The sequence below is a fragment of the Indicator indicator genome, chromosome 24 (assembly GCF_027791375.1).
Source record: "Indicator indicator isolate 239-I01 chromosome 24, UM_Iind_1.1, whole genome shotgun sequence".
NCBI classification, from domain to species: domain Eukaryota; kingdom Metazoa; phylum Chordata; class Aves; order Piciformes; family Indicatoridae; genus Indicator; species Indicator indicator.
Window position 1 is genome coordinate 4,185,164 of NC_072033.1, and position 141,461 is coordinate 4,326,624.

The 141,461-nt window shown below is 44.4% G+C and overlaps 3 protein-coding genes across 4 annotated transcripts in view; 2 read left to right on the top strand and 1 right to left on the bottom strand.

Annotated features, from left to right (window-relative positions):
• The first annotated feature begins 18,072 nt into the window (after window positions 1-18,072).
• On the top strand, window positions 18,073-67,323 carry EYA2 (EYA transcriptional coactivator and phosphatase 2). 2 transcript variants are annotated; one of them, XM_054392132.1, is made up of 16 exons: window positions 18,073-18,184; window positions 20,242-20,286; window positions 21,273-21,321; window positions 21,892-22,034; window positions 24,797-24,913; window positions 38,307-38,374; window positions 40,257-40,434; window positions 42,107-42,234; window positions 43,173-43,256; window positions 54,928-55,017; window positions 58,942-59,000; window positions 60,620-60,780; window positions 61,754-61,868; window positions 62,424-62,545; window positions 63,334-63,434; window positions 67,243-67,323. In XM_054392132.1, exons 1-16 carry the CDS (start codon window positions 18,076-18,078, stop codon window positions 67,321-67,323), a joined length of 1,650 nt encoding a protein of 549 aa, XP_054248107.1. In that variant the 5' UTR covers window positions 18,073-18,075. The 2 variants fall into 2 exon arrangements, with proteins under 2 accessions (XP_054248107.1, XP_054248106.1); XM_054392131.1 differs by lacking the exon at window positions 20,242-20,286 and having other exon boundaries at window positions 18,076-18,184.
• An 8,035-nt stretch (window positions 67,324-75,358) lies between these two features.
• Window positions 75,359-119,003, bottom strand: ZMYND8 (zinc finger MYND-type containing 8). Its single transcript, XM_054391999.1, has 21 exons — window positions 118,965-119,003; window positions 109,149-109,219; window positions 102,079-102,227; window positions 97,539-97,757; window positions 96,621-96,734; window positions 95,354-95,446; window positions 93,654-93,741; window positions 93,013-93,068; window positions 92,358-92,435; window positions 90,881-90,996; window positions 89,756-90,237; window positions 86,946-87,086; window positions 85,071-85,223; window positions 83,738-84,241; window positions 82,117-82,485; window positions 79,975-80,165; window positions 78,320-78,400; window positions 77,304-77,382; window positions 75,997-76,236; window positions 75,693-75,850; window positions 75,359-75,392 (listed from the first exon to the last, which is right to left on the bottom strand). Exons 1-21 carry the CDS (start codon window positions 118,976-118,978, stop codon window positions 75,378-75,380), a joined length of 3,411 nt encoding a protein of 1,136 aa, XP_054247974.1. The 5' UTR covers window positions 118,979-119,003; the 3' UTR covers window positions 75,359-75,377.
• A 17,601-nt stretch (window positions 119,004-136,604) lies between these two features.
• DHX35 (DEAH-box helicase 35) overlaps window positions 136,605-141,461 on the top strand; it is a 46,699-nt gene continuing 41,842 nt past the window's right edge. The window contains exons 1-4 of the mRNA XM_054391947.1: window positions 136,605-136,644; window positions 139,366-139,499; window positions 139,870-139,962; window positions 140,677-140,754. Of these exons, the coding sequence (XP_054247922.1) occupies window positions 136,605-136,644; window positions 139,366-139,499; window positions 139,870-139,962; window positions 140,677-140,754 (345 nt within the window). The remainder of the gene's footprint in view (window positions 136,645-139,365; window positions 139,500-139,869; window positions 139,963-140,676; window positions 140,755-141,461) is intronic.

Sequence of the window (141,461 nt, forward strand, 5' to 3'; positions counted from 1 at the left end):
AGAACATTTTTTGTTTTTATGTCACCCACTCTTCTGATTTTGTGTTGTTTTCCCAATGACTTTTGTCTCTCTCAGTGTCCACTCTACTGACACACGCACAAGCATGCTAAGTAAGTCATTCCTAGATGTTTTAGAGGGGGAGATTCTGGTACAGGCTGTACTCTAGAGGGTTTGGGATCTTTCTTGCACCCATTTACTCTGCATCATCTGGTGCTGGAAGTGCCCCCTAGTAAGCTTCAGGGACTGTGCTAGAGGTGAAAGGTGCAGGATTCTAAGGTGTTAGATGAGCCCCAGTGCTAGTTTGTGAAGAAAAGCTAATCTAAGCAAAGCTGGTTCTCTTAGTTGGGGCATTTCAATTCCATGATTACATTTATAGCTGAGCTGAATGAATTCGGTTGCAAGGCTTCTAAAGACTCCCAAATCCCACAGGCAGGCATACAGGCACCCTTTGTGATGACAGCCTGCAAACCCAGCAGCTGTCCAGGGGTTAGCAGATTGGTCATGCTTCATATGAACCATGGCAGGACATACCTAGCACCTATTGCTGGAGGGCTGGAACAGAGCAGCTGGAGTAGAACAGGAGTTACACAGCCAGATGTGAATCAAAGGGAGAATTCAGAGATGGGTGCAGGAAGGAGAAAGCTTAATGTGGGCTAGGAGAAAACAGGAATGTGAGACTTCTGCATTGGTAGAGGAGAAGGGGTGTGAAGTAATAATAAGGAAAAGGCAGAACTGTGCTGGTTTCATGGCACTTTTAGCACATGCAGAGTCACTTTTCTGTGTTTGACATTTTGTGTCATTTTCTCCCTCACACCCTGGTGCTGACTTACCTGAGTACACCACATGAGTTTGATGGCTTGGGGCTCAGCCTGCTCAGAAGTGGAAAAATGTAGTAATCCCTGCTTTACAGAGAAGGGAAGTAAAGGCCAGCAGATTAAGTACGAGTTGGCTTTGTAAAATACTCTGGTAAGAGGAAATCTGTGGCTGACACAGAGCTGAATCCAAGTCTCCCTAATGAGAGCCTGAAACACTGGACTGTGGCAGCAGATTTGCCATTTCTGACAATTCCACTTAAAAATTATTTTATTTTTATTTTTTCCCCTCCTAATTACATTTTTATTGGTGCTAGTATTTGAAGGTGGCTCTCTAATTAGGGAAATTCATGTAGTACTCTAATTTATCTGAGCTTAAACCCCTTTACTTCCATTTTTGGTTTACTAGTGAAAAAACCCTAAAATTGGATACACTCTCCTTTTTGTTGTTTTTTTTTTTTCCTCACTAGAGTTACCAGGACTACTATTTTGGGAAGAGGGAAAAGAGGTGAGCTGCTGTGTCCTTTTGACAGCTGAGCACTACATTCAGATGTTTTGCATGCTTTTGTTTGTTTTATTTTATTTTTTTTTTCAGTAGCTCATTGCTGCAAACAGTGGGGATCAGCCAGAGCATCTTTGAATGCTGCTCATGACTGAGTTGGTCATATCTGTGCCATCCTGGAGTAGCCAGAGGGAGGAAATTATTTTGATTCTTTTGTCTGTTGTGTAAGTTGTTCCACAAAAAAAAAAAAGTGTCAGAGATAAAAGTGTACTGAAAGTGATGAGCTGAAGTTAATCCAGTGTTGGGAAATGCATCAGTTGTTGAACCAGGCTGGCAGGCTGCAGTTCTGGGCTGTGAAAGAGGTGAGGGCCTTTGAAGTGCCATACGTGCAAGAGAAATTTGCCTTGAAGCTAGGGATATTGCAAATCAAATCTGAGTTTGAAGTCTGAGGCAGTTACCTTCTTAATGGCACACGTAAGCTTGTTCTCAGGTTTCCAAGCTAAAGTTGGCTTTTACTTGCAGCTGCATTTCCTAATCTGTACAGATGATAAAACTCTCTCCTTAGATTAACTGAGTGACCTCTAGGCCATTTTCTGTACCTGCAGGAAGATTTCCTGAGCTCCCTTGCAGTACCATAAATGAAGCAGTCACCTCTGGTGCTGTTCTGGATCCCAGCAGTCGTGTTTGCAGCAGTCCCTGGCTGGGCATTGTGCTTGAGCCCACTGTTGACAGGCAGCATCGAAGGTGATGAGCTGTGCTGCAGGGCAGTTAGAAAAGGACTTGGGGGTGCTGGTGGATGAGAAGCCCAACATGAGCCACCAGTGTGCACCTGCAGCCCAGAAAGCCAATCACATCCTGGGCTGCATCAAGAGAAGCATAGCCAGCAGGTCGAGGGGGGTGATTCTCCCCCTCTACTTCACTCTGGTGAGACCCCACCTGGAGTACTGTGTCCAGTTCTGGAGCCTCTATTACAAGAAGGATCTGGAGGTGCTGGAAGGTGTCCAGAGAGGGGCCATGAGGATGAGCAGAGGGCTGGAGCCTCTCTCCTATGAGGACAGACTGAGAAAGTTGGGGCTGTTCAGTCTGGAGAAGAGAAGGCTCCGAGGAGACCTTATTGTGGCCTTCCAGTCTCCGAAGATGGCTACAAGAAAGCTGGGGAAAGACTTTTTAGGGTGTCAGGTAATGATAGGTCTAGGGGCAATGGAACAAAAATAGAAATGGGTAGATTCACCATGAGGGTGATGGGGCTCTGGAACAGGTTGCCCAGGGAGGTGGTAGAAGCCTCATCCCTGGAGGTTTTTAAGGCCAGGCTGGATGTGGCTCTGAACAGCCTGATCTACTGTGAGGTGTCCCTGCCTATGGCATGGGAGTTGGAACTGGATGATCCTTGAGGGTCCCTTCCAACCCTGACTGATTCTATGATTCTTGAGAGCTGGGCTGCTGATCCGTAACATGATAGGAGGAAACTGCTCTGTAGTGAAACAAAATGGGCTTTAGGATACCGGTTTTGCCATCAAAGCTGTAAGCACCTTCCAGTAAAAGACAAAAGAGTTTGTGGTCATTTAAAGATCTGTGTTTTCAGACTTGACAGGATTTTTTTGACCAGTTTGAAGCCATCAGGGCGAAAGTTGGGTCACAGTCATCAGATCAAATTCTTTTTCAGTTTGTGTGATTTTTTGGGAGTAGGAAAAAGAACTTCACCTTCAAACCACTTCTTGCTTTTCATCTATGCCTAGGGAAGTTACAACAGGAAGTTCCACTTCTCTACTAGTACTCCACTATATCTTACATGTCCACCACACCCCATCACCATGGCAGGCACTGCATGAGGAATGCCTGTTGGTGCTGTTTGTGGGACTGCATGGCTGCTGCTGAGGATCAGAGTAATCACCTGCAGTCTGCTTTGAATGTTCTTACATGTTGCAGTGTTAACCAGAGTGGCAAAAAGCTGTTCTGGCACTGCACATGCTTCTGACTGTGATCTGCTTGGTGAAGGTGGTCCTGTGTTTGAGAATTGGTGCTTACAGAGTTTTAAAATTTGGAGAAGTTTAGGTTGGAGCATGGAGTTTTTCAGCTAGGTAATGAGTTTTAAGAAACATTAGTAGCAATTGAAAAATGCTGCTGTTACAGCGGCTGTCAAGAGCCTGGTGGCATCTGTCCAATTGCAGGCAGATGTCCACATCACAAATCATCAGACCCTTGGATAGAGCAGAGAAAATCAAGCCATGTTTGTTTGTTTGTTTGTTTGTTTTTTTAGTTCAAGCTGAGAGAGAGGAGTGCAGTGAGGAAAACTTGCATTGCTCCTCTCTGTTCCATCTGCATCTAAAGAAGAAAGACACACATCACTTCCAGAGCACTACTCCAGCATCACTGAGCAGGAACAAACTGCCTCTTGGGAAAGCATAACTGAAATGTACTGGGAAGAGAAATTTGTTGAGGCAGATGTGTTCCTTCATGGATCAAGTGTTTCTCTTTGGAGTGATGGAGTGGAACTTGCAGTGGTGCAGAGTTGTCCTGGCTAACTGCTAGGATTTGTAGGCTCACTGTGGTATGATGGACATTTGAAAGGCACTGTTATGTTACACTTTGGTCCCTGCTACTGCCCTTAATTTTGACGTGCCACTGTAAAACTCCTTAGTTTTCATATGTAAGTAGGTGCTAGAACAAGTGGTTAGCTAATGGAGGTCTTTGTTCCAGTAACAAACCCATGGCCTCTTTCAGCACTTTTCCATCTACTGCTCTGGGTGCTGTTCACGGCAGCAGTGGCAAAGCTTTTCCCTGTGGCTGCCAAATTCCTTTTAAAGATCATGGTGTTTGGTGCCAACTCTAATCTCTCTTGGTGCCAAACTTGGCTCCAGCAGCAGTAGCTCAACATTGTTAGTCTTATGCAACAGTTGCATTACATCATGGTGAAAGGAGGAAAAGGGATTTTAACAATTCCAGCTATTCAACTGCAAGAGTCACGGCGGAGAAAAACAAGACGGAAAACAAAACTCCTGCAGTTCAAATGTCAGTGTCCCTCTGTACTTTGGCAAGACATTTGAGGCCTGCTTAATATCACCAAATGGCACTTTCAGGAAGTGTTTTCCTTTATCAGATCTGACTTTGCAAAGGAAAACAAGGACGTTTATGTGAATGGCACTGGGTTGGTGCATTTGTCATTTGGTATTTTCGCTTCCGTGCTGCCCCGTGGTGTATCAGTGACTGGATAGCAGGATCCATAACTTCCTTGGGTGATAATATCCTCTGGTCATCTCTATTAAAATCCCTTCTCTCTGTCTTGAAAATAAACCTGATGCTAACAGCTTTGGGATCTTGGGGTAAGGTTAGCTTGCACTTGGGCTTAAAGGAAAAGCTTCAGCCTGTTGTCACAGCAGAACTCTGGGGAAATCAAACCTCAGCCCACCTGAACCCACAAAGTGAATCAAGCTGTCCCATTTGTTATTGCTATGTTGTTATTTTAGCCTGACCTTAAATATCCACAGAAATAAATTATTGATGGAATAAGTATCAGGGAGAATGCCACGTGAACGTTTCCTCTGAGTAAACTCCTTTTTGTCCATGGCTGTTTCTGCACTAGTGATTGACACAAGTGACAAATCAAACTGCAGTTACTGCTTAAACAGTGCTTTTGATGAGTTGTCTTTTTTTCCTCCTAACATCCCCAAGACATGCAGCAATCTGGTTGTGTTCCTTGGCTCACTTGTTGTACTGTAGCTCTTAAAAATGAGAGGTCTGCTCTGCATAACTTTTATCTATAAACTACCATCATCAGACTGTCTCCTTATTCAGAAAATCCCTTTTGAACCTTCCAGTTACAGGTACAGGAATGCAAAAAAAAAAAAAAAAAAAGTGCTATTTGTTATTGCTGCTGCCCAACCTTCACTACAGAAACAACTTTTTCCAGCAGGGTAACTCCTACACATTTGACACAGATTCTTGAAGACTTTAACCTAAACAATAACTTCCTGTGTTTTTAAAAGCATAGGAGGAGCTCAGTGCTGTGAAAATGCCTATGTGAGATGAACAGATAGTTGCCAGTAATGACAGCACAACCTTTTTCTGTGCTGTTATAGACAGATGCAAGCCTAGCACTTGCACATGGGGATACCTGAGTGCCAGTACCCAAGAACTGCTGGTGTGTAGAACTGCTTGCTGTAAAGGTAAATAAACCTTGAACAGTCCTATAATAGGGAATGGGCAAAGGGGATGGGCTATGTGTGGCCAATGAGCTGGTGTCAGAGCTGTAAGCTTTGGCTTCCTGGCTGTGACCTCTGTTTCCTTCCTCAGTTAAGTTATTTGAGATCAATACTCGTCATTAAGAATGACATTTGATTGCTATTTTATTAAGAGTCAAAAGAGGAGGAAAAGGTGGCTTTAATTAGATCAGTTTACAAGAGGGAAGGGTAAATTCTTGAAGCTTAGCTGAGAATAAATTTTGGAGAATAAATCTGATGAAGAGAGATTGAAGGAGCTGGGGATAGTTAGCTTCAAAAAAGAGGAGGCTGAGGGGAGACCTCATTGCTGTCTACTACTACCTGAAAGGACATTGTAGAGAGGTTGATGCTGGTCTCTTCTCCCAGGTAATTAGTGATAGAACAAGAGGGAATGGCCTCAAGCTGTGACTGGGTAGGTTTAGACTGGACGTTTTTTCCCAGCAAGAGTGGTCAGGCACTGGAATGTGCTGCCCAGGGAGGTGGTGGAGTCACCAACCCTGGATGTATTTAAAGGTGGTTTGGATGTGGTGCTTGGGGATATGGTTTAGGGGTGAACCTTTTAGAGTAGGGTTATCAGTTGGACTTGGTGCTCCTGAGGGTCTTTTCCAACCTGAATGTTTCTGTGATTCTGTAATCTTTTTTTCCAAGACCACCCCCTGCCCTTTTCAGGAAAGGAGGAAAGGTTGTGACTGAGTGAATGTTAAACGTTTGCAAACTTCATTTATTTAACCACAGCAGTGGATACTGAATCCAGATTGGTAACCTGACTTAACTTCAAAACAGGGCAAGAATATCAGAGTACAGTTGGATTTCATTATTCAGGAGCAGATCTGCAGTACGTTCAGGCCATGCACTTGGCAAGCACAAGCAGCTTCAGGGTTAAGTGGTAGTGAACAAGCACCTGCACTCACAGTGCTCTTCACAGCAGTGGTATTAGTGCTGTGTAGGCTTTGCCTACAGCATTCATAAAGCAGGGTGGTGAGCAGGATAGAAAGGAGGGAAGCAGCTTTATTTACATTGTTAAAGTTAACTACTTTGACTCAACATGTCTGAAGATGATTGAGCCAGAAATTCACTGCTGATCACAGAGAGGTCTAAACTTTGTGAATCTGCTGTTTCTGGAAACCTGAGCACTGATGGGGCACCTTCACTCCAAAGTCCCAGGGGCTTATCACCATCAGTCTGTTTTACTGATAGGGAGAGCAAGACAGGAGGGCTGATGGGTGGCTTTCCCTAGCAAAAGCACATGGGCCTTCTGGCTTGGGTGTTAAATGTGCTCTCCCAGCTTTGCAAAAGTGGACAGGAAAAGTCCTTCCCATCCACAGTGTTAAGCCTTGGGGCAAATCAGTCTCCCTGGCATATGTCCTGCCCTTGGACCACATAGTGGGGCTTGCACCCCACTGCTGCCACAGACACAGTCAATCAACAATAGGCAGCCTGATCTAGTGTGAGGTGTCCCTGCCCATGGCAGGGGATTGGAACTTAGATGATCCTTGTGGTCCCTTCCAACCCTGACTGACTGTGATTCTATGAATTACTTGTGCATGCCAAGTTCTGATTTAGTGATACTTTAATTAAGAACACAGCAAGAAAAATCCAAAATAAAAAGAAAAACCCATTCCTCTCCCTCACAGAAAATAAACTGACCTCAAAATCTGTCAGGCAAAGAGAAGTAACTGGGAAAGCCAACTTCAGAGGGATGGAGAGTCAGAGTTTTTCTTCTCTCTCACGTGTAGTAATGGGTTACCATAAAGATTTCAACATTGAATTTTTTTTTTAGTATAAGGAGCTGAGCCATAGTTGGGATGCTGCTTAAACTCTAGACTGTGAGACCAAGCCAAAGCAACATGGGATTTTCAATGTATTGCTAAACTGTATTAAACTTCCAGTTTCTTAAAAGAGTGTCTTCAGTTTCAGAGAGACCACAAACTTTGCTTCATTTCCTTCTGGTCTGTAGGGCATCAATTGCCTTTAGGGTAATGAGGCTGATGTTTATATTTTCCCTCGCCAAAATACTTTGTAAATAGATAAATGATGTGCAGAAGAGAGAAAACATTTGGCATTCATTGCTTCTGAATCCTTGAGGATAATCTTCCTTGGTGTATTCCCACAGTCAGATGAGATAGTCTTCCCTTCTCTCACTGAGGGCAGGAGAAGAGAGTCCCAGTCAAAGAAAGATGCTTTCAACCTTCTAGATGTACAGCAGACCTTCCTCTCTGCTGTCTTCTCTGGTCAGAGAGTGCCTCAGGGGCTGCAGCAAGGAGAGGGTGCGTCATTCTCACTCCAGTCTCACCTGTGCTGTTATGCTAGGCTTGCCCTCACATCCAAGGGCCTTTTACTAACTTGCATTTCATCGTTTTTTCCCATAGCTCTTTTTGAATTATTGCTCCCTGAATGCTGCTCCTTTACAGGCTGAGAATGGAGGTGCTGACACAGGCCTGTTATAAAGGGCCAGCCTTACCTTTCTCACTGGGTTGTTGGAGCTGTTGCAGGACTCTTGACAGGTTTAAGAAGTAAATTAGAAGGGTGAAGAAATTCTCATAGTCTGGGAATGGAGAGCTTTTGGACCAAAACCGAGTGAGAGAACATGCCCTAAAGGACAGCTCTCGTGGCTCACCTCCTTCTTGGCTGTCTCTGTTCAGGATGGTTATTATTCATTGGCATGGATATTGACACTGCAGTGGTGTAGCAGATTTCACCTAAAGATTTCAGAGCACTTTCCAGCCCCTATAAAGTGCTTAACTGACAGTTTGTGCTGCAGTTCCCAGTTTTACAGAGGACTTAATGTAGTCCTGAAAAACTTGCTTAATCCATTAGTTACAGAGCTTGGGAACAAAACTGGAACTGCAGTTCTCAGGTTTATCCTTCAGCAACTACCCATAGGTCTCCCTGGGTGATGCCAGACTCAGCCTGGTGACAGCATGCACCTTGATACTGCACCACGTTGCTCTTTGTAGGGGCAGCTGCCACCCCTGCAGTATTTAAGCCCTTGGTGCACATGGGAAGCTGAGGCAGCCTGCAGCATCCTCCCTTTGTCTTGTGTTAGAACTCTTCATGGTGAGCACCACCCTTTCCTGCACACAGTTACCTCTAAATCAGGAGTTCTTCTTCAGGATCTGGCTGGTGTCAGTATTTATGGGTTACCATGCACGTTTAAATCCACCACAATGTGAGACCAGCCAGGCAGGGTGCTGCAGGTGCTCCCTGCAGCCAGCTCCCCTCTCTCCGAGGTACAGTTGACTGATGCTGAGCTTCCTGGAGGATACTTTCCTTTGCCACTCATTCAACTTCATGGCCAGCTTCTACTGTGTGGCACCACTTTTTTTTCTTTTGGTCTTAAGAAACTCTCTGCTCCTTCCCTTGGCTGCTTGAGCAGCAGAAAGAAAAATGAGGTTGCTGCTAGTGTTCAGCTCAAACTGAAACAAGAGTGAAAGGCTCCTGTGTGGGGGACACGGGGTATGTGTGGTGAAAGGATTAACTTTGCTCCCTAACTCGTGGATGCATTCAGCCAGTGGCTGTAGCAGCTCTGTAAGGGAACCCAGGTGATTTCAGCACGAATATCTGAATTAGCAGCTGCCATTTCCTCCTTCCAAACCTCACATTTTTTCTTAAATCATATTTCTGTGATTTATATTGAAGTGAGCTTTTAGTGCTTGTGGTTCTGAAGAGAAGGGCTAAAAAGCAGGGTTCTTCAGAGTGGGAAAGAGGTGCCTGAGTTGCAACAAATAACTCTCCTGAGCTGGACCCTGCAGTAAGTGTCTGGCCATCTTTGGTGGCAGTTGTTTTGTGTTACAGGCCACGATTTTTGCAGCTGGAGCTGCCAGAGTGGTTTTCTGCAGTTGCACACAGCCCTGGTGTGTCTGATGGGTCTGGATAGAAAGAGCTGTCATGGAATTGGGAAGCTTGTGAATGCCAAAGGGAAATGGGGAAGCTGAGAGAGGTGATCTGTGTCTGTGTGCGCAGGTATGCAGACAGGTTTTGCAGGTGGCTGCACTACAAGCTTGTAGTGTTCCTTCAGCAGCTCAGTCCTGTGTGCTGCTTGTCCCCACAGTAGGGTGATTGAGTGATTTTATTCTTTGGGAAAGAGTAACTTTTGCAAACAGGTTCAACAGACAAAAACCCCAAGGCATTCTGAGAAAAATCAGTTTTCTCCTTGAGATTTATTCTAAAGGAAATACTGGTGTTGAATTAAACCCCCAGTGACTCAAAGCAATTCTGGAAGGTATTTTCCTGGGCAGCCGGATTGAAAGTCTGTGGTGTGGACCCCATCATTATCCCCTTTCAAATTCTGGAGCTCCTTTCAGGCTGTGCTTTCACAACAAACAGTGCAGGCAGCTTTCCTTGTTTGTTTGCATGTGCACTGAGTCCCCTTTACCTTGGAGTGCTCAGCCAGAAAACGTTGATGCTTCCCCTGCTCTATCTCTCTTCAATCTCTTCCTGAGTTAATTGCAGGAAGTGCAGGGGGGGCTCACAGCCCAGCCTGGCCCCCCTCCTTCTTCTCACTATTGCTCTGGTTCTGCAGTGTGGGGGTCAGAGAAAGGAGCACGTGGAGAAGGAAGTAGTGAAGCCTGGTGAGGAGCAGGAAGAGCCCTTCTTTATGTGAAGTCAACCTGCTTCTTAAAGACAAGAAAGAGTGTGTTTAAAAACAAAGCAGCCAACCAAAACCATTGAAAAGTAGTCAAGAATAGCAGGTGATAGAGCCTGGTGAAGCAAGCCAACACTTCTGGAGATTCAGGACTTCCAGGGAAACAAAGCAGGCAATTATTTTTGCCAGTTCCAACCCAGTACTCAAAAATCTCAAGATCACCTTTCTTCAAAAATAGTAATTTTTTAAAAAGGTGAAATTGGCTTAGGAAATCTGTGAGGCAGGATTTTTGATCTGTTTTATTTACTGTCTGGTCTATGGTTTAGAGCAAGACAGGAAACTTCCAGTGAAAGTACAATTTTGATCAAAAATTTGACTGATTATAAACAAACACTCCCACCCCCCCAAAAAAAACCCAAAAAACAACAACAAAACAAAAACCCAGGGGGAAAAAAAAAAAATGACAAAACAAACCAACCTACAAACAGAACACCCAAAACCAATGAAAAAACTAAGCAACAACAACCAAACACTAAAAAAAACAAACCCAAACTAAAACAGAACAAAAAAAAAAAACCATGTGGGGAAGGATTTAAAAAGCTGTTGGTGGAATACTTTGGGTGTTTTTAAACAATAGTGGTTTCAGAAGTGTGACAGAATTGGGCTATTCTGTTATTTTCTCAGTTATTTTTCTTCAAATTGCTGAGAATTAACACATTTAAAAAAGCAAAAGGAATTTGAAAATCTTAACGCAAACCCAAACCAATTATTTTTTAATGTGAATCGAACCGTTTCAGATGCACACAGCATTAACACCAAGCTGGCTTTGGGAGAAGCCTTCTGCTTGACTGTGGCACTAACAAACTCTCTGTCATCCAGGGCTTGCTTGGGTGCTTGTGCTTTTCCTTCAGGTTCCAGGACTGTTGGGTTTGGGTTGGGATTGGGTTTGATGGGTGGGGTTTTGTTTGTTTGTTTGTTTGTTCCAACTGAGGCACTCTATGAGTGTCTGTTTTACTTGTTGGAGTTGCAGGGTGTCTTTAATACAACCCTGTGCCCAGCTCTTCCTGTGCTGGGCTCCCTAGAAGATGAATGTTTCTGAAGCCCAGCAGACCAAGAGTGAAAAGCTGGCGGTCAGCGTGTGCACAAGGGGAGTGCTGAGGGGATGTGAAGGAGCACAGCTCGAAACTGCTGTCCTTGGGCCACGGGGGGCTTCTGTGTCCCTGCATGCTCCCTGTGCAGCCCCTGCCCAGCTTGCTCTGAGCCACACAAAGACCCTGCTCACAGTGCTTTCTCTTCAGCTCTTCCAGAAAGTGACTGGCACCCTGCTTCAGGTAAAATGAAGATTTTATTTTCTTGCTGTGGGTCTGAATTGATCCAATACACCCTCTAGCTCCTTCTTTGTCTCACCTGTTTATTTTTTATCATCTCTTCTACTTGACTTGGTCTGATCAGCAGTCCCAGGAGGGCTTAGCTGTCTGTGTGTCATCAGGAGCAGCCTCACTCCCACCTCAGTTTCATTTCTGATTGAAATCTGATGTGCTTTGTCCCACTCATCGCATAACTTTTCTTTTGTTCCTTTTGGTTTAAGCCTTAGCCTGAGATATTATGTGCCAGAGATTAGTGCAACTGTGTACCCCCACTACCAGATGCTGTGCTACAAGCTCTGACTTTTGTGTCTGGGCAAGGATAAATCCAGACCAGTAGTGCTGCTTTTACTGTCTGATTACATCAGCGAAAGGCAGCTCTCAGGAATATGAACAGCCTGAGGCATGCTGCCCTGCAGGTCACCTTGAAAGGATATCTTGTCATCGTGCCTGTGCTGTCAGTCTTGTACATGAGCATTTATGCCAGCTCAGGTTTAACTTTATGCCTGTTCAGGCCTTTCCTGCATACACCTATCAGATGTACTTGGGGATGAGCTAAGCTTCATTATAAAGGAGGAAACAGCATTGTGGGTTTCACCTGCTGAACCCCGTTGGAGTTCTTGAAATGGAAGGAACAAAGAAGCTATTATAAATGGGGAGAAAACATCCTAGCAGTGTGAGAAGGAATGCACTGACAGAGGAAATGAAAGGACTTCCCTCTGCTTTTGAAATGTGTGGGTAAAGGTAGCCAAAATCATCAGGATGGGAGATTCTCTATTATTAAACCACCTGGAAGATGGCTGCAAGATGACAGCGTTTTCCCTTTTGCCTTTTGTGCAGGAGCAGAGTAAAATGGGGACCCAGTTGGTCCTGGCAAAGCTGGCTAAGCTTCCATGCTTCCCAAGGAGTTAAAGCAGTAGAATTCCCAGTTGAGTTGGAGCAGGTGCTTTGGAAAAAAAATTACATGTGGAAATTACAACAAATCTCATCTTTGCTAGGAATGAAGGAAAGACAAACAATGTAGGCCTGGGGGTTTCTTTCTTTCTTTGCTTTGAATCAGACTGAGGAGGGCTATCCTCACACTTCTGTTGCACTTATGTTTTGGTATTTTACTTCTGAAATGAAGTGGAAAATCACTGTCCTCTTTATCATGGTGAGTAGCACTGGAGTCGTGAAGTTGCAGGTTTCTACTTAATCTGCACCATTTTTTGAGGAGGATAAAGGTAAAAGCAGTTGATCAAGTAATTAAAATCAGAAAAAGTCATGGAAGCAAGACAAAAATGTTACTCTTGCAATTAGACTGCAATCTCTGCCTCTACTCCTCCCCTTCCCAGCAGAGCTAAAAGCAGAGGACTTGGCTTGTACCACTCCTGCCTAGGGCTCTGTGTTGGCATCTGCCTGTGTTTAGGAAGGTCTGGTGCCTTAAGCTTGTCTTTGGCCTCTAGCCAGAGAGGAGTAAAAATTCTTGAGAAGATCATCCCATGGGGTTGTCGCAGGGAGAGACATTTCTGGATTTGCCTCTCCCTTCATGGATGAACTTTCTTTGCAATTTCTTACTCCCTTAAAATATTTTGTCTTTCCCATTGTTGAATCTGGCAGCTTTTCTCCCTAAGGGCAAGAGTCCTGTCTTTCCTTTCTCACCTGTGGGGCTCCTAACCCATCAGTTCCTCCACTAATGGCAGATGCAGAATTTTCTCTTGATTTCCGCTCCCCCCCCCCACCGCCCAGCCACGCCAGATTTTTCCCCCCCATACCCACCTAGAGACTGCTGTCATTACAGGGCAAATGCTCTGCTCTTCTTTGAATACATTCCCTCTGAAATCTCTTCCTCACTTAGCTGTTCAGTTTACCCTGGTACTACTCACTCCCCAGATGTATCATTTACTGAAAGTGCTCATTTGAAGACTTGCTCCACTTGAGGTGCTTGCTTGTATTGAAACCAGAATACAATCTTCTCACCCCAGAAATGGGGCACAGACAAATGAGCTGCACAGACTGCCAGGATCAAATCCACTGCCTTCACAGTGAGGATGGAAATGCCCAATGTCCTTTACTGTGTTTTGGGGAGGATGTTGAAAACAAGTTATAGCAGATTGAGAGATGCTTTAAACTGTGCCTGAGCAGCTGAGGTTCAAGCTGTTGAAGCTTGCTGGTGTCTTTTGGCCTTCCTCTTTTGCTGGTGTCTTCTGACCTTTCAGCTGTGCTGAGCAGAGTTGTGGTGTGGTTGCATCTGCCCACAACACCATGGTGGTTTCTTGCTTCATCCTTTCAAAATGTTATCCCTCAAGTTCTCATCACCACCAGTGTCCAGAGCACCTCCTTGACTCAGTCTACACACTGGGTCCCACTTCAGCATTGCAGTGCTGCCTGTCTTTGAGTGCTTTGCTGTACAGAGATGGGACCACTACTGAAATGAATCTTCAGCACACGTTTGAGTGTTCTGAGCTGGGCTCTGGAATCACTGCCTTCGGAACATCATTGTTAAAGAAAATGTCATTTGTAGGTTGCCCCAACATCTAGATTAAACATTTGAAAGCTTAAAATGTTCCACTTGGCATTCCTAGCTCCAGAAGAACTGGAAAATACTTTTTGTTTTTTCCTTCCTAAGCATTAGAAAAGAGAAAAGTTTCTATTCTTGGCAGAGATTTTGTGGGCCAATTCTCAGGGCAAAATCTTGGGTTTTGAGTAGGGAATTCTACTGGAAAAGCTGAGCACCAAATTCACACAAAGTTCTTAATTAGAAGCGAAAAGCTCTTCCAGATGTCTGTCAGCCCAACGTGCTGGATGCTGCCATCACTGGTTTTAATAAAAGCTCACATCCAGCAAACTTTATTACTGATTTACTGTGCATGACTTAAGCCAGAAAATGGTTTTACTCTAGGAAGCAAGCAAACAAAGGCCTGATATTTTCATCAGTGGCAGTGCAGCATGCCATTTACTGTGTTAAGTAGCAGCCCGGTTCCATTCCTGTGCTGAGGATTTTTGGGTCCATTGCCATCGTTAGACTGGAATTTCGGGAACTGTTGTGAAGTGCAGGAGCAAGAAATGCAGGTAGACAAATGGGTAAATGGTGCGTGCAGAACAGGCAGAGCCAAGAGCAAGACAGACACACGTGAGGGGCACAGCCAGACAGACCTTCCTCTGAACACTTGGCCTGTTTGGACATGCAGCTACTGCATGCTCCAAAGACAAGTGGAAGCTGAAAAAAACATGTTACAGATCAAATAGAGGGAAGTGTGGTGTGACACTGTGGATACAAAAGGGAACAGACAAAACCAGGTGAAAAATCATCAGAGCAGCTAATGAAATCTCTGAACAGTGATGTAATTAAAGTGCATTAATCATTATAAAAGATCATTTCCCTTTAAACATCTGCTCCCATTCACTTGGCAGCAGTCTGGGCAGTGTCATGAATGATGGGGGTTTGGATTCTGCTGCAGGGCACGTGTTATCTGAGAAACAATGTAGAACATCCCCAGCCTGACTGGATCTGGGCCATCAGAGCTTTTGCTCAGTCCAGGTATAGCATTGAAGAACTAAGGGGGTGGAAAAATGGGATGTTGCTTGCAGTGGAAGGGAGAACCTGGTTTAAAACTCAGCCCTGCCTTCTCAGCCATGCAAACAAAATTTAACCGGGTGCCAATAGATACGAACAAAGTAATTCTTGTGGGGAAAGGGCCTCTGCCCAGCCCACTGCTTTGAAAAGAGCCTTAGGAGCCATAGTTTCATGTGGAGGAGATCTTCCTTCCCCCGAGAAGTAAGCACCACAAAAATCCTCCTGACCCCTTTCTCTGCAGGAGCCTGGCTGTGCCAGTGAAAGAATGAGATTGGCTAATTTCAGGAGAGGAATCTCTTTTTCTTCTACTGTAAGCAAAGTGTGCAGAAGGGCCATGACCATCCCTTACTGCCTAAGTTTCTCAGGGTTAGGCCAGAGCTTTGGCTCTGCCGTTAGACTTAGGGAGGAATTTTTACAGCTGGGCACTATTATTTATGTCTCTGTCCAAATCTGACCCCTTGTTGCATTTCCATGCAGTTAGTGATGTAAACACTTGCAGACACAAGTCTGTGCACCTACAGTTTTATTTCTGCCTTGCTGTGCTTTACTACCTGTGTCTAAGGCAGGGAGGTGAAGGCAGTTGCGCTCATCTTGCAGGGGCACACCTGAGTCCTTTGAGATCTACCAGCATCCTCCAGCTGCAAAGAAACACTGATTTTTTGGGCTAGTCTTTTTTTCTTAGCAAATCTAGAGTACACAGCAGTTAGCACAGATCTCATAAGGGTTGGATTCTGTATGTCTTGTCCTGTTGGTCATTCCCTGCTGACTTAAAGGTCTTCATGGCTCATAATCAGGAAGTCTTTACCACTCTCTGAACTTGAAGCTACATTGATGGTGTAAATGTGTGTGAACACATCCATCCCTGGAGGTTTTTAAGGTCGGGCTGCAAGTGGCTCTGGGCAGCCTGATCTAGCGGAAGGTGTCCCTGCCCATGGCAGGGGGGTTGGATCTAGATGATCCTTGAGGTCCCTTCTAACCCTCACAATTCTGTGATTCTGTGACCACCTGGATTTCCAAGGGAGGCAGACAGGAGGAGTCCAGATCCCCTTTGGAGAAGAGAGGCCTGGGGCTATGGATGTTGTACATGGTTCCTCATGCCTGTTTTTGACAGTTCTGCTGGCTCACCGAGGATGGATTTGCTGCTGTTGGAGGGCAGGGGGGAAGTGAAAATGAACTCAGTGCTGGACTTTGTTCAGTTACAGGTAAAAAACGTCATCTGCTTTGTGCCTGTTCATGTCAATACCCACCCTCCCTCACAGGGACTTGTGAAAGTGATTGGAAAGTTCAGGTAGAACTAGGGGGGGTGTTCTCTGATTCTCAGAGCTGGTAAAGCCATACAGAGATATTTAAACAAAATCAACCTCAACCTCTTTGCTTCTCCCAGTAGTGAGTAGATTGGTATTGCACAAGCCAGTGTCAAGATGTCAGGCTTATGTGCTGTTGTCTTTTAACTAGATGATGGTTTAGGTGTGCTGTGGATTGCCATTGCTACCTTTGTAATCCAGCTCAGATAGGTCCCATCCTGAAGCAGGGGTGTGCCAGCTGCCTTTGCAGGTGGTGTGTTTGGTGCTGGGTGAAAGGGAAGCCCATGCAGGCCTCTCGTAGGTGCTTTGGATCTGCTCACCATCATTTGCCTTCTTTCCCATCTGCTCTTGCCTGGGCCCTGCTCTGTCCCAAAGCACAGTTATGCTTTGCCCTGATAGCTCTAGTTCCTCCCAGTGGACTCTGGGGAACTGAAGTAAGGGCATGGGCTGTGGCTGCAGAAAGTGAAGGGCATAGCATCTTTGCTGTGACTTGTCCTCTTACCACCATCTGTTTTGTACTTGAAGCTGCAAAATACATTGGTGTGGGCTTAGACAATTCCAATAGGTTTCCATGACACTGTGAGTATTTAAAAATATATATACAATTAATGGGCTAATTTAGCTTCCCATTTTCTTTGGCCAGTGGGTTCTTCACAGGTACAGGTGCAGGTATTGGTTGCACAGGAAACAAGAGCAGAATGTTTTGTCCAGGAAGCCTGCTTTGAATACAAGCTATTATGCAGTTCTCTTGTAGCACAGGTTCCCTTGCTGTGCTCACTCTGCTGTCTTTACCCAAACCTGTCAATGCAGGCATGCAAATCTCTGCCCTTACTGCTGCATTTTGTACCCAGCCCAAACATCCAACACTCCTAAGCCCTTTTCTGACAGGATGTGTGGCTGGAGCTGGACACATGCATTGAAAATGGTGGTGTTCAGATGAGCAGACTCAGTCATGTTGTGTGTAGGGCCTGAAAGGATTGGTTCTCTCTGCTGAGCTGTGTGGGTGATGCAGTTTGTCAGCCTCCACCGCAGCGCAGGCTGAGCGCTCACCACCAGCTGCCTTTTCCTTTGGGCGCTCAAGTCCTGCCTCTTGGCCATCTGAGGTCTGTGGTTGTACTGGATGAGGTTACTTCTGTAAAGGGGACTGTCCTGGTGTCAGTGCCACGTGATCACAGAACATTAGGGATTGGAAGGGACCTCCAGAGATCATCCAGTCCAACCCCCCTGCCAAAGTAGGATCCTCTAGGAACACATCCAGCGGTCAGGACGTTGTAGCAAAGCGACTTGGTTTAGGTGTCCCCTGGAAAACTGCTCCTGTCACCAGTGCTAACTTTATTCTGCTGTGAGACTAAACAGTGCTGTTAACTGCCCTCAGCTTTATTTTCAGCCTTATCAGTGTGTTCTGGAGCCTCACTGGCCACTCGTGTGGCCATTCCTGCTCTGACGGCGTGAGAGAGATCAGGAAATGGAGATTTTGTGTGGCAAGATACAGGCAGAAAGGGAAGGCATAAACCAGAGGGTAATCTCCAAGGGAGTCAGTGCTGCATGTTAATTCAGCAGTGCCTGTTGATGAAAACTTTAGTGAATGCTATTATGTGGAATTTATATGAAGCCTGGGTTTAGGTAATCAGCTTTAATATTTATACTCTTAGGAAAAAAAAAAGAATCATTAGTAAGCATGCATAATTAATGAATAAATTATATTTTCCCTTTGTTTTCCTTCAGGTATAAGGAAATGCTAGATCTAGTGATATCACCCAGCCTGACTGTAAATAGAGAGTGCCCTGACAGACTGAAGCTTAACCTTTCTAACGTTTATGCCACAGCTCCAGATGACATAGAAGGTAGGCTGCCTCTTTTGCTTACTGTTTCTGGCTTTACCATGGTGTGTGTATATGTAACCAGGGGCAACTGGACATGGGCAAGGTCTCTCCTACTGCCAGTTTCATCTGCAGTATAGTGAGCAACTGAGATTTTTCAGTTGCCCTTTTTTTTTTTTTTTTTTTTTTTGTAGACACTTCAGTTGTGACTGAATACTTCAGTTCAGCAATGCAAACTGAATGCAGACAAAGCGAAGTGTTTTCTGTTTGGTGCATACCTGTGTGTAGTAGGTGCATAGCATGCACACGTGCATGGATGTGTTTGCTCCACTGGAGTAACTGCCGGGGTAAAACAGACTTTGTGCAGAGCTGGTTGTTCTGCTTTGGACTCCCCTAGAGCCCCAGTGGTGATGTGAACGTGAGCCCTGGGCTTTGATGGCTGTTGAGATGGGGAGCGTGGAGGCTCCCGGGCCCAGCAACAGATCACAGCCAGAAAACTTCCTGCCAAAGCAGCTCTGATCCCCACTTTGCATTGCTCTGAGATCATTGCTATCATCTCCAAACAGCCTCTGCTCTGAAGTTTCACATTTGGCAGGTACCAAGGACAAATTCTTTCAGTGGTTGAGGCTCTGATGGAAATTTATCTGCTCTCCTTCTCTCCCCCCTCTACCCCCACCATGCTGCTCAAGTGAAGGAAACAGAAGAATGTTAAATCTGCTAAAAAAATTATTGGCAAGTGATGCAGCTGAACTAGTTCTTGCTAGTACAATCCCAGCTATTGTTTGCTGCGGTCAGGATCTGTCAGCCTTCCTGTTAGAGGGGAGCTAGGAGAAGGCACTGGCTGCTATGCTTCAGGAGTGTGTTTAACTCTTCATTTTTGGGCTCTTAACAGCCAAGGAGGTGTTTTGCTTGCATGTTTGTGAAGGCATTAGAAATTGCCTGGTTAAATCAAGTACAACATGATTGCCTATGTACAGGAGCAATTGAAGGGATAACAATCTAAAGGAAACATCCTTTCAAGTGGATGTGTTTGCAGAAGAGATTAGAGCTAGAAATGATTTTTAACTACATTTTTTTTATGCCTGTTGGTGCAGTAACTCTTTGTTATGTGACACAAACAAGAGCCAACCTAGCTGTTGTACTCTTGCACACTGGTTTGCTAGTGACAACTCGTGTTGATGTGTTTCTCATAAAAATATTGCTGGCTCTTTTTCTGCAGAGTGATCCCCTGTGCTACCCAGGCTATGCTCTTTGCCTTGAAAATGCTTCTGGTTTAATTTGAAGAAAAGGAAAATACTGGTGTGTTTGTCAAGACTTAAGAGTGCCAGAGCTTGTCGTGCACTAAGTGCACACAAATGTATGCTCTGCATTACAGAGAGTTTTAATTTCAGCAAAATGAGAAATGGGGAGATTCAGATTGGATGTTAGGAAGAAGTTCTTCCCCATGAGGGTGGTGAGACACTGGAACAGGTTGTCCAGGGGGGTGGTAGAAGCCCCATCCCTGGAGGTTTTTAAGGCCAGGTTGGATGGGGCTCTGAGCAACCTGATCTAGTGTGAGGTGTCCCTGCCTGTGGAAGGGGGGTTGGAACTAAATGATCCTTGAGGTTCTTTCCAACCCTGACAATTCTATGATTCTAAGTCTAGCCACAATACTTACATAGATGTCTGGTCTCCTATCTTCACAAGTACTTACTGAGAGATGTACAAGTATCACCAGTACTTTCACGTGCCCCTGTTGACTGCAGTGCTGCACTTTGGGGTAGAAACACAAGGTTTAATTTGCCTTTTTTTGGCAATGACAGGAGCATGTCTTCCTGGCAAAGACAATGCCCTCTGTCTTTCAAAAAGGCAAGATTTGAATAGGTAATATTTTTCAAATAGGAAATAAAATGATATCTATGCTCAAACTGCCTGCTCTGCTGCTTTTCAGGTGTAAAAGGCATTATGAATTACATGAATGGGACCTGAAAAAAGTATATTCATTGAATTCTGTTTGGTAGTGAGGAACAGTGTAGCAGAAATGGTACAGCTTTTGTTTTCCCAGTCTAAAATCCTAATTTTTCTGAACTGTTTTCTTTCAGGTAGGTCAAAGCAAGTTTTTCATAGGGAGTTTGAAGGTGAGCCAGGTAAGCCCAGCCCAGCTTTGGATTTGAAACCCAGTCTCTTTTTTTGGTGTGTGTGGATGAATTTGTACATTTGTACATCACCATCCTTTGACAGTGGTTTTAAAACTAAATCTCTCTGCTTGCTGCTTGGGAAATAGGTTACTGGTACCCACTTGTGTTCTAAGGAGAGGAGCAGGGGTTTGCTGGTGGGTTTTACTTTTGTAAGGTGTTTCAGGGCTTGCAAGAGTGTGAAGGAGGAGCCCTTATGGTTCTGTTTCTGTCAGTGATTAGGGAGCTTCTGTAGTGACTGGGGCTGTACAGCTTTCACAGTCTCTCCAGTGGCACCCTGCCCAAGCTGTCCACTGCAAACAGATCAGTGCACAGAGCAGGTAGTGCAGGGAGTATCTGCAGGGGACACTGGAAGGGGACTGTGGTACTTACCCTCCAGTGGTGTTTTGGGGGTGTGCTCAGCCAGAGGGGGAGAACTGGACACAGCTTAGGAGAGGTGGGATCAGAAAAAGCACAAGGCTTGGATTTGTTGTGGAGGAGGTGCAATGAGAGGGATGTGGCACAGGAAAGCAGTTTGGAGGAGGAAGAGCGAAGGGTGGGTCACAAAAGTGCATTCAACCACAGCAGTTCTGGGAATGTACCCAACAAAGCACAAGAGCTTAAATCACTTCAGTGGTCATGGTGGTTGCTTTGGTAGCCTTTGGTAGCCTTCAGCATATGAGTCGGCCAGCCAAAGCCCAGCTTTGTGATCGATATCAGTCCCATGAGAAGAAACTGGTAGCTCAACCAATCAGTATCACCCTCAGTTAAAAACTGAATCTGTATTTGTTGTTAAGTGGAGAATAACTTTTTCACCTACTTTAGTTTGTGGGATTCACTGGAAACAAAGTCTTCTCATTCCTGTATGCTTTTCTCAACCCAGCAGAGATAAACACAGTGGTACCAGCTTGGCTGTAGAGCATGATGAAAATCCAAGACCCTTTAATTTTGTTTTCCAGGCAGCAGCAAAGCAGCACCACAGTGTCCTCTCCATCTGTACTCCACCAAGTGAGTGCTCATGCCAAGTGCTGTAATTTACAAACTGTGTTTTGCTGACCACCCCTCTCTGCAGATTTCTGTCACCTCAAGAAGCATTTGCCTTAAGCCCATCCACCTGTTCCTCTGCACGTCTCTGGCCCAGCGAAGTAACTGGTTCTTAATCTTGTTAGATATGGAGTGAAAGGTTTGAGGTACTGTTGACTGTGCTTTTGTACTCCTGGGAGTTGAAACCTCATCAGTTTGAATGTTGCTGTGTTTATGAGTGACCACAGAGGGACGTATTGAAATGTCAGGGGGTTCCCATGACACTTGCTTGTTTGGCAGACTTGAAATGAAAAGTGAAACATGGGAGTGTGGATTTTATTTGGTTTTATTTTTAGCTTGCACATGTTTTGCACAGTCTTTAAAGTCCCCATGCATTAAGGTAGCTCATAGCAGCAGCCATACACTGGAGCAAACTTCTGGCCAGTCTCCTCAATTCTGACCATTTATAAGAATGTCTGGAAGTGTTCTACATGTGCTCTAGAAGATCCTGTGCAGTAACTGCTGCCTTAGACCTTCTGTTTTCTTTCTGAACAGACATTATCCCCACATAGTGGCAGTTCCATCCTTCCCAACAATGGCAACCTATGGACAGACTCAGTACAGCACAGGGATCCAGCAGGCTGCTGCGTATACTGCCTACCCTCCTCCAGGGCAGCCCTATGGCATCCCCTCCTACAGTGAGTACTCTGAGCTCATGCTCCCTATGGGGACATTGTCCTCTTGCTCCTACAAAAATATATTTGAAGTCTTAAGCCTCAGGATGAAAGATCAGCTCTGTTCTGGCAATGTTCTTTTCTTAGGCTTAGAGAAAAATCTGAGTTGGTTAAACATTTGATCTACCAACTCTTGGTATCCTGAGTTACAGTTTGGAGCCAGTCAGTAGCAGGATATGAGACAGGATGAGAAACTCAGTTTCAGAAGGATGTGCTGCTTAGGAGGAGTAGCTGGTGAGTGTTCTCATGACTCACTGCCAAGACAAAGTCTCTTGCAGTTTGATATTTAGGTAAACTACACCTTGTCTGCCCTGGTTCCTTCTGGAGTTACAATGCTACAAGCTACTTCAAGAAAACCTCTTTTCTGTTGTTACAGAAGAACCAAGAAGGCATGGGTGAAACCACAGAGTATTTCAGTTTTGGAAGGTGTTTCATATTTAAATGGATGGTTGTTAGCTGTAGGTGCAGGAAACTTTCCTAACCCCAGCCAACTTTGTTCCCTGATTCCCTGCACAGCCTTGCCAGCAGCTGTGGGGAGACTGTGCTGCACAGGAGCAGCTGGGGGATTCAGGCAGGGACTAACTAAACCAGCACTAGTGAGGGAGGAATGCCTGGTGAACCTGTTAAGAGTGTCCTCAAGCTCTGCATGGAAACACTGAGCTCTTGAGGGAGCTGGAAAGTTCTTTCCATTCCTAAAGACCATAGAGACACTGCTCTTGCTTAGGTACAGCTCTTTTAACAGGAAGCTTTGGGCTCCTTCTTCTCAGCTGATCCTGTGAGTGCTGCAGCATTAAAATGGCTTCATGCTTTTGGTCCCACTCCTGTTTCCTCTTGTGCTCTTAAACGCCTTCCTTTGCTTGGCAGATAAAGTATCTCTTCCCAACAAGAAGCTTTTATACAGCCATTGACAAGGCTTTTACTGAAAGGAAATTCAATGCAACAGTCTGGAAGGCCAGGGAAATGGGCTTGGCAGAGCTGAAGCTCTACCAGGATGATTAGAGGAATGTTTTGAGACCCTTTCCTGGAGCTACTTATGTGTTTGCATCGGCTGGCTGATTTCCAAGGCAAACTCTGAACAGTTGTCCTGTTAGAGCAGGTGAAAGCAGAGCCATTTGCTACTGCCTGGAGTCTTTAGGGCATACATGTGTCAGGCCCATATGCTGCTTATAAATCCTGCAGATGACCTCTTAGCATCCTTGAGCAGTGATTTCCCTCCCCCAGCCTTTACAGCCTCTCTTAAGATACTCAACACAGCATATGAAAAACTCCACCTGGCTGCCAACCAAGAACAATGAAGCACTATTGTTTGGAGGCACAAAAATCAAAACTCAGCCAGTTTCTAGACAAAACAGAACATTGTGTGGAAATTAATTTGGTGCTAAGTTATTTCACTGTCTGACAACAATCTTTAGCCTTCCAAAAGGGCCCATTTGCTGAAGATTAATGGGAACTGGGGTAGGTTGAATGCTGGCCTGTGGAGTGCTGAGGTAGTTGGAAAGCTTGGGGTGTTGTGAGAAGCAGTTTGGAGATTCCTTCGCCTCTCCAGCAGCAGTGGAGCTGGATGCTTGCGCTGACAATTCACTGTCCAGGGAACCTTCCTGCACCTCACAGTGTAGCATGGGCAGCTTGTTGCTGACTTGTACTCAGATGGCACTGCAACTGCTAAAAGAAGTTCTTTTTGTGAGAGAAAACCAGCTCTGGGAGAGCTTTTTCCCAGCCTGAGCAGATGCAGCCTCGGCACGTTTTGCGTTAAGCTAAGAGCAGCAGGTTTGGTGAAAGGCACAGGAGTGTCACTCGGCTTCTGGCAGGGTCACCTCCAAGTGCTAAAAAATGACAGCAGCCTGACGAGGGTGGAAATGCAGGGGCAGAGCATCAGCAGGGGCTTTGTTCAGTCGCAGCTCTCAGGGTGTGTCCCACAGGCATTTTTTTTGTTTGGTGCAAATCGGCTGTGCAGAGGAGGGAAGGCTGCTGCCCAAAGGCTGCACAACAAGCCTCACCTTTCAGCTGTTTATTTTAATAATACAGCTGTACAACCTGGGGAGAAAACAGCAACCAGCAAAGGTTTCATCTTGCAATGTTTAATTCAGCTATTGCTGTTCTCCCTGTAAATATTCAGTTTAATTGCCTGTTTATAGTAATGAAAAGATTTTTGTGGCTTCAGGGCTTACCTGTTGTTGCTGAGCTGTGTGCTGTAGCTAGCTGAATAGATGATAACCCTCCTGGATGGCTTGCCAGGAAATACTCTGCTACCAATCCATGAAAATACAATGCAAGTAAAAGATAACTTTGAGAACAAGTCTGGAGGTTTTGCTGAAGGTCCTGGTGCTTTGTTAATCATTGCTTGCATCTGATATCTATTCAGAAGGTTCCGGAGTCAGTGAGTGTTTTAAAATTCTAAATCAAAGCTACTTGTTCAGAAACTGGTTTTGAAAACAGTATTAGTGATGATTGTTTTCCCATCTAGCAAAAGTTCATTCATGTATTGGTAGAGGATGCAGCTGATTCAAATATTATTTGTGATTAATTTACTTAACTATTTTTTAAGAGCTCTGTTGGGGTAATATAGATCATTGCAAAAAATGTAAGAAAGTATGGGAGTTGGGGGGAAGAAGGTAGTGGTGGGGAAGAGTTTATTAGATTAATTGGGAAAAATTGTTAATTCCTGAACTTGCTTTATATGACAGACACTCATGTTCTGCTCTTGGTTCCTATTCTATGCCCCAAAGGCATCAAAACAGAGGACAGCCTGAGCCACTCCCCAGGGCAGAGTGGGTTTCTCAGCTACGGATCCAGCTTCAGTGCCCCAGCAGCCGGGCAAGCGCCCTACACGTACCAGATGCACGGTGAGTACAGCCTGGTGCCTGGCAGGATGTGCTCCGAGGAGCCAGAACCCTGTACCCCCATATTAAACCACCTCTTCTTCTGCAATTACAATCAAAAGCTTAGGTCTGGGCAGCCCAGATAGGGAAGGAGGTAGGTCTGCATAGATCTGGTTTGCTCATCAGGACACTAACTTCTGGCATTGATCACAAGTGCGCCCTAGCAGAACCTTGCCTCTGATCAGAGGGAGCTTTGCCTCTCTGCAGAAGACTGTTTGGTTTGGACTTTGTCATGGGTTTAAGCACTGGAAGTCTGAACCATGGAGACAGAAAGTCCTCAAGGGGGGCTAGACAGTCCAGGAGGTGGACCCAGGAAATGGTAATTTTGTGATTCAATCCCCTAACTCTGCTATCTCTTTATAAACTGGCAGCAAGGCCAACTCAGTCTCTTTTCTCCCTCCAGCCTGCTCTCTCTGGTGGGAGCTCCGATCTGGTAACATATGGGGGGAGTAAGCCTACAGGGGCCTGACTCATCTGTCCTGTGCATTAGGCCTGTTTAGGCCTAATGGAAGGGAGACAGTGAGGCAGGGGGGCAGAAAAGGAGCACTGGGGCTTGTAGTTTAGTCTGGTTGGGAGAAGAAAGGTTTTTTGGGGTTGTCATGTATCCTGTATGTGTATTAGGTGTTAAGGATTCACGTGTTCTGTACTGTCCTGTGTATTTTTGAAAATGGTTCTGTATCTCTCCCCAATTCAACGAGAGGGTCTTTCTTTTACTTCCTTTGGGCATAAAAATGTATCTGTCCACTCTTAAAAGACTTCTTAGTTAATTTTGTGAGTGCATACCTGGGATTGTTGCAGAAGTGTAAATTCCTACATTCTGAAGCAAAACAAAGGTGTTTCTACGCTTCATGCAAACAGGACTCTTAAGTATCATGCTTCTTGCTTTGTGCTGTCCTGAACAACCTGCTCTTGTGCTTAAACTGCTGGAGATTCTCTCCACTGTTTGTTGTGTTTTTTGTTTTTTGTTTTTTTTTTCCCAAAAGCTTATACCTTAATACTAAGAAAAAAAAAATTGGTTTGCTGTTAAGACACAACTGATACCTGCTAGGATGCATCTGCCTGTTTTAACTCCCAAAGTACCAACATCGTTAATTACCTACAGACTTCTGAGGTAAGGTTCAAAAGAGCAGAGCTGAGAGCAGAAGTTTCTTCCTCAAGGTTACTGAGCTAGAATTTAGTAAGTTTAGAATAACTTTCATTGCTGTTAGACTAATAATTGACTATAAACCAACGAACTGGATTCCCTTAAGGCTTCACAGACAGTTCTTTGTCCAGGTTTATAACACTTTGGTTTCATTGTAGAAGCAGAAAGGCTAAAACATACTTCTCTTTCTAAAAATTCAAGTTCTTTTCTGGTCATTCCACTTGAGGAGCTGTATGAAACACCAGCTGTCAAGAGACTGATGAAAGAACAGCAGATGACAGGAGCCACAGCATAACCATTTCAGCTTTATCAATTGTTTCACATATAAGAATTAATGAATATATTTTGGAAAAAAAATTATCCCTAAAATGTTACCATCTCTGTGCTCTGGGACTGCAGTTTCATTCCTCACCTGTAGGCCTTGTGTTGTGAGTGCACTTTGGTGTCTGTGTTGAACTTGGCTAGTAAAAGCAAAGGTTAGATTTTGTCTTCTGCTAAACCTCAGCACAGCTGCATTTTAAGGCACCTTGCATTAAGCATGAATTGCCAAGAGTGCATGAACTGAGCCAAGCATTAAGAACACATTTCCAAGAGATCAAAATGTTTTCCTTGCTGTCAAAGACATGGCAGCAGCACAAGTGATCATACCTCTGGTAGTTTAGGTATTGGTGACTGGGAAGAGTCAGGAAGCTCATCAGCCTTGCAGGCTGAGCATGCAGCACACTGCTGTGGCTGTACATATCGAGACTGGGTGGTTTAAAAGCAGCTCAGGCACAACTGCAGCAGGTCTCCTGGCAGCAGTGCCAGTCTGTCTGTCACCTGCTCTCTGCCAGGCTGTTTCACTGGAGGGAAGACATCACTCCAAGAGGATTGACTTCCATGGGGAGAAGGTAAATGCACACTAAGCTCTGCCTTGGCTTCATCCTTCCCTCAAAGGTTTTTCCAAGAGTTAGAAAACCAAAGAGGAATTGCATGGTGTTCCCAAATTCTTGTGGAAGCCATGGAAGCGGGGAGAGATCTGAAGTGTCTCACTTTCCTTTTTTGATATTATTTGTGGTCCTTTTTAGGTCCTCTGGGCAAGCGTTCCCTAGGCCAGTGCTCTGCTATTGACTGAAATCTCTGCTTTTCAGATTTTGGGGCCAGCTCAGTAATGCAAAAGGTGACAAAGAAAAACAGTTTCTGCAAGTGGCAGGTGCTTATTTCAAGGCAAAGGGAGCCCGAGTGAATGTGTCTTCCTGTTGTAAACAACTATTTCCACCCTTCTTCTCCTTGCTGATGAGAGGAAGGGACTGGAGCTCACTGACTGTGCAGTTTATTTACCTTCCTGAGTGCTAGTGAAAGGTTTGAGTGAGGAGCTGGGAGCCTTCCTGTGCTGAGTGCCACTGAGGAATGTTTTCTCACTGCTTTCCCACACCACAGCATTTGGGCTGGGGAGCTGGTCCCTCAGTTCACTGATACAAGCAAGCAGCTCTCCATGCCCTAGCTCCAGGACCATTGAGACTTTTCCTAGTTTCCATCACTGCCTTTAGTCTGGCCTGGGCAGGGATTCTGGGTGATGGGCGAACCCAGCTGAAAAGGGCAATTTTTATTTATGAATTTTTATAAATTCAGTTTTCAGGGGGACTTCTAAGAGTCAAGCTCTTAGCCTCCACTTCAAGGAAAAAATGTTTACTGTGTTATGTTGAAAGGGAGATCTTGAAGAGGGTAATAAGCAAGGACAATTTTCTCCAGGGGCTTGTGCTGCTCAGTTTTCTGTTTATGTTAAGGGTGAGGGGAGAATGACTTTATTAAGCTCATCTCTGCAAGTGTTGTAAGATGGTGATAGCTCAAGTACATAAGTGAAATTATGTTGATATTGTTTGCCTCCATTGAGAACCAGCTCCCAGAGCAACACAGTGAAGTCTTCTGCAAGGGGTCAGACTGAATTTTGAGCCTCTGTGACTTCTCCTCACTGTCTTGTCTAGGAGTTACGTGGTCCAGCCAGCAAACAGGTAGCCGTTGTAGGTGTGTTCTGCCAGTCACCTCTTGGGTGACAAATACTTTGTCTCACCGGGCTCTGTGACAAACATTCTCCTTCAGGAAGTGCCAATGCAGTTGGTGCTCGTTTGTTTCCTCAATGCAGTTGGTGGTGGTGCTGGTTTGTTTCCTCTCATGTTTGGCTGGCACCAGCAGTAACTCTGGCAGGGACAGGTGGGCTGTGTTGCAGCTTCACCTTTCTGCTGGCTATTGTGGCAACATGCTTCTGAAGCCCAGTTCTCCCTCTCCTAAGCCTGCTTTTGTTGCTGTATCGGTGTGAGCTGAAATTCCCCCACTCCCCCGACAGTAACCAGGCTAGCCCAGTCTGGAAGCAAATGAAGGCTGTATTTACAAGCAGAGTCTAAAATCTACGATGAAATGCAATGAATATGTACAAATATACAAAATTCACAACATTTACAAATATATACAATCAACAGAAAAAGCACAACTGATCTCCCTTTGCTTCCCCCCAAGGGGACCCTCCCAAAGGGGCCTCCGTCTCCCAGGAGCTTCCCCCCCAGACCCCCCTGGACAGAGAAGCAGAGTTAGTTAAGCAGAAAGTTGTTAACTTAGCTGCCAAGGTGAGTGTGTTATCTTCAGCCAGAAGAGAAGAAGAAACAGCAGCCAGACAGCCCAGCAACTGCCCCCACTGCCGAACGCAGAATGTGCAGAATGCCTACTTTGTTTTGGGTAATAGTTCTTAAACATTTCTATCTATCCAATGGAAGTGTTTAGAACAATCGTTATTTTGCTTTCTTACACCCAATAGTGACTTATTTACATTCTTTCACTTTCTCTGTTCTGAACTTTGCAAGGAAAAATTAAAAAGACAGTTTCAAACCATCACAGTTGCAAACACAGATGACACAGGTATGAGGGGGTAGCACTCAGCTTTTCCTTTTTAACTCTGTTTATCAACTATAGTCTGGTTCTTGAGCGAGAACAGAATCCACTACAAAGGAAGAATGAGGACAGAATATTCTTCTGGTCATCAAGTGGTAAAGAAAAAAGGGATTTTACAGCCAACCAGAAGGGGAGATCTATTTTTGTACTTCCCTGCTATGAAAATAAATTAAATGTGGGAGGGCTAACAAGCCAGATAGCTAATGCAATATGGCACACGCACAAAAAAATATAAAAGATGAAATTGGCAAGTTCCATAGCTCATAAAACTGACAAGAAAAGATATCACAGAGCTACCATAGATTGAAATAATGTTTTTTTAATTGCCATGTAACAGTGGATACGGTAATATACCATCAGAATCTGAGTAACATTCAAATAGACTGAAATCTTTTATTCATTTTGTTACTCTGAAAGAGATTTTACTTATCTCTGATTTTGTTTTGGGAATTTTTGTTTGGTTGGTTGCTTGGGTTTTTTTTTGTTAACCAGTGCTTGCATTAAATTTTTTTTCTTTGAAGTGATTAATTTGCAATGCTGGCAAATAAATGTTGTTTCAAGGTCCGTGTAATTTCATAATCAGTCCTCATGTAAGTGTACCATTACAGCAACAAATCCCCAAGCAACACCCTAAGCCAGATTTTAGGAGCACGTTGTGCCTTTCAGCACACATTTCTGCATTTTCTGACAATTCAGTAGGACAGTGATTTGCTCAGACTTTTGCTAAAGTTATTAGTCAAGGATAGAAGTTGAACATAAGATACAAAGATTACGTTCAACTTCTGCCCCAAGGAGCTTACTGTCTTCCCTGGCAGTTGAGGAAAGCTCTTGCTGAGGGTGAGGGGGAAATCTCTGGCATATAAGAAAGCTATCATTTAATGAGCTATATAAAATACAAAGACAAAACTGTTCCAGCACATTAGCTAGCGTAGGAAACCATCAGCTCTGCAGAGGCAGCAATAGCAGCCAGCTTGGAGCATTTCCTGTGGCTGCAGGAGCATGTGCTACCCCTTCATTGCACATCAGGCCATCTCTTCTCAGCTTGTCATTAATCCCTAGGCAAGGCCTTGCTCTTCAGTTATTATTGCTAAAATGACAGCTGCTATGAAACTGGGAAGCTGCACAACACTTAAAACGGTGGCCAAAAACCACTGCAGATAATGTCACTGAGCAGGAAAGGATTCGACCACTTGGTTTTCTTTATTCTCCAAATCAGTCTGCCCACAGAATGCTTTTTGTGTTACAAAGGAAAATCCAGTTATGTGACTGGGATGCCATTCCTCTGCCAAGGAATTGCAAAGCAGTATTGAGTTTGGTACAGGCAGAAATTTGGGGCCAAAGACCTACCAGTGAAATTCTTTGCTACTGCTGAGAATTTGTTTTCTTTGTAGAGTTTGTTCTGATCAGCTGTCACATAATGAATGAATAGAAAGCAGCTTTTCTTTTTTTGCAGTGCTGATTTGCAATGCACTAATTACATACATTGCTTATGTCTGTGGAATGAATTGCCCATGAATTTTTCTACTGGCCTGAGACCAAGTGAAAGCTGAATATTTAATCAATTGTGATGTTTTATTGTGCTGGAAAGATTTTGGCTCTTGTTAATATCTGGATCATCTAGACAAATGTTTTTCCAAGAGCTGCCTGAATTTCTTGCAGTTGTGTGCCAGTTTGTGTTACATATTTAATATGAGGCCATAAATATCTCTTTGGCATGAGCAGTTAGCTCTGCATGCATGAGTTTTGCAGAGGAAGTGGCATGTTTAATTTTAAGTTGGATTCTTTAAGTACCTCGTGATGAAATGTGTGAGAAGGGGAAATTTCAGTCTGCACTTGAGAAGTGTGGCTCACGCTTTGGCATGCAGATAGTGAACCCATCTGAAGTCCCAGAAAATGAAGGAGAGCAGGAGCATGTCCTCAGCAAACTGTCACTCAGATGCCTTGGGTTCATAAAGCTCAGACCTCAGTAGAAAATGAGCAGCCTCTTTTCAAACGCTTCTGCTCCACAGCTGGTTTGCATTAGCTGCAGCCTAACGCTGCGGCAGCAAAGCTCTGCTCTGCCCCGCTCTGTGTCGAGTTCAGCGGGGAGAGGCCTCTCTTCAGGAGGGGTCAGACCTCACTTTTTACAGTGTAAATACAAGGGTCCTCAGAATAACAGCAGTCTCCCTTTCAAAGATTCTTGAACACCAGGGGCTGACCATGCTACATTTGCTTTGTTTTAAAATGAGCAATCTTACAGGGGCGGGAAGTCAAGGGGAGAGGCAAAGGTGTTGACAGTGATGCAGTGTAAGCTGCAAGGATCTGTGCTACTGCTACCCAAGGAGAAAACCCTGCTCTGACTTCTCCCATTTATTGATTTGTTTGAGGTTCCATTCAGAGCTCATTCCCTGTTTATTGTTAAGCAAGAAGGGACTTGGGAAAAAGGCTACTGGAAGGAGACCCCAGCTCCTGAAGCTAGGGGGGAGAGCATCTGTGTTTGTAATAGAGAAATGAGCTGGCAGATCATCTGTGACTTCTGCTCTGCCTGTGCTCATGTCAGAAGTGTTTGGATGTCACAGAGGCTTCTGTTGGTGGATTTTGTTTTCATCACTTTTGTCAGATGTCAAAAAAACCCAAACCATAGGAGGGAAAAACCTTGGGAAATTGTGAAGTTGACCTTGTTATTCAGCTTTTCATGCAGCTGGCATAGAAAATGCTAAAATGTTGTAGAAGCTTCACTAAATAGATTTGGTCAAGCTAATCATGGTCTCTTGACAATGTCTAGGAGGCTATAGAAGAGCTGGGTCAAGGAACATCAGATGTGCGTGGACAAGCACTTCCCAGTTAGGAAACACCAGAGTTGTGATGATGGTGCAGTGCTGTTGCTGCTTTCTGTCCTATCTCATTTCCAGGGGCTGTGTGAGGTAATACTCTGGAGGAAAAAATAAAATGCAGGCATATCATCAAAGATGAGGGCTGTGGACAGATAAGGTCTGACCCTGCTTCAGTTAGCACAGACCGTGCAACTCAGGAGCTTCCTAACTGCTGTGTTGGCACTAAGCAGCACTCTAGCAAGGGCTTTTATACCTGATTTGGATGCACTCTTTGTGTTGGCAGGGTTTGAGCACTGACATTTCTGTACGACAGCACTGTGACCTCTAGAGCTACAAGAATACCTGCACTGTCTGAAGAGTCCATCGACAGTGGCTAAAGATAAAAAGAGGAGGATATAAACTTGGCACACAGTCTATAGCTGACAGATTAATTCAAGGTGATCAGGCAATTCCAGGACACAGATCATGCTGGGTTTGTCCCTTTTTTTATGCTTTTCTCTGACACTCACTGCTGGCCACTGCTGTGCTTTTTTTTCTGGAGGCACTGGAGTACTGAGGTCAATTTTTATCCCCAGTGTTATAGGGCAGTTAGATTTTATGCTGACCAGGGGACTGAAATCTCATAGCCACTAAACAACACAGGAGGTGGCAAGTCCATTTTTCTTTTATCATGTCTTGGTTTCTATTAGTGGAGAATTGTGTCCAGGATGAAAATAGCTGGAGGAACCTTTAATCTTTGATGTCCTTGGAGTCACCCAAATAAAGTCTTTGCTGATTTAAACAAGGGGCTGCAAAGAAACAGTTTGCATTGTGGTTGTAAGGATGTTCCCATCTCTTGTGATTTGTTTTTGAAGACAATCGACTGTGATTGATTCCTATGGCTGCAGCAGCATTTGGTAGAAGTGGTTAAAAGGAACACTTTCCCAAAAAGGAATAAAATTTAATGTCTTTGCCATGATTCAAATCCTGAGAGTAGATATAAACCATCCCAGCACTTTCAACACCATTGTTGAGCTGGATTGAGCTATACAGGTGACCAGGCTCAAAAGGATGGTAAAAGCCAGGCCCTTAAACTGCTCTGGTCATCACTTATTAAAGCTCTGTGAGGCTCTCTACGTTGAGTACTCCCAGAAGCAGGCAGCTGGGGAAGGGCTTTGACTCAGAAAAGCTGTGCTGTGAAATGTTTGATGTCAATGCTCAGACTGCCCTCTAGCACCTGGGCAGGCTAGTAGGGCTGAACAGGATTGTACTTGGAGACAAACGGACATCATTTAAATGGGTTGTGTATCTGCAGGAGGTGTTCATGCTTCTAGGGGCAGCCACTGCTGGTGTCAGGGGCTGTGACACTGCAGAATCATGCTTTTTACCTAGGTTCAGAGAGTGTGCTCTTCCCTGGACTGAGTCCTTCCAGACAGAAACATGAGGCTGGTTTTGGGGAAGGGTTTGTTATGCCTGATGGCAAACAGTCGACAAATATGTTGCAAAGTACATATGGGTTGAGTTTTTCTTCTCCTTTAACAGGGCAGATAGTCTTGAAATACCTCCACAGCTGACAGCCATGCAACATTTTATGAGTTTTCTTGCCCAATAAATGCAGGCAGATGTTGTAGGATTTGGAACCTTACAAGGCACTGGAGTATAGCTGGTGGGAGGTAATTTTGATGAGTGCTTAACCTCTCACTAAAAAAGTAGCAGCTTGGAGAAGGCAATATTTACTGCAGGAAACATTAGCTTGTCAGAGAGCTCAAGCACTGCAAAGAACCTCTCTGAATGACCATGCAGGTCTTCAGCCAGATGTTCTTCATAGCACAGAGTAATGCACACTCTACTGGGAGTTACTGAGGCCTTTCCTTGCATCACTCACAGCCAGTGTTGTTTCCTGTAGGAAAACAGCTTGCTGGTGTAAGAATGCACAAGCTTGTGAAGTGCCAGGCAGTTCAGCTGAACCCTGCAGGCATTTATTGTATTAGTGCTAGGTGAGCAAAGAGTCCTTGGAGAGAGCTCTCCCTGGAACCCTGTGTGATACAGCTGCATCTTGGATCTCAGCATTGTTGTTCTATTTCAAGCACATTCAGAAGTGCTCGTGATGGTCTCCCTTTGAAGACCCTCATCTCAGTCCGCTGCTCGACCTTTTGAGTGTTCATGGACTCCCAGTTTCTGCTGGCTTGCCAGGAAGCTGTGATAAATGCTCTCCTGCCCACCTCTGCTGAACCTGGCTGTCTCCTCCTCCAATGGTTAAGTATTTAATTGAATGCTAGCAGTGCAAGCCATCTATTTTCCTAAATATTGCAACTTACTCTCTTTTGGGCAGTAGAGGAGGCCTGGAGAACATCTTGCTGTTGTCAGGGTCCCTTTGAGCTGTGAAGCGCAGGGACACAACCTTGATTTTCAAAGCTTGCTGTGGTGTTGATCTGGGCTATACCACAGGCCCCCCGCTGTCTGCAGCCACAACTTCCTAAGACACCCATGTTCCTCTCTCATGCTGTGTATTCATAAGCTGGAAGAAAAAGCCTTCTTTAGCACTGCCAGAGCTTAGTTCTGAAGATACTGAAAATAAGAATATTTCATTATTTTCGTTACTTGCTCTTTCCTGGAAGGGAGGGAAATAACCACAGCCTGCTGTCACAGAGACTGAGACAGAAAGGGGAAGACTGAGTAGAAGGAGAAGCTGGCTTGGACGTTGTTGCAGGAGCACAGTGCAGATGACACACCATTCAAATTACCAATGATCATTTAAAAATACTTGAATTAAAAAGGGAGTGAGGGGGGAAATAGCAAATGAAATCTATCTGTGTGCAAACAGAAATCTACCATCAGTCAGCTCACAAAGGGTTTCTCTGTACATGGTGCCCTTGGACACTCACACAGAGAAGGGCCACGTCTCCTTATCAAGGAAGAGCCATGGCACTGGCTCTGTGCAGCCTGTGCTGCTGTTCCTGCAGTGTCTGTTCATGCCAGTGTGGCTGTGACATGCATCCTTTACAGCAGCGTTTACAGTGCCACACATCTGAAGAGCTCTTCTACTCTACAGCCCAGATTGTTTTATTACCAGCTAAATGTTCTTTAAGCTACCTGTGAATGAGGGCATTGTGACATTTAGCAACTGATTTGATTGAACACAGATGCAAACCATATTCCATATGGAGAAGATCCAAAGGGAGAGATCCTAGGCTTGTTTCTGATTTGCACGTATGAGTTTGAATGCAAATGCTGGACGTTGAGCTACCCAGATAGATGGAAGCAAATTGCTTGCTCACACAGCTACAGTACTGCAAATGTAAGATTAGCTGCAGTTTGGGGCAGTGTGCTGTCCTCAGAGGTCAGGAACAAAAGAAATGAGAAAGTAAAGAGTCTGTGGAAATGGGCAGTATTCTTTCAGAGCTGGGGGAGGCTCAGTGGTTCATGTGCACTGCTTACCAAGAGGCTTCCTGCCTGTGCCCCATGCCCCACCAGCAGAGCTTTCTGATGTAAGCCCAGTCTGTCTCTGAACAGTACAAGGAGTTCCAGCATTTGGGAAGGCATCTGCCAGAAATGGCTCTGTGGGGAGCAGGGCTCCATTGATAATCCCAGCATACAATGTCTGCTGATAACTTCCCAGTGTTTCTTGAGTTTGAAATTAACTGCTGCAAAACTGAAGTGGCACATGGCAGAACTCATTTTATTACAGAAATGTTTATTTCTTATCAGCACCTTAAGGAGGAAAAGCACAAGTTTGGGGCCAGTTCTGATAGATGTTCTGAGCGACAAGGCTGCTCACAGAAACTGGAGCTGCAAGGCTTCATTCTCTGCACATGAAGAGAGAGGATTTATCCTGCTCTTCATTGCCTGTGGTGCCTGTTTGTTTTCTTTCCATTTGAACTAACTGTGCATCATTGAAAACATCTCTCCAGTCTAGCCTGTAAACTGGAACAGGAACTGAGCTACAGCTGTCCCCAGGAGCCAGCTCTAGTCCCCAAGACAAAGGTCGATGTTGAAATGAAATATTTCTGAACATTCAAGAACTTTTTTTCATCCACATAACTGATTTTTTATTTTTTTTCCCTCCCAGCTTTTCATCCTTGTTCAGCTCTGAAGAAACTGATGTTTTAGTAGCTTTGGTTGTTTGGTTACCTCAAGTTCTATAACTGTTGTAGTGCAGCAATCATGAGCTGGGCAGCTCTCAAGGTATACCCCAGGGGGTGGCTGCATTCTCTGAATGTGATGCTGTGTGGCAGGAAAAGGGTTGTGTTTGATCTCAGTTTAGACAAGCTTGTCTCGAGTGATGCTGCTACTTGATCAGGATACACTGACAAAGCCTGGAATAAGTGGAAAAACCTGAGCTGCCAAAATCTGTTCCCAGGCCTGTAGAAGTTCAGGCTGTAGGAAACACCAGTCCTAGGCACTCTCACAAGTGTTTAAGTACATAGGTGAACAACCAGGGAGTTCAGTTTCTGTCTCTGCACCACAGCCCTTCCTTTTGAGAATTCCCTGGACAGGGGGACCCAGACTGCAGCAGCCTCTAGGGACACCTTGGGTAGCTCAGCTAAAATGGCAAAAGTATTTTTTGTGCAAAGCCCTATGTGAAATCCAGCACACAGGCTCTGCCCACAGCTTAAGGTGGGAAGCTGTAGAGCATGAATCATTTCTCATCCTCTCAGCCCTGTGTCTTCTCCCTTCTCACGCACCTGAGCTGTGTATGATGGGCATGCTGCCTTTACACACCTGATACAGAGTTCAGGGGGAGTTCATTCCAGTTGTGAAAATCCTTTTTATCATTCTCTCTGGAAACCATGAAGCTGTGGTATCATTTGCAGGTAGCACAGCAATAAACACGTTCTCATCAAAATTTACACATAAAGTGTGAGTCCCTGGAGGTAACTCATCCCCCTCTTGGCAGCACTAATAAAGGATGATGGATTGTTTCTAAATGACAGTGCAGGAAGATCCAAAATTCCCCCCTGTATTGTTTGGAGCTCTGGTGTACAAGAGCTGTTTTGTGTTCTGTGGAAATTGTGTTTGCCTGTAAGTGCTAGGCCTTGATTTCTTTCCTAGTGGTAAGAGGTGCTGAGTTCCCAGGGAGTGATTTCATCCTGCTGCATGCTCCTGGCTTGTGGGGAACTCTGCAGAAAAGCAAACTTGGCATGGGTGGGAGGTGGGGAGCTGCCCACAGCTGAGTACATTGCTTCGGGGTGTTGCTCTGGGCAGTCTCCCCATGTGGGCTGTGGGGAGGAGAAGGGATTGGATACTGATCCACCCAGACCTGTCTCTGAGAGGTGAATGCCAGGAAGAGGCATCACCTGAACTCACCTCCCCAGCCAGCACATGCAGGGGGCCTGGGGAGGCCCAGGCTGTCACCTACACCCTCTTTATTTCTCTCTCTGCTTTTTTTTCCCTCTCTGCCCTTTTCTTTTTAAAGACTACATGTGGCAGCAAATTAGTTGTGGAGGGCAGAGTCTTCCCTCTTATTTTTCTTTGGCTGGAGATTTCTCTCTCAGATCATATGCTTTGTAGCTGTCCTTGGCAGAGGGGAGTTTTCTCCGCTGTCCATTTCCCCCCCTAATCTGGCATCTGAAAATCAAACCCAGTGGATCTTTGGACGAAGGTTGGCACATGAAGATGTGCAGAGAGTCCTGTGGTTAAAACAGCCCAAAGTCATTCATGCGGTAAGAAATCAGAGAAGAAAAGAAGGCTGAATGCCTAAGTAGGGCTTGGTCTGTTGGTTCGCAGAGGTGACAAAATGAACCTTGCACAAGCCCACTATAGCCACACAGCACCAAAACGACGCCCCTGGCACTCTGGAAGCAGCAGGCCTCAGTGCTCTCTGGAGCCTGTTGTCTTCCGGTAGGATGGAAAAGTGCAAGTTTTGCCTCCTAGACTTTGGAGCAAGACCTGTCACAAACCACTTGAAGGTTTTTAGTGTAGGTTCTCATGCAAGGACACAATCATAAAGGGAAGTTCTCTACCCACTTGAAACAGAAAGCAGGACAGACTGGAGTTAAATCAAGACTAGAATGTGCTGGGGATGCAGGATCCAGAGGCTGAGAAGCTTGCAGCTGTCCTACCACTTCCCTGATGGGAAGCAGAGCACTGTTCCTGTAAGTCTGTCCTGAACCTTTACTTTTCCAAGAAGAGAAGAGAATGTGTGTGTGTGGCTGCAAACATAACCTGAGGGATCCTTCTACAGGAAAAGATGATAAAAAAACCTCTTCCATTATTTATTGGAAACAAGGTAACTGACTCTTAAATTTGGGCTGAATCCTTGTCTTCCAGCTTTGTTTCCCAGCTCCCTTAAAGTGGTTTAGTGGAATGCTTGCCCTTGAGTGCCTTTCAGTAAGCAGACTTCAGCAGTGGCCCTAAGTCTCTACACCCTGTGTTTGTCAACATTTGTGATGCACTTTTTTCTACTGAGCTAGTAATTATTTCCTGTTGGAAAGGGTTTGTATTAACATATCCTGTTGATTCTTAATGTGGTTTATGCCCATGATATTCTTTTTCTTAGGCACAACAGGGATTTACCAGGGAGCCAATGGCCTGACAAATTCTGCAGGATTTAGTGCTGTGCATCAGGTATGGTTCAGCCTTGTCACAGACTGTAAACACCTGGAGATATGGTGGGTCAGAGAGCTGGTTTTGATGGTTCCATCTCATTAAGGGAGGTACTGCCACATGTCTGGCTGAGCACCATTCTGCTCTGCTCCCAAGGCCTGTCCATGTGCTGCACCTCCAGGTGCCTTGATTACTTCCAAGGTGCTTGTGCAAGCATCTGCATTGATGCAGCTCAGTGCTTGCAGGAGGAGGGTGTCCCAGCAGTGTCTACTGTGCTGCTGTGGCAGTGCCAACAGTTTCATCATTCCTCTACCACCTTACAACTTCCAGATAAGGTTTCTGTCCTCTGCAGAGAGCTCTGCTTCTCGGATCCTGCCTGGCTGCCTTGGCACTGTGTAGTGAACGTGAACAATTGAAAGAGGTGTTGGGAGGCCCTGACAGACACTGAGGCCTCTGAGCTGCCTGGTGCTGCCTTCTTTGAGAGCACACCTGTCTGTGGGCTGCATGCCTCAGCTACCTTGATAAATGTCTGTGTATAATAAACAGCACGATACAGACACAAGGCAGATGTTTTTCAGCAGCAAATGGCCCTTCATGGTTGGGCTAAACAAATGAATGTTTTGGGTGGCCAACAAATTCAGTTCCTTGTTTGGAAGATGATTGTTGACTTGTTTGGGTTTATTTAATGACAGCAGTGGGCAATTTCTTTATTATTTCAGTTCTGAATAACAACATCAGCATTTGCTGGTAGAAGAGCATTTGATTGGAGCATGGGGGTTACCTAAGGAGGGGGGAAATAGTTGGGCTGTTTTCATTGTTTTGTGATAATCTTTAAGAGAAAACAATGACATTCTCTCATTTCTTTTTCAGTTCAATTGTTTTTATGAGAACTTGAGTCTTTGTTCTTGAGAACTCCCTGGTGATTGAAAGTTAATGAAATAACTGTGTCACAGACAAAGATGTAAGCTGTTAGGAAGAAAAGGGCTATTAGTCTTGCTAGAGACTATTTGATATTTAATTTTGTTTAATACCAGAGACAAATTAGCATTTCTGAGAAAATACAAACCTTTTGCTGACAGACAATCCCCAGAGCATGAACACAGTTGCCTACCTGAAAAAGGCAGAAAGATGGACAAGAGCAGGAGCTGCAATTAAAATGAAGAGAAACAAATTTAATCTTTCATGTTTTAATTGTCCAGAGAGAAGTTTTCTAATCTGTTCCAGTTTCCTGCTTCTCACAAAAGAGGGTGTATGAGGGTAATGGTATGAAGTTTGTTTGGGAGCCTTAAAAGCAAGACAAAGTGGTTTGTGATGCCTCAGCTCCCCAAGGTTCATTTTTCTCTAGGCAAGGAAGATGTCTCAGGCATTTAGTTCTTTTTGAGAGAGTTGGACAATCTCAGCTGTGAACATTGCTGGAAAACAATTGCTGCTTTTCCTTTCTTTCTTCATTTTTGTAACTTTTACAGCTGATCAGAAAATACTGTTGATCATGAGAAAAATGCAGCCTGTTTTGCTCCTTCCCTCGCCCAAGTATCATTCTGTTCCTCTGATTTCACCTGTGTTTTGTGGTTTATAGCCTGTGTGTCCCATCATGGCCCTTTTCAAAAAGCTGCCCTCATCACTCCTATATCAAATTGCTGAACTCTAACACAAGATGTGTCATCCCTCATCACCAAATTCCTGTAGAAGAAGCAGAACTCGCTTGATTTCTGAGCTCTTGTTGATTATTTGATCATAATAAATTAGGAGCATGTTTGGGAGAAGCAGAAATGCAATTTTGTAAGTGCATGAGACCTGGCTCTTTATGAAATCCTCCTGAGCCATGGCTGGCTGCCTTTGTGCTGCCTTGTGGGTAAGACACAAGCAGATACCCAAAAGTGAGATGTTTCTTTTTTCCTCAAAGGAATATTCCTCGTATCCAAGCTTTCCTCAAAGCCAGTACTCACAGTATTACAGCTCCTCCTACAACTCTCCATACGTGTCTGCAAACAGCATCAGCCCCTCAGCCATCCCAACCTCCACTTACTCTCTGCAGGAGCCTTCTCACAATATCAGCAGCCAGAGCACAGAATCACTCTCTGGTAAGTGCCTCTCTTCTCTGTCCAGGTTGGCAGCCTTGGCCACCTGCAGACATAAACCCTGCTGTTGGAATTTACAGAAGTACCTGTGTTTACATGGCTAAATCAGATTCCCTAGCACTTAGTAGTTTTTCTTACATGATGCAGCACAGGGTTGTGAGAAGAGATTTGAACATCCAGGCTCCCTAAAACCATCCTGAGTCGTTTTCATGAGTATGTGAGGTTGGATCTCCTCTAAAGGTCGTACAGAAAGATAAGACAACTACAGACAAAGCTGAGATCAGTACCTGTGGGCAGCAATGAGTTCAGAGCAAACAGCCATGCTCTGAAAAAGCCCCACAGCTGCTGAGGCTTGACGGGGCTCTGGGCAACCTGATCTAGTTGAGGATGCCCCTGCTTACTGCAGAGACGGGTTGGACTGGATGACCTTTTGAGGTCCCTGCCAACCCAGACAGTTCTATGATGCTGTCAAGGTTTATATTCCCCTCTTCAGACAACCTGTGATGTATGTGTGCATGAATAAGTGCATCAAGAGAAGAGCCCTCTTTGAAAGGTCAACACAAACTATGAGTTGAAAGTTCAAGGCACAAAAAGGCTTCAAAATTTGTGGCCTTTCTTTGAGTGCTTCATTTTTAAAGTCTCCAAGCTGAAGTGATTTAGAGAACTGCTGACAGGTGATGATCCTCCAGTGAAGGGCAATCTTCAGATATTGCTTCCCTGCCAAAGTTATCCCTGGCATGCAATAACATTTGTATAAAACCTCACATCATGTGTGGATGATCACAGAATGCACCCATCGCAGGCCTCCTGACTTGTGAAACAAATCTGAATGTCTGTGGTTGCTCTAAAAGAAAAATAAACTAATAATGGGGTTTAAAAAGAGGTGATCACAGTTTTCTCTAAAAACAGTTGGAAGATTTTCTGTACCTCAGATCTTGTCTTAGCCACTTTGACAATAGGTGATTTCAAAAAAAGGCTTCTTAGGCACAATCCAAGCTTCTCTGAAGAAGATCTAGGAAGATGGAGAGGCCAAAACTTAGCAAGGTGAAAGGAAAATTGGTTTGAAAAGGATTTGTAATATAAGGTAAGTGAAATTCAGGCAGGTTTATGAAACTCAAGCCAATCAAAACAGACACTTTGTACAAGGGGAGCTCACCTTTGACTCTCTCTCCTCTCAGTTATTTCTAAAATGCTGTTCTCAGTGAAATGGAATATGGCTAAACAGGCTAGTTCTGTATTTTTAAACAGAAGTTGATCTTGAAAGTAGATTTTTAGTGGTAAGCACTCATCAAATTTAGAAATAATAAATTCAGAAGTTGAATTGCTGTTGGTTTGGTCTTCAGCTGCCTTTCTAATTTCTCTCTTGAAAAGCAGAAAGGAAGTGAAATTCAAAAGGCTACGTTTTCAGTGAAACATTTGCTATGGTTTTTGAAGTGCCTTACCCATTTGTAAATGACATAGCTGCAGTCTTGGTGATTTTTGAAACTTTAAACAAATCTTAGGAGCTAAAAGTTAACTTTTCTGACAGTGCCAGCTATTGCCGTGCAAAAAGTTAGGCTCCCTGGTGGTGTTTTCACAGCGTTTCTGCTGCTCTCCAGTAAAGTTTCCTGCTTTAATCACAAGGACACATGGTGTACAATCTAAGTTTACAGTGGAATTTCTCTTTTCCTAATAGGGGAATATTCAACAACACCAGCAAAAGACATTGAGACAGACAGACACCACAGAGGGACAGACGGCAAGGTCCGAGCCCGCTCAAAGAGAAGCAACGATCCTTCCCCTGCTGCTGACAGTGAGATAGAGGTAACCACTTCAGTTTGTGTGTATCCTGCTTTTGAGCCATGAGCTGCCCAGAGCAGAAGGGCAGAAAAGATATTTTACCCCTTTCCAAGGAGTAAGATAATTAATGCTCCACCCTGGATTGGAAGTTTAAATGGAAATTTGAAAGAGCAACCAAACTGCCTCCCGCTTAGACCCAGGCCTACAGCAAGCTTCAAAAGGCCCTGTAGTGTAGATGGAAATTCACTGCCATCCAGTTCCAAGAGAAAGCCATCTCCCCCACAAACCATAAGATAATAGCATGCACATCCTGACCAGAGAGCAGAGAGAGGGATTTGGCTGTACACTCCCTTAAATAGAGAGATATAGGAAAACAGAATAACAAACAGTTTACAATATGCTGGAACAAACTGCCTGTGCCCCTGGGACTCTCTAGCCTTTAGAGGACTTTTCTTTGTGGTTATTAACTTTTGATTTTCCTTAACCTACAACACTATGCCCTTGGTAAATCCAGCAGAGATAAAGGATTGCATCTTTTAGCAAATCCCACCATCAGGCTAGCAAGTTGGGAGAGCCAGGGTACAATCAGTAACATAGCTGGAGCCTGCACACAAGGGTAGTTAGAATAACTGCACCACCTCTACGTTACCAGCATCTCAAACTGTTCTTCCTGGGTGCTTTTGTTTTCCTTTGGACTTATCAGAAGACTGCTGGTTTGTTGCCCTGACTTGAGGTGCAACGGGGAATTTGTGTGGTTGTGAGGAGAACAGACTCTCAGGCTGCCCAGCACACCCTGAGTTCCGTTTTGCCTGCTTTCACAAAGCATCTGCAGTGGGTGCTGCAGAGGGATCTGAGGCCTTGCAAAGCTGCAGTCCAACAGGCCACATTTCCTGCCTGAACAGGCTCAGGCCATTGCTTCCTGTGTAACTGTGCTTCTTTCTCCCCCCTGCCTGCCCTTGCAGCGTGTGTTCGTGTGGGATCTGGATGAGACGATCATTATCTTCCACTCCTTGCTCACGGGAACCTTTGCATCCAGATATGGGAAGGTAAAATTCAATTTTTTTAGCATTACTGCTTGTCCAGCCAAATTGCATCAGGAACTGGGGGGGCAGCTAATGAGGCAGCTTCTCAAACAGATGCTGCTGGGTTTATTCAGACCCTTTGGTATAAATCTGTCCTGTGGTATTTCCTTCTAACATGTGAAAATTTCATTTACCTCCCTTTCATGTTGCAAGTATCCCTTTGTTTTTCAAATCTGGTGGTGTTCAGCTGCTGCTAGACAGGACACCAGGATGTTCTTCCAGTGTCTGTCTCCTGCAAGAAGGAGTCCATCAGGCAGGCAGGCATCATTCACTCCAGTCTGAGTGAGGTAACTGGAGTCTCAGACAGCCTTTTAGGAGATGTTTTGTGTTGGTCAGTCTGGGTTGCCATGAAGAATGCTTGCCTCTTCTTCCCACACATCCTGAAGCTCACACTTCAAAGGGGTTTTAGAAACTGTATCTTTAGGTCCCTCCTTTGCAGGCAATTCCATTTTTTTTAGGTAGCTCTCTCTGTGGCTCAGCAGACTGAACTTGGCTTAGGAGAAAATGCTGGCTCTTGCATTCAGTACCACATACTTCATTTTCTTCCTAAGGCAGCTTTTTATAATAAACACTTCAGTCCCTTTGAATTACAGAATGTCAAACACTTTTATATGGTTAGAAAAAAGACAATATCATTACCTAATTAAGGTGGATGACTTAGCTGGCAGCTGTTTCCACACGTGGCTTTGAACAGTCAGCGTTGTCAGGAGGCTGGAAAAATCAGCCTGCCTCTCTCTCCAGAGCAGAAATATGATTTGACATCATCTCATGGCTTTAGCAGCTGTACCTGTTTTATGAGGGCTATAACAAGCTGACTGTGCAATTAGTGAGATAGATTTATTGTTCACTGTTAGATGTGCCTAGTTGTAAGGGGTATAAAATGGTGTTTGTGGTGTGGAAGTCTACTGCAGCACTTGGAATGCTGCTAACACTTCCAACAGCACCCTCTGAAAAGCAAGCAGGTGTTTGCGAGCAGGGATTTGTTCAGACCTGTGTTGTACAAGGTAATTGCAGCGGGACCATAGTGACCAAGGCAAGCTGAGGTGTACCTGTGTGAGCTCAAACCTGCTGCCTGCAGAAAAGAGAGAGAATTGGGCAGGATCAGCAAACAGAAACTCACTCTGTATAGATCTGCTATGCTTAGCACTGGGTAGAGGTTGCAACATGCATAAGGAGAATTCCCCTCATGGGCTGACTTTGTCCTAGCACAGCACTTCTGAAGCAGATCCCTTCATCTACTGTCTCTTGCCTGAGTTTAGAGAATGAGGGGCTGGGATCTGCTGCCTGGGAGCAGATGGTGATGGTCTGAGGGATGGGATGGACCAGCCCTGCAGCACAATGCCTATAAACTCTTGCTGACAGGCTGCCACAAAGGCAGAAGCTGCCATACCTACAGCAGCTGGTGTGGGAATGAAGTGGGGTCAGGGAGGAGAGCCAGAAGGGGCCACCAGTGGCCAAGCTGTTTCCATCAGCTGTGTGTGCAGAGTTAGGCCAAGACAAGGCACTCGTGAGCAAAAGGGACTAGGGAGAGAGGAAGACAGGAAAATGGGGACTCAAAAGGCTGTCTGCTTTGGAAGGCTTTTAAAGGTTCAAAATGACAAACTTCTGTTGGCTGCTTCCTTTATGCAGATGTCAAAAGTGGTACAAACAGGAGTGTTTCTTTTGAATCAGTGAATCACCTTTGCTGTTAAGTTACGCCAGGCCCTTTGAGAAGCTTCTCTAGAAGGATTTTTGTCATAGCTCTTCATTTGTTTCATCAGTATTAAATTCCTCAGGGCTTTCCCATAAGGGGAATGGTTGTGTTATTAAAGTATTGTAGGCTAAGAGCTTGATCCAAAGACAACTAGAGGCTTTGGTGGGCTTTGGAACAGACCTTAAACCAAGAGGGAAATACAGCACAGTCAGACAGGCTGTCCTGGCAACCATAAAATAGTAACACAGCTCAAAATGGTGAAGTGAGCTGAACTCTCACATACAAGTACAGCAGTGAGCCAGAGGTTAATGGAATTTCAGAATCTCTTGCTTGAATAATGTAGGAAGCATTAATCTCAAAGCAGAATAAATATCAAGGCCAAAAATTCTTATCTTCATCCTTAATTGCTCTTAATAGGTTCATGAGCCTGTAACTAGACATGGATATGCTTTGACTCAAATCTCACACGTGATTGCCTTGGTTCTGTATGTCTCCCTTCACCATTCCCCTGGCCAATGTTCATGTCCCAGTATCATCCTGTCTGCTGCACTGGGAGAGCTGCTGTGTAGCCACTCAGAAAATGAGTGCCTGAATTTGGTCAAGTTGAAAAGCAACATCTCTTTCTGGGGTGATTTGTCTGGGAAGAGAGGAGAAGAAATATCAGCCATAGCTTCAGAGATTTGAGTCTAATTTCCTGTGTTCTTTAGCTATGCAATCTCAAATGGTTCTGCAAGATGTCCCTTCCTTGGTGATGGCAGCCATAGGGAGCTGTCCAAAAAAGTCTGATTTGAGAAAAGGGAAAAGAATTCACCAAAAGGATGATCAGCTGTAGTTGGATTATTGATCAGTTAATGTTCCACTGTATATTTTCTGACCTGATTTCACATGAAATTCTTTGTTTGATTTCTGAGGGAAACATCTCTAGTCCTTGCATAGACAGGAGTTCCTCAGAGCATGGACAGCTCATCTCAGGTGCTTAGAAAATAATTTTTTCATAGCATTAATAGAAGTTTGAACACAAAATCTACTCCAAAAGCATGAATGAATAGCCCAGCCTAGGTTGCTCCTTTATTGTCCCTCTGCCCAAGCTTTTTGCTCTGTCCTATAGATTACAGAGCCATCAGACATTTGCTCTTAATGTCTTTCCCATGGGTCTGGTCACTGCAGGATAACCTTTAGAGTGGCAGTCAGAGTGGCCTGCAAAGTCACATCTCCTTTTGCCCACAGCTGAGTGGATGCAAACCTGCACAAACATGGGAGTCATTCCAAGTGATCAGGGCAGCAAGGCTGTCAAAGCCAGGAAAACCTCCCCACCCTTTGTTTCTCAGCAGGAGGCCCTCTGACAAGAAAAGACAGGAAAAAAATAGTTCCAGAGGCAGTTAACCCTGGATATTATGTTTAGGATTGTTTAGAAACCTGTTCTGCAGGCTTCTGATCACTGCATTGGTGCAGAATATTCAGCACATGCCTAGAGAGCACAGCAGATGTTGGCCATCATTGCAGCTCCATGTACTGTCCACCCAGCCCTTTGCATCCCTTCAGGCACCTTATAATGAAGCCCACATTGAGCTGGCTGCAGTCTTCACTGAGTCTGCACAGATCTGCCCCCAAAGCCCACCAAACATGATGGGGAAATGGGACAAGAATCCACAGCTGTCTTGCTGAGGTTTCACACAACTTGGGTGGAAGTCAAGGGACTTTGGCCACTTGTTTGGAGCAGCAAAGTACAAAGAAAGACTCTTTTGGTGGTATTAATTCAGACAGTAAAAAGAGATTGCAGGCACTTCCATGCCAAAAAAACCCACATGAGTCTATTCCCCTTTCCCTGACTGAGATCTTTGCAGGCTTGCTCCATAATCTATGTTGTCAAAGCAGTAAAACAAAAAAAATTCTGCCTTTCTTCCAGTGTGAGAGATGTGAAGGATTTTATTGCAGATTCATTCTCATGCCTTTCAAAGGACTGGTATCAAGAAAAGAGGGGGCACTGGGTACATTGCTCTCTCTAGCTGAGGGGCGTGTGTGAAGCCAATACCTTCTCCCAGTATTTGTCTTGTTCCCAGAAGGTGTATCCATGTCCTGTGTTGGTGCATTCCTTGAGATTTTAGTGTCAAAAGGAGTTGTGAGATAAGTCAAATCCAGAATTAAAATTCATCATTACCTGCAAGTTTCTCTGAAATCTTGGAGCCAAGTGGAAAGGATTTTATTTTAGCACTGACTTAAAGAACTGAGTACTTAGGACAGTCTAAGTCCTTCAGTTGGTGCTGGATCTTTTTCAGCAGTCTGATGATGCCTGCTGATACCTGTGAGTTATGCTCCATAAAATCCCCTGTAGGATGCACAGGAATATCTGAGGTTGTTCAACATCTTGAAATGGCTTAAATGAACAAAAACATACTGCAAAATCTCATAAAGAAAGTTCTGTCTGAGTTTGCAACCACAGCCATGCACAGCCATGTTCCACATTGCAGTTACCCTTAACTGAAAGGTGTTGGGATGGCCTCTGCTAGGCTGTGCCCTGTGAGCCTGGCCTACATGGTGGCTTTGCCTGGAGCTGCCACTCTGGCTGCTTTCAGTGGGGATTGCAATGTGCCTTTAGTTGTTTGATTGATGTAGAGGCTGCTTTGCTCTCAGAGCCATATTTTGTTGTTGCTTTTGCAATTCTGAAGTGCCAATGTGAGCTTTGCCCAAGTTGTCAGCAGACAGGATCAGAGAGACAGGGACAGGACATTACTCAGCTTTCCAGCCTGTGTGAAATGAGCTCTGCCTCCCTGATGAGCAACTTGCACAGCGATGTCAAGGAGTAGGAGAGGGTCTCTCAACCACAGCAGGGCCTCAAGACCTTTTGGGCAGAGCAGCTAAAGTTGCTGCTTGGTCCAGCTGAGGACAGGACATAAATTTTATGACTTTCTAGCATTCCAAGCACATGTCACAGCTGCTGTATGCTGGCTGTCTGTGACCAGGACTGTCTTGCTCGCAGCAGAAATGCTGTGGATCTAAGAAACCTTGTTCCTCAAACGTTTCACTGGCAGTAACATGTTCTCACACAAAGTTTTCCTTTAAGTGAATTATAATTTTCAATTAAAAAACCCAGTCATTGAAAAGTTCCTGCTTGGCTCTACCCAAGATCCTTGTAAAATCCTTGGGCTGACTTTCCCCCCCCACCCCCCACCCCTTCTTTTTCCTGCTTTCATTGAGTGCTGCAAGTAGCTTTGTGTTGTCTGCTTTGTTCACTCGCAGGACCCCAGAACAGGGCCCGGCTGAAACACCAGAGGGATTTAATCAAATCTGATGGTGATTCATGCTTCTAATGGCCGAATCTGTCCTTTACTACTTTACAAACTGAGAAGGAATAAAACCCCATTTTATTGCTGGGCTGTTAAAAACTATTTGTGGAAGTTGCTAAGGTTCAAATCAAAAGCAGCCTCCCCTGAGAGCTCCCAGCTAATTCTGAGTGCCACGGCGTCGCTCTTTTCCTTCTCTCCTTGAGATGTGGCCTTATATCACTACTGCTGTTCAAACATCTGAGAGCTTTCCATTCCTTTGACAAACATGAGCCAAAGTGCTTAAGGACATCTGTTTATTTTATTTCTTTAATGAGAAAACCTTCCAATTTCTTACTGGCTCAGCTGTGTTTATTTACATTTTGTTAGTCATATGTGTGGGGCACCTTGGGACGTTCAGAACCTGCAGAGGCCTTTGCTGAGGGCTGCTAGCAGGCATCCTGGTCAGAAAGGCAGAATAAGCCCTTCCTAAGGAAAACACAGTCCTTGGAACTCCATAAAATAGATTTTCAAAACAAATAGAGCCTAATTCACTCAGTAGATCATGGATTAAGTCAAGATGAATACAATTTGGAAAGGATTTTCTGAGGAAGTTGGAGATTTTTTTTGCCCACTGGAGGCTAACCCTTGCATTTAATGCCTTTTTAAGTTAAATTAAAAAAGCATTCAATCACTGCAGGTAATAAAACAGTCTGTTACTTTAGACATGCTGCTATATCAATTATTAGTTCATTATTGGAGAGAGGGGAGTAAATAATTCCAGCTATTTGATTATTTCAGACGTGTATTTCAGGAGCAAACAGCTGTGTTTATCATCTGCACTGCTCCATGGGAAGCAGCAGCAGAAACAGCAAAACCAGACCCATAGCAGCTTAGATGGTGGGCATGGGAGATGCTCTGAGCTCTTGTGGATGTAACCTCTTGTACTAGAGCTTAGGTGAGCAAAGGGGTTTCTAAGCACACTGCATGTGTGGCATTTGGAAGTATTAAAGGATTATTTTGGATGTAAAAGATGTATCAGAAACCATGCTGCATTGTGAAATGGGCAGGAGCAAAGGGAACAGGCTTTCTGGAATAGAATCATAGAATTGTCAGGGTTGGAAGGGACCCCAAGGATCATCCAGTCCCAACCCCACTGCCATGGGCAGGGACACCTCCCATTAGATCAGGTTGCTCAGAGCCACATCCAGCCTGGCCTTAAAAACCTCCAGGGAAGAGGCTTCCACCACCTCCCTGAACAGGGCAACCTGTTCCAGTGTCTCACCACCCCCGTGGTGAAGAACTTCTTCCTAACATCCAATCTGAATCTACCCACTTCTAGTTTTGCTCCATTCCTCCTAGTCCTATAGTGTAGCTTTAGCCTGTGTCTTAAACAGATAAAACAGCAAGCTAAGGCACTCAAGAGCAGGAAAGAACTGAAAGTGTTCCCTGCCTTGGAAAGACAGGGACTTACCTGAACTAGAGCTGGTGCACATGGTTAATTTCCTGTTCCTATAGGAGAGCCTCATTCATGGCTCCAATTCTGATCAAGGTATCAAATGTTACAAGGATTATTCTCACAGACTCGTTTTGTTCAAACATGTGGCCCAGGCATTGGTATCTGCACTGGTGTATTATGATTTTTATACTACAACCAAACTGGTCCATTTTCCAGGAGTTTCCAAGTAATTAAATCTAATTTAAACTATTAAATTCTTTCTTTTGCTGACAACTTCATATTAACAGCTAACCACAAGGAGATCTAACTTAGAAAGCCCTTGATTGTGTCCTAATCCGTCTCTCACCTCTGGCTGACACCTGTGGCAGATAAACCCTAGAGAATAGGGGTCTTATGAATACTCTTAATTAATACTTTCTTCCTTGTAGAAAAGTAATTATTTGCTCATGGCATAAACAGGTATTTGGCAGGGATTTAAAGAGACTGATTACTTTTAAATGCTAGGGCTTTATTTTTTATTTTTTTTTAAAGCAGGGGGAGGAGGCCTGGATCCAAGATCCATGCTCAGAAGGACTTTGTCTGGACATTGTGAACGTCAGGTTAATTGGCACATGGCTAAATAGGAGCAGAGTCAGACAAGCTGATTTGTTACCTGTCTGAAAGGAGCCAGCTTTGCCCTTTTGCTAATGGCTTGCAAGTCTGAACAGGGTACCTGTAAGGCAGAGGCTTGGAATGGGCTTTGAAGCCAGGATGGGAGGCAAGAGTGACTTGTACTTGAGAGATTGCCAGAGATAAGTCTGCTTCTCCCTTCCTTCAAAATCGCAGTGAACAAGAGAGGAGAGCTGTCTGTGGACAGCCAGCCAGCTGGATTAGGAGCAGCTGCAGGTGTTAACAAACACATGCCTCTTAATGCATACTCCAGGGCAAGTGTAAGCAGTTTGTGAAGGATCAATCTCAGTGTTTTAGGTGAGCTGTAGTTAGAAAGTTTTAGTACAGAGCCATTGGGGATGGTGCTGACTGTGCAGTTTGAAGTGTGCCTGCAATGCACATGGCTTTTGCCTTTAGCAGTGAAGATATGGCAGTGCAGGCTTCTGTGTAGTTTAGCTCCTGAAAAAGGGTCTAGGGACCTACATAGTGCATGCTGCAACATACCTGCAGCTACTTGTACCCGCATTTGCTAAATTAAAGACAGTTTGGCTATGCTTACACATTCTGCATTCCCTTTGCTCTGCTGAAACAGTGGCTAGTCAAGAGTTTACAGGGAGTGAGCAGACCTAACCTTCCATTTGAACCCACTGCTGTAACAGGAAATCTTTCTTCTTTGCTCATCTCCAGTTTTTGTAGAAGTCATATCCAAGCAAAACCACCAAAGGCTGTTCAGCAAGCTGCTCTTAACCATCTTCTGCCAACTTGTTACTCAAAATGAAGGGAAAAAACGAAAGCAGAAGTAAAGTGAGTTTAGGCAAGGTGTTACAAGCTTGGAGGACAAAACTGAACTCAGGCTGGAATTCTAAAATGCAGTTAATTACAAGGATAAGGAACAGTGCTGAAAAGCAGTCAGAGCAAATGTCTCAGTGATGCCATGGGGATAGGGACGTTCCCTTTGGCGAATGGACACTTAGGTCTTCCTCTGCAGCACGCTCCACAGGCTTCTGTTGCCCACACTTCCCTCTAGCAGGACTATACTATCTGCTGACCAGGCAGCAAAACTACCCTGAAATAAGCAGATATGGAGCTTGGATTTGGCAGTGCTGGTGGAAATGACCTTGTTCAAAAAGTGTGGCTGTCGTCAGCAGCAGGCAATAGGCCACCAGTCCTTAGCTGAAAGTCACAGCTGTAACAAACAGTAGAGACCTGTCCAAGGGTGCTCCTCAGGGCAAACATTTTCTATGCAGAATGTTAAGCAAAGCCTTCTCTTACTCTGTGTGTTTTGATTCTTTATAGTTTAGGAAGGAGCAGTAGGAAATGGGGACTTTCTGCCTCTTCCCTAAAGATGGGCACTAAGCAGAAATGGATTCCTGTTTGCTAAAAGTGAGGGGGAAGGCTGTGTTGAGGAGGGGGAATATCAGCCTCTTCCAGAATGAGTGCTCCAGAATGGCCGCTGGTCGTTTCCCACAGCCCATGGGAAGAAGCCTTTTAAAGCTGTGTTGGAGGGTCAGGAGCGCCTGGTCTGTCATGGCTGAGCACCAGAGGTCAGCACTAAAAGTAATTTGTGGGACTGTTTAATTTTGACCCTGAAGGAAACTGCAGCAGTGGTGCATGACAGAAGTGGGGCACACAGGGATGCACTGTGGAGCCAGAGGTTTTGTTTACTGAAGGAGTTTATTGCCTGTTTTCTACCCCTGCCTCTCATTGTCCTTGTTTGTGGAAGCATGACTGGTAGGTTAGCAGAGGGGGTAGGACCTCACTCTTCTAAAGTTACTAAACAAGCACTCAGGGTTGAGTTTTTAGATTAATTCTGTTTTCACTGTAAAAAGTGGTTCCTGGAGGAGATTTGATTTCAGGCTGTCTGTGGTGCATCCTTCTTTGGGCTTCATGTGCATCAGAAAACATTGGCTTTATGTATTCCTCAGGAAGCTGGTTCCCAGAGCTTCAATGGTGCATTTCTGCCAAGACAGGACACCTTAGCAGGGATCACTGCTAGGAATGCAACAACTTGCCATTGCTCTCCTGAAGCCATGTGGGCATTAGCAGTGCCCCAGGGCATCCCGTGCAGCACAGAGACATCCTTTAGTGGCAGAGGATTTCTGTGCCTAGGAAGAGCTCTGTAACAACATCCTCAGATAAATCTGATCGTTGTCTTTCAGCCTGTTTGCCTCCTGCACATAGAGGCTGGGCAGCAGGGTGATGGACAGGCCTGTCTTATTTTGCTGCTTTCCAGTCCACTCACACTCAAAAGCTGCAGCAAGTGTGCCTGTCTGTGTGGGTACAGCCTCTAGCACAGTGGGGTTCAGGTCTGGGACCAGTGCTTCTAGATGCTGCAGCAATGCAAATGAATAACTGGAACCCTGGCCTGGTGCCTCTAGACACCTCTGTCGTACTGGGAGTGCTGATTTGCCTTTTAACTTTATCAGACTCTGTAGGACTTGGAAGCCTACCTTGCTGTAGAGGAAATGTCCATACTGTGAAGGCAGTGATTCCAAATCATTTTCCCCAAACGACTTCCCCTCTGGGTGGTAAAGTGCATTTTTTGGGTTTATTTTCATTCCATCACATTCTCTACCTCAAGAGAAAGATTACTTCCCCCCCCCCCCCCTCATCTACAGTTTAATTTCCATGTTGTTTAGTTTAAGAGAAGGTAACTTCATACACTCTGGAAATGTTTCCCACTCCCCATTAGTGATTAATACCAATAAAGCCACAGACAAAACTCAGAGGATAAATGACAGATACTGACCAAAGAGATTTCCTGAAAGAGTTTTAAAGGCTAATGGTCCTTGAAATGGATAAAAAATAAATTGCTTCATTAAAAACTATTTTACAAAATAATTTCTTCCTAGCAGCTTATTTTCTTCAGAACAGTTCCCCTATGTCACTACACCTGGGCAGTAAAATTTGATTCAGTGCTGTTCACATGGGGCCAGTCAGATGCCCTGCTTGTGCCTCTGTCCCTGGGCTCGGGGCTTCAAATTAGAGACATGTTCAAGGCAAGCCTGATGAAGTTTACTTTTTGCCCAGGGGAGAAAGTACCCTTCCTTCTGGGACAGCAACAAGCACGTCTGAACATGAGTGACAGAGCTTTTCTTTAGATGGGCACAATGCTTCTGAGTCAGACGTGGCTGAAACCACAGCATTCTGCTCCAATTAAGGAGAGCTGCCCCAAGAATGCGGAATAACGAGGTTAGTGTGTGACACACCAGCCATGTCAACAGCATCTGCCACAGAGGCTGATTGAAATGTCCTCATCCTCCAAACATTGTGCTCCCTGTTACAGCTCCTCAACTAATTCATCATGCTCCTGTGGCACAATAACATGAGTCCACAGAAATCTGCAGAGCATTAGAGCAAAGACTCCGCAGCAGTCTGCCCTGCTTTGGCCTGGCTGGCAGCTCTGGTGGGGGAAAACCACCCACAGGAGCATAAAGATGAGAGATCCCTGCCCTAATGAAGATGAATTACCAAAACAAAAAAAAAGGGAAAAAAAGCCTGTTTGTGGGAATGTTCTTTTCTTCTTTTCAAGTGGTCTGTTGTTGTTTAGATGGAGCAGGCACAATGCTTTTGAGCTACCAGTGCTTGTCAGATCAACCCCAGCCCATCTCAGTGTGTTTGAAGTGTTTAAGGAGTAAGGCAACCTTCTGCTGGAGACCTTTCCATCACTGCATTTCTGTGCTTTTGTTGTGGGTTTAGGTCAGTTGTGTGGGGGCAGCAGAGGTGGTTGATGTTTTGCATGAGGGATATGGAAAAGCAGCTAAGACCCATTTGATTCCGCAGCGCACCAGGCTGGGTGCCTTGGTTGTGTTTCAGAGTAAGAGATCTGCAGAGGATGTGTCCAGGGCCCACCGAGCAGCTTTGAAGCAGCAAGCCAGGAGCTGTAGCAGGCCTGCTGCCTCTATCCCCCATCCAAGGGGCAGCCTGGAGGACCAAGTAGATCTGCTGTGCATGTGCAGTCAGCTGTTCAGGTGGCCTTCCAAGCCAGGAGAAAGGGAAATGGCCTTTCTGTTCTGTGCTGAGTACCTGAGCTAGCATGCCAGAGAAAATCCATCCCATGGATCTAGAGGAAGAGACTCACTTGATGTTTGAACTCCTGGGTGTTGTTTTCACATTTTGCTCACCAGGTTGCTGTTTGATATTAGAAGAGGATAATGCTGACCTGTGGCTGGTTTGAAAGATGAGGTCAGGAAAGGATCACCCTCTGCGTGCTCTGCTGCTTGTAACTGTCTCCTAACCTTTCTCTAATGCTGCTGCTCTCTTGGGCTAACCTACTGAAGCAATCCTGACATAGTCTCAGGTGCTGAAATGTCCTTGTTATCTCTTCTGAAGTGTGTAGGCCATTGTTGGTCACAGTGAGCCATAGACACCCCAAACAGAACAGCATTTTGATTATGGAGGAGAGCAAAACAGGAATTGGAAAAAATCTTATTAAGAGCCACTTGGGAACAGAAATTAATTTAATGAACCTATCTGCAGAAACAGGGATGTGTGGGAAAAAAAACCAACAAACAACAAAAGAAACAAAAAGAAAAGCTGAAAGTGAATGGCAACAAATTGGTTCTCCTCTAACAGGACACCACAACATCGGTGAGGATAGGGCTGATGATGGAGGAGATGATCTTCAACCTTGCAGACACACATCTGTTCTTTAATGACCTGGAGGTATGTAGCTGCTTATTTTATTTAACATCTCCTTCTCTAATTATTTGCATCTCCATCTCTAATTATTTGCATCTGCTCTACAAACTTTGTTTTTCTGCCCAAGAAACTTTCATTTTTTGACCCCAAAGAAATGGGCCTAAGATGGCTTATTGGAAGCATACTTCACTGCCTGCCTTTGACATCTTCATTCTGTTAAGGAATTTTCTTTTTTTTTTTTTCTAAGTACACATTAACAATGATGGCTTTGGGCAGTTTTACTAAATCTAATCATGAGGACATTGCTGCTGCTTCTCCTGAAATTTGCTATATCATAATTTTATTAAGCTAAATTAGCATAGATCCTGCGGGGCAGGTAGCAATTAGCTGTGAGCCAACACAGAGGTTTTTTTGAAGGGTCTCTGTTCCTGAGAAAGCTCTGCACACAGACAGAACAGGAGGTCTGCTCAAGCTCAGGCACACTGCAAGATCAAACTGGGAGTTTCAACATCAGGGACCAAAAGGAAGAATCCTTCCCGTTTGGGACATGGTGAGGTCTGACTATGCCTCCTACAAAGCAAAAATTCTTTTCAATATATGGTAAAATTCAACCAAAGTGATGGCAGCAGAATTGTGTCACCAGCTGAGAAACAGCTGTAGAGTGCTGATGAAAGTTTGTAATCAGCAGAAATGGTCTGAATGAGCCCCACACAAAGTGAGTTACCAAGGCAGAGTTTGTGCTGTGGGCACCTTGGAGTCAGAATACTGCTTGGAGGTGTTTGGAGGGAAAAAAACCTGGCATCCCTGGGCAGACCCATGTGGGCTTTCTCTTCATCTGGAAAAGAATTTGCTTCTTTGCTAGACTGAATGAGAGAACATTTTCTGTACCTGATGAGTTCAGCAAGAACTTGTAGTTCCTGCACTGCTTACTTGCACTGTGGTCCTCTGCACTTCAGGAGGTGTAACCTTTCCTGCCACCTGGCTCCTTATAATCCAAGGTTGCACTTGCTGAGAATTTTCATTTCCTTTTCAAGACAAGTAGTGGGCAGCACCTACACTGACAGATTTTTCTTCTCTCAGCTTTTTTCAGAGCGAGTTGGTGATGAGGGTAAGGAAATTGCAAAGTGAAAAAGATCCTTCTCTTAGGAAAAAGCCCAAGCATGAGAGCTGCTGCTTGGAAGCCATGGGTGCTGTAGAAGCAGTGATAATATTCAGTGTGCAAGCAGCACTTTCCACCCAGCAGATCTTACAGTATGATGCAACAAAGCTCTGTGCCCTGCACACAGCCACCCTCCAGAAACTCTCTGCCTATCTAAACTTTTGCAAGAATAGAAGATGGCAAATCATGTTTTAAACCAAGTTTCCTCCCTGCTTCACAACATGGAATTGTGACTTGTCTGCCTTCAGTCAGACTCTGCACCTCTGTCAGTTAGTGACAGCTTTGGCTGCCAGCAGCAGAGCCCTTAGGTCAGTTTGGTCTTTGATGGCCTCTCAAGTTCTTCAGCCACTACAGCAGAGCAAAGGTTTTAATTAGAAGAAGTTAAGATGTTGTGCTGCTTCTGTGGTTTCCAGACATAAAGGAAGGAAAAACTAAACAAAAAATTAGGTTTGAGTATTCCAAAACTCTGTTTAAGGATCATAGCTCACCAAGTGCAAAGCTTACCAAAAATGCAGTGAATTATACTCTGAAAAAAGAAATTGGTAAAACCCAAGCACAAAAGCTGCTGCTGTAGCCCCACAAACATTACTGTATACATCAGCACCATCCTGTGGTCTGACACTAGCCTGTACAAGACCAAATAAGCTGAAACCACACAGGGCTGAAGCACTTCTGACTCTGCTGTGCTGGGACAGGGTGAAAGAAGCTGTAACTAAGAAAGCAGTAGGATAATTGCCTTACTCAGGACCAAAGCAGGAGTATTTTCACTAGATAATGCTAAACATAGCAAACTTTTCCTCTAGCACAAGTCCAAAGCCAAACTCAGGCATTCTGGGGAGTCCAGCAGACTGAACCAGCCAGAGCTGGAGGCAGGTTGTGTAGCACAGGCTGACCTAGGGATACCATGGGAGAAAAAGCAGGTTAGTTCCTAGAGCTGAGAGGGTTGGCTGAGGTCTTCCACAGTGACAGGCTGTATGTGCCACACATCATACACCTCTGAGATCCTAGGGTATTGTTTTAGAAAGGCAGCAGATGTGAAAACTGGGAGATGTCCCCACTGCAGACTTTGTTTGAACCCTCAGGAGCTCCTTTGCAGCAGCCCAGCTCTCCTGCCTTGACTCTGCGCTCTCTAAGATTTCAAGGAAGTTCGGCAAGAATGAAAAATTGGTCTCACAACCAAGTAGTAAAACAGGGCCCAAATTCTTGCTTTGACCAGCTTCTCTCTGTTGTCACCCAGTAACATGATAGGCTCAGCCAGTGGACTATGAGGTAGTGTCTCCCCAAGTGTCATAGTGCTTTATGAAGTTAGAAATCTGATAGCTGCTGTTGTCACACCTCAGTGTACAGAACAATTCATCCACAGATGGGAAAAACAGATTCCTGCAGGAATGCCTCTGCCCTGACTCAACACCCCACAGCATACAGCTGGAGTGGACTGGGCTGCAGCAATGTTATCCCAGCAGGGCTCACAATAGCTACTGGGAGCAGGGGGCTTAGGAAAGGATGGGGGTGGAGGAGGGAGAGATGCCAGCAGAGATCTGCTGTTCAGCTGCTTCACTCCAGTTATACACAGAACTCTACACCCTAGTGACAGATTGGTAAGAGGACTGGTGAGACAGGAACAAGCTAAGATCCTCTGTCTTGTTGAGAATTATCTAAAACAAACACTGCAGAAGATCTCAACATTGTAGACAAGAAGTATCTGTGACACTTTGCCACTGATGGTAGGGCTGGTTACTTGTTGGGGCAGGTTTGGGGTTTTTTTAAAGGGTTTAGTTTAAAGTAATTTATAAAACTCATAGCTGTGTAAGGAAGGCAAGGCAAATTCTGTGGTTTGCAGACTGCTGAGGTGCTGGAGAATAACTGTACCAGGGTTGGCTCAGCTGTTCTGGTCAGAGTCCTGTTGTACCAACTGTTTTTACCTCTGCTGAAAAATCAACCAGACCAAGAGACAGAGTTCATCAGCTTGAAGGCTTTCTGGTGTGTTTCTACCTGCAAGAGTCATGGAGAAGGGAGGTTGAAGATGGTGGGAGAAGCTTTCTGATTTTTCTCTTTCCAATCTTAATGTTAAGACAAAGAAAGAAACCAAAGAAAGAACATCTCTCACATTCTTGAGGCAGGGCCCCCACTGTTCCATGAATGAAGAGTTGTGGAAGATAAGCTCTAGAGTTCATGCTTCCTGCAGGATTCTGCTTCAGTTTCTTGTGCTTAGATCTCTTCATCATTATTCCTTACCTCTGACTGTGGCTGGGGCTATGAAAGGGTGCCTCAGCCCAGTTTCCCTGCACAAAGGAAGCTCAGCCCCCTCAGACCAACTGGAAACAGCAGCAGGACAGGCATCTCTGGAGATTTCTTTGGAACAGATCCCTTGTAATGAAGTGGGCATGCACCTTCTGTCCAAGGCAGTACTCTCACAGGGGATAGGGCTGCCAAACCTCTGCCTTATCGTGCACACACAGATTAGAACACTCAGTTTTCCTGGCTGAAACACAAGCATCTGTCCCTCCTGCCTGCATAGGAAGGAGCTGCACTTACTGTGTCATTCCAGAGCTGTTGTGCCCTTAGACAGCAGCAGATCTCCCTCACACACACTCTGTCTGTTCACATTTTGTGCAGGGGCTGTGATGCTTGGTTGTAACAGCTCCCTGGCTAGACTGTGCCAGACAATGTTAGCAACGTGTGAGATTTGATCTGCTTCACACTGCCCTCAAAGTCATTTTTCATTACATTCTTTCAATGTTTTTCAAAGCATTTACTTACTGCTGTCTCTTTTTCCATGCTCTCCTCAGGACTGTGACCAGATCCACATAGATGATGTATCCTCAGATGATAACGGCCAGGATCTAAGGTAGGGGATCTCCAGGCTGGAAGCTGCAGGTCAGGTAGTCCCCAGCTGTTTGAAAATAGCAGGGGGCTGGTCAGTGATGTAAAACAACATTGTCAGCTGTGTGCCCTCTCCCCTCCCTGGCTCCATGCTGTCTGCATTTACAAAGCACACAGAAGCAGAGTCCCCTTTCTCACATTAATATGCCTGTGCCTCCTGTCAGGCCCTGAGCTTTTTGCTGCTCTGGAAACTCAGCTCAAATCAGGCTGAACTCCAGGCAGACCACACTAGTGTCTGCTGTGGCACAGCCCAGCCAGCTGGCGCAGGTGTGGCAAAAGGACTTCAAAAGCAGAGTGAAAGGTTTCCCACTGCTCAATCTGTCATGAATGGGTTTAGCAGTGCAGGTTATGGACCTTGCTACACCAGAGCCTTGTCACTGGTAGACACTTGCACCTAAACAGCACCAAACATTGTAGTCTGTGTGAGTTAGGTCAGCAACTACATAAAAACCTCTTCTGTACAACTCTATCTACCTTTCACAGAGTGGTTGCCTGCAGACTTGTGGCAATTGGCAGAGGAACGAAAGGTGCAGAGCTCAGAGAGTTGTGTGATTTGTGTTTTCATGGCTGGTCATTATGAGAAACTGGTGCAGAAGCAGCATAAAGAACAATGAAGTGTTTTAGGGAAGAGACTTTTCCTTCTGCAGGGAACACCTGAAAGGCTTTTTGTGGCAGCTGAGACACTAGTTTGTGCTGTGCAGTGCACTGAGGTGTCTGTATTGAGGGCCTTTGGCTCCAGTGGCCTGCAAGCAGGTGAGTCTGGACACCTGTTCAGGCACTCAGACATTAATTTGGGGTTTATCTGAGCCAGTGCACTATGAGTGAGATAAAGATCTGCATGCTGACAGCTTAAACTGAACATTCCCCTGCCTGGATGGGTTCTCTTGTTTCAAAAACACTCCTCAGCTGCCCATAGCTCACCCATGTGGGCAGTGAGGCTGAGCTGGCTTGCAGCTGCCACCTGGGTGCTCTAATACAGAACACAGTGGCATCAGGAGATGTGAATAGCCAAGCACTGGCTGCTCCCCCAGTGAGGTGTCAGAAGCACCACAGACTCAGCTAACTTCAGGCTGCAGTTGAGATGGGTAGGTCTCAGTGCTGTCCCTTTCCTTGCTCTGGTTCAAGCCCAGTTTGTCCAAATCTGGTAGCCTGACCCAACCAGCTGTACCCCATGAGCTATGGCTGCCCTCTTCCAGCACAGCTCAGCCTGAGACCTGCAGGCAGTTAAGGCTCCTCTAGTTTGTTTCTTTTTTCTTGCTCTGCTGCATGTTCAGAGCCTGTTCAGCAGCGCAGCCAAGCCACAAAGGTGGTCCCAGGATTTCCTCCTTTAGGCTGTGGGTATTTCTCAGTTACCTTGGAGGCAGGTGAGGACAGTCAGGTGTGCTGTGGTCCAGAGGCCCTGAAGCTGACTGGGAGAGCTGTGCTGTGCTCCCAGGAGGGCAGTTCCTGGCTCGGTGGCAGTGGCGGTGCAGGAGATGCCCTGCGGGGACCTCTGCCTCCGCCTGTCTCCGCCCCTCCTGCTCCCCGCGGGCGCTCTGCAGCCTGCCCTGCCGCTGAGCTCTCCTCTTGCCTCCCCCTCCCCAGCACGTACAACTTCTCTGCGGATGGCTTCCACAGCTCCAGCGCCAGCGCCAGCCTGTGCCTGGGCTCGGGCGTTCACGGCGGCGTGGACTGGATGCGGAAGCTGGCGTTCCGCTACCGGCGCGTCAAGGAGCTCTACAACACCTACAGGAACAACGTGGGGGGTGAGTGCCTGTGGGCAGCCAGCCAGCCTGCCTTGCATCTTTCACAGCCTCCTGACCCTGCTAGGGACAGCTGTGGAGGAGGTGTAGAGACCAGTGTGGTAAGAACACTTTGCTGGGCAAGTGTTCCAACAGTCATCCCTGAGTCCTGCCCAGCCTTTGCAGGAGAGATTGCTAAAACACCTGGGACAGTGGTTTGAGAAGGACTCAAGTCTGAGTGTGGGGCTTTATTTTGACAATAGAGCAACCCTCTCCAATGTTCTAAAGCAGTTAGTAAGCAAGGAAAGAGTTCAAAGCTAAACATGCCCCTTTTTCCCCCCACGTGGCTGATGTCTGTCTGAAAGCGTTTTTGTATCACAATGATTTGTTTTTCACTCTCCCCAAACGCTACCACCAGATACAAGATGTCCTGGGTTCCTTCAGCTAAGCCAGTTCCAGACAGTTCTTCCAACAGGCTGCTCTGCTACTTTTTTAGAACGTCAGTGCCAGGTCTCTGACTAGAAGGAAGAAGAAGCAAAGCTCTTCTTTATCACTTTCCTTTTTGGTTGGAGGAATCCCCTAGCCACACATGCTGGAAACCATGGATAGCTTTTCAGGAGAAACAAAACCATCCTGGCTTCAGGTACCTCTCAGCTGAGGCCAACCCCTGCTATGCACAGCTCTTCTGTCCTTTCACTCACTTCCCAGAGAAGCTTAATGTTAACTCCAGGAGAGGTGTGTTACAAGTGTGCAGGAGGCTGATGCCATTCTGCTGGAGAGGAAGGAGGCTGAGCTGAGCAGCACAGCAGTGTGCTGCAGATGGGCCTCCTGCACCTCAGGGCAGAGCCTTGGAGGGACCTGGCAGTGGGCAAAGGGAAGCCAGAAGGGCAGTGGCAGAGGCAGGGTGCAGGACACAGGCAGAAGCCCTTTGCACTCTAACACAAAGCCATGGGACTTCCTTTCTGTGCTTCTGCAAATATTCTTTCCCTGCCTACAGGTTTAATAGGAGCTCCTAAGAGGGAAACCTGGCTGCAGCTGAGAGCAGAACTTGAAGCACTGACTGATCTCTGGCTCACACACGCTCTGAAGGCGCTGAATTTGATACACTCCCGGTAAGGGCAGCTTAAAGAATTGCCTGCAGGCTTGGTCCAGGATCTCCTTTGCTTCTCCCCACCCCTAAACAAGTCAAAGCACATCTACAGCACTTTGCTGGCCAACCTGCAGGAGGCCAATCTGCACGTGTCTGCCAGACTTGGGTTATCAGGGGCTGGAGTGAGCCAGAGATGCTGAACTGGCTTCTCATCTGTGGCACACTCCTCATGAGAGCAGCTTTCCAAGAGCAGGGAGCAAAGGGCCCTTCCATCCCTGGCCATTTTCACTCAAAGCACCCAGTGTAAGCATTCCTACCTTGTGTTTAAATTCCTGCAAAGGAGATCCTGGCCCCCATGCAATGAGGCTGCATCATTGCTGCTGGCTTGTTGTGTGTGTGCTTCATTCTGCCAAGCTGGTAAGAAGACATGAGCAGTACTGACATCATGTCTCTAGCTGTGGCACCTCCCAACAGCTTGGGAACTTCCAATTGCAAGACAGGGTTTGCTTCCTGCCATCTCTCAGCCCAGAGCAGAAGCAAGAAGCACAGATTGTCACTTCTGACTTTTGTTTTCTAGGCCTAACTGTGTGAATGTGTTGGTCACAACAACTCAGCTTATACCAGCTCTGGCCAAAGTGCTTCTCTATGGACTGGGCACTGTTTTCCCCATTGAGAACATCTACAGTGCAACAAAAACAGGTAAGAGCAGCCTAACTCAGGCCTCACCACAGACACACTGATGTTCTGTCCCATGTCAGGCACATCTATCACCCCAGTCACAACAGGCAGGGTATGAGCTCTATTTTCAGCTTCATGTTTGCACATTTCTAACTCACATCCTGACTGCCCACACTTCAGCTAGTACAGGCTGCCAAAAAAACACATCAAAGGCTTCCCAAGTGTCTCCAGGGTGAGTGAACCTGAAAAACGCTCACCCTGTGGAGCATCTGCTGCATGTGGGATGTTCAGCCAGGAGGAAGCTGCTCTGCTTGGAGTTGTTACATACAAACCCACTATTTGGATCCTGCAGAGGGGTTCAGTGTGCTCAGCAAGCTTTATGAAGCCCTGTGAGTTACAGATATAGGCAGGGCCCCTTGGTTTTGGTTCTGTTCTTTCTGGTGCAAGTGTTTGAACCTCTGAGGGTTGTATTGTCATGTTTTGACTGCAACCAGAATGAACAGGAGAGGGCTCTTGGAACTGAATGCCATGAGTGTGTCACATCACTCCACCAACAGCCACTCTAAGCAGTGCATCCAAGCTTATCAAAAACTGGCAGCACGTGGAAGTCCTTGGATGAAAATGGTAGAAGCTGTCCTGAGACTGAGAGAATTAACCTCAGATAAGATTCAGTTAGGTTCTAATTTCTAAAGACAATGAGGAATGTGGCAGCAAGTTCAGTTTGGTCCCAACACCACTTCTAGTACCTAATGCCAGCCCCACGTGCTCTATGTGTCCAGTTCAAATGTGTTTTTCCTTCTGTTGCTCAGGGAAGGAGAGCTGCTTTGAAAGGATAATGCAGAGGTTTGGGAGGAAAGCCGTGTACATTGTAATAGGAGATGGTGTGGAAGAGGAACAGGGAGCAAAAAAGGTACAGTTTGTGGATGCCATGGATTCCTCCAGCTTTGCATTTCAATGACCCTTTCTTTACTTAAGCATTAATGAAGCTCCCTCCATGTGAACAGTTTACAGTTGGTCTCATTTCTTGTTGTCTAAAACACTCAGCAGCCTCATGAGAAGTTTTGTGCTGTAAAGCCCCAGCCTGGGCAGCCAGGGCAGCTTTCAGGCAGTCACTGTGTCACACCTCCCAGGATTCATTCTTCCTTAATAAAAGATGCCTTTAAACCCATGAAAAGGAAAACCCCAGTGTGTGATCCCAGGTGAGCCAGCAGGGTGAAGGGTTGCTTGTGGAAATGCCAGATTACTGGGATGAGTTTTGAATGACTGATTAGAACATGCACAGCTCCACCCCTGTGTTGGTGACTCCTTCAGCTCTTAGGGTGTGACAGCAAAACTAGAAGTGGGTAGTTTCAGATTGGATGTTAGGAAGAAGTTTTAGACCATGAGGGTGGTGAGACACTGGAACAGGTTGCCCAGGGAGGTGGTGGAAGCCTCATCCCTGGAGGTTTTTAAGGCCAGGCTGGATGTGGCTGTGAGCAACCTGACCTAGTGTGAGTTATACCTGACCATGGCAGGGGGGTTGGAACTGGATGATCCTTGGGGTCCCTTCCAACCCTAACAATGCTATGATTCTATGATCATTGGAGTGAGTCCCCAAGAGCCTGGTACTGCGTTGCTGCCTTTATCAATGATTGATGGACCAGTGTCATTAATTTGACAAGAAAAGTGAAGTCAGAAGGAGGGACCAGACAGAGCAGAAGCTGCCAGAGCAGCACAATCCTTGGGTACTGTTTCATGCCCCTGCACAGATGTGGCCCCTTGGCATTGGCAGCCATGGAAATAATGAAATGGAGCAACCTGTGCATCCAGTTGAGCCCTCCAGTCATTAGTGTCCACAGTCCACTGGCTAGGCAACAAGAATTGAGTTTTAGGTGCCAGCTGAAGGTGCTTTATTTTGGCTGGACTGTAAGAGGAGAGAAGCTGAACCCCCAGAGCCTGGAAGATAAAAGGAAATTGTAGAAGACCAAAGCTGCTTACAGTGACTCTGAGGGGAAGGGGCTAGAGACAGAGACAGGAATCCTTTCTGCCATACCTGTGATGTATCAATGTAGGAGGTGCAGCAACAAAGACCCAAAGGGAAGCAGTCAGGTGCATCACCTGAGCTGTACAAGATGAGAATTGCACAGCCACATTTTTCACTTCCTAAACTTCAGAGGAGGAGCCTGCCTGGACTCTCCATTGATTTGGCTTTCCAGGGCCAGGAGCACAATTAGTTACTGGCAAGCATTCTCTGCAAGATGTCTTTGTGCATCCTGGGTCTTGTGCTCCTGATGTGACTGCAGAAATACAATTGAGATGCATCTGCTTGTCATTTGCTGAGACAGGCACTGCCTGCATGAGTCCTGCCTTCAGAAAGCTGCTTGGTTTGTAACAGGCAGAGAGTGGCAGCTCAGCAATGTACAAAATATGGCATCACAGGAACTCAGCTGGGCAGCTGAACCTTGTGTTGCAGGACCTGACTCCTCATTCTGAGTGGAGATCCTGCAGACTTTCCAAGCAAATTTGAGCTCACTGGCTGCACAAGCCCAGGAACAAAGGGATCTCACAAATAAGGTGACAGGCATGTGTGCCGTGCCCTGAACTGTACCTCAGGCCATCTTCCAAGCAGCAGGAACCTCTTTTGTAGTGCAGCAACACTTTTGTCCACCTAGCTAAATCTGCAGAGGGTTCTCTAGTTTGTGAGGGGTTAAGGAGCTGTAGAGGAGAGTCCAAAATGCATGACTGGGAATGAAGGGATAATAGCCTGCTCTTTTGACAGCCCAGTGCCATACTTCAAAGGCAGTGGGTCAGTGACCATGGCTGCATCAAAGGCTGCAAGGGCTCTCTAGCTCTGTGGAGAAGTGGGAAGGGTTCAACAATCTTTTGTGCCAGGATTTCAAGAGCCCTCTTGCCTGTGTCCAGGCCTAAGCAGCCCTCCCATTAGCAGAGCACACTCTTTGCTGGGCTATCACCTGCTTTGATGGATGACAATCATCAGTCAAGGCTGCTACACACCTGAGCTTTGAGCACACCGAAAGGGCAGGGAACAGCTAGAGCCTTTCACTGTCTTGGGGCAGCACTGACAGCATCTCCATGTCAGTGGGTGAGTTTTCCTCACCTGTCTGAGGAGGGACACAGCTGTAGGTGCTGAACAGAAGTGGCTGGGAGGCTGAGAAAAAACAGATGATTTAATGGAGGAGGTTTAGTAACAACCAGAGAAGAGGGAGGGAGAAAGAAGTAACTTTTCCCCTTAAAGTGAAATTGCAGAGCAGTGGATTCCAGTTGCTTCAGGTGTCTGTTTGCTCTACACAGACAGTTAAAAAGCTTGAAGGAAACAGTGGCAGTGTCTGATAGGCAACAGACAAGGGGGGAGCTTGAGTCCTGGTTAAATATTAGAGGGCTGTAGATAGATACTCTGCAAAATAAACACCTGGGAGCACTGCAGGGGTTTTTTTCTACACTTGTAAAAGGAACATCTCCCTTCAGAGCCATTCATGCTCTCTCAAGTCTAAGCTGTTATCAGAAGCTGGATGGTTACAGTGAGAAAATGCCTGGAAAGTTTATTCCTGTGCTGGGAGGAGCAAGCTCTGTCAGTGGAGGCTTTCCCTGGGGTTGTCACTGCACACAGATCTCTGGCTGTACAGAGAGCAGCAGCTGGGAGGAAGCAAAGCAAACCACAGTCCCTGATGTAGTAAAACTGAAAGTGCAAAAGTGCTTTAATTGTTTTGGAGTAGAAATGAATCCAGCTCCAATCCCAGGCTTGCCAGTGCACACCAAGGACAGTTGTCTGTATTCATATCTAGAAGCAAGGTTTCATTATTTTAAAGTTGCCTCTTTGCAAGCAGCCACAGGTTCTGCAGCTGCTGCTTATGACTGCACAGCAACCTGGTTCTGACAGAGCCTTCAGGTCCCTCACATCACCAAACTGCTCTTGTTCCACAGCACTTCAAAAAGTTGGTACTTTGCCCTCTGTCAGATGCAAGTCTTGTTTTCCCAGGGGATACTCACAATTTCCAGGAGATCTGTCAGGATGTTCTGAGGGTGATAGAGCAGGTCACAGGTACTTGACCTGCCTTGATTTCAGGTGGAGCTGCCTAGTTAGAACTTGGACTTCAGCTGTATCACAGTAAATATGAACTGACAAGCAGGGAGGCAGGAGAAGAACACAAGAAAGCCTCAAACCCAGGAATGATGCAGTTTGGGGGGACAGGCTGCCCTACAGCATATCACAGCTAAGTGAATAACTGATCTGAGCAAGGAGCCAGTTCCTGCATCTCCAGGACACAAGCTACTGCTCCTGGTGGCTTGGGAAGGGAATGGTTAGGAATGGGTTTCACTGGGGGAGTATTTTGTCCTTTTGTTTACATTTTCATAAGTTTTAATAACTTTTCTTATGACAGCTAAGCACTGACAACAGCTTTCACTAGTGGTACTCACCTAAAGTTGTTTCTAGAACATTCCTAATTAATGGAGGGGGAAAAAAAGGGAGAGTCAAGTTCAGAAAAGCAGCTTGCAGCCTCCATCCCCTCTAGAGCAGGACGCTCCTGAACTGTGGAGCTGCCTTCCTCTCTACACCTCCCACTCCCTTCCTCTCTCTGGTGAGCCCCCTTGCCTGTGACACCATGACAGCCTGGTGGCCCAAGTCCAAAGCTCTGTTGCTGAGGATGCAAAGTCAGAAAGTTGTTTTGATCTCAGTATTAACCCAACCCCCAACCTCCTCTCTCTTGGTTTCGCTCTAGCACAACATGCCATTCTGGAGAATCTCCTGCCATGCTGACCTGGAAGCTCTTCGGCACGCCTTGGAACTTGAATATTTGTAGCAGACGCCAATGCCTGAGCACTGCGAGGGCCTCACTCAAACCCTTCCCTTGGGTCCACCTCGTCCTCAACGTTTTCTTAGTAAAAACAGTCCCCCAGCAACTGCAGTTTTTCCTTTTTTTGAAGGAGAACCCTTTCAGTGGAATCCTCTCAGAACTTGCAGCCAAAGAACATTGTACCAAGTGGTCCTTCCTTTGGACAGGGGAGAAGCCTTCAGCTAACTCGCTGGCTAAAGCTGGAGGCATGGAGCTGTAGCTGCCTTTTTGCCATCAAGGACAGACTAATACTAAAGTCTTGGGTCTGCTTGGCAGTTTTCTTGCTTTTGAAAGGGGAAGAGGACATAGTAAGGAGTCTCTGCACATCCCATGGGACCTTCTAGAAATGAGAGTGAAACTGTTGATTTGTTTTTGTTTGTTGTTTTTTTTTTTTTTAATTTTTTTTGTATTTGTTTAATTTATGAACTAATCTCATTATTCTGGTATTAAGCTCTACCTGTGTTTTTAATCTGGCTTCTTGGGGAGGGGTGGGGTGGGTAGTCTTATCATTCTAAATTAATGGTTAATTTCTCCAGAACGAGCCCTGGGGAAGCTGATGGTGTGTACAGTGATACCAAGGACACATGGTACTGCTGGGAAGGACTCCAGCTGTGCTTTGACATCTCCCACAGGTGGTATGTGGACTGTGCATCTGCCTACACGGTGCCTTATGCTGCATCTGGGGCTTGGGGGTGGGGAACAAGTACCTTGTGATGAGTGAAAGGCATTAAATAAAAAAGTGTTTACATTTTGGGGGACTAGATTACCTGCTCTCTGCTCTCCAGACGCTCTTGGCTCTAGAGCTGCATGTAAATTAAATCCTCCCTGTTTCAAACCAAACCTGTGGGGTTTGGTTGCAAAGACTCTGAGCAGAGCCACTTGGGTGCAAAGTGGAGTCTGTAGCCATCTCCTGTGGCTGTTGGGGGGGCAAAAACTGGTGGTGGCTGTGGGAGAGCCATGTGGACACTCGGCAGGTAGAAGGTATCCTTCAGAGGGCAAGCAGAGCCCACCGCTGTAGGATGGTTGCAGAGTTGGCCTGTTCCCTTTGCTGTCACAGCTCAATTCTCTGAGCCTGGAGGAGTCTAATTCACTTCCAAAACTGCTCATTCCTGCTTACTGTGGCACCAGCTCACCTCAGAAGGGTCAGAGCCTCACTGGAGCAAGGTGGTCAAGAGATGCAGCCATCAGCACTTGCCCATACCTTACACTTACTGTACCCCTACCTGCCATGTACCAGTTGAGACCAAACAGGTGAGGGTTACACAAATGCCAAGTGTGACACAAGTCCTACTCCTAAGGCCTAAAAGCATTTACTGCAGGAGACCCTTTTGTTATTAGGACTTGGAGGGCAATTTCTGGCAGACTAGAACAGAAAGTCAGAATCCCAGATCCCAGAGACTGATCTCAGGCTCCAAAGGCAGCAGCCATGCAGCAGACATAACAGGCATTAGCTGGCATCAACAACCTCCCCCCTTGTAAGACTGCAGCAGTGTGTCAATAACCAGAGCTGCATTGGAAAGAGTTGCAAAGCGCCCCCTGAGGGCCGGGGGTGGGAGTGGAGAGGCTGCTCTTAGGCCCATTCCCTGTGAACTTCTCCTGTCCGACCACACGAGGGCAGCAGGGCCGCACTCAGCGCCGCCGACCAGCGATGCCCAGCGGCCTGCCTCCCCTCCCTGGGGGATGAGGTCCCTTTCAGAATTCGGGGTCACAGCCTCCTATCTGCTAGACGTCAGGTAAAGAAATCAGGGTCTCAGCGTTCAGCACAATCGGGCAGGCGAGGGAAGCACAGCAGAGCCAATGCTGGCACCGGGCAGGGACTTCAGAGAGGCATTAAGTACAAAAATTGGCTTTTAAAAGGGAAGAGAAACCTCACAGGGTTAAAGTGCCTTCAGTTCAGGTAGACAATCGTTTTAAAAAGGTGTACCTGTGCCTCACAAAGCCAGGATAAGGAATCAGAGGGACTTGGGCCCCATGGACTGAAGACCTGGGGGTCAGGGGGCTGCCGTGATTTGTCATTAGCTCCCCGTGTCTTTAACAGAGCAGCCTTGCCCAAGCCATGCCTCCTAGGGAGCCACAACACTCACCACAAAGTCCCCATTGCTGACCCCCACACTAACAGAATCCCAACCAGTGAGAATCAATGTCAGACAGCGAGCAATGGACCTCTGCCACTGCTGCAAGTGAGAGGAAGGGGAAGCTGCTGAGCTCTGCACACCAATGGATCCTTGTTAAGTGGCTGCCAATGCTGCTCTGCTTTCTCTCAGGCCTGGATTCAAAGGTGCCACTCTTCTGAGAGAGGATCCCAACCTCAGCGAGATGATCTGGAGCCTGTGCAGAAATGAGCATTGATCCAGACTGGAACGAAACTGGAAATCCAGGACCACAGAAGATTCTTCTAAAACAGTTTAATTAAAAAATTGTGAAGTCTCTTGGAAAATTGGAGGAACCCAAAGCATACCGCGTGTGCCACCTGCCAGTCACAACCAAACACAATTGTCAAAAAAGATATTTAAGTTTAATACAAATTTTATACAAAGAAAATGTGAAAAAATACTTCCATATGCTAAGAGCAATTATGCTTCACAGATAAGGCCAGCTAGGCTATTTTGGACACAACTGCAACTCACCAATATTCTGTTCTCACCTTTCCCCCTCCCTCCCCCCTCCCCCTAATCCTTTTTCCCCTCTACTGTGGGTACTAGCTGGAGACTGTACAAACCTCATTCTTTATAAACAATGGGAGAAATCAACATGACTGAAATGTACACCAGGGTGGGCTGGAATGATATCATACAAGTGACTTGCTCATATACAGACATCACCTTCGCTTTGTTCAACGCTTGCGGCTCACGCGACATACAAAGTGGTACGACAGCAGAAGTGTAACAGACAGCATTTCATGGGCTACTTCTCTCGTACTGCTTCATGCTTACAGGAAAACAGAAACCCCATCATATAAATAATACATGCTCTGGCCCAGCACCAAAAGTCCTTTGTCCATCTTTTCTGATCCGTGTTCGTCTCCACACCTAGTTCTTGTTCAAAGTCCTTTTGGAGGATTTAATGAAAAGAAAACTGAACTGTGAAGCACAGGAACACAAACTTTCCTTCTCTCAAGTCCTTGGTGTCAATGATCAGAAACCAGGCTACACCCAGCTGGTATGACACTGACAACCGTTCTGATAGTGGACTAAATGAAATTGTAACTTAATCTGAACCTGTAAACAGGATGAAATTTCACAGTCTGGTCACTGTAAAAGCAAAGGGAATCTTTGTGTCTTTCAGGTCCTCAGACTGGAAATGTCATAATTTGCCCAATAAAATTAACTGAAGAAGATTCCCTTCAGCACCTGACTGCTCAGAGAACTTCTCCAGAGTATCAAAGTGCAGCAATTTGATTCAATCCAAATGCAAATCAGGTTGTTCAGATTCTCATCATTCTGGTATTTGATCCATGACTGCAGGTTCCCAAGAGCAGTTTTCAGTGTTAGCTTGTGATAAGGCTGTGTTCAACCTTCCTTTTCCACCTTCAAACACTCTTTATAAGTTAAAGTCAATACAAATATAAAAAGGAGGTGGGACTCTAATGACATCCACACATTGTACATTATTTACAACAGAAGCATAGATTTAAGAGGGCTCTTACCTGTCCTCACTCTCCTAAGCCAGCGCTAATGCTTTACATGAATGTAGTGTGATGCTTTGTACACAGGCACAAAGCTAAAGTCTGAACCTTTTTAGGTTAATCCAAAGAACTGTGTTTGGTTTTTCACATTTCTATTAGATTTATTTACTCCACCAACGCAAACACTTCTTGTTAGCAGTTAGACTCTTCGTACTTGGACTGGCACTGTAGTCTGAACATAGTCAACTCCAGCTCCCATTGCCACTGTCCCAGCAGAAGGACTTACCACCACAGGAATGGGCTGTGGATTAAAACCAAGAGAAACACATTGTTATGCCACAGGTCACAGAAGCATGACCACAGAGAGGTTTCTTTTCCAGGGAAGATCCAGCACAAGTTCTGGTGCTGTGCAAGGTGAGTACCTCCATTACTGCACTGTCACCTCACTCCAGGGTACAAAGCAGAGTTTTACTCCCCTAGAGCCAAGGGTTTTCCTGCGTTATGATTGCTGCTAGGCAATTATAGGAGAGCTGGTCCTACGGGTGCTGCACACCACTGTCTGTGCTTGGAGAGGGAGGATTTCATGGTTACATCCAGTTCTGTGCTTTCTCCAAACGAACACATGGGAAGAGAAAAAAGGCCTAAGAAAATCCTTTGTCATTTGCAAAAGTTCTGACAAATCAAACTGAATACACAAATACCCTCGTCTGGAGATATTCTTGTTAGACATCACTTAAATCTAGTTCCCCCCATGCATTCCATCAGAGGAGAGAAGAACATCCACTTCAGCAGGAAAGTCCTGAAGCTGAGGGTTGCACAGAGCAGTAACAAAACCATCAGGGTTGCTGGGAGCTGTCTCACACCCCCTGTGAAAACATTCATAGAGAAGAAATGTTCCCGTCCATCACACAGCTCACGAGCTCTAATCTCAACACAGGAAGTGTCAGGACATCCCTGGGGGTGGTGACTACAGATGCAGGGACAAAGGCACAAGACTGTTAAACAATCTGGTCAAGGTCACATCACTCTGGAAGATCTGGAAAAAGATTTATTGAATCTCAAGTCTGTATCTTAACCTTTCTCCCACATGTAAGAGAGTCTAGAAACGGGCAGCCCGTGCAAGCAGCGCGTTGTGATTCAGTTCCAGTGGCGCACAACTGGTGAGCAAACAAGTTCACAACGTTTTGTGGAAGGAACAGGAAGTGAGATTTTTTGAGGAATCTGAAAGGGATGCTCAGATCTTCCCCCTGATGGTAGTGTGACACTCCAAGAGAACATGGAAGCAGAAACACAAGTTCACCGAAGCCCAAAGTTCCCCCACACTGTTAAGAAACCACACCAGTGTCTTAATGGTATTCGACTGCAGTATCCCTCCTGAGATGGAGCACAGCCTAGAGTGTTGATCAGCTCCTTTGGGACAAAGTCTGTGCCTTCCAGAAGCCTGCTCATTCCAGTGCCTGGAATGCAAAGACCATGAATTCATATTTTTACATTATTTTAACTACAGAGAGAATAAAAACCAAACATGGAACCAATTTGCTACAAAAAAAAAGCTTGCTGCTATTCTGTCAGGACTTCAGATGTGTCTGGAGGGCTCAGTGCAGATGGTACCCAGAAGATACGCTGCAAGTCGTACAGAGGAAGGAATTCCTAGTTGAACACAAAGTGCAAATTGAACTCTACTGAAGCCATTCGGTCAGTCACTGTTAGTACCACAGGAGGGGAAATTCAGGCTGCCACAGCTGCCTCTTAAGCAGACACATCACACATGAGGACGTTTCAGTTCTCACCGCGGGCGGGATACGGAATGTGCGAGACCCCTTCAATGTGTTCAGGTCATTCCCTGAGAGGTAAAGGTTGCACCTCTGCCAGTTCCACACACATGTACATCTTGCATACATAGTAAACATGCACTAAGGTTTAAAATCGTTTCGATTGCACGTGCAGTCAGGAGCATACAGAGGTGTCTGTAGCTGTGCAAGGCTAATGCAATGTGTACAAAGTTTCAACATGCACAAATAAAGGCTCCGGGGCCACATCCCACAACTCAACACACCCAGGAAGGTCACTGCCCTTCTTCTGACTATTGTACAGAAGCACCTTAGGATCTCACAACCTCTCAGCTATTCACAAAGAACCCAATGCCTTTGATGCGTGCCACATATCAAACCTTGTTGTTATGGCAATTCAGTTCAAGCAACTCGGGGCCAATGCTGTGAAGGTGCAGTGCTCTCAGCTGAGACAAATAAAATGCTGCTAAGGAATGTGAAAGTCTTGATCTCCACTGAGAGCAGTGACACTTGTGTGGGATAGAATGGCTATGAACTTGTGTGTGTGTGACTGTGTGTGCTGGGGGGCTGTGCACACATGTACACGTGGCTGTGTGTACACAAGGACAAAGACTAACCTCTGTAGCAAACCAGGCCTCCTAATCAGTGTGATTAAGGTGCACTGTTAAATTACACACAGTTACTATCATAACTGATCTAACTGCAGTTACCCAGACACAGGCTCCTCTGCTGACCCCACACAGACAGTGTGCTGGGCTGCCAGCAGTGCAGCAGCAGCACCTTTCCTTTTGGGATGAAGAATGCCAGCTCTGCAGTGAGCACTGCACAGCCAGTTGAAAGGCTGGGACGTTATGGTGCAGAAAACACAAAAACCAAACTCATTTCTGTCCCACCTCCTGTGACTGTCACTAGGGAACTGGAGTGTCCTTGGTTATGATGGAAGAGACCAGGCTTGACTCCAGTGCTATTTCTCCTTATCTCTTAGCACTATCATGCAGACACACTGCTGCTGAGTGCAGCTCTGCTGTAGTGACTGAGATGTCACAGGAACATCAAGCATAGCTCAGAATTTCACTAAATCTCTTTACAATACCACAGAAAAAAGCTATTTAAAAGAAATTTGCTCTATTTACATAATGCTGTGCTCCAGTATATACATGACCAGACACACACCTAACACAGCACTGCACAGCTCTGCCTGTCCTCAGTGCCTCTGCTACACCTCATCCTCGCACTAAGGAAGGATGAAAGGAAAGGCTGGAATGTTGCACAGCAAAATAAAGACATTTTGCACTGCAAGGTGAGACTACATCAGTGAATCCACGTCCTGAGAGAACAGCAGATGGAGACAGCCCCCCAGAAATACTGAGCAATTGCAATGCCAGCAACAGCACTACTGCAGACTTGAAATGATGACGTTGTACTTACAATTGTGGGTTGAGTAGTTGGAATATAGGTGGTGGTCTGCGGTACCTGGACCAGTTTTATAGGCTGGCTGCTTGTCACACCTGTTGCTATCTGCAGAGACAGCACAGGCAACCTCAGTAGAAGTCTCAGCTTTTACAGAAATTCCACCTAGCTGTTACTAAAACACAAACTTCACGCTGGGTGTTTTGTTTGTGTTAAGAATTTGGATCTTAAGGAATTCACAGGTTACTACTTTGTTAATAAAACAAAATTCAGATTATGAACATGATCAGTGTGCACAGCATGATGTTTCAGGTACAACATCAATGTGAAAGCAATTCCAGATTTGTGCAACTGGAATCTTCCCTGGCAAAAGTTTTTAGGAAATGGATTTTCCCCCATCCCTTATTTCCCCAAGTAATACAAAGGTTGTGCTGCCACAAACGATGCACATGGACATGAAGTGAGCTGGAGGTTAACTGACCTCAGCAGAGCATTCAGGTGGAACAGCACAGCCTTTTTCCCTCTTCAAATTTGTTTCTCCCTTAGATGACATGTCAAGCCCAGAGATCTAACACCAGACAGTAGCAAAAGTGTGAAGAAATGAACACAGCTCTCTAGTTTACTATGCTTCCCAATTCTATAGGACTATCTCAATGAGACATCATGCTGGAATCACAATACTACAAAATTAGTTTGCTTTTAATATTTTAAAATACAACAAGGCTCCTACTGATGTGGGGGATCATGTGTAAGGGTTTGAAGGATCATCCCCCCCCCCCAATAAAATTCTTCATTTATAATAAATCTTGCAAGGGCAGAAGAAAAACGATGCTGAAATTGCTAATAGTCAAGCCCTACCTAGAAAGCAGATTCTTCTCTATAAACATTTTCTATATATGCAATGTTAAGTCCCTTTTACTGGAGCATTTGCTCATCCTTGCCTACTGAATACTATCAGAGTAGCTGCTATGGAGGATCTGGTAACTGCACACTGCTCCGTTAGCTGTAGATCCAGGTGAATTGCTGTGTTATGGACCACTGTGGTACCCTAGTGGCAGTCTGTTGTGATAAGGAAGTTGATCTGAATGCAGGTCTTGAGCTTGGCCTCTGAACCCCCAGGCAAGAAGGGCTTGGAAGTGCTGCAGTCAGTATTGCTTATCAGAAGGCAACTTGAATCGAAAGATCCAGATCAGAAGCTACACTGATGGGTCCTGGAGAGAGAGAGAGAAAGAGGTCCAGTCCCCTTTGGCTGGAAGGATGAGTCAAGCCAACACAAGGTGTTACTGGGAATGAGTGAGGGGGAAAGGGTGTTCCCAGAGGACAGGAGATATTTTTGCCAAGATGAAGGAAAAAAAACCCAATGGGTTACTCCCTGCCTCATTCCCCAAATCACTTTCTTTGAATATGCAAATGATGGTCAGTTCCTGGTTGTTCCAGGGAAGGCCTCAGGGGTAGGTTTCACAGAACTCTCACACCATGCTTTGGTTAGAAATGACCAGACCAATACTCACTGTAACACTCTCTTTGCTTTTCTCAGCTGAAGCTTCCTTCTCCTTAGGGGTGCTGGCTGGCTCTGTTGGTGCCGGCTGCACACTTGAGCTGGGCTGGGACGATTTGTTTAATGTTTCTGTGCTAATCTCAGTGTCTGTTTCTTGCTGTGTTGCAGTAGCTAAAAAGAAAAGGAAGACAAAGTAGCTACTACCCAAGTGTACCAGCTCACAGTGACTGCAGCCAAGCAGATGAAGCACACTGTGTCACTGTGGGTCACCCACCCTAGCCCCCCAGCTGTGAACAGACGACCCAGAGCAAGATTACCTGACTGTGTGCAAGACTTCATGTGCTCAGGCCAGTGAGCTTGTTGGCAGGGATAGTCACAGTAGCTGGTGTTCCAACAGCAGTAGAAGATGGCCTCTTTCTTGCAGTTAGCACACCACTGCTTCTTTTTAGTTTCATCCACTGCTTGCTGCTTTTCCAGCTCCAGCTGCTTCTTCACCTCCGCAATCAAACGATCTCGCTCCTGCTCTAGGCTCTGGCGCATTTCAGCCATTGTCAGCTCTACTCAGATGAAAGGACAGAGAAGTTTTGCATTTTCTGCCTCCCAACAGCAAGGTGCAAAACAACAATTTGCACGAGTTCAAAGGCAACATGAAAATAAAAGTAATAATCACAAAACATTCCTTGAGTCTGGACATCTCTGTTTCATACCCAGTCAATAAATTAACATCTCCCATCTTCAGTTTTGGCATCAGGATTTTCACCCTCAACCATTTTACCTCCCATTTGTGTAATGCTTTAGTTCCAGGTGAGGAACCAGGGGGGCTAGGGGCACCACAAACACAAAAAGGATGCTGCTCACACACTTTGTCCCTATTTCTGTTCTGCTCCAGTATTCACAAGAGAGAATTGTATTTCTTCTCTCATCTCCTGAATAAGTACCAGCAGATCAGTTGTTCATGGTGTCTTGGTTTCTTTACAAACCATAACAGGCCAGTTCCAAGAGGGACACTGACAAAGCTGAGCAAACTCATCACTACATGAGCAAAGTTGTCAATTGGAGCCTTACTTCCAGACTGCTCTGAAAGTCATCTCTTGTTACCACAGTAATGAACAGATCCCTGGTGACAAAGGGTTTAAAGGACCTTCATTTCTGAGCACACCTAAAGGCTCTGTGAGCTGCAGGGGAGTTGCTGCAGTACCCAGTGGCTGTGAAGAGTGCTATAACTGGAGTGAAGCACTGGGATAACTGGTCTGCCCTGATTTGAAAGAGCAAAATGTTATTAACAAACCAAAGGTATAAGTCTGAATATGGAGTTATTCAGCCCTTAATTCACTTTGATTCCAGATGTGCTCTGCAAAAAGAGTCAAAAAGTGAAGGAGGGCACTCTAAAGACAGTCTTAGGGCAGTCTGAACTGCATGGAGCTTAAAAGGAGGTTTGACCATGCCACTGCAACCTTCTTCCCAACAAGGTGTCCACTACCATCACACAGAACATTATCAAGGTGTTCTGCCCTCCCCTTGGACAACCTGCAGCGCCACATGCCAAAGGCAATGCACACCACAGGCATCGGGGTTTGCTGTGCAAGACAGAACCTGATACTATTTTGGACTGCCACTTCCATACCTAGGTTGTGCTTCATCTCTGAGAGCTCCTGTTGATGTAACCACTGGAGCTTCTCTATCTCGATCCTCAGGCGCCGAATCTGAATTTGAAAAGCCAGATCGTTAGTGACAGGGAGCAGGCTGCAGTGTGAACACAGCACTGGTACACAGGAACACACAACAGAGAGCCTGAGCATCACCTCCAGCAGGGCTCCCTCCTATCAACACAAGGACAAGACCATAGCAAAGCCCAGCTTTAAGTCAACGTTTGCCAGGTTTGCTGACCATAAACAGCACAGACTGAGAACAAAAGCACTGCTCTTGAACTTGCTCTTGCTTCCTCTGAGTCAAGGCTTGACTGGAATCAAGAATCTATCTCTCAGGCTTGTTTGTGTTTATTATTATGGCATTCCATTTCATTTCTCTTCTCTTAATCTAGGTGAGGCTTAGGAAAGCAAGTTTTCCATTCCCTGTGGACTGGGAATACAAATATCACTGCTCAAAATTCTGACTCCCTTAGCTTGGTTGGAGCAAGCAACCAAATCCTCACACTCTGTATTTGTTCACATTCAGACTTGCTCTCTCTGCTTTTTCCAAGTTTAAAGAGAACACTTCAAAGGTACCAGGTGCTGCCTCTGGAGGCAATTAGAGCCATGCACAGCATTTCATTAAAAATGCAAGCAGTATTTTTAAGAAGTATAAAAAGGTGTGGTCAGAATCATGTATCTGGAACAAGCTACTGCACCAGAAGTAAAGTAAATTCTTGTTCCTCTGGTGGTCAAATCCATGCAAAAGAACTACTACACTTTTTATTTTAAACAAGGTGATGCAAAGTTAAACCTGACAGCAGCTTCAAGGACCTGGCTTGATGGTTTACTGCTTCTCTTGAAGAGCCCATCACACAACTGTGCAGTGTTTTCCTGCACCACCTCTAAAGCCATACAGAATCAGTATCTCCAGCAGGTACAGTTCTGTGGTGCTCCTACAGAGGGATGCTCAAATACTGGCAGCACTGTTGAACTTTTATCTTGCACTAACCTCAGCTATGGTACTTCCAGTGGTGTTTTTGGAGAGATCATTATATATTTCAGTCATGGTTCCTTTGATGGCATCCATCATCTGGAAAAGAAATAAAAACATATTCCTCACTTTCACTTCCTTTCAACACCTTGCTGGGGACTTACATCACTATCAACAGTGCCCCATAGCTCTGTGTATGTATCTGGGGCTGCTTTTAGGGGACTATTTAGGTGGCAGAACACAACACCTTTGATCTGGACTCTGATTTTTAAGTGTCCAGAACTGGTGAACTGCTTGACTTGCTACTTTTCCAAGAAACTACCATTGATACAGATATATACATATATATGTATATAGATATAAAAAACCGTAAGTTTGGGGAAGAAACTCAATGCAAAAAAAAAAAAAAAAAAAAAAAAAAAAAGGTAAATTGCTAACCACTGCCAGTCCCAACAAGACCACATGGTTAAGTGAAGAGGTGGAAGGTGACACAGAATGCCAGGGGTTGGAAGGGACCTCTGGAGACCATCTAGTCAACCCCTCTGCCAGAGTAGGGTCACCCTGAGCAGGCTGCACAGGATGGCACCCAAGCAAGTTTTGAATGACTCCAGAGATGGAGACTCCATCACCTCTCTGGGCAGCCTGTTCCAGAGCTCTACCATCCTCAAAATAAAGAAGTTCCTTCTCATGTTTAGATGGAACTTCCTATGTTCAGGTTTGTGCCCATTAACTGATCCTATCACTGGGCACCACTGAACAAAGCCTGGTCCCATTCTCCTGACACCCACCCTTGAAACATTGGTCAGCATTGATGAGATCCCCTCCTCAGGCTGCTCTTCTCCAGGAGAAAAAGCCCCAAGTCCCTGAGCCTTTCTTCTTAAGACAGATGTTCTAGTCCCCTGATCCTCTTTGTAGCCTCTGCTGTATCTTCTCAAGCAGTTCCCTCTTCCTCTTGAACTAGGGGCCCAGAAATGGACACATTGCTCCAAATGAGGCCTCACCAGGGCAAAGGGGGAAGAGAACCTCCCTTGGCCATACTCCTCTTGATTCTGGTGCTTTTAATGCCTGGGTACCAAACTCCATTTCCTTATACAGTATTCACCTTGATTTTTTTTCCACTTCAAAGATCTAAGAGAGCATATGAAAAGCTGATGTCCCATCCCTCACTATCACTGTCATGACACAGGTATTGTATCTCACCTTCTCTGTCACAGCCTAGCTTTGGTTTAAGACATGAATACACACTGGATGACCAGTTACCATCTGCTGAAGCCATCCAGTGGTTACAACAGAAGGGTCTTTCTGTCTTACTGGCCACAGCTGAAGCAACATGAATGTCTGCTGTCAATATGGAGCTGAGGGGCTGTCTACACCTTCAGGGGAAAACACAGAAAGTGGTCTGTGTAAGGCAAGGTAAACAAGCAGCAGTCATGGGGGAATGTAACAGTGTGAGAAGTGTCTGAGCAGCTGGAGCCTCTGCACACACACTCAAGCATGGAATGGCAGCACTCAGCCAGCTCTAGAAGGCTGGCTCAGCACTCTCACCAAAACCTAGCTGGTCCTTCCTAGGGGAAGGAATGGGGCACATGTGACAACCTGCAAAGGAAGTCAGGTCAGGATGTGAAATGTCAAAATGCTCAAGTTCACTTGCAAACCCCTGCTCAAGAACTTACTTTGCTAGTGTATTTAGCAATGTCTGCAGCCACATCAGCTGAAGCTGTTGCAATGGGCAAGTCTGTGTTAAGTGAGGAAGAAAGGGTACTTGCAGATCCAGAACTGGTAACCATAGAAATGGGCTGAGTACTTGTAACCAAGGTTATAGTGGATGTGGAAGTGCTCTGGGTGATCTCTTTTTGCTGCACAGCTAAGAAAAGAGAACATACAGCAGATCAATCACAGAAACAATGCTCAAAACAGGCAAACTTCTAACTGTAATGTCTGACTTCAGTGTGTGCACCTGACCAGCTCAGAGACTTAATGATCCACAGAACAGTGCCATTTAATCAAGGAACTGCACAGTGCCCAGCCACTGAACTTGTACAGAACTGTCAGGTTTTAAAGCAATGAAGCAAAGACATCTATGAAACTTATTACTTTAGATTGGCTAATGCAAAACTCTCCTCAGGTCTGCATTCCTCCTGTTTTGGGACTCTTTCATCCCACTTCCTAACCTCTCAGTCTTAAGAGCTCCCAACTAATACCACACATAGCAGCAGAAGTCAGACTTGGGCATTCTCATTTGCCATACTTCTGAGGTACATTATTGAGAATTTCTTCTTTTTGCTTTGCAGCAAGGCTTAGGGAGCCACTGCTGCAGAAAGCCTCCCCCAGGAATGCTATTTCCCCCACTTTTGTTATTAATGCTGCTAATTATTAGTGGTGTTGTGACACTTAACACATATATCTGAATCAACATTACTCTTTGGCTGGCTGCAGAGCAAGGAATGTCACATCAAAGCAAGGAAGTTATTCACAGTGTTAAACAGGATAAGAAAAGTCTTCCCATCTTCCCTCAGTATTTCAACTAATCTCAAACAGTGGGCAATTCAAAAATGAGAGCACAAATCAAGGTGCAGAGACCATCACCTTTTCCTCTCTAAGGACTCATCAGCTTTAAGGATTTTAAAATGGGATGTTTTTAGGATAGTTCTTTTCAGTCTATTTGCAATGATTGATATTGTAACAGATGTCTTCACTGCCAGCATCCTCAGAACAGGAATTACTGAAATAAAAAAGTCATTCATATTTATCTCCATGTAGCACATTTTCATTTGTGCCAATTCAGTAAGTAAGAAACAGAATTTGTGTAGCTTTGCTCTATTTTAGAATATAATATCTGAGATGGAACATTGCTGTGATGTACTCAATAGTAAGCATCTTAAGCAAACAAACCCCTAAGCTGAACATTTCAGGTTCAGCTCGTATGATAGTGCTCTCACATTCAAGCCTGGTTCTGTTAAAACACTTCTTAGATGGCAGTCACAAAAGCAGTTTAGGACCAGAGAAATGTGCCTCTGGTAAAGAGCTGTATGCGAGCCATGACCTAAACCTCTCTCCTGTATGGAGTCACCAGCCTGGCAGCAGTGTTAGCAGAAGGGAGAGCATCTATCCCTCAGGCACACCAGGGAACAGTCAAGCTTATTAACCTCACATTACAAATGAAGTGAGACTTGAAGTTGCTGCTCTGTGAAGTGAAGCCACAGAAGGAGGAGCTTTTACCACCATATGCCTACTACTAGCAAAACCTCTAGGAAAGGGACAGCAAAAGAACAGTTGTAAAAACATGGTAAAATGCCACAGCTGTTTGCTCAGCAAATTGACATCAAAGCCTTGCTAAGAGTTCAGCCACACAGATTTCAGAGATCAGTGCAGCCTGGGTCACTTCACTGTTGGTCAAGTTACACCCTATGAAAAACCTTCAGAACAGCCTCTTGTCAGGAAAAAATGGGTCCAGTTTGGAGATGTGACAGTGGGAATCCTGTATCTGGAACAGTTAATAGTTTTATCATTTAATCCAGAAAAGAATTCAGTTTACTCTCCCAAATCTGTGATGGCTAAGAATGGCAAAAATATATTTACACAGATAGACACACAACGTTTTTGTCATGAAAAGGAGGAGACAGGACTCTAAATACACACCAGAAGGAGCAGGTTTGCTGAGCAAGTTGCTGTATTCTAAAGTCACTTATCAGAGCAGAACCACACTTTTGGGATTTGTTTACATGGAAGAACTCCTGGTCGGGCAGCCTTGGAGCACTGGGGTCACTACTGGGGAATTATGGCATCACAGGCACAGTGAGTTACAAAGTGTATACCTTTAACTGCTTGTCTTGTCTGATATCTTGTCCCTTGAGAGGACTGAGGTTGCTGTGACTGAGCCTGCTGGCTCTGCTGCTGTTGCTGCTGCCTCTGCACCTTCTGCATGTGCCATTTCTGAGAGGAAGTCTGAAACTTATTGGAGGAATTCCACACTACACGCTGCACCGCAGGGGCAGTTTCCTTGGGCAGCAGAGGCCTCTGCTTTTTCACAGGGCTGCCAGTGGCTGCAGCTGGAGCACTAACAGTAGAAGCAGCGCTGGTAGTTGCCGTCACACCGGCTGGTGGAGTCTGGGCTGCAGAGCGGGTAAGGACTGGAGTTTCTGGTAGAGGCTGGGTGCTGGCACTAGAGGAAGGTGGAGTTTTACCTACAACTAAACAAACACAAAATGTAATGCCAGCTTTTCACCAACACACCTCTTTCATAATTACCCAGCTAACTTTTGGAAGAGCCACACACACCTTTTTCAGGCTGCTTTGAGTATTTTTCCTCAAAAGGCAATTGGTATTCTACAAGTCAACTCCTCTCATGAAGCTGGTGGCAATTCCAAAGCACCAGTCACTGAGCGAAAGCAAAGCAAAACAAAAAGCACAAGAGCCAGAAGAAACAGCCTGACCTCCTTGAGAAGATACGGGAGAGGCCAGCACGTGTTAGGATGTTTCTGGGTCATCTCCCTTTCTTCCAGGAGAAAAATACACTCAAAAGAAGCACTGCCTGGGCAGTAACTGAAAGAACAGCACACCAAACCTTCTGAGCAAGGCAGGCTGGCACTGACAAGCAAGCACAGCCTGTGTTTAAGGTATCTATACCTGCTTCCAGGTTTTAGAGCTCACTTTTCCACATATCAGATCAATTTAGGAACTGGAGAATTCCTTCAAAGCCATGGCTGAAAAAAAAAAATGTCTGAAACAGAAGGCTGCTGCACTGCCTGACTTCTGACAGGGGGAAAACACCTCCAGATATGCATGCACCAGATCTCTTTTCTGGACAGAGACATTTTAAGATCTCACAGCTACAAGAAAGTTGGACGAAGAATAAAGTATTTTTCACTCTAGTTAAATTTGGCTTTCTATTTTGTTTTGTCAAAAGGCTACCAGCAGAACAAGCTTAGCAAAAGCCATTCCTCTTTGAGACCTTTTTCCTCTTCTAGCATGACAGAGAAACCAGGACAATATCCAGGGCCAAGCCATGTGATGTAGCTGTTGTTCTGATCATTACTGAGAGTCTTTACAGACTCCGAGGGGACCTTATGCAATCTGTACGTTTGCTAAGTTCCAACTTAGTCTATACCTGCAGTTCTGAGAGGTCTATAGAAGTGTAAAGATTCAACTGGAAGTCATTAACAATCAAACAACAAATTCTGCATTGGCCACAGAGCAAAAATGTGGCTGAACAAAGCCCTGTGCTGCTGAAAAAAAACCTCAATGACCTGTATTTTTATTTAAACCAGAAACTCTAAGGGGGAACAGAAACTTCTTTCATAGTCACAAAGAATGAAAAATCATTCCTAAAAATTGTTTTAGCACAGACATTTTTACCTTACTGCAAAACCAGAGGTAAGAACTCTGGCTTTGGGAACAGAGCAGAAGGCAGAAAGGAAGGGAAGCATTTCACCCTACCGTCTTGTTTAGGAGGAGGCTCTTTAGATTCTTTCTTGCTCTTCCTTCCTTCACGGGCACAATGATCATCTCCCAGGTCGATGACAAGTTCACTCTCAGAATCAGAGTCCAGTCCTAGATGCACAGTTGGAGAGTCTGTTTCATCTTTACCTTTCAATTTTTCTTTTGCAGTATGCTGTAAACCTTTAGCCTTTTCACAGAAGTCTTTGTCAGGGTCTGCAATTGCCTTCTCCTTGACTGCATCATCTGTTTTCTCCACTTCTGGACTTGTGCTTTTAAGTTCCTCCTTGTCTTCATTCTGTGCTGGGAGTTTAGGTTTTTTTTTCAAGCTCAAAGATTCTTTGTCACTTCTTGCACCTTCCTTGTCCTCTCCATCCTCTTGATCATTCTTTGATTTCTGATCCTCATCACTATATTCACTGTCACTGGTGTCAGACTTTTCAGAATCTTCAGAGTCACTGTGTTCTACTGCAGTATAAACAGCTTCAGATATTTCATTTATTCCTAATTGTGGGGAGGAAAGTACATTCCATGCTGACATCAGACTGACTGACAGTACCAACATAAGTACTCTATATGCTGGAATGAAGTGTAGAGATACCATGATCCTAACTGTCAGCCCCTCAGTGCCCTAGTTTAACCCCAGAGTGTCTTAACAATTACTTTCTACATATTCCAATTCATATTCCTGTTTCATTCAGTGGCCCTCCTTTCACTGGTTTTTACCACTACCTGCAAGCTGTTTTGTTCAACTCAGGACCCAGTGCTGCCAAACACAATAAGGAATTACTTTTGAACACAAGAAACCACCTTGCAGTCAGCAACACTCTTCAGCTGCTCAGTAGTTTACATGCATGTCTGCAGATTCCAGTTTAGACTGCACATATCTGGGGAGGAGAAACTCCCACTTCTTTACCATCTAGAACCTCTTTACTTGAGCACCAGCCAACACTGAAGTTTCTACCAGCATTCAGCTCCTGTGTGACTGGATATACTCATGTGTGCCACTGCCCTAAGTTAGGTACAATTCATGAGTTTTTCATTTTACAAAGCAAATAGTAAGAGTATCATCCTGTCACACTGCCTACATCACCCACAGCAGAAAAAAACAGATTCAGAGATGAAAGCTTGCTGACAAAACTGAAACCATCAAGTCTGGTTGGATTTTAAATTAGTCAGGTTCAGTCCATTCTACCTCCTTAAAGAGTTCAAATACCCACTACTCGTTGTAATGCACCAAATATTTCAGGTTTTACTATTCAAAAAACTTTTTAAACTCCAAGTCAAGACTTCCTCAAGTGCATCCTACAGTGTATTCTTGAGGCACACTCACCAAGCTGTGCTTTACAGCTCTCTATTGTCTTGTCAAGGTTAAGCTGGAACCTACTGCGAATCTGTCGTTTTGGTGAGATGAGCTGCACAGGAGTGGTTTGCTGCTGGACTGACTCACTCAGCTCCTTCAGATCCATCTCAGCTTTGCTACGATCTAGAGAAGAAAAAAAAAAAGACTAAGAAAGATGTTTCGCAAAAAAGGAAAGAGATCACTGTGCAGATGAGAGATTTTACTGACTAACAACGGAAACAATCTGAAACATTTCACTTTACTGCAAGCAATAGATTCATCCTCTCTGATACCAAGCATTTCACAGGAATTTCTTATGGGGACCTTTTCTCCATCAGTGTGAAATCATCAACAAATCATCATTCATGTCTGGAAGCTGCCTACCAGCACTACTCTTTGCCAAGAGTGCTGAGACTCTAAGGCACTAAACCAGTCTGGTTTGCTTACTCCTGAACTGGAGGCCAGTCCGAGTCCTGCCAGCACTCTGCTCAAGGTATGTCACTATCTTTGCTTTCTGGACTTTCACTTTTGTTTTTTTTTTTCAGAGAAAAAACCCTGCTCACATTATGTATGACAGTAAGACACAGCAAGTCATACCTGGAAACCACAGGAAGCATGGATGACTATGATTCCTATCACCAAAGAGTGAAAACTCCCCCACAGCTGCAAGAGTAACTGATACAGCCCCTATAAGCACACTAGCTCTTCCTTTAGGGCACTGTGCATGGGCCCAGGGTCAGATTTTCTAACCACACTCTTTAGTCAAAACATTCTCTGCTCCAGCTGATGTCTCCTATCTGGAGCTCAAACAGCTGCAGACTACTTGTTTCTTACTCTTCTTCCAAATGCACTGTCACCTCAGACAGACAACAAACAGCAGCAGAATTAATTCTGTCATTAGAATCATAGAATCAACAAGAGATCATCAAGTCCAACCTATCACCCAGCACCTTATGACTAACTAAACCATGGCTTCAAGTGCACGTCCAGTCCTTTTTTGAACACCTCCAGGGACGGTGACTCCACCACCTCCCTGGGTAGCACATTCCAATGGCAGAGCACTCCTTCTGTGAAGAACTTTCCCCTCACCTCAAGCCTTCCACACAAACAGCTTAACACACTGAAGAATATTCTTGTGAGCTTGTACCCAGAAGCAGAGTATCTGTAACATGCTGAAAACAGGAATTCAGCATTTGGCTAACCCTAAAGGGCAGAATCCTGTTTCTCCATCTAATACCACATGGAAGTAAAAAGCAGCCAGAACTGAATCAGAATACTCAGAAGCATAAACCATGCCTGAAGAAACTGATTTAACACTTGTTTGGTTATCAGAGCTATTTTAGCAACTTCAGACTTATTTCATCTTTTAAAATAACACAATCCCAAAATTCCCTTCTAGGGAGTTTCAAGACATCTGCTAATTCCTTTCATCCATTTAACTCCCTAAAGAATGGTCAGTGAGGAGGTGATGTGAATGCAGCAAGGAAGAAGCAGCCCTAATAACTCCTAAATCCTAAGGATCCCAAGAAAGTCTTGCAAGCAATTCATTTGAGAGACCTGAAAGGTGAAGAGCAGCAATGTCCACGCAATTACAACCTTGAGAAACATTCTTTTGTACAATTCAGCTAATAAAAAACAAACCATCTTCTAACTATTTCCTTCTATCAAGGAGAAGAAAAGGTAATAGGAACTTTGATTTAGGAAACAAAAAAAAGAAGAGCATCTGTGATGAAACAGTAAGTGCACACACGCCTCATTTAAAGCCCTTCAGTTAGCATCACACACAAACAAGTTTGATCACCTCATGTTGCATTGACACTACTGTCATTTATTCAGCTTTAACAGCAGGAGGTTTTCAAGACTAACCAAGATTAAGATTCAGAATGCTTCCTGGTGTGGAGGTCCTTTCTTGCTTAGCAGAAATTGGTGTTGATGCTTGAGGAGAGAAAGGTTTGGGACTGCCTGACAAGCTCCCTGCTTGACCTGTTCGTGTTGGTGCTGGAGAAGCTGAAAAAACACAAAATTAATAAAGGCAGATTTAAATAAATCACAATAAAGCTATATCCACTGGGACAAAACAGCTTTTAAGCCTACACAAGCAGAGAAAGGGCGTTTTTTCAATAATTTCAACATTGTGTTATATTAATTTTAATTTATAACTATTCCTTTAACAAAGGAATAATAAAATCTCATCAAATTTAATAAAGAAATAAATCATTAGGAAAATAACGTTCTTGCAGCTATATAGTGGGCCACATGTTGGCTTACCCTCAGTCTGTTAGCAGTGACAGCTTCTAGCTTTCAAGATTTGGTTATTTTAGCTGATTCTGACACTCTCAAGTGGTGTATATTTTACCTTGTGTATAAGTAGACATAAACCCAAACATTTACTCCATGTTCTAGCTACATTAACACAGAATTAAAAGGACAAATCATAGTTAAGTTTAGTACAGCTAGAAATCAGTGCCCACATGTCTCTGATAAAAATAACAGAACCTTCTTGTTTGCATAAAGGTTAAGTGAAATCCTCTGCTCTGAGCCTTTTGGTCTCCAAAAGATAAGGCTTCAAATCCAAACTTAGGGGAGCAGTCAAACAGCCTAGAAAAGGGAGGCATCTGCAGGCCATTACCTAAGGAAAAGGATTCATTTTCATCAACAGAAGACTCCTTTCTGTCTCTTAAATCTCTGCTTAATGCTGTCAATATCTTCTTAAACTCACTGGTAGACACTTTCCTCCCCAGTACATCCAGGACTGTCCAGATCTTTGCAGAATCCTCAGGGGCAGCACTATCTGCTGCTTCAGGAGCTGTTCCCAAGGTATTTTCTACATTAGCTGCATGCTGTTATCACTCAAAATACACAACAAAGGCATCCAAATCAAAACACCTCTGTCTAAGTCCAGTGCACTCAAGCTACCTAAATTTTGTTTTACACCAAACAAGTAACTTGATTTGCTTTTGCACTGAAGCAGAGACTCCAGGAACAGGACAGCTCAGTTTGTACATGAAGGAAATAATACAAACGTTTGCGTTTTACAGGGATGCCAGATGGGAGATGGAATATTCCAGTTTAACTGCTGCTAGGGTCAGCCCAGCATTTCTATGCACTAGGACACAGGATAGTAAAGCCTGAGGGAAAGTCAGAATTCCCCAGAACTGTTGTGAAAATCAAGAATCCAGAGCACTAAGATAACATCTCTCCTCTTCTAGCTTCACCTGACAACGCAGCTTGTATGGCAGTTCCCATCATTATCTGCACTACTCTAAAGAACTCAGCATGTGGTACAATAGAAGCTCTGTATCTCATGGCACAGAGCAGCAGCTTTTAGCTACACCTTGTGCATAAAGGCTGTGCACACACAGACACACCATCATTTATGTACTAAATGACTCCTCCTGACACGTTACTCTACTGAATAATCCCAGCATTGTCAGAGCTTTATAGTCATGCAGTTACTTTGTCATCACATTCTGCAGATGGACAGGACCACATCACAAGACACTTCTGTACCCAAAGGTAGTTTCACAGCCTAGTCTTTATGGGCTGGAAAAAGAGTAAGATTAGTAAATAAATATCATTGTATCTAACAGCTGTAAGGGAACACAAAGACATCCTGTCACCAAAACCAAAGCTTTTAAACACATTGATTCATTTACTGCATCTTTTTTCTTCAGATAGCAATGAACTCTCTTTTATGGATGAAAAGAACCAAGATAAAGTAGTTTGCCTCAGTGCCACAAGATTAGCTGCATCTGATTACACTGGAAGTCAGAGAAGTCCAAATTCTGTGTCTTCCTTTTTATCCACTTTGTCTATGGAACTGGAGTTTTACCATGTTTTAGCTACCCACATAGGAACACCATAAATTAACTCGCAGAGCTGCTAACCGACAATTCCAACTCTTGTATTTATACAGTCACAGAATCACAGAATGGTCTGGGTTGGAAGGGACCTCCAAAGGTCATCCAGTGCAACCCCCCTGTAGTCAGCAGGGACATCCTCCACTAGAGCAGGTTGCTCAGAGCCTTGTCCAGCCTCACCTTGAATATCTCCAGAGATGGGGCTTCAACTCTCTTCCTGGGCAACCTGTTGCAGTGTTCCAGCACCCTCATGGTGCAGAACTTGTTCCTCACATCCAACCTAAATCTGTTTTTCTCTCATTTCAAACCATTACCCCTCATCCTGTCAATGCAGGCCTTTCCAAACAGTCTCTCTCCATCCTTCTTGTAGCCCCCTTCAGGTATTGGAAGGCTGCTCTAAGGTCTGCCTGGAGCCTTCCCTTCTCCAGGCTGAACAACCCCAGCTCCTTCAGCCTGTCCTCAAAGGTGAGTTGTTCCAGTCTAATGCTTCTAGCAGGAGACTTCATTTATGTTTATACATTTACCTTTATGTATTATATTTACATTCCACTCTCCGTTCATTTTAATAGCTACAACTATTTTCTGCTATTTAAACTGAAGGGGGTTGGCCACTTTCCAGGAATGTTTATTTCTTCTCATTGTGACACAAAGGTTTGTCAGCTCTTCTCTGTGATACTGGAAGTTAAATACACAAGGGCTTCTGAAATGTTTTCTTCCCACGAGTGGCAATACAGCCTGCCTGTAAAAAGTACATGGGACAAAACCAGGGGATGAACTAAACGCCAAGTGCTGCAGCCCCCCTGGTTTGGTTTTTACCTGTGTTTTTCTCAATAAAGTCCATGGATTCTTCACTGGCACTAAAATGACTGGAAGTTGCTTTTTTCTCAGCGTCCTGCTCAACATCAGAGCCTGTGTGAACAGAGGAGTTTGTACTCATGGGTGACCGCGGCATGTCTGTTAAGGAAATCCTACGCCCAGTACCACTGCTCAGCATGGACTTGCTCATTAGAATCTTGGGTGATGCTGTCATATCAAAGTTGAGCTTGATTTTCTCTTGTTTGTCTGTCTTTGCAGTTCCAGCAGTTGGGTTTGCAGGGTCCAACAACATCTGGTACTGGTTGTTGGGAGTGTAGGGTGTCCGGAAAGGGGCGTAGTTAAACACTCCGAATTTTCTGCGGATGTTGTCCACATAAACCTCCATCTCTTGCATTGCACTATTGAAGATGCTCTTAGTCTTTTTCACAGAAAAAGGAATTTCTTTAGACATGAGGTAGCAATTATTTATTGGAACCCAGGCCCTAGATATAAAACAGAGAAACAGAAGATAACAGAACTGCGTTTCATGCTGGCCATTGATGCTGCCAATTTTCATGCACACACACAAATTTATTTCAGCCTAACCATAAAGATAGGCACAGCTCAGATTGTTCCAAAGGACCATCTCTGCCTTCCTTCCTTTAGCCTAGTCATAAAGATATGTACAGCTCAGATCATTCCTAAGGACCATCTCTGCCTTCCTCTTTCAACAACTCAGGGCCTAATTTTGCTAAGCAAGTTGACTGCATGCTTTAGGTTATCGACAGTTTATTCCACTCTTCCCAGTAAGACAGGAAACATGAGTAAGCACTGATGGAATATGCAACACACTCCTAATTAGAGCAGTCTCTGTAAATTCATTGGCCTCTTCCACCTTTAAGAACTACAGTCTCTGCAGCACAGGAATTAACTTGCTACTCACCAAGACCATCTGTGCATTAATCTTACAAACACAACTTACATTCTACTAACAACATTCAAGAAACTGACACTGTAAAGGCTGCAGCAATCTGTAACTGAAGAAAGCCAAGGTTCAAATTACAAGACCTACAAAGTCTAAGAGCACAAACTTACAACAAGAGTTTTTAAAGTACAGCCACACACATGCCATGGTTCAACTCCCACCTGTCGTGTTGGCCAAAGAAACGGGCATCGACTTGGCCGTCTTTATCCCGCAGTGCTTTAGCAGGCCAGAATGGAAAGCCTTTGAGTTTAGCCCAGACCAAAGGGTGGGGATTGCTCTAGGGGAAGAGGTAAAATGCACAGTAAGAAAACAGAAGCAGGATTACCTTTAAATCTGATAAAAAAGTCAGTATTTTTTTCCTTGTGTGTATTACTTAGATTCAGTAAGGATCCAGCATGCACAAGACACTTGCCAAGTACAAGCTGCCATTTCACTACACCTGTGATAGACACAGCACAAATCTTGAGGGGAAAAAAGCCAATTACCAGAAATCCCCACAGAAACTGCCAAGTATCTCAGTTAAACACACGGGAACTGCACTTTTTAATTAATTTAATTGTTATTAGCCTTCTTCAAATGCTCCTTTCTGAAGCTGTGAGGAGTGAGTCCCCAGGAGGCCACAAAGATGATCCAAAGGCTGGAGCATCTCTGCTATGAGGAGAGGCTGAGGAGCTGGGGTTGTTCAGCCTGGAAAAGAGAAGACTCCAGGGGGACCTTAGAGCAGCCTTCCAATACCTGAAGGAATCCTACAGGAAGGCTGCACAGGGGTTTTTCATCAGGGTGTCTAGAGACAGGACAAGGGGGAATGGTTTGAAGCTGAGGGAGAGCAGGGTTAGACTGGAGATTAGGGATAAATTCTTCAGTACAAGGATGGTGAGACTCTGGAACAGGCTGCCCAGGGAGGTTATGGATGCCTTCTGCCTGAGGGTGTTCAAGGCCAGGCTAGATGAGGCCTTGAGCAGCTCAGTCTACTTCAGAGGTGTCCCTGCCCATGCCAGGGGGTTGGAGGAAAGGATCTCTGAGTTCCCTTCCATCCTGAGCCATTCTGTGATTCTCTGAAATATGCAGCACAACATAACTCAGACTAGGGCAAATCTTTCAAATTCTCTAATTTTCATGCAAGTCCAATTAAGAGTCTGGGTCATGCACTACTACTTCAGAATTCTAAGGAATCTTTCCCCAAGTTTGGTGCAGTATTAAACAAAACCAGGAAAGAGACAACCCATTACTTGGTCATGAAAGAAAAATCAAGTCTGAATTCTGAGATCCATGCCTGCAGAAAGAGCCATGCAGATTTCAGAAACCTTCCCCTGAGTGCAGGCACAGATGACCCAGGAGCAAGACATCATGTATCTGATGGTAGAGACCTTGTGACCTGGTTGCTGCCACCCTTTACAGTTATTTCTGACTGAACCAATCCATTTGGGAGAACATGCAACCTCACAGCTCCAAATCCTGAGACAGTCTGACTTCACAAAGAGCACAACGGGCAAGCACAAACTACTTGGTAAACTACAGCAGCTTTTCCTGATTTAGTAACCACCACAAGTTTTAAAACAATGGGAGGATAACAAGCAGCAGTGAAACAAGAAGTGCTAGTTTAATGTATTAGCTGGACCACCAAACCCCTTCACTTACACAAGGCTCACAAAACCAATTCTCTCGTTTTTGGCAAGCAGCTAAATAACATTCCGGACATACTTCAATTTCATTCATCTGAAAAGAAAAAGCAAGCACTTACTGCAGAGCTTAAACAGAGTTCCAAGTGTGAGAAAGATTGTTATGTCAGCCTGTCTATTTTGCTACTATCACTGTCCCACAAATTTGTGGTCAGAAATCAACATTTCTCAAGTGGTCAAGAAGGCCAGCAGTGTCCTGGCTCGTATCAGGACCACTGTGGCCATATTTTTGCATTCATTCAGAGGAACTTTATATTACCACAGCAAAAGAACCACCAAAAAATGCATCTCTGAATCAGAGGTGGGTCTCTTTTTCCAAACCCAAAGGTGTCTTTGTGCAGAATCCATGTGTCCATTTTCTTCTTTTTCCTCTCCATCCCCTATTGCAAGTCTTAATTAAAGGCAGTGAATATCCTACAGGAGACAGACTTGCAATGCCCTTGTAAGCAAACCATGCTGCAGGCCAAAGAGATACTTCTCTAACTATAAAAAGCCCACAAGCAGGGAGCTTCATAAAACACAGACAGTAGAAAACACACCTTATTTCACCACCAATACATGAAATCAAACACTTTAAAAATACCCAACAATTAAGATTATTGGGGCACTCATACCTCATGCTCACAGATTTTGATGATGACTTTTGCTGTTTGTGTCAATTTGTGATTTCCTGAGGAAACAATAAAATGCTTTAACCAAGAAAACTTAGGCTAGAATTCTAAAATCAACAGGATTTAGATTTAAGTATCAGCATTGAAGACAAAAGAGAACAGCTACAGAGCCAATGTAGAACACAAAGCACATGCTTGCACTTTTCTCCTCACTATAGCAATATTTCAGTGCCACTTTGTGAAGCCTGTGGCAGCCTGCCCACCACTGACACATTCTCAGTGAGAGACATGCTCTCTAGCTCTCCAGCTCTCCTATAAAGGCACTGCACAAGGCAAAACACTGCAGCAATGTGGTGGTTGGAACCAGATGGATGTGGCTTGGTCCCTCCCAACCCAACCCATTCCATGTTCTAACTTATTTGAAATGTTTTTAAGGTGCAGTGAGCAAGGGAAAGTACAGCTTGGATCTGCTCCTACAGTTTTATGCATGCCAGTTGCTAAGAAAAATAAAATCTGTTGTGTTTAGGCACTCTGGTCACCATGGAAGATACTTGCAGCATTTGACAACTAGAGGTCCACAAATGGCTCAGTGCCTTTGCCTATTTCAAAGTTTTTTCAGGAGACAAGGCCACATGGATACTTACCCCCATTGTAAATAATGCAGTTGTGCAAAATCCATTTGGCGTCAGCCAAAAATGCTTCAGTGCAACCGTACATCTTCTTCTTAACATTCTGCAAAGGAAACGTTGAGAATGGATCAGGAAACATGAGTGCATGAAAAGTGAAAGCCTCTCCTCACCCCCTACTCTGCCCTGCTGAGGCCACATCTGTAATACTGCATCCAGTTCTGGGCCTCCTCTGTTCAAGAAGGACCTCAGGGAACTGCTTGACAGAGTCCAGCTCAGAACCACAAAGATGCTGAAGGCAGTGGAACAACTCCCGGTGAGGACAGGCCAAGGGAGCTGGGGCTTGGAGCTTGGAGCAGAGGAGCCTGAGGGGTGCCCTCATTCATGTTGATAAAGATGTGCAGGGCAGTGTGGGGAGGAGAGAGCCAGGCTCTGCTCAGCCATGTCCAATGACAGGACAAGGGGCAGTGGGTGGAAGCTGGAGCAGAGGAGGTTCCAGGGGAACAGAAGGGAAAACTTTGCCACTGTGAGGGTGACAGAGCCCTGAAGCAGGCTGCCCAGAGGGGTTGTGGAGTCTCCTTCTTTTGAGACAATCAAAATACACCTGAATGCATTCCTGACCTACTCTAGGTGATCCTGCTCTGGCAGGGGGGGCTGAACAGAATGATATTTTGAGGTCTCTTCCAACCCCTAACATTCTGTGGTTCTGTGATTGTTTCCTATCAGCCACACAACAAACCTGCCTACTCTTCTATTGTCAGACTTGGGATTCTAAAGACTTTTCTATCTGTTAAAGTCAGTGTCTTCTGATTTCCCTGAAAATGTACTGTCTAAATTAAATAATGAATTATTCCACAAACATGTTCAATGCTTCCAAAGGCAGTGTTAATTTCCTGACAAAGTGTTTCCCTCCATGGCTCTGGAGAATACTTAGTCGTTGATTTCTTCTACTGATAGAGTTTTGCTCCACAGAATTTTTATTTTTTTTCCTTTTTCTAAGACTCAGGAAGAACTATTGCTCATAGTACATATAAGAATGTGTTTGATTTTCCTGTCCACCCATTGGATACAGTAATTCAATGAGATAAAAATCAGTCAGGTGGTTGTGTCCCACCTTACACCATAAAGGTACCAACCTCCACTGTAAAGATCTAGAGAATGAAAATGTGATGTCTTCACCAGGTCCTAGCAGAACAAATCTCTGCAATCCCTCACTCTCCACTAAGTGATAGAGATTTCATGATTTGAAACCTTCAGATTATTGCTGAACTGAGAACAAAAGTCCTATTGTCCACCTCTTGACTGTGTTTTTTCTGTTACACTCAGATGAAGTAGAGATCACAGGATTTGTGGAATGATCAGTAAAAGCAGTCTGGTATGAGCCCTGGATGACTAAATCCCAGCTCTGGTTAATGAATTCTCCCCAGAGGATCGCTCCTGCAATTGGATGGACTGCTGTAGGAAGTCACCAGGGTAAGCTTGGCTTCTTCACACTGCTTTTCCTGAGCATTTGTTTGTAGTTCAGACAAAGCAGTGGACTTGTACAGTTGGCACATGATTGTTTCTGAGCTGCAATTGAACTGGCATTTATAACAACAATGACAAAAAAAACCCATCACAATAATTCCAACTAACCTCTCTCCTCCTCCCATCAAACGCTTCAGAAATCTTACTAAGGACAAACTGGAGGAGTCTTCCTCCCGCAGCTTCATACAAACCTTCTCTAATGTACAAAGGTCCATTGGATGAAAGATATATTCTGCATAATCTGGGTGTTGATCCAGTGAAACTGGTTTTTGAAATGGCTCTGTCTGTTAGGAAAGAAAAATCATATCAAAAATCACACCTCTTATTCCTCCTGAGCAGTTACATCAATGACACCTCACATCTGCCTCCTAATGCCAATCCCAGCTGTGAAAAGTGAAGCCATAAAGTATGTGCAGGCAAAAAAGGAATTAAAAGGTCTCATTTGACTGATTTTTCATGTGCTAAACTAAGGAATTTCAAAGCCCAGGGGGACTGTAAAGTGCACTGTCATTATTTACAGTAGGGTTTTGTGGGGAGTATCAGATGAGGCTCAACAGGTATTTTTTAGCAGAATAAAGGCACTGAATTTATGATTCCCTGCCCTCACAAATGTTTATTTTCCAGACTCTCACCAGAATCCTAACTTTCAGAACAGTGGTGGCTGGGTAATGCAAATGCATTCAAACTTTTATCCTTGGGACTCTGCACTGGATCTGCTAATGTGGAAGGGCAGCAGTTCCTGGAATACAACCAGCTGCAGTGTGCAGGTACCAAAACAACAGGTTGCTAGAGAACTGCCTACAGGAAATCTCTCAATAGCACTCACCAAACATTAGCTTTCTAACCACATTCTCAAAACACATTGTGAATTCAATATAAACAGATCCTGACACTTTGCTACTGAAAAGCAGCACTTGCAAGCTTCTAATGGCTCCATCTAATAGGATAATATTTACCACTCCAGGGTAAAAGGATTCCAAGAGCCAAAACCTGTCAGCACTTCAGAAGAATATTCCCAGAAATTACCTCTGTTCTGCTGAAGTACTCAAGAGCTCAGAGCTGCAGAGAGCCCATGACTCCGCACAGCTGGCTTTGCCAACAGATTTTCCTGTAAGAGTGCAGGCATAGAGACACCATCCCTACTCCTCTGATTTACATACAGGAAGAAGATGACAAGGGGAGTTCAGACAACCCTTGTTATTCACCACATCACATTCTGATTTGCTGCTATCCTCACAGATGTGAAAACCAGGCAAAACTTTCCTGGTGAACTAATCTATCCGCACTAGACAGGTGGCCGACAGCACAGAAGCTGTCACATACAATCTGATAAAATAAACTGGGTTCATAAGCCAGGAAAGAAAGCAAAGCTCAGGATTATGGCAAACATATGATCCAAGCATTAAAAAACAAACCCAAACCCAACAACAAAGCCAAAGAAAACCCCCAACTTCTTACCCCTGGCTGTTTCATTTTCTGTAGTGCAAACTTCAGTAAGTACGATAGCTGTTCTATGGTGAGCATTGTCATAGCTTTACTCTGCGTTTCTATGCATTCTGCAACTGTGATTTTCTGAAAGTTAAGACCAAAGAGGAGTTTGTCAACAAACACTTCTAGGCAAGTTCTTCTCCACTGAAACATTCTGGCATTCAAATGGAAAACAGTAACAACCTTCTTAGAAACTAAACATGTCTGCTGATGAGTAGGTTAATAAAAAAAAAAAAAAAAAGGAACAACCTAAAAAGTAAAAGCCCAGCCAATTCTCCATCATCTTGAAGAGCATGCACAGTACAGGTGTGAATACATAAAATTCCCAAATACAAGGCAATGTGAACAAGTGAGAAGGCCCCCTAGGCTCTAATACAATGAATCATCAAGGGAAAAGACACAATAAACCAATTTGTTTTCAATAAAGATTCTCTGATGCCAAGTATTCCCTCCCCAGGAATGATTAAACCCTTCCCCAGCCTTGCATGAACACCCAGGTGTTTATGTAGGCCCTACAGTGCAGGCTTTTTTCTGCACTGCTGCAGAGATGATCAGCACACCAGAAGAAGCACAAATTAAACCAATCAGAACTGCAGAATGTTTTCAGAATTGGTGATGACTGATGAAGAGATCACTCTCTGAAATGGTGCCTTCACGAGAGATGGAAACACAAAGGAAGCTGCAGGCTCATGATAGGAAGGCAAACACACTGCAGGCACACACAGAAGCTGTGGTGAAGCAGCAATGGCTGCCTCCAGATCTGCACACATTTTTCTGGTAGCTTTACCAAAAGGCAATATAGGAATAAGCCAGAAACATTTCAGAATGCAAAAAAGCTGATTATAGCTCACAAACAAGAGAGAAATTCACTCCTTGTAGCCAACTAACCTCACATTCTGGGCAAAACCAATCCCCCTCTGGTTCCGCTGTCAGTTTCAGACACTTAGCATGATAAACCCGAGGGCAGAGCTCACAGCAGAGGACTTGGCCTTCCCGATGACAAACCCAGCAATAGAAATCATTCCGTCCATCCTGTGGTACAACATCAACAGGGTCTGTGGTGAGTGGCTGCTTCATATAGTAAAACGGACCATGTCTTAGTTCTGACTGAAATGTAGGCAAGAGAAACAGGTTTGGTTTCAAAACAAATTTGCATTTTTTCCAATAATCATAATCATCACATACAAGCAAACAGCACTGCACAGAGTCTGACGAACATTGATGCAAGCACATTAGCTTATTCATTGCACAACATCATCCCTCAAGAAGTTGACTTCTTATTCAGAGGTCAAATGCCAGTTTGCACTCAAGACTGAAAAATACATTTTGGTGGCAAGTGAGGGCATTGAATGAGAGACATGCAATCCAACACAAGGCAGTAACTCTTGGTCTTCAGGAAAGAAGTGTTGCTACAGAAGCTAGTAGGTCCTCTACAATCAGAATTCCACGGGGCTGTGCAAGCTAAATACTCAGACATTTAGTGGCAGCTAAACTTGGGCCAACTGAAGAAGTTAGTCCTGAAAGAAGAAGTTGAACACCATGCAAATCTATTCACAACTCTGTACAATAAAGCAAGCATTAATTTTGATTTATAAGGCAAACTGTAGAGTAGGACAGCAAAGGAGCAAATCCTGAACAGCCATGTCTGCTGTAGGAGCAGGAGAACTGGCAGAGATTTAATCCATCCCTTCAGTGCACATCAGAATTTAAAACTCACAGTCTCCACTGGTTTGCCTGCACTAGAAAGTGCTGCTCACTTTGGGAACTGCATTGGACTACTCTTCCACTTGAGCACCGCCAGCTCAAAGAAGACACAGCTGATGCCAAAGATTCTGCAGCTCTGAAGAGCTGCTAACATTCATTGGAAAGCTACCTTCTATTTCTTAAGGACAAGGGAACTGCAGTTTGCTGTTTGGCATTAATTACAGGTGTGGTTTGCTTAGGAGAGCATGGAGGGAAACACTCTCAAGTTTTAAGTGGTTTATTTACCATGACTTTTTTTGTTTGATGTCAAACCATCTGCTCATGACATTCAACAATCCAAGTGCTCACAGTGTGCAGAACCATTTTGTTTGTTTCCCTGGCTATTCTGCAGTTGTCCTACAACATTCACACCTCTGCAAATTCTTAGATCCTTGAGCTGCCACATGCCCATGTGACTCACACAACAGTGCAACCACCTGCATGTTCCACACCTCTGCAGCATCCTCTATAAAATTAGTCACACAGGGCATAAATTAACATCACCAGAAACTTCCAGCATGCCAACTTGGACTACATTTCTGGTTATAAAGGGCAAGGTCTAATTATGTGTATGAACAGAGAACCTTCAAGGTCAAATTAGAGGATACAGAGTGCCCAAGCATCTGAAGATGTTGTATCTCCAAAGGTACCCCACTAAAGACATCATCTGCAATCACCTAGCACTGTGTGAGATTTCAAGCAAAGGAAAGGTGCTTCCCACAAACATTTCCAAATCACTTTGCTACCTAAAATTTCATTCTGGTTTCTGTCAGCGTTGGTGGTTTTCTTTTTGCATTCTACAGATGATAACAGCAATTAAAAAGATACTTGGTTCCCACCATAAAAATGGCCAAAGGGTTATTTCTGGACTGTCTCTGTATGGATATTCAATGACAAGACTTTCAGAGGAAGGTTCTAAGAGATCCTGTGGAATAAGAGCAAGAGCATAAGGCTATAGCTGCATTTCACACATACTGCTACTGCAGTCATTCAAACAGGTAAAAAGGGATATGGAAACCCAGAGTGAAGAAGGGAATGTTGCAATGCACAGTGCAGAGACATGGTTTGTGTGCTTCGTTTGCACCACAGCTGAGAGACCAAAATCTCAACGGTGAATGTGCAGATACAGCTATGAGGCATTTCCTCATCTGCAGACAAAGGATATTACCAGAGGAATTTAATACATATTGTGGGTATAAGCAGCAACTCCACACTAACTTCCTACAAGTCAGATACTGACAAGCAGAAACCCTGTGCAACTATTCCATGGCAATCAGCTTGTAACATCCAAACTGAGTCCCTTTTTTGCTAGACCATGAGAGGAATTTGTTTTCTGTTCAAGGATGCTTAAGACAAAGAGGTTGTGAGACTCAAAAAAATCCAAGCAGAAAACCCTAAAGGACTGAAAATGAATGATTCAGCTGCACCAGAGGATATTTGCACTTGTTATAATCAAAGTGAGATGCTTTAAGAGTTGAAATTGTATTCAGAAAGCAAAGCTTTGTTTCCGCAACAGTTTCACCACTAGCCAATTCAAGCTCTAGCAGGTGGCAGTCTGCTTAATATTAAAGTAATTAAGATCTGTAATATGAAACAGAAAATTGAATTAAAACCCAACAGTATTGCAGTGCTGTTTTGGGGAAAAAGAGATCGCTATTCCTATTCAGCTTAAATTAATATTTAAGCTAGTAATAAATGACCTGAAAAATTAAATTGCATTAGAAATGACCAATTATGTGTCCAAAGTTCCTGATTTTTAACCTGTTTTAGCTACATTCTGCAATTCCATCATTCTTTTCTTGTATTTCAACACTTTAAAAAGCCGTTGATCCCATTCTGAAGATTTGTTCCTGCATCCACAACTTGTGATATGAAGCTTCATGCAACTGTAACTTCAGTAATAGTTCTTGAAATGCTCAAATATTACATTTCATGATGCAGAATACTGAGGTAGAGGTTTCCAGTGATGCTGTCACACCCCAAAACAGATTTATCAGCCAATGGGAAACACAGCTCTCAGCTATGTTATACTTCACCTGAGAGCACAATATCTGCATGCTTAGCTCCCATCTGTTGGGCAGTAAATGAATCTTTAACTCCTGCTACCACAGAGAGCAGAGTTTTGCACCTACTTTAGAAACAATAACCTCCAGGCATGCCCATTTCAAATTGGACACACAAGACAAGGGTAAATGAAAAGCAATTTGCAAAAGCTAAACAAAACTAAACACATTCTATTTTCTTGCTAAATTATAACCAACACTGCAAAATAAGCAAGTTTGATTGCTTCACTTCATTAGATAGACAACTTTATTCTAGCCTTTAGTATTTCAGGTCTGAGATACCTGGAAAACAGAAAAGGTTTATCGAGGGGAAGGTATCAAGTTCAACAACTGCAGTTGTGCTTTCACATCTGTTTTTCAAATGGAAATTAACACCCTGAGGCTCAATTCCCCAATTTGTAAAACCATCTCTACACTGCACAGTCAGAAGCTCAGACTTCAGTGGGCAAGCAGCTCCCCAGTAAAACATTCAGGATGCAGAGGAATGCATCCGGCCTACAGTGAAGCTCACCAAAAGCCAAAGTGACCACATGAAAGCAGCACAAGCATGCCTGCACCTCCTGTTACTAGACCTGCCAATCATCCTTACATGAGATACAGTGGACACTGTCAGACTGTTCTTTGGCAAGGTCTGGTTTAGTCACAGTCTTTGTTCCAGGACAACTATGCCATTAGGAATTCAACTTCCTTTCTTAAGCAGTGCCATTGCACCGGGATAATATTTAACATGGATGTTGTTACATCAGTGCTTTAAATACTCAGAATTTAACCCAGTGTTTCTATGATCCTGATAAGAAACACTGACACATAAAAGCACTCTGAAAAGCAGACAGGCATGTCATTATTAAATTAGATGAGGATTTCAATAAGGCTAAAGGTTTCATGGAATCTCCTCCCAGATGATCAGGTGGTTTACAGCACTTGTATCCAATGCACTTCATGGAATTCTTTCACTCGTGTCATGCAAGGCATCAGAAACTGCCCAAGTGTTCTACAGCCAAGTTCTCCTAAGGACTACACCAAACACTATCAATTCAGTATTCAGAAGACACTCAAAATAACGTTTCAAGCATGAAGACTGAGAAGCACTGTCAGATTTACTAGTCTGGTAGGAGTCTACACTGACAGCAACTTCAAGGAAGGGGAGGGAACCTGGAGAGCACCAAGGACAGAGCTGGACTTTTGTTATGAACTGGCAGTAGGGCTGAACACAGATGAGAGCCTTCCACTGATTTATTAGATCTTTCTTCAGCTAGAATGTCAGGCAACTGAGCATTTCATTTTAATGGCTTTAATTAACAACTGCTATTATTATTATAGTTATTCTTATCACAGTCCTTCAAAATCCTTTTGTTCAAAATTGCATGGATTGGTTAAACCTCTTATAAGCTTTATGGAATCAAACCCCAGGACATGAGGTGCTCTTTCTCACACAGATGTAGGACAAAAAGCACATCCAAATCCAATTTACGACACCAACTACTACATCCCCAGCACTCAAAAGTGAGCATCCATTTTTGAGAATACCCAGAGTGAAGCTTCCTAGAGAGAGCTCCTGATAGCTGTGTCTACATCCTCCCTTGTTTTATACCCTAGCAGAACAAGACCATGACTTCTCTTACCTGCTCTTTATTGTTACTGTTCAATAGACCAGGTTTCTTTTTCTTTTTTATAGGACTTGTTGATGCATCTTGTGGTGAGTGGCCGTTAGAGGAATGTGGAGGGCTAGGAAATTTCCTTTTTTGTGCTGTGCGTTCAGCAGAGCCAGGATCTAAGAAACCAGATACAAACAACATGGTTCAAAAGTGTGCATGGATGAAAAACATTCACAAAAGGTTCTGCTTTGTCATTCACACCCCTTCACTGCACAGAATAAAAATTCTCAACTGTCTTTCACCCTGTGGCTGACAAAACTGGAAGCACAGACTTGCTAAGCAATGCCACTGCTAAGTGAACTCTCAATATTGCCACTTAAACAGCTTTTTTTTTTTTTTCTCCTTTTCCCACAGCATTCTGACCAATCACCTCAGCTCCAATTTTAGTATCTTTTTAAGCACAGCAATTATTTCTGTAGTTTAGCAGTGTGCTGTGCTAATTTATGGCATACGCTTTCAAAACAGAGAAACAAGATTAACAGTTCTTGACAGCTTTGCTCATGGAATTTATATAAATATGCTCTCTCAAATCCTTAGTCATCTGTAGAACCTGCTAAATTGGATTGGAAAGTGATAACATTAAGACAAGACTTCCAGTCAAGTAGCAACCCTTGACAGCAAGATGGAGCAACAAACGGAAAGCATAACTCTTCAGTGTCTCTCAGAGTCAGAGCTCTCATGTTCAACCAAGCAAGTTACAACAGCAATTTAGAAAGTCACAGCTTCCACCTATGCCTGAAGTTCCCATCTCAAGGAACAAAGCTGGCAGAAGGGAGCATGTGGTGGGATAACTGTCCTGAGTGAAGTGCTGCAATGGATGGCTACAAGCTCTTCAGAAGGGATAGGCAGGAAAGGAAAGGTGCTGGAGTGGCTCTGTATGTTAGGGACTGTTTGACTGTGTAGAACTCAACAACTGTGCTAGTGAGGTTGAGTGCTTCTGGGTAAGGATTAGGGGAAAGGTCAACAAGGCAGAGATCCTGTTGGGAGTCTGGTACAGATCACCCAACCACGGCGAGGAGGCATTCTATAGGCCATTGGCAGAAGTCTCCAAATCGCCAGCCCTTGTGCTCATGAGGGACTGCTGGAAATACAACACAGCAGAGAAGAAACAATCTAAGAGATTCGTAGCGCATGGGGAAGAAGCCTTTCTGACACAGATGGTAACTAAGCCTACCAGGGGAGGTGCTTCACTGGACCTACTGTTTACGAACAGGGAAGGACTGAGGAGTTAGAGGTCCTCTTGGGCTTAGTGATTTCAAAAACTCCTTGAATTAGTGTTTTTTCCTCCTGTGGTTCAACTCTGAGCATACAAAACACAAAATCTGACCTGCACATAGATAAAAAAAGATAAAAAGCACTCAAGTTGCATTTTATGTGAAAGCCTTTCAGCAGCAGTGCCCTGTTTAGAACATCCTTTGCTCTTCCATCTGTGTCAGCAGAATTTGTGTAGTTGAGCTGTGAACCAGATCAAGAAATGTATCCCTGTTAAACTAACCTGTCAGGAGGAAAGTTAATTTTTAACCTGGATCACTTCCCCAGTGTAGTTTTGACTCAATATTTATTACTTGAACAACATGAAACAAATCCAAGAGGAAAGAAAAGTTCCCATGGAAGCTATGCAGTAACTTGGTGACTCGGATGGTGACTGAGAGATGGATTCAAGTTTCTACTCTGAAAAGGAACAGGGAAAATTTGTGTGATCTGTTCTATACCAAAGAAATATTTTTTACAAGATGTCTAATGAGCATGCAGGATCTCCCTTAGGACAGTATCTCACCACACCAGATTATCCCCAGTTAGCAGACATCTCTGCTAATCTCCTGCTGCTTCTACAAAGCTCCTGACAGGTACTTAGCAAGTCAGCCTGAACCAAACTTTTCAGATAAGCATGAATTTGTGCACCCACCTTTTCTAACTGCAAAGGCAGAGATCCCTGGCAGTTACTCAGCACTCAAGAGGGTCAATAAGAAATGAAATGAAATGTTCTGTGTACTATATAAAGGGCAGCACAGGAAGAGAATAAATGACCATTCCCTTGATAAACCAACTGTACAAACAGATCCATTTGCCAAGCCACCTTACTCCACTTATTTCTCTAGTTTTGAGTGTGTGATTTTGCTTTCTTAGCCTTATTTCAAAATGGTGTTTCCAGTGCAACTGAAAAAGCAGACACCTGAAAGCATTTTTTCACTTCTCATTAGAAGTTTCCATCACTGTGTTATGAATTGTTCAGTAACACCATCAGTGCTGACAAAAGCACCCATGAGTGCTCCTGCAAGCCATCCACTGGGGAAGGAGCTAACAAGAGCTTCATCTGAAGTGTGAAACCTGTAAGCACTCAATAGGGACCATTCGTGAGTACCAAGTGAGGAGCCCTGCTCTTCTCCATGGAAGCAGGGGTCAGGTCACGAAATGTGTACAAGAGAAACGTTTCCCTTGCTGTTGCCAGGACACTCAAATGTAATTCTTCCTGGTAAAAAAGTAACACTAACACATCTTGCTGTAAGAACACAGCACAAACTGCTCTCTATCAAAGACCTTACACCCCTCATGTTCTCCTTTTCACGCAGATTCTTGGGGGTTTAATTCAAAAACTTGCTTAAGATAAAAGCAGTCAAAGTAATTCCAGACTAAAACCAAAATGGCATGGTGTCTGCATATGTATTTCTAGGCATCAATTACAGTTGCATTAGTTTCTCTACCAGTAAGGCTTTAATGAGAGCTTTTAGAACAGGCTTCAATTATTCATTTATACGGATTCCAGAAGTGTGAAGTCTCCCAGTTTATATTTATTATCCTGAATGGCTGCTAATGGATTTATGACTTTTGAATCCATTACCTATAATAGTAGAGCAAGCTTAATTATCTTCAAAACACTTAACAAAATCATGGATAAATCTGTTAGAACTGACTCTCAACTCTGAGGCATTTTAACTTATGCCAGAATTTGAAAATGCTGCAATTGTAATCACCCCCTGAAGCCCTGTTTACATTCCAGAAACTTCAACTGATGCAACTAACCCAAGCCAGTTGCTTAATGTACTAACATAGATTGTGTAAATCCTGATGAACTCCTACTCTACAGACTTTCTCAGGTACAAATAGATACTGCTACTTGTTTCTCCTTTGCAGGCCTTTGGGAGGTACAGAAAAAGTAACACTTCCCAACTATTTGCCGGGTAAGAGATGTAAATTGTTTATAAGCTAGAGTCTGGCTGTAGGGGACCTGCTGCCCCAAAGCACTCCTGAAACCCCCCTGCTGATTCCAGGTTACAAGGGCTCTGTGCTGGAGATAAAAGCCTGGAGCTGCTCTACTGTTCACTGGAGGGCTCTCAAATTACATTTCACATTGGAGCGAGAATCTCATCTTTATGTGATTAAATGCTTGGTATGCCTGTAAAGAAATCTGACACAGGATGTGCTATTATGAAACTGCTACAAAGGCTATAATGCACATTCATAACTTCCAGACCTTTTACCACTGAGAGAAGCCCCTAGGACCAAAGCCTTCAACACAAACCTGCAGCAATGCAAAACCTGTAGAAGTCAGAATGCTGAATGTGAAGCTGTAGTGCCTTAATATTGGATACTATGACAAGCCAAGACCATCTAATGACTAGCTGTCACTGGAGCAAGTCTGCTCCTGAAAATAACATCTGCCCAACTTCCCAGAAACATGACTCAGGGACAGAAGCTGCTAGAAAACCACTTCTACAACCAAGTGCTAAACTGACTTGGAAGAGGACTGCCTAAGAGCTAAGGGATGTATGGCTGATGATGGGGAAAAAGAGAGTTAAAGAGCTCCTTTGGACAAGTCACAAGAGGGCCAATGGTTGCAGTACTAGCTGAAGCATATGACACCTACATGGAAATCCATCCACCACCACAACTACCCTGGTGGAAGGTCAGTAAAATAAGCTAGCAGAAAACTAAAAGGAGAACTTTTCCCAGGATGAAAAAACGCCTGCTGTCCAAATAGAATGAGTATAAGTGAGGACAAAATGATGCCAAAGTAAGTTTGTTATGCTGTTCTGGAACCACAACCTGAAAATACTCCAACAATTCTCCAGAAAGCCTTGCAAGCCTCATCTTGAAATATTTCATAAACAAAGTTCAAAGGAGGCCAAAGGGCTGGAGCAACAACATAACAAGATCCTTCTGTCAGATGTGTTAATAGATTGTGTGCAGAGAACAAAATACTGTAATAATCTAATCCATGGCTCTCTCATTTGCTAAACAGCAAACCTTTGTTGACTCCATTTTATGACTGTGGACTCTCTGTGTTCTCTTTAAGCTGTCATTTCCCACTTCCCGTTCTCAGATGCCTTCTGCCTTCTTGTTCTGATCAAGGGAGGGGTGTGTTATAAAACCTTGTCATTAGTGAAGCAGCACACACACAGCTTACAAGCAGCTCTAAATTGTAATTGCTGCAGTGACTCTACTCCAGACGTCTGTCCCACAACATTTTGCAGACAGGCACTTTTGTAACAGCAGGGTTGATCAGTTCATGATTCAGGCAAAATGACCAATCTCCTGATAGATCAGCTGTCTGATACAGTTTACCATGCAACAGCAGAAGTGGCAGTGCCAGTCTAAGGAGAAGGGCAGAAAAATGTTGCTGAAGAGCAGTGCATAGGGCTGCACAGCTCTGACCAAAGCTGTAGACTCATATGCCAGAAGTGTCAGCCACGGGGTTAAGCTCCAGTTCCATTACAGACTAACCCTATCTAAATGCTTGCAGGCAGAGCTCTATACCTCCTGCACCCAGCTGGCATACTCCAGGCCTTCTCTCTTACACCAGTTCTGGCAGTCTACCAAGCCATTACAGCACACTAAGCTAGCAGAAAACTATTCATGTTTTATGGTTCAGTTCGTTTCCTGCCAGCTTAGGTATGGAAGGAAATGGCTAAAAGTGCTGCACCAAGTGGTTTGACCAGCTTAGGGTGCTTTGAAAACACCACCTCACTCAAGCCAGTTCAAAGGCTGTGCTAGCACCCTTATTACAGATTAAGCAATGCATGTTTCAGTTGAGCTTAAACTGAACCGGAATTGATCCATAGCAATTAAACTGTGGATACCCAAACAAGCATGCTCATGAAGACATCTGCATCAGGGTAGCCGATTTTAAAGCAACTGGTTTGAAGCATGGCATCACAGGAGCTGCACAAACTACAGCAGAGCAAGCTGGGTTACAGCCTTGCACTGTATTAGCTTCTCAAGTGTGAAGTTACACAGTATCACCAACTGACTTCCTACACAGGATTCCAGACCATCAAAACCCCCTAAAAACCCAAGAAGAGTCGCATGCTTCCCTTCAGGGCTTCTGTACAAAAGCTCCACTTCCTCATCTACATCCTTTCTAAAACACACAAAGCAAAACTCTGAAGGAGATTAAGGGCACAAGAGGAAACAGTGTTGCCACTTCTCCCAGTAGTTTAGAAGCTTGCTGCTATTTTCTGCCTCACACTGAGTGTAACAACGGTTTTAAAACTCTGATTTGTGACTTGCCTGCTTCAGGAACACTCCACCAAACTAACAAGAGCAACGTCCCTAAATCCAAATAACAGAAGGCCAAAATGATTGATTTTAGCATGCCTAATACATGGCCAGCTCTGGCAAATTACATTTATGACCCTTTTACTTCCCATGCAAACCTACAAACCTAACTGTAAGGAATTCCTATTGCTAATTCCTAGATTAGGTTGGGAACAGAACAAAGCAAGATGGCTGGGATCTGACAAGTGCCACAAAGGAAGTCATTGGGGGGATCGGAGGCTAGGAGCTATCTCCACTCAGCAGCAACCATTAAAGCAACAAAAAAAGAGAGTTTACTTTCTGCTGGCTTAGAAAAGTGAAATACAGAGATAAGCAAACATTGAAAGCTGTCCAGTGATGGAGACCAGAAGCAGAGAAGGGAAAGAGCACAGGAAGAAGCAGCAAAAGGAGCAAATTAAACTCTTGGGAGCTGTCAGATCACAGATATGACCTCATCTAACCACAGCAGGAGAAATTAAATAAGAAATTTACTCTCTGTTAGGACAACTAAGACCTAAACGCAATTTTGTAACCATGTTGCCTACCCAAGCTACCACATTAATAACCCAAGGAAGTGCAGATTATCTGTGCCACACTCTCAGGACAATTACACCTGCACACTCAGAGTTAACCAGACTTATGGCCCCTGTAGTAGAAAGTAAGTATGTGCCAGAATTGAAAAAGGATGGCAGCAACCATTGGCTCCTTTCTACAGAAATGGCTTTCAAGTAGACTTAGCTGTGAAGTCAGCTGCAGCACAACAGGAGCTGGGCAGGCAGCTGGCAGCCAGTTACAGTGAACTGGAGCAAACAGTTGTGTGCAGGTACTCTGACTGAAAAGCATTTGTCTCCTCACTCCAAATGACAGCAGCAATAGTTACATTGATAGAGATGGTTGCATATTTGGTGTACTCTATACTGGGAGACAACATCATCTGCCTGTACTTAATCCAGAAGGAAAACTCCAGAATCCAGGACAGAAATTCTCAGTCACCTGCAACTCCTCTACCAAGTTGAATTTATGTCAGGAATGGGCAGGTACATGTCCATGAAATCCATATTGCTTAAGGGACCAATTTTTGTGGAACCAGAAATATTGCTGTTCTTCCCTATCCTTAGGAAAATGAGGATTTGTTACTACAGGAAACACCACCTGACTGTACTATTACTACTGCTGTTTTCTCCTGCCCTGCAAATCTAGAAGCACATTAAAGGAAGCAGTGATAAGTGAGAGCATACAAGAGGCTCATGCTTTTTCGTAATTTAACCTAAGCTGGTTATCCATTAACCAGAAATAACAACAGTGTGTGTGGGGTGGAGCGGTGACATATAAAGAAAAGCAGGCAAAAGCTGAATCACTTTCCAACAGCCAACAGTCATTGCAGAAGAGTACAACAGCCTCCCTTCAAGAGCAGCTTCAGGGTAGACTGCACAGTTTCACTGTCTTGGTGTACAAATATCTGTGTGTTGTAGAACACAGACGAAATATTCCTTCTTACTCACCTTTGGATCGAGTGGAGATATCCATCCCCTCCACCACCTCCTGCTCTGCCTTTATTTCCTCTTCAGCCAAGCTGCAGGATTCAAAGAGGTGAATTAGAACAGTTACAGACTGCATTATTCCACGTCTATCTTCATGTACAGCAGGTCAACATAACGCTGCCAGATACAACTACATTGAACATTTCTGATGAGAGGAGAAGTCTGCTGTTTGCCAGGGCACTCATCAACTAAAACATGTAGAGAAACATCCCAGACACACACACCTGCTGCATGTTACCAATTACACAGGTAACAGCTCCACTAATGCCAGTCCTGTGCCATGTACTGAAGGTTATCTATAAATTGTATGTGACAGTCTAATGGCAACTCTCTTCCTTGTAGCTCCTAATCTAAGGCCTCTGCAAACTGGGTGGACAGATGCCTGCTAGCATTTAAACACTCACCAGCAGCAGTGAACAGATCAGCTCAACTAACACATTTAAGCAACACAGAAGAGCTTGCAAAATTAGAAGACAAAATGGAATTTTAAATATTAAATAATCTCAAGGATTTTTAAACTAGACCATAAAAAAGAAAACTGAGTATTTATCATTTATTGGCATTACAATTCCTCCAATTATTACTGACTATAATAAAGAGCAACCAGAACAGCGTTGCTACTATTATTCAACTGTTCAGTCTTACACAGTTTTAATTTACTTCAGGTAGGATTAAATGATTAAGTAGATGAACTATATCTGACCTGCTGATATTCTACCTTCTATAGTGATGCCATTCAAGAACATAGCTCAATGAACTTGACTGTTTAAGTCAGTTTGGGAAGGAGGGTGGAAGGGAGAGGAAAAAAGAACTAGAATGAATATTGAGCTACAGACCAGTTTTGGAGATTTGACTATTGTAGATGAAAGACAAAAGAAAAAATATGATGTGGCAAGGCAAATTCAAAATGACAGACAAATGAGGTCATGGTGCCTGAAGCAGGTAACCCGGTTGTCCATTGACACCAGCAGTGTACAAAGCCAAGCAGGACAGAGATCTTCACCTCGGGAGTGACCATTTACTGCCTAGGCCACTCCTGTCAGCTCTTGCTGATACCAGTTTACAATGACCTGGCAGACCATGAACTAGTGTTCCTGTGGAGTGGACCAAGATCCATTCAGCCACTCCAGCTCTAAGAACACCTATTTCCACCAGAGAGGCCAAGAGGACATCTAGAGACCTTTGCTTTAGCCACAGTGGTTAACTCTGCCCGAGACAGTTAATCAGAGCTGGGAAACACCCCTGAGGATTTAGTTACATTTCTGTCCAAGAAACTCTTCAGCCTGACAAATAGTTTATGTTAGCAGGAGCTCTGCTACTAGTGTAAGTTCAAACAGCTTCCTACACAAAGTAAAGCTACTTGTAATCAACTATCAGCTACCAAGGGGTTATGCTGCAGTTCCTTTTACACTTTCAAACAGGGCAGTTACATCACTAAAAATGTTAAATACAAATTAATTGAAGTCAATGTATGGAAGACCCAAAGCTGAGAAGATCCACAAACTGCAGGAATCATTTGCTCTACCTGTCATTGGTATGTAGCAACAACTCTCAAAGAGAGCTCTTTAGACCACTGTAGAGAAGTCCTGCATCACCAGTACCCAGTCTCCCAGCTTTTGGACTATGCTGCTCATTCCAGTGGCAAGGAAAAGCAGCCACATGACCAGAAATATGGGCAACGTGTAGCACAGCTGACCCTGGCACAATGCTTCCCAGCTTTACTTTGCATGGGCAGATTAAATGCATAACATAGCTGACCCTACTCCAGTGCTCTCCAATTTACTATGCATGGGCAGATCAATTATACTGCACATTTGTTACACCCTTTCCCAGAGGGCCTCCAGCAAAGGGGAGCTGGCAGCATGTTGCAGACACCAAAACATTTCATGCACCACTTGCCTCTGCCCATTCTCTTTTCTAAGCAAAGGGAAGGGATGGGCTCACAGGATGGGTTCATTGTTCTCTTCCAGTGCTGCACTGGTTTTTCCTTCCCCTCCACCCTTATAAAATCCTATTTCAATATCACCAAACTGTAACAAACCCCACATTTAAAAACATCATGTATACAGGATTAATAATGCACTCAGGTAACTATAGAATAATCCACACTAATTCTGTCAAGAGTGAAGTAATTTGGCAGCACACATTACCTGGGTTTAAAACACAGATCCAGTTTCAGCCACAGGCTAAGTCACACAGGTCTTTACGAGACTCAGGTTGAAGCCTTAAGATCATATTACACAGGCTGCTACTAAAAGGAATGGTTTCCCCCACCCATGACTTCATGTTCCAGGGAGCATGTTCATTTTAACTGGCTCTGCACTGTGATCTAGCTCGCTGTGCAGTGGGATGTGCAGAGAGGAAATGGGAGTGTACCACATGTGGGGAAGGGGGGGAGAGGGCAATACCCTTCCAGCAGCAGCTCCCATTTTAGTTCTATTAAAGCAATCACAACATTCCAGACCTCCAAATTTATCTGGTGCATTTTGTTCAAATCAGGACCTCAGAGAAATGTGATCCAAGAAAGATAAAGCCACTGCTACAAGTCAGTGGGACCAGAAACCTAGCTGTGCAGGAATCCTGGCTGAGAAATGGGTGTGAGAAATCATCAGCAGCAACTGTTCCTGCATCCTTGACATCAGTAACAGGGAAAGCTACAGAGCTGACTGAGGATGCTGGGTGCCTGTGGCCCCAAACCTAGCACTGCAGGGATGTTCCTGGTCTCCACTCCTACCTCCTGTGTATTAGTTTCAGCAGATGAGGTTTCTTCAGCTCTAAATCTGTCCCACCCCATCTCATGATCTTAATTTAGGAAATTCAGCCTGTATCCTCCAGCACCTTTTTGAGTGTTCTTCCAAGATATCTATAGAGACAAGACAACCACTCTTCATAAGCACTTCCAAGATGAACCAAGTGCCTTGACCCATCTCTGCTACACCACACACAAGACGCCTGAAGTCAGCTCTCCCAGAGATTTGAAGTATAAATGAGCACTCACAAATGCATTCACCACTTGACACAAAGATTCTTCAGTCTTCTCAGCAGTGGAGGTGCACATATCCTAGGCAGACACATGCACACTGTGCAGCACCCACAGCCAAAGCAGAATTCAGAGGTGACCTACTGCACTATGCAAAGCAAGCCTCAGAAGAACAGATTGCCTCTCCATAGTCTCTTTACTGTAATTAATCTCAATCTTTGGAGGGCACAAACATTCAAGTATGGAAGAAAATCACCAAAATGGGTTCTGAAAAAAGACAAATCACAATGTTGGTGGGGTACAGTGAAGTGAGGGTATTAGACATAGCTATAAAAGATACTTTCAGCTCACAGCTCTTCAGAAGCATCTCCCATTGTTTTCTTTGCTGTAATGTGTCATGACTTGCACAACATGACATGCTTTGAATGACAGCAGTGGTGACTGTGGTTGCAATCCTGAAGATTCAAGTTTGTAAATACACACTGGCAATTCTCAGCAAGTTTACAGTGACTTTGCTAAAGCTGACAGATCTTTGCATGCTCCACCAAGCTAAGCAATCTTCCGAAAATGCACGAACTTCCAAAGACAGAAATTTCATGAACAAGAGATTTCAAATTAAATAATTCAATCAAAACAGGTCCTCGATGACACGCACCTTACTATTAGCCACAACAGAACGCAAAGAAAATTCAAACCAGCAGCAAATTAATCATAAACAAGCATCTAGTTCTGTGGAAACAACTGTGTGATCAAGTAGCCTGTTCAAGAGAGTTTTAATTTGCTGATTGGTTTCTGCAGGGCTCCGAGCTGTTATTTCAGACAGCAGACATTGCTCTCAGGTATGTGTACTATAAATGTGATGCTCTGCTGCTGCCGCTCAAGACGCTGCTGGTCCATCCTCAATTAGATACCCAGACAAGCACCAGAAATGCCCAATGTCCTCCTGAAAGCCGCTCTTGTTTCCTCATTAAGATGAATGAACATAGAGGAGCATATTTGAAAAACACAATTGAAATTTAAGCTTTGCCAGTTGCCCTGTCAATTGCCTAGAACACAAATTAATCATTTAAAACTTCCCTGCTGCTATTGAGAAAACTTACAAAAAGGAACGAATTGTTTGCTAAAATGTTAAATAATTTGTTTCATACAAATGATTTTAACGTGTCTGAAAGAGGGGAGAAGGGGTGGAAGTTAATCCCTTGGGGATAGCTGGAGACAGAAAGGGGGCGAAAAAAAGGCTTGCAAACATACAAGACTTACTGATACTGAGGCAAAAAGAACTCATCTGCCTAATTTTTAAACATCTTTTCTATTAAACTGAAGGGAGGAGGCGGGAGGGGAGGGGGGGGGGGCTATAGGAAATTCAGTTCTTCACATTTTAGACCAGTAAATAAAGTCCTGATTTCTCTGGTAAGGAAACCATTCCTGTACCAGTAGCAGTACTGACCTGGAAAATGGTAGAGAGATGAAAATACTGAAAGCTGCCCTAAGCTACATTAGCTACAAAGAGCAATTAAAAGTTGCAGATGAACTGCTGCACCTTGACGTTTAACCAAGAAAAACTGACAGACATGGAAAACCACTCGAAACAGCAATGCCCACAGACAAAACCCAGATCTACAGCAGGGAACACACAGTCAGCTAAAATAAAGAGCTATTTAGTTATGGAATTCACTTCTTTTAATTAACAGAAAACAACCCAGAAAAACCCTGATTTAAGCCTTTAAGCACTAAAACTGAATTTCACCCTTAAGACAATTCCTGCCTCTCCTCTACCACATCTGTGCGCAGCAATTCTAAATAATGATTTCAAGACCCTGCATTCAATAAAAAATGTGAAGCAAATATTTGCATGCCATTGCTGAATAAAGAGCAGCTGTGTATAAGCACTCACCTACAACAGTCTCTTACTCATCGGGAGCTATGCTATTTATGCAGGCTCCTTAAAATGGCGTCTGCCAGCACTGCACTGCCTCAGCCCTGCACTGGAGCTAAAATGGTAGCACTTCATTCACCAGCAGCACCTCTTGTGCAAATAGCAGGGCTGCAATGGAAGCAGGCAGCTAAACATCAGAAATGGGAGAGCATGACAAAAGGACACCTGACATCTGAGTGCTGAACTAAAAAGGCACCAGGCAGGCAGCTTTGTCAGCCACAGGTTCCTAAGGCAATCACCCCATTCCAGACTGACTCCACTCAGCAGCACCTCAGATTTTACACTGCCTTTTGCACAATTCCCTGCAAAGCGCTTAGTTTGTGTGAAGCAATTATCACACACAAAATGCTGGCTGGGATATCTACATCCAGCAGTGTTCAAGCTAGTTACCTCTGGTAACAAGCAAACTAAATGCATAAATATTTAATTTAAAGGACATTGAGGCTACATTTAAAACCTTATTCCTAGTCAGTGTGCATCTGAAATAGCTCCACAAAAGAAGAAAATCAGGGGAGTGAGGGAGATCCTTGGCGTCATGTCATCTTTGCTAAGGCTATAAACTAGAGAGCTGAGGCCCAAGCAAGGCAACCAGAATAGCTACAGATTTCAGATGCTCAAAACATAACTGGAGAACAACTGGGTTTGAAAGTAAAGGTTCACAGTGGATGGATTAAGGCTGATAACATCCTGCTTCAGCATGGCTTTAACCTCACAGCGTGAAACAGATGCCGTGGCAACTGGCAGTAAAGGGTTAACGTAAGAATGACAGACAACTTCTGTCAACTAAATAAACCTCAATTCCTACGTGGCTCTTTCTGAAGCACACTTTAACCCATGAACACAAGAGCTGCTTATTAATACATGTTTTTAAATGCTTTCTAAATACAATTTAAAGGGCCAAGCTAGGTGGCCTACAACAGTTTGCAGTCCCTGGTTTTGCAGCCCCCACCCCCACCCAAGCCAGCGTACTATTATTAAGGGGGCTGCAGACAATAACTAAGGAAATCAAACCTGCTCTAACAGGTCACTGTAATGGCACTCATGTGCCTGTGGGGAAAAAATACCAGGGATCCACAAGTAACAAAAATTGGAAATTGATGTTCACCACGTTCTACATGGACAAAGGTGATGTTCAACCTCCAAGATATTTAGGAGATTCCAATTAATACCCAGGGAAGAAGAGAACTTTTACTGCCATTTTTCATCTTTTAACTAATTGTGCTAGAGGGGCACCAGTGCTATAGAAAACTAATCATGACCATTTGCAGCCACTGGATCCACATGGCCAATACACTTGAAAACAAAGCAAAAAGGAAAAAAAAAAAAAGAGAGAGAAAAAAATAGTGGTATCACAAAATGGAAGACACTGATATAAAGGGCTAAATGTGTCACGGAATCTACCTGGGTATGATTTTTGAACATGAAGTTCCTATTTTCACATGCCTCTTCAGTAGCAGTGCAGGTTTTCCCCTACGTTTCAATACTCCTGCCTGATGAGAGGGGAAATGTCACATTTGGAGTGGTTTACACTCTGCATTTTTTTCATTCTCAGTATGTTAAATAATGGCATTTGTTTAAAGAAATCCTTCAGTTTTGCTCTAGCACTATTCAGCTTTGCTGCAAAGAACGAGGGACATGTAGCTTTTAAAAAGCTACTGTTTGCATCATAATTTATAATCCTGATCACTCCTTTGTTCCCCTCCCTCTTTCCCCCCGCCCCAATGCATCCTTTGTCCAGTTAATTACAAAAGTAACTAGATGCTGGCACTAAATAATAATGGCTAATCATATTCATCCTGGGCAATTCAAATTACTCTTTAGTAGCCAGAAAACTTAAAAGTGCAATTACATGATCAGCTGCTAGTTACAGGAGAATGATGGCCATTTGCTACAAGCTGAATAAACCTCAGCCACATTGCTTCATACATGACCAGTCTAATGGTGACAAGAACAAGATCCAGTACTGCAAAACCTTGGGCAGAAAGCATCCCTGCTTTTTCCCTACATCTCTCACCTAAACCAACCCCCACATCCCATCTGTCTTGAACAGCCGAAAAAGCAGCAGAGTGCCTCTTATTATGCAATCTGTGAGAGTGAGTGATAGCATCATACCTTGACAAAGCACCAAAAATATATGGAATTCTTCAGCTTGGCTGAATTTGCTTTACTTAGCTGGAACAAAGATGGTAGAAATTTCCAGAAGGCCTTTCTCAGTCTTGCCACTGCAATTGTCAATCTTTAACCTAGCCCCTGCTTCTATTGGCTGCAGCACTCCTGGGAGCAGCGCCATTGGGCTGATCTGTAAAACAACACTGCTGTCTCTACCTTGCCTCAGACATCTTGCTGCAATGCAGACATTTAGTTTTTGTGAACTATAAAAGAAATTTTGTTTGAGTGATTAAAAATAGTGAACTTTCACAGCCTCACCATGCCATGTTTCATTGCATGCACAAGGGCAGCTCATGCTTCACTGTCAGCAGCGTGTCTGGAGGTGCAGATTTGAAACAGATCCTGGTTTAACAAAACCTGTGGGAGCCATTTTAATACAAGCTTTCTGATTGCAGATCACTTACTCCTGCTTCCTCATATTAAACAAATATTACGTTGTGCACTCTTTAAGACTGAAAGTAAACTGCTAATGTGGGTAAACTACTGCTAAGAAAATGACGTCCAGACGTAATTTCTGATTTTAGCAACTGGAGAACAGAAACCAGAATAACTTCTGAGATGGCTCAGCACTTTTATCTGTGCTGGAAAATACGTTACAATTGCATACAAAAATGCTATCACATGAAACTTAGTGCTAGAAGCCAGCAGTGTTTCAGGTTGCAAACTGAACTAGACATTCTTATAATCTAATCCTTTGGGGTTGGGGGGGGGGGAAAGAAGAGAAGGGAGGGTGATGGGGGGGGAGCTGTTAAGCAAAGTAAGATATTCACAGTAAGATACTCATACTGGCAAACAAGTAACCAGAGGTAAATTGCTATGTTGCAGAATGTTATCAAATACATGGCAGTCTTCTATAAAACTCAGCATGCAAACTGTGCCTCGGTGCAGTCATCTGCAAAGCCAGCTGAACTCTAAGTTCTTCCCTAAAATGAATGTGTGTGGACTGTTCAAACAAGTGCAAAAAGCACACTAAAAGCACAAAAGAGCATCCTTGCATCCTTCCTCTGCCTTTGCAACAATACTGGTAATCACTGGAAAACAGGTTGTTAAAACAAGCATGCAACACTACAAGGAAAATCTTAATAAAGGGCACAAAATGTTCTAATTAGCTATAAATCAAGCAGGTTTGTGTGAGATTATGCTCTGTATAGTATCAGAAACATATGCTCATTAAGCAAGATTTACTTTACTTCATAAGGTCACTTCATAGCTGAGTACCAGCACTTTCATCACACCTCAGAAGCCTAAAGAACAACAAAAATGCACTTCACCCCACAAAGATGGTAATTAATGATCCATGAACAAAGAGCAAGTAAATTATTTTTCACTGGCCTGAGGTAAATGGGAAGCACAAGCTCCAAACTTTAGAGACAAATTATCAGAAAAGCTGCATTCAAACTGGAACAGTTTTTACAAGTCCCTTAAAATGGACGCTAAGCAAAGCTGTTTTTTTTCTATGCCTAAGCACTAACATTACTTCATCTGCTGGACTGACTGACCCAGGGAAAACAAAATGTTTGGAAAATTATTAAAAATGTTCAGAGAGTAGCATGCTGCTTACTTACCAACTGTTCAAGCACCCATCTCATTTTTCCAGTTAAGAAGATACAACAGGCTGGCAGATTTGGGAATTGATCAAAAAGGAATTTCTTGAAATAATTACGTAGCATTAAAGTTAAAAAAAAAAAAAAAAGGAGAGAGAAAAGAAAAAAAGAAAAAAAGAAGAAGAAAAAAGAAAAGGATAAAACCCAAGAACGAACAACATGTACTACTGTCATGAACCACATAGGATTTTATATCCTCTGGACTCCACAACACAGAACTGTGGCTGATACAGTGTAAAACAAAAAGGCACAGATAAAAGGTTCATTAGTTTATTTGAACTATGTAAAACAAGAAAGCTAACAGTTCAAAAACATTTTCCATAAAGAATCAGATTTGCAAACAGATGCACTGCTGCATTTTTCAGGAGCAGGAACCCATTTCCAAAACCTGCAGCACAAAAACCCCCTTTTAAAGGAACCAAATATTAACCATACATTGTCCCTCAGAAAGAGAAATACATTGTATTAATTACTCCTGCAAGAAAAAAGGTTCAATCATTATTGCAAGTTAAGATAAGCTGCATTAAAAACATGATGCAACAGCACACCACCACCTAGGCCCAATATCTACAATCTGCCATTAGCACTTTTTGCTGATGTCTAGGTTTTTAAAAATCCCCAATTTTCTCAGAGATAACTTATCTCAGCTCTTCCATTCACTGGTTAGAGAGGTAAACTTGCCTGTTCTGCTGTCTGCCATTATCCCTGCTTGGCTCCCTGTAGGGCAGTTAAATGCATCTGCTCCCTAGCTTCCATTTTCTCTTCAGCAGGCATGTGACACAACAGACAATAGTGCTGGCAAACTGCTCACAGACAGAAAGCTTCTTTGGAATACCAGGACCTTGATAAACTCTACAAACACCGTCCTCCTGTGCAGAAGCAGGTATGCCAAGCTTTTGCCAGCCTGCAAAATAAAGCTGTGGCTAATGGCTACTAACCATGTGACCCAAGAAAGCAAATTTAAACAGTTCCAACTTAATAAAGTGCTGTGGTGTGAGTTTTGCACGACAGATCGCAGAGAATCACGCTCTCAACCCACAACTCATAGGTCTTAGAGAAAAAAAAACAATGTAAAAAGTAAGGCTTACCTCTGTGGATGCATTGTTAACACAGTGTTATGTCAATACTTATAAAACATGGAGGACAGGCTCTCAGTGCTCAGGCAGAAAGGGCTTGGCACTCCAGCTTGATGATCTGTCTAAACAATAAAAGCTAACCTCGGATTGGCTGCGCCGCTAAATCCGAATGTAAAGCGGCAGAGGATTGGCTGAAACACTTCCTGAGCGATTATCTTTGTGCGGCTCTGGCAAGCAGGAGCCATCCTGAGCGCAGAGGAGACAGGCTAAGCTAGGCCCGTTTCACCAAGGAAAACCTAAAAAGACACCCCAGATGTGCTCTCTCCCGGTAAAATACACAGATTTTCAAGCAGAGGGAAGCGACAGCGAGCTGCCTGTCTGAGCAAATGTGTCTCAACATGCCATTACTGAAAGCATTTGGACATTTTAAACCTGAAGGAGGAAGGGTTCGTCCTGACTGTAAAGAACAAAAGCTGTTCTTTATAAGCAAGAAGTGAAATTCACTTGGCTGGTGTTCTGCAGCGTGTTGTACAGAGAAAGCAGGGCCTCAGACAGCAAAACATACTGACAGCATGCACAGTGAACATGCAGGGACTGAAAATTCAGAGAGAAGTCTCCTATCCCTGATTTCAAACCCAACAGTTTAACTCCTAGGGTAGCAACCCTACACCGACGGTGGGATTGCTTCCAGGACCATCATCAGCTAAGGAAGAAAAAGTTTGTGTCTCACTTCCACAAAATCTTGTGTACAATGCAAACCACCATCACAGAGTGCTGCTGCATTCAGTGCATGCCCTCTTGTTTATGAAACTGCTGCAGCACGTACCCAGAAATCACAGCATAACACCAGCATCACACCAGCTCCCGGCCTCTCCAGTTCCCAAAAAGTGGTGCACAATGGAAAGTGCACCATCACAGAATGCTGCTGCATTCAGTGCATGCCCTCTGCTTATAAAACTGCTGCAGCACGTAGCCAGAAATACCAGCATCACACCAGCTCCTGGCCTCTCCAGTCCCCCCCGCACACTCCCGGCCCCCACCTTTCAGCCTGCCCAGGCTGTTACACAAAAATCTGACTTCCGTGTTAGCCGCTGCAGCTGCAGCTTCCTGCCCATTAACCCTGTAGGACTTGGTGCTTTCTAAGATCCAAGACAGGCCCTAAGAGGATGGTGATTTCCCTGCGTGGCAAGTTACCTGTCTCCTTTCACAACAACACTGATACAGCCTTTCAGATGGTTTTGCTTTACCTTTCATCTTCTAAACTTCTGCAAATGAAACCAAACGAGAAAAGCGCGTGTAAGCAGCCGGCTTGATCTTCGGCCAATTCCCAAGCATTTGATTCAAACCCACCATTCAGTTCTCATCCCTAATGCAGTGAAAGTAGGAAGATTTTTTCCCTGTGCCAGGAAGGAAGAAAGTCTTAACTCCACATGAAGATTTTAAAGGTCAAATATTTAGAAGGGCCCAAACATTTCTGTTCCAACTTGATGTTTTTGTTTAAAATTTTAGGTAACTTGGCACTGTCATTCTGTAACCATCACCGAAGTACAATGGAAACCACAGAGGAAAAGGTGGTTCTGAAGCATACTGCATATTATCAGAGGATTATTTATTAAAAACAAAACCAAAACCAAATGGAGTTGTAGAGAGTTGTAATCCTGAAACAATAATTATTAAATAACGAGCTAAAATAACCTCAGCAAAATAAACATTCTTCCAATTCAGCATGCAAGATCTAGGACTGTGCAAAACTGATTAAAGAGTCTCCCTTAAATCAAGGCCAGTTGAAAGCAGAATACACACCTCAACCTGCCTTACTGCAGTGCTAATTAGCCCAGAGACAACCACCACAAATAAACCCATGCCCTCCTCCCTGAGCTCCAGCAGCACTTTTCATGACACAGCTGCTTTACCACACAAACCTCTTTGCTTGACAGCCGACCTGACTTATAACTATGCAACTCTCTAAAATTAACAATTCTACTCTGCATTGTCACATACAGATTATTTCTTGAGATACCATTGTCACCAGGAAACTGCCAAACCATGCTCTCTCTCTGCTTGCATTGTTTGTATTCTTCTGTTCTAGGCTGCAACAGCAGATTAACAGCCCAGAGAATAAATTCTCATCTCCTAAATAATTCTGGAGTCCCTGCTGGAAGCATTTTCCCTTTTTAGCTTTGGCAACGTTTTCCAGGGCAGGGAGCAGGAAGGCTCATGGATTACCCTGGCAGTTTGTTCTGTTTTAGGAATGTAGCAGAAACTAGAGGGAGTGCTGCTATAGAGGGAATCGCAGAGCCCACTACAGCAGCAAAAACACACTGCAAATGTGTGACATACAAGTGCATGCTTTGCCTGGGTTTAACAGCTCCAACCATTCAAGATAGCTCTTTGTAATTGCATGCCTAAAGGCCTATGCCACTCAGAGGCATCACCCCCCAACACACAGACACCCCAAATCTGACTCCTCCACACAGTAAAAGTGAGGATTGTCACCCATGAACATGTATGCTTATTGACTGCTCTACTCTGGTATTATTCTTTTAAAAAAAATAAAAAAGCTAATCCCTCTGAGGTACAGCAAGGAAGCAAAACTAAATACAGTGCATTTGTCACTGCTTTGTGCTAAGCAGGACTCTGGGAATGCAGCAGTGCTAATGGTGACTGGGAACACTGCCAAACTGACACACTTAAACCAACCAAAGAGAATCAGCATACAGCAGATCACAGCGGAAGCAGCCGAAGAAAGGGCCTGAGGTCCTACCCTCTTGATTCAAGGAAATAGTGGGGAAAAAAGTAATAAAAAAATTTACAAACCTTCAGTCATTAGCATGAACAGAGCCATAGAAACCGTATCAGACAACACAGCATCTGTATGCAGCCACTAGGCTGCTCTGCCAAAACAGACAAAAGAATTCTGTCAGGAATCAAAAAGGGAAAGCTTGAAATATCTTTTGCTTTATTTTCTTTCCATATGCATTTTGCAACAGGAGGTACAAGTCTGATCTAATGGCACAGAAGTACATCTGGGGGAGTTCAGAGCTTGTGTGCTAAGTCACAACTTTCAAGTGCATGTCCTGCTGCAGCTTGGCCAACTCTTAAATTCTTTTGGAGGGGGAAGGGAAAGAAAGGTAAGGAAAACAAAGGAGAGCGACAAGGAAAACTAAAAGCTTTGTTAAACGGAGGGCAGAGACTAGATTAGCTTGTGTCTGTCCTTTTCAATGCTTTGGAGACCTTAAGGGCAAACAGGGCTGTGAGGCAGGAAAAAACCCAAAACGGCTCAAGAGAGAAACCAAAGCAAAGATGGAAATTAAAAGGCATCAATATTAGAAGTTCAGCCTGCTGTGTTCAGAGTTCTTTGCAAAGAACTGTGTCCACTGTGCAGAAGCTTCAGAAAGAGCGTGCAGAAGTTTCAGAAAGAGTGCACAGCAAGCAGCATGGTATTGTAAAGGACTCTGCTACTGAATACAGACTGAAAGCCTGAAAACCAAACAAATGCCAGCAAGGAGAACTGCCTATATGACAAAAACAGAGGGGTTCATTTGTGACCCTAAAAGGGGTGAAAAGAGGCAACAGTGGGCGATGGACAAAAGATGGAGCTTTCAAAATAACATTTTGAACAGATACACAAAAGGAGAAGGGCAGTATTTTGCTTTCTGAAGATAATAATTCAAACAAACAAACCAACTGAAAAAACAACATGGGAAAGAAGCTGCATTAAGGGCTTGTAGCTTGGCCCTGGACTGTCCAGGCCTGACAACCCTAAATTCTAGACTAAGAATATGATACAGTGTAATTAATGTCTTTCCTTTAAGAGTTTTCCCCACCTTTTCCATTTTATTCTGAATCAGACAAAGTAACAGTAACTGCTCAAAGTTCAGAAGGTAAGACTTGCCATTTCATACAGAATCCAACAGTAAATGCCTTTCAAGTCAGGTCCCACATTTTCAGAAGTAGGCTGGATGCTAAAAGTAGTAACCAGCCTAAGACTGGCAAATTTCTAAATGATCAGAAAGCACTGGGGAACACGTCTGTGCCAGGCAGGTTGTCCTTCAGAGCAGGAACTTTGAACACATCTGGTTTACATTGTTGTGGACCACAGTGGTTACTCATTGTCTGGTTGGCTGTGATACACATTGAGTGTCTGCTGCATTAGGACAGTTTCTCTGGACAGCCACTTTTGAGAATGCCATGCAACTACCTCATGTACATTTCCTTCTAAAGGAAATCTCCACTCATGTTCAGTCATCTGCCAAAAACATCTGGGGGGATGGGGAGTGGGGGAGGAGGCAGGGAAAAGCATCTAAGCCCTTCGCTTTAGCATCTGTAGCTTTTTAAGAGAAGTGCTTCAGCTGTGTTATCTAAAGGCATAACCTTCATATTTCATCCCTTTTACCCTCACTTTGAAACAGTCTCCAAGATGTAACAGCTGGGAGCTGGGTTGTTGGGTACCCTCTATATACCACAGTTTTCATTATTATGTATTTAAATTATATGCCTGATATTAAAAGCCTAAGAGGTAGAATTGATTTCATATTTTATAGGCAGTCAAATAGTTTTTCAGTTACCTGGAAAGCATCTGTGAGCCATATGCAGATACATGGCACATTAGACCTAGAACATACCCAGCCTGCTGCTGAGCAGCACCCACGCAGCAGGAGATTTATCACATCTGCTCTGCACCAACACCCGGAGTCCAGCCCACTGCACTGCAAGGTCTGTAGCTATGGAATGGGGATACCCTACATGAGAACTAGCTACAAAGCCCTGAGAGGCTGTGTTTCACCACAGGACTCTAAAGGCCAAGCATGAGACACCCTGCAAACAGCACTTGCTCTGCCATCAAAGTTCTTCCCAAGCAAAGAGAAGAAAGTCACTGCTGTTACAGAGAAATTATCTGGGACCAGTCTGGATAATGCTAAACTCCAGTCCTTTAAGAACAGTTTATTTTTCTCTTCAGATTTTTTCACATTCTGGGACCACTGGGCTAGCAGTGATGAGCAATGTGACTTTTTTGTTGTTTTGGCTTTTTTAACAAAAGCTGATTATCTCACAGAAGACTCCACCACCTAAAGCTCATACCAAATACTAAAGTGATGGAATTATGACCATACAGTTACTACACTGATTCTTCCTCTCAGGCTTCCACCTTATCACAACCCACTGCAGACTTAGACTATATCACTGTCAGTTTTAATCTCTGTCCTGCTTCTCCATACACTAAGTTTGCAGTTTGGCCTCAGCTTTAAGGCTCTGCATATTTACACCTTTCACCTTCTTATCTGCTGTTCCAATTGCTATACTCCTCTCAGTTTTGTGGTTTGCCTCTCACCAGCAAAAAGGCTTCCTCTCCTTTCTTTTCCCACTACAAACGTGCAGTACAATCACTGTCACAAAGTCTTAACCCACAGCTTCACCACTTTTTTTTTCACTATTATTTTTGAAGCAGATGTACTAAGTCAATCATCTCATTGTTAATCTAAGTTAATAACTAAGTTAATCATTCCAGCCACAGCCATCAGCTCAGCCACACTGCTAGCAGCACTTGCCTGTATGATCACACAGAGAACAGACCAGAGAATGAAGTATTTACTGTGTTAACTTTAACCCAAGAAAGGCTCCAGTTCACAGCACTGCTGCCATAACAATTGTCGTGGGATGACTGAGAGCAGGAGTGAGCAGCTCAAGATAATTTGAGCAATCACTACCACCAAGAGCAATGTTGGTGACGCTGTATGATCAAGCACTGCATCTCTATTTTCCACTGGGGTTGTGCTATTAACGAGGTCTTCTCCATGCCCAAATGACATTGTAGATCTGTCCTTGTCTCCTCAACCTTATGAAAGGGCACGAAGAAAGCAAGCCTTTGAAATATAATCGTGTCTGAAAAGAATCAACACCTTTCCCAGCTGTGGCTTTGCTTTCTGAAGCCGGGTCTGAAGGACTTGCCCACAGTTAGCAGACATATCACTCCCATTAGCTAACATCTGCATAAACTGCTGCGTTCAGCTTAGCAGCTCCACACGTCATTATTTCCTATGCACTGCTGAATTTACAGACTGTGTAGAGCCCTCTGTAAACAGGTGACAGAAAACTGAGGATGCTCCTGAGCTAGTGCCACTGTAAAGTTGTTTCAAAAGGGAGGCTTACTGCAAAAAAAAAAAAACAAAAAACAACCAACCCTGCACCTACAGCAACCCCAGAGCTCCGACAGGGCAGAACGAATCCTGCTGTATTTATTTTGCTTGCCAATAACATAATGAAAGCCAAGTGCGTGTTAATTAGGTACACAAATAAGTCTTAACTGTGTGACTAGGCTGCAAGATTTTTTTTATTAAACGAACTTGAGTACTTCTTTCAGAGCCAGAACGTTCTCACATGACACGATGACAGATGGCAAAGTTTAGTGGATTCTGAAGTGAAGCTGTATGCAACATTTCAACCACATTAGGAGCAACAGAACAAAAGTATAGGGGAAATAAATGTATTTGTGTGTGGAAGCTGCTTCCAAAGAGAACTTTACGAAAGAACAATTCTGACTTCTTGCATAATAAGTATTGCTTAAGCTTGGCTTTTAAAGATAAGTTGGAAAACGTTCCAAGCCACTACAATGAGCACTAAAAACAAGCTGTGATCTTACTCTGTGCTTCAGAGTGCCGTTAGGAATTCAGGAAATACCAACAGAGGAGGTAAAAGAATTCTGCAAATATTTCTTCAGCAACTCTATGCAACATCCACTGGCAGCCAGAGGATAAAATTAGGACTGTGACTCTTGTTTTACTCTCTTTCTCTCAATCTCTGAACTGTATTTCTCTTAAAAATCACTGCAATTCCAATCCTGTAATCTGTACATTTTTAATCTCTTCTCTGCATTCAGATGATTGTTCTTTAGGGGACCTTAGAATGCTTTGGGAAAATAAACCAATCCTGAACTGTGCAAATATTTTAACAGTATAAAACCACAACTCAGGAAAAGACAACATTAAAATTTGCTAGTTTAATTCTGATTTACAGTGCATTTTTTTTTCATCTTTATATAATGCCAGAAAAATACTTAAAGTACAAAAGCAAAAGCCATACCAAGAGTTCTAACTTTAGGATGTAAATTTTTTTTTGGCCTAAATAAAGCCTGACAAACAAGATGCTTGCAACACATCCCACAAAACAATCTGAAGTGGATACAGATTATCAACTCCTTCACCACTCTTGCAGCACCACACCTGTAAATGTGACACAGAGATAAATACTAACTCAGAGAGATGAAGAATATTCTTTCTAATGTTTGAATTTAGCAGACCAGAGACACTATCTGCAAATACATTTTGGGTCCAGGTCCTAAATAAGGCCTTTGAGTTTAACTAAACAAGATGTTTAAGTTTTCTATAAGGCTTTATTGCACTGAAAGGGGTGCTATTATCACCAGTCCCGTATCATCACTCATTATCTGCAAAATTCTGCAGGGAACCAGTTCAGTTTGCTCAACCAGCAGAAAACTGGATGCAGTGGTGGAGTCAGACTCCGCAATCATGAACAGTAGAGGGAAGGAGGATGGGAGATTACCCTTTCCAACAGGTAGGGGCAGGTAGATCACTTCAAATCATCTCTGCATTCCTCTTTTCCCCAAAGTCACTGTTACACAAAGCAAACTTACAAACAAATACTGGGCAGTTCTCTGGACTTCCTGTGTTCTGACTTCTCCATACTGCTCACCCATCTACAGTGTTTTGGGTGAGATCAGTTCTTTGCATTCTTAGGAAAATGAACCTTTCAGCACCTGACCTTTTTTTTTTTTTCTCTCTCTGCAGGAGTCTATATTAAACCCAAACCAAAACCATTCATCATAACATCCACAGTTTCTTTGCAGCAAGGACTTGAGTATAGCTACAGTGAATGCATTTCTTCAGGGAAGTTTAGATCTTGATGGACTGATACAAAGAGAATGCCACCAGCGATTCAACTTTCACCCCAAAAAATGATACTGAGATTTTTTTCTGGCAGCCCAGAAGAGGACAAAGGAATTGTATGAGGCACAAATACCAAATGCTCTTTTTAAGAGCTGAGCAGCAAGGCTGTACAAGGCAGGGCTGTCCACAGAATGTGTGAACTGCAGCTCTCTGTATAATTTAAAATACAAAAGCCCAGTCCTATGCAACTCATGTATAATAATTAAAAGTTCTCTTTAACATTGCTTCTATTTGCAATGAATTCTAAAGGAAACCCTGGAACAGACAATTTCTAAGTAGCAGTTTCTTTGAAAGGTAAGGCTGACATTCCTGCTTGCCCTTAGTTATTTGGCTTTATTTTTTTTAATTAAAAAGTCATCTACATACATTTTTATATTATTTTATTCTTCATGTTAAAGTGTGATGAAAGGTTACATAATTGTCCAACATGTAAATACATCTACATTGTACAGAGTTATATGCACTTGAAACCCATGTAAATTACTTAAAAGGAAAAACAAGTTCTGGTGTGGAACAACCTGTCACAAATTTCAAACCTCTTCCACATTACTTGCCAAAATACAGTTTGTGAGATTGCAGCCCAGGACTAAACATCTCTGTAGCACTGTCTGTAGTGTAACTGAGCCCTTTTTCATTTGCTTTTGCATGCAGCCTATTGAAATGGGAGCCTGGTCCTGATTTGGGTGTTACTATAGGATAGGTATTTAACAACAAACTTCGATGTACATGCACAATAAGGACCTTATCCCCAGATGTTCAGGAGAGAATGTAAACATCATCTATTTCCGCTCCCACCTCTATAACACCTAATGACCAACCGCTGTTCCCCTTCCCGTGCGGGAAGGCTCGGTCCCGGTCTCAGGGTGCCCCTCGGTAGGAGCGCAGCGGCCTCTAGTGTTCATCCTAGGTTACTACACGGGGACCAGGCCGGCAGCTCGCGTCCAGCAAACGCCGTTGGGAGCAGCTTTTGCCACAGCGTTCAACGTTCAGTCTCAAGTCGAAGTTTTAGCAAAGACTTCGCCGATCTGCACTAGCCTGAGGGTGACGTGTCCTCAGGTGACACAGGCATCGCTCTGCTCTGGCACCACGAAGAGAGACAACCTCAGCACGTTGCTTGGTGTCAACACCAAGGCTCTGGATGAGCAATCATGAACTGACCTGCAGCATTCTAGGCCTCCAAAAGAAGTGTTTAATGCTTTCTTGGTGAGGTGACAACAGAGCAATCTGTCCTGCTCTTGGGTGGAAGAGCTCACATACCACTCATTAGGTTAGGGCATAATCTGCCTCTAGCCACATCAAATGCCTCATCTTTACTTAATTAGAGGAATACAAACAAGCAAAGCATTTGAAATCATTGCTAAGGCTCAGCACTGACATGTTTTTGCCATGTAAGTTGCAGTTAAATATTTTGTGCTATGTAAACAAATCTTAGTTAAACATGGCTGGAAAGACAAAGGCTAGAAGCAAACTGTATGATGCAGCAGCCAGAAAATTCCAAAGCAATCAGAACTCCTCTGCTAGAAGGCTTACAGCAACCAGCACCAGGGGACACTTGCATAACTCCAGTAAATACACGTTCAAAAGAGCTCAGTTTTGAAATTAGAAAACCAAAAGACTTTATTTAGTCCTGTTCCCCACATAATCTTCCTACATCATCGCAATAACTGAGACAACCAGAGAGACATTTAGCAATGTTGTAGGTCTCTTAGGATAGCTCAGGAGCCTCTAGATTGTGCTAGTCAAGACTAGGTCAAAAGTTCCTCCTAGGTCCCATGCCATATGTCAGCTCCATGAAGACATCTCAGCTTCCAGCCAGCACTTCCAATTACACTAGATGCCTCCTTTATTTAGGAAGCTAAAAAACTGAAAAAAGCTTGGAGAATATGACATAGTTGGAGTGCTGGTTAATAGCTAACTGGAACATGGAGGAATCAAGGCTTTCACTCTATCTGAAGATACTTTTCTCACACAGGCTGTACAAATCAATCAGAACAAACATGCAGGCAGGCAGATGAAAATCTGTGGAGTTCATTGTCATCTCACCTGCTTTAAACTATGATAGCTCGTTTGTGAACTTCTGTGCCATGCTACTTCCTCTTACAAAGGGATGTTGTTATTGATGCCTCATTAATCTCATTAGCAAAACAGTTTTCCGTGGCTACCATATAACAGACAAGAGCAAGACTCTTCAGAACAGACCAATCTTATGCACACCAGTAAAGGAATAAAGCTAAAGCAGATGTGGAGCATTTCCTTACAAAATTGTAACACATCCAGTGGAAGCCACAATGAACACATCCTGTCCCACACTGCATTAATCCACCTACAATCCACACAGCACTAAATCACAACAGCAGAAAATAAAGACATGTAGAAGTACTTGCAGCGGTTTCGCCCCCAAGCATGCACCATGCATGACTGCAGCCTCTACATACTACAGGATACACCTTTCACTGTTTTCTACATGCACACGAGGAGGAAACTTCTCTTCCCAACATTAACACCCCGCTGGCTGTTTGACAGAGTACACAAGCTGGGAAAAGCTAATTTGAGAATAGATTATATGAGGAAAAAAAGAAGGCAACAGAACAGGAACAAGGCTAAGTGTACAGTGTTCAGTCTTGCTCTTTGATACTTTTACAGGAGCAAGAGAGCTGGGTTTGGACAGGACAGAGATTCTTTAGTATTTTTGCCCATATTTGCTTTTGTGGGTTTAGGTTATCCAGGTTATATTGATAAGAACATATTCTCCATCGTTTTTACTGCCTAATTCCCATTTTTTTCTTCAGTGCTTAATGGGTATAACCATTGCACAAGAGAGGTGATTCTATTATTTATGGAGTATAAGAACAGATGCTTATGCAGACTATATTATTGGTCCACAGCTGTGCCAGCTCTTATCCTATACCAGGGAATATTCTGACAAGGAGGTGACATACTCTGCAAGAAGGGTATCAGGGCTCCTGTGCATCTGGCACTTAGCTGTTATTATCTGCCCAGGCTCAACTGGCAAATAGCTGATGTGTGACTTCAGCCTCAGAGCCTGCCACAGCCTCACAGAAACTTTCCATCTGTAATATGAACACCACTAAATCCAGGATAAAAGAAGTTGCTGCTCTCAATTCCCTTCTAAAGTTTGTGTTCTAGCTCATTTTTAGGAGTAATAGATATCAATAATGAATTGTTCATCTATTTATTTATTTATTTTAGATCCCATTTTAGGAGATTTGCTGCTAGGTGATTCCACATCTAAGCAGTACCAGTGTAACAAGTTGACATGCTACTACAGAGACACTAGCTTAGCAGTTTTCCAAGAAAGAATAATCTTGTATTTAGAAATATTGACTTAGGTAGAACAATCTTCAGCATGCTAAAAATCCCCTAAAAAGATAAAGAAACATCTGATTCAAATAAAGGTTTCTTTTCAGTTTCAGTTATTTCTAGTCATTAGTTTCTCCTTGACAGACTACTTAACAGATTAATGCATGACTGAAATATTAGTCCTTGTATTGCAGGGTCATTTATTTAAATGTCACTTTAACAGCCTATTACACAAACCCTAGGGTGAAATCCAGACCCTATTATCTCTAGTGAGTCCATGGCTTCACCCCAAACATTCATCTGTTTTTCAAATGCATGGAAATTATACTCTTTCAAGGACAATAAAATATTTTCTAGACAAATTAAAAGCTATTAATGTGGCTAAACCCTTTGTATGCCTATTGAGCAAGCTGTGAACAGCAACAGTTAATAGAAATGCTAAGCTGACAGAAATACTGAAGAGGTTTTACCACTGCAGTCTTAGATTTTTCATTAGTCTATTTTCCTGTATTACTGCTGCTACTTTGCAACTGTCAGTGCTTTGGTTTTTTACGCAAAACACTTTATAAAAGCATCACTCTGACTATTTAATAAATGGTAAAAAAAATTGAAGGGAGAATAAATCAGCTTTGCTTCAGTAAATGAGAAGGTGAATTCAGTATCATGACTTGAGTGATCAGCTTGGAGTATAAGAGAAGAAACACTGAATTGAAGAAAAGCATGGGGTGTGCATTCACTCTTCCTTCTCAGTGCAAACATCCAGAAACCTCTGGAAATTGCCCAGTATTTCTTCAGATAACTTCTATTTTCATGATTCCTTGGTGAATCATAAGATGCAGGGGAAAAGGCCTTAAAAATCAAGCCTTTCCACTCCTTCTTTAAATCACAGCTACCTTCAAGCCAAAATAAAAAAGCCTGACAGTATCAGTTGTTAGAAGTTAGTAAGCTTTAGGGGGATCTGGGATAGAATCAGGACTTCCATTTTCAACATTCAACAAGTAACCTCTGTTGCTTCTGCATAGTGCTGTTATCCCTGGAGCACACAGGCATGCACTCTGTAGGTAAGAAAATAATATTGCACTAAGATGGGACAAGGGATTCTTTGGAAAGAAGGCTCAGAGCAGGGAGTTCAGCAGCCTGAATCATTCTAGAAACCCTGCTTATCAGTTCTGAGTTGGAATAACATAGCTTCACAAGCAGCTTGGAGGGTGCTTTTTTTTTTTTTTATACAGGTTTTGCTGCAAAGCTTCCATTTAGGTCTTAATACAACAGTAACACATTTTTAGCTGTGTAATCTGCATTTAAGTTCTGCTTTTAGGTAAAGAATAAGTGAAAAGACCTGGTTTATGCACTTTGCACTTGGCTTTGCTTCCTATCTGTCATTATCCGTCTCAAATTAACAGCATCCTTTATGCTCCATAAACTGGAATTCCATTAGCTTTAGGAAGATTCTGCACAGGCAAAACGCTTAGCATAAAGAGAATATTTTACACACTTCTACACTGGAGATCCTCATCTTTTTGTCCTTTGCCCTGTAAAACCTGTATCCAAGAACAGACAGACTGAGAACACCCCAGTCCCTCACCTTCAAATATTCTTGGGCCTAGAACAAATCTCCTGACTTCGATCACACTCAGGCAACATTTCCTTTGCTGTTGCCATGTGAGGGTAGATGAAGATTTCAGGGACAAATCTCCTATAATTTCTAACCTCTAAGATAAGCAGAACACAAAGCAAGAACCTCTGGCAGTTCAAAATCTGCCTGCAAGTGTGCCTGTCACACCATCCTTCCAATGGCTGTTTGCCCAAAGCTAACTGTTATAAAGCTTTACTGCACACATGGCCCTCTTCTGGTTTTTCCATCTCACCCTTTCCTAACTAACCCATCCCCCTCCATCCCAAACTCTCAGAAGAACACAAGGGATGTGTTTTGATGCCATTGCACTGCTTATGGGATATTGTTCATCCCCACCACAAATCCATCCTGTCTACTTGATTCTATGCTCTCTTAGAGTCCCTATGCTACTCTGTGTTTATACAATAGTCAATAACAAAACCCCCAAACTAATAAATAAAAAATACTGACCTTGGCTGGTCTTTTAACACGCAACAGGAAACCATAAGACCAATCTGAAATTATTTTCCTTGTGATTTTTAAACTGGGTTTACTTACCCCATAACTTCCCCCATCCTTCTGTGTGGTCAAGCAGATCGCAAGCCGATTTCCACAACTCTGTAAAAGAAAAGAATTTCATTTTGCTTTCTCTGTAGAACAGCAAATCAACAGAACTTCACAGCAGACTAGGTATTGAATTACATGCAGTTGTCCTCAGCCTAGGTAGCTGGTGGGCCACAACTTTCTAATTTTCTATTTAATTTCTTGACTAAATGCATAAAACAACAAACCAACAGAAAAGTGGAAATCTTTCCTTAACTGGAGGTTTTGTTTTGCTTACTCTTTTTCCTAGACAAAGTAACTATAAAAATAAGAATAGCTGTGTTTGCTAAGTTTGTTTGGTAAAAGGATAGGACAATGGATATGACACAGTGGGCTGCATGTGAAATTGGCCCACAGGTAACAGAAACTGTGGGATCAAAGAGATATAATAAACCTTTGAGTCTTTAAACCTGGGACTTAGGGTTAAGTAAATAGACAGAATTATGGGCAGGGCAGGAAAGTAGGTAGCCAGAAAAATAAGTGAGTTGTCATCATGCAGGTCCATCCAATTGTCTGAGTTTCCAAACATTAGACAGTCTAAACTCTGAAGAAATACATGAGAAAGCTAAGGGCAAATAATAGAAGCCTGGGGGTTCAATAGTCTTTTTTTTTTTTTAACACACACGCACATGGCTTTAAGAAATAGTTTACTCATATTCCAAAGGCACACCAGAGATTTATCAAGCACTTGTGTCACGTACACAGCAAGCAGAGGGGACACCTCACCACCTTAACGTGATGCTGAAACCCTTGGGAAAAGGAGTGCGAGCACAGCCAAACTCCGCAGCTGAGCAGAACGTTTAACAGAATGAAAATCAACTCCCCAGAAGGATGATGAGGAGCCTCCCCCAACCACCTCACCGGGCCGCAGCCCTGCCACTCGTTAGAGCAGAGGGACCAGCGCAACCCGCAGGCTGCCGTAAGACAACCTGACCGCTGTACAAGAGAGCTACCTGGCCGCCATCGGAGCTCCACCGAGCCCAGCTGCCACAGCGGCCAGACCGGACGAGGCGAAGGCACCCGCTCCAACAAGCCTCAGCCTCCAGGAAGCTGCTCAGCACCTAACCCGCCTCCGGCTGCAGCCAAGCGCCCTGCACCGAGCCCGCAGCCGTCTCCCAAGCACCAAGAAGGGATTGGCAGCAGCCCGCGTCACTCATAACGGACCCGGGTTGCCTCCCAAGAGCTTCGAAGGCCACCTGACGATTTGCTACCCAGGCTGCCAATCCTAAATACTCCTAGGTTTGATTGGCCAGGACTGGGATGAGGGTGGGCCTTTGTCACCCGCGGTCTTTGCCCTGCGTGGGTAGCGGCTGCTGAAGGGTTCGGCGAGGTGCTGTATGCTTCCCTTGGCAGGGCTGCTCGGCCTTAGGAGCTGTTACCGCCGTGAGTTCGTTATTCAGAACCATAGGGATGCCATATCTTGCGTGGTGATGCCTGTCCTACTAGGGCTCGTGTTCGGCCAGGGTGAGGGGCCGGCGGTTGAGCAGCACCTGGTCCTGCTATGGGGCAGCCGCGGCGCCATGGCTTCCTGCTCTGGAGCTTCCCCAGCATACCTCTCGGACTCGCTTCAGCCTCGCTGCCAAAGAGCTCCATCCCTTCAGACTCTGTTTGCTTTTGCCCTCCGGGCCCTCTGTGCCGCGAAATCTGATTCCATGGGTATCTTCTTGGGCACCTTTCCCTCCGCGTCTCGGTTGTCTTGCAAGTGCAGCAAGCTTAATTTCTCTGCCCTGCCCCAGCTCACGTATTCCCCAGTGCCTTCTGCTTAGTTGCCCTTGCTCACTCTCACTACGTAAGCCTCTCTTACACTTCTCAGTCGGGTTGCTGCTGGTTCCTTTTCTCGTCCGGTTTTGTTTCGTCTCTGCATGTTTCATTCCTAGCACGCTCCCATAAGCTCGCCTTTTTTTACTCAGTTCCGGTAAGTAACCCTCAGAGCTCTGAGGGTGCGGTCTCACTGTTGGATAAGTTTCATGAAGTCACTGCCTTATTTGCCATAACTTCCTCTCTGTGCAAACAGATCGTACGAATGGTACATTAAATTGCACGAGCCTATAATTTTGTACTGAAAATGTTTACTATGGAACTAGAATATCTTTGCTATTTTTTAAATAAACTTGTATAATAATGAAAGCCTCATTCAATAGAAGTATCATATTTTGAGCAGTTTGAGATTTGCTTAGCTTTCATTTCTCAGCGTGCGGCTCACAGGACAATGTCTTCTTCGATGTGTACTGCAGGCGTGCAGTGCAAATAAGTAAACACTGGGTGGCAGCACTGAGCACCGACGGGGCGACACTAGGACCTGTGCCACGCCTGGCGTGCCCCGAGAACAGACATGGCCGATCGGAAGTATCGTTTGCGAGGACTACAGCTCCCGGCAGGCCGAGGGAACCAACATGGCCAACCGGAAGTTTCATTTACCGGGACTACAGCTCCCGGCATGCTCGGCTGCGCTTCGCCCGCGGACTGCCTTTGCTCCACGCGTACCCGCCGCGGCTGCTCATCTTCAGCCACATCTGCGCGGGGTTCGTCTTCGCTTGCAGCTCCGCGCTTTACTCGCCGGGCGTCCCCTGGTACTGCGCTCGAGGGACGGCTGCGGCGTTTCTTTACCGGGAGGTAGCAAAGAGCGCACGGGCAGCACCCCACAGCCACCGAGCAGCGCCGGACGGCAGCACTGGTGGGCGGCTCAGCAGCCCCAGTTACCTGCACGGGGATGTGCGGTGGGATCGCTGCCGGTGCAGTAATACAGGTACATGCCGCTCCCGAGCCGTTAACCCAGCCCTAAATAACTTCATGTAATATCTGCTTAGAATGGTATATTTTATCACTTTAATTAGGCAAGCGTAAAAGATACCTGCTTAAAATCAGATTTTAAACACACAAACTGAGAAAACAAAAGTGTAAAACTGAAGCCAGACTACTCTCGAGAGAAAAGGGCAAGCAGTGAGTTAACTACATTGCTTAATGACTCATGAGCCTGGATCCCTGAGAGGTAGAAAAAGCTCTTCCAAAATGAGCACATGGTCACCCAACAAGAAGGAACCCAGGAAACATGATGATGACTCCAAATCTGGCATTCTTTGTCCTCTGTTTTACCATCAACAATGGACTAGCCAGACATACATATGTCCTGGCCAGAAATGTCTTCAGTCTGATTTGAAATTGAGCATAGTTGTGTGGCTGTGACTAAAGATGAGCTAAAGAAGCAGCACCTGGGTACAGTGCTAGAGTTCTACAGAGTAGATTTGGTTGCTTTAGGTTAATGCTGTACCACTGGGGAGAAAACCTCCAAATCATGACACAGTGTTCGTAGCACAGCAAGTATGCTGTGGGCATGACCTGGTCTTTGGCACTCAGATATTCCAATAAGCTTTCAGAGACAGTATCAGCCACAATTATCCACTATGAAATATATCATGAACTATCTAGTTACAGCCCTTCTAAAACTCTAAGTGCCTGCCTGCCTGCCTGCCTGCCTCTGCGGCAAGAACAGAGAATAACGGAGAGAGAACCACAACAGATCTGTGGGGTTCACCCAGGAGAAAAGACACTGCTTCTGGGACAGGACATGTGGAAAGCAGCCACTGCTTCTGGAACAGGAATCTCCTACTCCTGCTTTAGCTGCCATCCCTGACAGCAGGGTGTGTCCTGCATGTTAGCACCTATTACCTAAGACATCTCAGCTGTGCACAGCCACACAGCTGCTCTCCTCTTCATCCTCAGCCTGTGCTGATACTGGAAACTGTCCTGACCCAGGTTCAAGACTTCGCACTCGGCCTTGTTCCGCACAGATCCACTTCTCCAGCCTGTCCAGGTGCCTCTGAATGGATCCCATCCCTCGGGTGTGTGACTTGCCCCATGTAGCTGGGTGTCACCTGCATACCTGCTGAGGGTGCACTCGATGCAGTCTTACTGCCGAAGATACTGAGCAGCACTGGTCCCTGCACGGTCCTCTGAGCGACGCCACTTGTCACCGAGCTCCACGTGGACGCAGAGCCGTTGGCCTCTCCCCTCCAACCGGTTCCTCCCCCAGAGAAGCCGGGGCACGCCCGCATCGGCAGGCAGCTACTCCCGGCCGGCTCCGCTTTCGGTGGCAGCGGCCGGCGCGTCACGTGAGCCCGCCCGCGTTTCCGGTTGCCCTCTCACCCCAAGATGGCGGCGCCCGTGGGACCGGTGAAGTTTTGGAAGCCAGGTGAGGGGCCGCGGTCGGAGTGGAGAGCGGCGGTTCTGGGGTGTGGGTGGGAGAAGGGCCTTTCCCCGTGCTCTCTCTGGGGGAGGCCGGAGCGAAAGCTGCGGCGCAGCCCCCCTGCGGCCATCCGCTTTGGGGGTCGCGGGGACTGTAGCCGCTGAGGGCGACGGAGGAACGTGCTGTCCCTTCGTCCTCCAGACATGGAGGGCGATGGGGTCTCTCTGACTCTGGCCGGGCGCAGCCTGCTACCCAGGATAGCAGGGAACGGGACAGAGTGGGGGTGCTGCCCTTCGGGGGCCCTTGGATAGCTGAAAAGGCAGTCAGGGGGACTCCCAGGATTTTAACGGAGAGAGGTGGGAAGCCCTGCCCTGGTAGGGAACAGCCCCAGGTGCCTCACACCGGGGAGAGCAGCTCAGCAGAGAAGGATCTTAGAGTGTTCTGCGCTCCAAGCTGAGGGGGAGCTGCTAATCAGCCTTGGCAGCAAAGAAGGTCACCGCATCCCGGGCTGCGTGGGGAAGAGCTTTGCTGTTAGGCTGGGGGAGGTGAGCCATCCCCCCAACATTGGGAAGGCCATATCGAGAGTGGTATTTGGGCTCCCTAGCAGTAGGAGGACGTGGACTTACTAAAGGAGGCCCATAAAATGAGGGGGCCACAAAGATGATTGAGAAATTGGAGCATGTGATATGCAAAGGGAGGCTGAGAGACTGGGGCTGTGCAGCCTGGAGAAGAGCAGCCTCAGAAGAGGCTTTTCTGTGTATACAAATACCTAATAGAAGGGTCCAAAGAAAAATAGAGCCAGGCTCGTCTTGGTTGTGCCTGCTGACAGTACAGGAGGCAATAGGCAGAACCTGAAATATGATAAGACCACTCCAAAACGTGAGAAAAACTTTTTCTACTGCAGCAGTGATCAAGTTCTGAAACAAGCAGTCAGGCAGGCAGGATGTGGGGTCTCCAACTCAACTGAAAGAGGACCTCAGAAGCCTGGTGTAAGTGACCTTGTAAAGTGCAGGATTTTGGACTATAAGGTCTCCAGAGGTCTGAGCATCTGCTCAGCATCTGCTGTGCCATGACTGTGGTCATTCCCTGAGGATTTGGGCAGTGTGTATCCTCCCATTCGCTTATCCCACAGTGGAGCTTGGTAATTTTTCTTAAGTTGGTCACTGCATTGTATTCTGTTGTGGTTTGCAAAGCTGTTCCAGAGTCAACATTACTTTATGTAAGTGCTTTTAATAATTTGATAATTATAGTAATATGCATGTACATAGAATATGTATAAATGTAGTAATATATTGGCAGTTGTGTATTAAAAAAAAAAAAAAAAGAACAAAGCAAATGCTGTGATGAGAAGCAGTATCTGTTAACTTCATTGATTTCTCAAGATCCAGATATTAAAGTCCTTGATTCTTACCCCTCTGTCCTGGGGAGTGAGTAGTTATTGGAATTATTGCTAACAACTCTTAAAATGGGATCAATCTGCTATAAAACTTGCTGGGCAGCTTTGAACAGGGGCTAACTGCTTTTAAAAAGTGGGAAAAGCCCCAAAAGTAGATCCTGCAAAACGAGGGAATCATTACTTGAGTACTGGGTTCAGTTTTGGGCTTCTCACTCCAAAAAGGACATTGAGGTGCTGGAGCAGATCCAGAGAAGAACAATGAAGCTGGTGAGGGGTCTGGAGAATAGGGCTGGTGAGGAGCAGCTGAGGGAACCAGGGTTGTTCAGCCTAGAAGAGAGGTGGTTGAGGGGAGACTTTCTGGCTCTCTACAATTCCCTGTAAGGAGGTTGGAGCCAGGTGGGGGGTGGGTCTCTTTTCCCAAGTAACAAGGAATAGGAAAAGAGGAGATGGCCTCAAGTTGCACCAGGCAGGATTTAGGTTGGGTATTCGGAAAACTTTCTTTACTGAAAGGGTTGTCAAGGCTGCCCAGGGCAGCAGTGGAGTTCCCATCCCTGTAGGGATTTAAAAGCTGTGTAGATGTGGTGCTGAGGGACGCAGTTTAGCAGTGGTCTTGGTAATGTTGGGTTTGCAGTTGAACTGGATGATCTTAAAGGTCTTTCCAAGCCTGAGTGCTTCCATGTTTCTCTCTGCTCTCAGACTTTCCCAGTAGACTCTGTAGCTGCTACATTTGGTTACTGAGATGAGCTTTTGTTTCTAGTTCACTTCCATGATTCAGCATTTTCAGTTGTCAGTTTCATGGTAACCTGCAGCAGGAATAAATCAAGTTTCAGTTACTGAAGTAAATTCTGATCTGAAGCAAGGGGTACATCTCATTGGCAGGCAAGCTGGAATGCTTGTACAGGTGATGTTAGTCAGGACGAGTTCTGTTACTTGTCTGACTGGCTGGCTTAAAATCCATGGACACACTTCTGAGAAGGATATGGAAGATATTTCTGAACTGTTGCACAGAGAAAGAAGAAAGTTCCCAAGATCTTACTGTATGTTTTCCCTGTGTGCTTTGTTTCCTCCTTTGTCTTGTAAAAATCCAAGTACTTATTCACATGAGATCCCTTTTTCTTTTTTAACCAGCAGGAGACGCATCTTTCACTGGAAAGATCATCTGCATGCTTACTGTTGGTTAATATTTTGATTGTTTTCATGGAAAAGTTAGTCTTTTGATGTGTGCAGCTATCCATGACTCCTCCTTGTAAGGAAGATGCTTATTTTCCTTGCACTGTGATACCCTAGGCAGAAGTTGGTTCTTCCAGTTACAACTAACTTATGTCCTCTAGGCACGGAAGGTCCTGGTGTCAGTATCTCAGAGGAGAGACAGAGTCCTGCTGAGAGCAGTGGCATAACCATCATCTACAATCCTTATGCTTCCCTTTCTATTGAGCAACAAAGACAAAAGCTGCCTGTTTTTAAGGTACAGGAGTTCTTTTCAGTATGCTAAATCTGTTGGATGATATCTGGCTCTTGTGTCTTTGAAAGATCTCTGTAGGACCACTTTACAACACAAAATAACAAATTAGGACCTCACTGTCTTTATTTGTTGGAATTGATTGTTCCACGTGATGACTGTTGCTGTCAGTTTGACAGGCTTTGTAGATTGATGTTATGGATGATGTGCTGGAGATGCTGTTTACAGATTGTAAAGAACTGTTTGGCTTTTGGCAGTAAAGTCCACATGAAATGGATTTACTCTGTCTGCTGGATATGAAAATATTGCCATTTAAATTGCTTGCTTATTTTGGACACGTGTGATTTTGATACATGCATGTCATCTTCTCTTTCAGCTGAGAAATCACATACTTTATCTAGTGGAGAACTATCAAACTCTGGTGATTGTTGGGGAAACAGGTTGTGGGAAATCAACACAGATTCCACAAGTAAGTGTTTGTTTATTTTGGTAAAAGTGGGGTGTTCCCTCAGGGGGGTTTACATGAAAGGTTAATTCAGCAACCCAGAACTGTCCTGTGAGACTGGAACTCAGCTGTGCTCATCTGTGTGACCAAAAAGGAGAGAAACAGAAGGAGAAAACAGGGTGAACTGGGATTTCTGTAATAGAAACCCTTCTTCCACTACAGGAAAGGACCATGCACCACAAACAAGTTTATGCTGGTAAAAATAGTAGTCACTGTGCTATAGCAAGTGTTTATTACTCTATCAGAATCATTTCAAACATTTTATTCAGATCATCCAGTTCCAACCCCCCTGCCATAGGCAGGGACACCTCTCACTAGCCCACGTTGCTCAAAGCCTTATCCAGGCTGGCCTTGAACACCTTCAGGGAGGGGCTATCCACAACCTCCCTGGGTGACCTGTTCCAGCACCCTCACTGTAAAGAATTTCTTCCTAATCTCCAGTCTAAATCTGCCCTTCTCAAGCTTCCTGCAAGCATCTGTGCATATGAAGCAGGTATTGCACTGTATTACTTTTAGTAGTGACGTTAATAATGCACAAAATCTCTAGGTACCTGATTTGCCTAGGGTCATGCATCACAGAGTGTCTGAACCAGGAAAGAGCACACAGTGGGGACCACCAGCACCTTCTGTAATCTCAGCATGACCTCCAGTTTTCTTATCCTCCACATTTGTTTGCAGTACCTGGCAGAAGCTGGCTGGACGGCTGAAGGAAGAGTTGTCGGAGTGACGCAGCCTCGTCGAGTCGCTGCTGTTACAGTAAGTTTCTCTCTGTCCCAGTTTGTTGTCATTATAACCTCCAGTTTATTAGCAGGCTTTACTGAGTAGCAGAAGTCACAACTGCATGAGCTCCTGAGTGAATAGACTTTTCTGCTTAACTTCCTCATGGAACTGCTGGTGCTGTAGGTGGAAATCAACCAGATTACTAGGCCTTGCCAAAGATGCCAAGGTCAGCGTTGCAGATGGAGAAGCTTTGAAATAAAATTGAATGGTATCAGTAGAATGTGAATCACTAAGTTGTGCAGTCTCCTTCTCTGGAGACTTTCAAAACCCACCTGGGTATGATCTTTGGCAACATGCTGAGGGTGACCCTGCTTTAGCAGCAAGGCTGGACTTGATTCTCAGGGGTAACTTCCAACCCCCACTATGCTGGAATTCTTCGAACCCTGTACTGAGGTTAAGGATGCACAGGGTTGAGCTATGATTTACTATGGACTAGAACTGTGCCAGTGAGACCCTAAACTTTCACAAAGTAGTGATGTAAACCTGTGTGCAGTAAGATAGCTAGTGGAAGAAAAAGAAGAGGAGGCTCTGAAGCTTGTTGTGGCAATTCATACCATTTGTTGTTGTGGGCTGTGTTTTTTTGTTTGTGTCCCCTTGTAAGAGTGTCATGGAAAAGACAATTTTGTTGTGAGATATCTTTTCATACACATGTCTAAAAGGGCACAACTAAGTTAGATGTACTA

Excerpts from the sequence above, each read along its gene's own strand:
- EYA2 (XM_054392132.1), top strand. The coding sequence starts at position 18,076 with ATGCTAGATCTAGTGATATCACCCAGCCTGACTGTAAATAGAGAGTGC. Across the intron at positions 18,185-20,241 it reads AGCTCCAGATGACATAGAAG|GTAGGTCAAAGCAAGTTTTT; the intron begins GTAGGCTGCCTC and ends GTTTTCTTTCAG. Across the intron at positions 22,035-24,796 it reads CTATGGCATCCCCTCCTACA|GCATCAAAACAGAGGACAGC; the intron begins GTGAGTACTCTG and ends TATGCCCCAAAG.
- ZMYND8 (XM_054391999.1), bottom strand. Across the intron at positions 96,735-97,538 it reads GGTTTTGCCCAGAATGTGAG|AAAATCACAGTTGCAGAATG; the intron begins GTTAGTTGGCTA and ends CTTAACTTTCAG. Across the intron at positions 84,242-85,070 it reads GAGCTGTAAAGCACAGCTTG|GAATAAATGAAATATCTGAA; the intron begins GTGAGTGTGCCT and ends CCCCACAATTAG.